The following is a 125,852-nucleotide window of genomic DNA, read 5'->3' on the forward strand; positions in this document are numbered from 1 at the left end:
ACTGGGTACCGGCAGGTGACCTGGGCAGAATCCTAGGGCACTGGGCAGGTATAGGGAATTCCATCAGCCAGACGCCCTGAGCTCAGCATCTCTGCAGGGAAGCTCCCTCTGCCCCAGAACTCGCCTTGCCTCCACCATGCAGAGAGCCAGGCCTGGTGCTGCCAGCTTTGTCTGCAAGGAGGAAGAAGAGGATTGATGGGAACTGCCGGGCCCGAGATACAGGTGTAAGATACCCCAGATGAGAGCCTTGAGGCTGAAAGTGAGGCCGCTGACCACCAGCAGCTTTCTCATCACCTGGAAATTTGCTAGAAGTGCAGACGCTCTGGCCCTACCCCAGATCTACTCAATTGGGTTCTGCTTTTTAAACAAGATCCTTACGTGATTCCGCCACACATTACAGTTGGAGAGTTCCTGCTCCAGGTTAGGGGTTCTCAGCCTTGACACTTGGGATCAGATAATTCTTTGATGTGGGGAGTTGTCCTGTGCATTGTAGGATGTTTAGCAGCACCCTGTCCTCTGCCCACTAGATGATAATAGTACACCTGTCCCAGTTGTGACAACCAAAAATGTTTCTAGACATTGACAAATGTCCCCTCAAGGGCAAAATTACCTTTCTGAGAATCACTGCCTTGGTGCTTGGCCTCAGGGACAGAGCAAACAGGGACTGCCATAGTGAAGTGCATCCTGTGCGTGGTCTAGGGAACTTACAGCCTCTCAGCTTCCTAGAGGGGCAAAAAATATTTTCCTACTTGTCAAAACAAATCAAAAGTACATGAAACCAACTCTGCATTGTGGAATATAAACTATGGTTCTCTTGGTCCTGCAACAGTGTAAAAATCACAAGCTCTTTGGTCACTGGCTGTTGCCACCAGTAACCCTCAAGTTAGATGAAGCACTGGTGGCCTAGCAGGCACCTTGGATGACAGAAATGAGGCCTGTGTTCAATCCCAGGGAGTTTTGCTTCCTATTTGAGTTGGAAGATCTTAGTTTGGAGTCAGGGGTTCTGGGTCTTGGTAGCAGCTCTACCTTGCTCTGTGACTTTGGACCTGTCCCTTATGCTCTCTGGGCCTCAGTTTCCCCATATACCCAACACAAGGTCTGTAAGCCCAGCCAGCTCTGATTTGGGTTCCTACATTCCCTTTCAGCACAGCTACCGTGAGGTGGGCATCTTACTGCTGTACCTGGCCGTGGGTGTGTCAGTGTTCTCCGGCGTGGCCTACACAGCTGAGAAGGAAGAGGACGTGGGCTTTGACACCATCCCAGCCTGCTGGTGGTGGGGCACAGTGAGCATGACCACCGTGGGCTACGGGGATGTGGTGCCGGTGACATTGGCTGGCAAGCTGGCAGCCTCGGGCTGCATCCTAGGGGGCATCCTGGTGGTAGCGCTCCCCATCACCATCATCTTCAACAAGTTCTCCCACTTCTACCAGCGCCAGAAGGCTCTGGAGGCAGCCGTGCGCAACAGTGGCCACCGAGAGTTTGAGGACTTGCTGAGCAGTGTTGACGGGGTGTCAGACGCGTCTCTGGAGACATCCCGAGAGACCTCTCAGGAGGGAAGGTCTGCAGACCTGGAGGCGCCCAGTGAGTCTCCAAAGCCACAGATTTATTAGAACCAGGGCTCCATGACCCCTTCCCACGCCCCTGCAGTCAGCTGGAACAGAGCAGAGATTCCTCCCCTCTTAAGTTCTTCGTGGTAGTGAACCTCTCAGGGCCACTCATGCTGGCCTGAGAAAGGGGACTCAGAAGCTGCACACCTTCCTCCCAAGGCCCGGGGCAGGAGATGGTACTACTTAGATTCTGCGAGATTCTGACAGCAGCCTGGAAGCCGTCCACGAAGCAGGCATGAGCAGGAGGGAGAAAGTCGAATGGATGCCAGTGATTCCTGAGCACCTCCTATATATTAGCCAGTGTTTGGCCCTGTGTTGGAGGATGAGAATTATCCCCATTTCACAGATGAGGAAACCGAGGCTCAGAGGAGCAATGACTCACCAAACCCACACAATAGAAGTAGCAGAGTCCAGTTTGGAATCCAGGCTGGTTGGTCTGCTGGAACCAGTGCTCCATCAACTCCCTCTTTCTTCTGACCTCACAAAGTTTGCATGAGGTTTTAAGGGGTTCCTGGATCCCCAAAGTTAATCCACAGGGTGAGAGGCCCCTTTCAGAGTAGGAGAAAGGACCAGACAGGAGATTTGGATGAATGACACCTGGACCTCAGCTATGGTTCTTTTCTAGAAGCTTCTGATAGGAGTCAGCTCTCAAAGATGAGTCTTGAGAGAGAGGAGAAGGGAACTGCCTCTTCAGCTGGTGCAAGATTTGCTAAGCAATACTCTCCTGCACCTTCCTCCCAGGGCTGACTTGATTTAAAGAAAATCTGAAAGGGCCTGAGGCCTCAAGTCTAGACCCAGCTGTGCCAGGACCTGCCATGTGAGGTGGGCCACTCCCTGCCCCCGTCTCCAGATTCCAGCCCATCTGTTGCAGGATCACAAGTCTATGACCCAGAGCGAGAGGAAAGCCAAGTGGAGAAGAGTGGGCACTAAATTCAAGCCAGCCCAGCTCAGAAATGTTGGTGGCAGGGGGTGTGCCATGCATGGACACCTGCCGCCCAGACCCCTCCAGGCTGACTTTGGGAATTCCCTCCTGCCCACCACAGAGACCTCCAGCCCTGCCTTGAGTGGCCATCCAGGCCCACACTCAAGACTTTTGGCCAGCTCCAGCCCCTCATCCTTGCCGGGGCACAGCTCTTATACTCACCTGCTGAGTCCTCTCCCCACTTGCTGAGAAGGTTGGGGGAGGAGTTCCCATACCCTTTTCACATTCTGTGGCTATAGCACCCATCGCTATATTGTCACTGCCTGACTGTGGCTCTATCTGCCCATCATACTGAGCCTCAAGACAGAAGACATTGTCGGAACCCCAGGCTTGGTGCAGAGTAGATACTTAGTAAATGTCGAGTAAGTCGATCAATTCTGGCCTCCTGGGTGCCACGCATGGAGAGTGAAGAGGAATAGCAGGGAGAGACCCAGTCCTCAAAGGGTGTGAACAAGACTGCAATGGAGGCCCTCTCAGCTCTGCCTCCCCGTCCCTGCTTAGTTCTTGAAGTTTTTACAATGACGTCCTTGTAGGTTCTTCCCTTACTCATTCAACAAATATCTATTGGAAGGACCTTAAGTGAGGGCTTCACATGTGGCCTGCAGACATGTTTTATTTAGCTGAACAGTATTTTTAGTATATTTTAAAAATTTGAATTTCTCTGGGTGAGGCGTGCACTCTCCCATTCCCCATAGCGTCTCGCCCGCCTGCTGCCCACACACGCAAACACACACACATACACACACACTCTGCTGTGTTAAGCCCAACCACTCCTCAGATTTACTTTACTTACCCACCTGGGCTCTGATTTACTGACTGCTCAAGAGATACAGTAGTGGATAAAATATATATCCCTATACTCGTGAAGCTTGGACTGGTAGGGGAGACGGACATTAATGCAATAATCACATAAATATATAATAGTGCGCTCTAAGTACAAGGAACTCTGAGTGTGTATAATGTAGCAGAGACCACTGCGCACGCAAGAAGGTCAGAGAAGGCTGTCCTGAGCAAGTGACGATCCAATCCGCCATCAAAAAGATAAGTAGCTAATTAGGCAAAGGGGTTCCTGGGAGGAATATTCCAAGCAGAAGGAACTGCATGTTGAAGTCTTACGTCATATGCAGGGCCTAGCACGTAGTGGGTCCCCAATTCACCCATGAATGCCAAGTCTCCGGATTGGAGCAGAGGCTGGAGCCAAGCCAAAGGGGCTGTCACGAATTCAGCACACTCCAGCCCTCCTGCACACTCGCCTTTCAACGTGGGGCCCCGATCAGAAGGGCTGCATGCACCACTCCCACGGTCTTGTCAAACACACCAAGAAGCCAGACGGCTTCCAGGCTTTCTGACCCGGCAAACAAGTCTCTAAAGCTGGAGTGGGCTGTGCCCCCCACAAGGTTGTGTGTGGTCCTGGCAGAATAGCAACGGACAACTCCTACTCCTGTGTGTCAGTGAAACCCGTTATGCAAATAAAGAGCCCTGCCCAGGGACACTGTATGGAGCTGGCTTCTCTGAGTGATTGGGGGTGGGGGGCAGCAGGTGGAGTGGCTTGGAATCCACAGTCTCTGGTTCCAGTCTTGGATCTGGCACAGGCTTTGTCTGTGATTGTACCAGCCAGAACACGTTGCAAGTGACAGGAATCCAGTTGGAGGGTAATTCATTAGAGTAAATCATTAAAATGAGGAACTGTTTCAATTAGAGTTCCTTGGTTGCAAGCAACAGAAATCGACTGACCATCTTAAGCAAAAAGTGAATTTATTGGAAGGTGTATTAGTTTCCAGTGGCTGCTGTAACTAATTACCACAAACTTAATGGCTTAACCAGGGGTGGGGAACCTGCGGCCTCAAGGCCACATGTGGCCCCCCAGATCCCCAAGTGTGGCCCCTCAACTGAATCAAAACTTCACAGAACAAATCCCTTTATTAAAAGGTTCTTAACCGCAGAAATGTACTCTCTTAAAGTTCTGGAGACCAGAAATCCAAAATCAAGGTGTCAGCAGGGCCACAGTCCCTCTAGAGGGTCTCGGGGAGCATCCCCTCCTTGCCTCTTCAGATTCAGGGGGCTGCCAGCACTCCTTGGCCTTCTTGGCATGTGGCTGCCTCACTCCAGTCTCTGCTTCTGGCATCACATCACCTCCTCTGTGTGTGTCAAATCTCCCAATGCCTGTGTCTTATAAGCACACTTGTGAGGACGTTTCCCAAGACCCATCTAATCTTGCACCAGCCAAACGGGAAATTAGTGGTGTTTTGGTAACAGTCATCACCCTGCAAGTTCTGTGGTGCAGGTACTATTCTCTGCAGCCTCCCCAAAGATGTTTCCACTGTTGATTTTTGTATTTTGAAATAGTTGTTCAAGTGGATTCTATTGGCCTTTTATTAATATATCATAATGGCCCTTACTCCGTGCATCAGGGAGCCAACGTGGGGATCTTTTCCAACTATCACTCAGAAACTGGAGACAGAGGATAGCTTTGGAATCCCACTAGGCCTCCAATGATGTGGACAAAAGTCAAAACACTATTTTTCACGATAGGCTGGCCTACAGTGGTGCTCTCGAACCCAAGAAATTGGCATCAGCTCAAAGTCTTCATCCAGGCTTCCTTGAAAGGTTCAGGTATTTCCCTTTCTCCAGCATCCAGTTACCCTGGTAAATGGCCACAGGTCCTTTTAGAAGGCGAGCGAAATATTTGCATTACACTCATGTAGCAGTACAGCAGAGGCCTTCCTCAAGGGTGAGTAGCATATGCTTCGATCAAAGGGACTTAGATCAATACACTAACTCAAGGCCGGGCGCGGTGGCTCATGCCTGTAATCCTAGCACTCTGGGAGGCCGAGGTGGGCGGATCGTTTGAGCTCACGAGTTCGAGACCAGCCTGAGCAAGAGCGAGACCCCACCTCTACTAAAAATAGAAAGAAATTATATGGACAGCTAAAAATATATATAGAAAAAATTAGCCGGGCATGGTGGCACATGCCTGTAGTCCCAGCTACTCGGGAGGCTGAGACAGGAGGATCGCTTGAGCTCAGGAGTTTGAGGTTGCTGTGAGCTAGGCTGACGCCACGGCACTCACTCTAGCCTGGGCAACAGAGTGAGACTCTGTCTCAAAAAAAAAAAAAAAAAAAATACACTAACTCAAGCCTAGTGTTGGGTGATGATCTGTAACTATCACAGTGACTCAAGTCGGGACTTTTTCTGCCAGAGCTAGAGAGTGTTTTTGGATTTTTTTTGTTTTGTTTCTTATATTTTTTTGGTTATACAAATCAAGTAAGGCTTTGGTGGGTTGCCTATGATTTAACTTTTTGGGGCCCTACATCCTGAGGTCTGGCCTCATCTGGAGCCTGCTGAATATCATAATGCTCATTATCACTTAATTTCTCAGGATTAAATGCTAACACCTGGCCTCCCACACCTCTGCATACTTCTTCCCCTCTGAAATCAGGGAACCTATTTCAAATTGCAGCCCCTGCACCCGGCAGCATTCCTGATCTGGACTTTCCTCAAAGCAAGGATAAAGTGTGAGGGCCATAGTTAGAGGTATTTGTGGAAAGGAGGCCCAAAATAGACTCAATCCAGTATCCTGTCTTCAGAAATCTTTAAATCCCTTCCCCTATATGATGCCAAGGATTTGGGGCCTTTAAGTTCCATTTCACATGGGCCAGCATTTGGTCCAGGTTTGCATTAGCCAACTCATCAAATTGTTAGAGCCCAGCCAGCTCCTGGAGCAGCACGGAGAATGCCAAATTCCTGCTAAGTGATTTCATATCAAGAAGATCAGCCTGGTCCAAAATTACATTTCCCCTTCCTTGATCAAGCACCACAAAAATACATTCCCACAAATATTCCCCAAATTTTGGATGGTGTCAATTAACACATTTCTGCAATGCTGCACGGGTCTAAGATTCTTTCCTACTCAGAGTCTACTTTTCATCCTCTAGGCCAGACTGATCCCTGCCTTCCAGCTAAGCAGCCTCGAGGGGTGGGGCAGGCAGGGAGTGTGAGGAAGGGTGTGAGCTGCTTGCACCCAGCGTTTTAGAGAACTTTGACGTTCTCCCACATCCTCTCAAATGACCATTCCACTTGTCATAATCCCACACCCTATCAATGCCTAAGTTCGTAAGAGGGAAGCAGGGCTGTGAATTCAACAACGTGCATAATTGGGTACCAACTCCGGCATTTGGAGAACTCAGCCCTACTGCCAATCATGAGATTCATTGGTTATAGAAATGCTGTACATGTCATTCTGCGCCCAAAAAGGAGGAAGGGGGATTGATATTTGGGCTTGCTTTGTGGACTCTCCCTTTACATTATTCTATGCAGCTGAAACAAAACATTCTATCACACAGCCTGGGCATTCCTCACTTCCTTAAAATCAAACTGTGACAGATGCTACCCCTTCTCTGAGAGCCTCATCCTCAGTGGTCTGTACATGTTCAGTACAGACACAATTTTTCCCTAACATTCTTGACCCATGGTTGGTCGAATCCATGGACGCAGCACCCATCTACACGTAGGGCAGACTGGGTTTTCCTGAGGGCTATAGCAGAGGACACTTTCATGAAGGTGTAATTTTGAAAGACACAAATCTGATCATGCCAGTTCCTTGCTTAAAACCCTCTGATGGCTCTCCATCAGGAGTGACCCCCAAATCCCTTCCCACGGACCACAAGGCCCTGCACACGCTTGGCTTCGCTCACCTTGTTTGCGCTGTTCCAGCCACGTGGCCGTCCTTCAACAAGCCAACTGTGGTTCTTGCCGCAGGGTCTTTGTTCTCGCCATTCCCTCAGCCTGGAGTGCGTATCCTCCGGTGTTCCACCCGCCTGGCCCCTTCCTCTTAGTCAGGTCTCCCTTCAAACGTCTGTCATCTCTTCAAAGGCTGCCTAGACCACTCTGTATGAAGCCATCTCTCCCAACACACGCTCTCCCACACGTGAACGCACTCATGGTACTCTCAACCCCACGCCCCCGTTGATTTTTACAGTACTTCGCCACTCTCTGAAATTATCATGTTTGCATGGTACATAGAATCTCTGTGAAAATGACAGCTACAAACCTAAACTGATCTCGGTGTGCTGTCTTGCACCAGTGACTCAAAACTCACCAGCATCGCTGCCACTGATGATGTGATTTTTCCGAAATAAAGAACAACTCTTGCTAAAGGCCCGAACAAAACAAACTATAAGCCTCTCTCCACTTCTACATAGTTCATTCTTAGAAAATTAACTGTAAAACCCTGTACAAAGTACTGTGTTGACATGTAAATGAAATTTAGTTTAATTTCGGATATTTATAAACAAGTTTTTCATGAAAATAAATATCCAGTGAAACCTGAATGTCGCACAGGACTGCCACTGCCCCTGCGTGAATGGCAGAACATCTAGCAAACCTGCCCCTGCCCACTAAATGCTGGTGGAGCCCCTCAATCCCTGCCACAACAAAACCCTCCCACACGTGTCCAAAAGCCCTCCTCGCCGGCAGTACTGCACACTGTGAGAATCACAGATTTATAGAAAGGGTGTGTGTTATACACCTCGGAGTTTGTGAGAAAAAAAAATGGAGTATTTAATCTAGAAGGCTCTGCATTGTGTCTGGCATATAACAAGTGCTGAATAAATGTAAATTCACTTCATCCCTCCTTCTCGCCGCCTTCTAGCCATAGATTTTCAGTCTGACCAACAGGGAACATCTGTCGTCAACCCTGGCAAGGGTAAGGAAGGTACACGAAGTATTTCAGGGAGTGAGGTGAGTAGATGATGCAACAATAAACACACACAGCACTCCACTCCAAGAAAAGCCGGCAGAATTAACATGACAGTTACACAGACCGTTGAACTGTATTAAATATTGTAGAGCAACTGGACTCAAGAGGCCTACACTTACTTTTCAGTGTAACTCTATTCCCTCCCTGCTGCGAGGTAAACTATTAAGACTTAGAGTCTAACTCAGGGTCAAGCAGAAAATTATTCCGGGTAAGAATGGGCCGTACAAGGGGAGGACCCCACTGTCCCCACCCACCCCGCTCCCCATTGCTGGGCCAAGCCTGGCCTGGCTTCATGCAACAGCAGCCAGGGATGAAGGCTTCCAAGGTGACCTACGTAAGACTCTCACACCAGACCCTTGGAACAGGCTGGGACTTTTGTCCAGGATGCTGTCTCTCCCTCACTGCCTACCCTTTACTGACCTGGCCATCTCTTCCTCATTTTCCAAGTTTCAGGATGTATTACCTCCTCCAGAAGAGCTTTCTTGGACACGCCGGCAGAAATGATTGTCACTCCCTTCTGTGTGTGTGCACAGCCTGTGTACTTCCTTCTCCCACGGTATTTCCAACATTGTGTGCTTTTGTGCTTGGCTGACTCTGCAGCTGCTCTGCAAGAACTGGGTCTGATTCATCTTTAAGTCCCTGACAATGAGCTCGGCGCTGGGCACACAGCAGGTGCTCAACAAAAGTTTACCTACCTCTCCCTGGCGTTGGGCCTTAGAATAAACACATCACAGAGTCATGTCACGAAGATTGTTCCCAGCACCATTATCCAGGCTATATATGGAGAATCTCATGTTTCAGAATGGAATAGTCTGTGGTCCAAAGGACAGTTTATTTAAAACAGGTGACAAGGTATAAGGAGGAGGAAGGAGGGAGAACAATTCTAACATAAAAGCACACAGGAAGCATCTCAAACTGTAAAAAAAAAAAAAAAAAAAGGAAGGGGGCAATGAAGGAAGCTATGTCTCATACATATACAAACTGCTGACCTCAATTGATTATTTACATCCAAATCTTACAAAATAGCATTTCAAGTCAGCACATAAGCCAGTGTTATTAGTTTTTGTTACAAAAAGTTAAAGCTACAAACTTCACATTTTTTAATTGTACATCAGCAACAGTATTTAAGCTTTTTTTTAATCCCAAGTTGGTCCGAGTGCAAGCTGGTGGAAGAGATTCTTTTTCCAAACACAAACAAGAACATGTGTTCCAAAGACAATGAATATAATCCCGATGAAAACACAAACACAGTGCTTAAGAAAGGGTGGGGTGGGGTGGAGATGTGGATTGGGCAGGAACGATTTTCCAGTAAATGAGGAGCTGCAATCTTTAGAGGCAACATGGTGTGCTGGAAAGGACACTGGAGTAAGAATCAGAAGACCTGGACTTGAACCCTGGCCCTGCCATATCCTAGGCCACATGACCTTGAGCAACAGACTTTACCTCTCCCAGCCTCAGTTTCCTCATCTGTAAAGTGAAGACAATAATACCTATATCTCCCAGAGCTATTAAGTTTCAACAGATAAAGGGCTATTCAGATTATCTCTTTCTTCTTGAGTGAGCTTTGGTACTTCGTATTTTTTAAGGAATTGTCCATTTCATTTATGTGGAAATTATAAGCACAAAGTTGTTCATAATATTGTTATTGGCCTTTTAATAGCTGTAGGATCTACAGTGATATCACCTCTCTCACTCCTGATATTGAAAAGAGCTACAGAGTTTTAAATCGTATAATAAATTTCTGTTATCTGGTAGGTGCTCAATAAATGTTTCCTAAGGCAATCTGTTGTAGCCAGTAGTGGGGGGCGGGGGTGGGGAAGAAAGAATGTTTCCTGAATCAAGATCTATAGTCTCAAGGAGTCAAGGGTACAGTTCTTCAGATGACTGGATTTTTTTAAAGACACAATTAGGACTTCACTTCTTGGAAACAGAGAACAACTGAGCGTCTCAGAGTTCCCTGGAAGCTTGAGAGGCAAAGGTTCAGGCAATGACTAAAGCTCAGGGCTCAGTGAAAGCAAGCTCATCTATCTTGGATGCAGTATTTAAGAAAAAAATTACTAGGACTTGCTCCTCTGCCTTTTAGTCACTAGAAAACAAATACACCTTGTCAGGAAACTTCTCTGATCTAAACAAAGGGCTCTGTCTGGCTAGACTGGCGAGCAATAGACTTTGTTGGACCAGCACGTTAGGTGCACGCATGCCTGAAACAAAATAAACTCTGGATCAAGGTTTATGGCCCAAGAATATTTATGGGGGAAAACTGAATTTTCTTTTTCTTGGACCTAGCTTAGGGAGGGAGAAAGTGGGCTTTCTCCTCCTTGTCTGGCCAAGTGCAAAGTTCTTTGTTTAAAAAAGAGACTGAGACAGAACTATTAGTACAGCGAATGGCGTGGGGGTAACGCATGCTTGATGATTCGGTTTTTAAAACTCTAACTTGGCTGCTAGATTTTACTATTAATTCAGCTGTTTTCCAACCTAAAAATGCCCAGTTAATTACTCTATGCAAGAAAAAGTAGTCACTTCATTCTACCACTAACTAGGTGTACTGCCTTGGGAAGGAATCTTTCTCTCTGAACCCATTTCTTCTTCTGTGAAATGGAGATGAAGTACTTAACTCACAGGGTTATTAAGTTTGGACCCTCCCTCGCTTTAGTGCTAGGTGATTAATAGGTGGTCAACAAATACTAGCTGCCCTTTATTATTCCAGCAAGATCCTCAAATTGTCCTCTATTGTCTGTATCTGTCACATAACTACTTCAGTGGCCAAGCCCTGAAGACCAACAACTGCCTCTTGTATTTTTTTAAAACTTGCTTTAATTGCAAAGAACAGAATCTGGCCACAGAAAAGGAACATTCCCTGCCTTTCCATTGATTCCCAGGTTTAGGGAGCAAAAGCAATTATGAAGTCAATTTACAGTATCCTGAGGTGCAACCCAGTCATGGCTCCCCTAGCCAAGGGAAAGAGATAGAAGAAAATAAACAGATATTTGTCTTTCTCAACTGTCACACAACTTTGCTGTGTGACCAAATGGCATGTGACCTTGAGCCAAAGCTACAGGAGGATGGCTCGGTGCTGTCTTTTGCAAAGCCCTCTGATCTGCATCAGGCCCTCAATCTGCCTCCGCAGGTGCCGGTCTGCTATCTGGCAGATGCCGCAAGGCTCATGGCTACGCTGGGACCGAATGATCTGGAACCTCTGAGGAAATTCTTCACAGCCAGGTCACTCACTGAAGAGGCGAGAGCAAGTTTCTGTCAGCAGGTTCCCTGGGATGACTGGACCAAAACTGACGCAGGCTCTTCCCTCAGAGAAGGGGCTGCTTGGCTCAGTGGCCCAGGGCTGAGGACCCTGAGTTCTAGTCCCAGCTCTTACTCTAACTTGCTCTGTGATTTGGGCCACATCACTTGCCCGCTCTAAGCCTCAGTTTTCCTATTCACACAAGAGAGTCTGGCCAGATGATTTCTATGGTCCTTTCCAGCTCTGACACGCTGTGTCTGGGTTGAGCTTCCAGGGGAACAAATCTTAGTCTGAGATTCATTTATCTTTTCCAGGCACCTTAGCAGTAAAAGAAAAAAGAAAACAGTCACATATTTGAATGTGGGTCACAAAAGCAAATGCCCTCTACCCCAGTCTGCAAGGAATGAGGAGCAAAATGCCACGTGTATGATTTTCACATGAACAATGACAGTGTCAAAAACCCCTTCCCTTCTGTGGACAGAGCACGGCCCCGTGTTTGCTGAGAGCTCCTGGTAGGCCTGTCCCCTCACTGGATCGCGTCTCCTCTTAAGGCACTGGGCAGTGTCTATGCTGTGACTTTAGGCAGCTGGGCGAGTGCAGATGCATGAAAGGCGCTGAAACAGCAAAGGCGATTTGCAGAGAGGATGCCAGGCTTCTCCTGGGACTCAGAGAGTAAACACAAACTCAAGGCTTGCCCGTGGACATCACCAACAGCTCCAGAAGCCGGTGGTGGCCACACAAGGCTGAACCCATGGTGAAAGGACTGTCGCAAACCTAATTTTTAACTGCAGCCCTGCAAAGGGTGAGGTTGGCTCCTGGGACTCAGTGACCCCCTAACAGCCTCACGGTGTCCCCTGCCCTCATGTTCCACAGTACCGTAATCTTACAGAAAAGAGGCAAATTGTTTCAAACTGTACCTGTACAAAGATGCCACCACACGGAGTGGGGAATCTATTTATAATTTATATATATATATGCATATTTATATATTTTTAAAAAGTCTTCCAGAAAGAACAATCGAAAGCTATTGGGAGAATAAAAACAAAAAGACAATGTAAAACTTTCCCAGCTATCACTCAACTAGGAGTCTCTGTTCCTGGGGTTTAAAACGCTGAGTTAAAAGCGCCAATATAAATCCTTTGAAGTAATACACCTGACCAATGGAAACACATCAAGGTGGCATGCTGGCCGTCAAGGTAGCCCTTCCCACTGGCGCACATTCCTGAGTTCACAAAGGTGCTGTGGAGAAACAATAGAGCACAAGTGCTGGCTAACAGGAGTGAGGCGTGCAATCCAGAAGTCACCAAAGGCCTGGGTGGAGGGGGCCCTCCCGGCCGGGCCTTGCTCAGAAGTTCTGTTGCCGCCTCTTCTTAGCCTCAATGGCATCCAGGATTGGCTGCCGCTTAGACTGGTACTTCTGCCGGATCTCTTCAATCTCCTGCTCCATCATGGGGTCTAGGGCCAAGAGCCTCTTCTGAAGGTCCTCCACTGTCCAACTCTTAAGCTGGGAGAGAAGTGGAAAGTACAGTCACGACAAAGCCTAGGCTGGGGGCAGGACAGCAGGGAAGCCCGGTCTTCCCAGGTACCCAGAGGGAAGGGAGACGGAGGAGGCAGTGGGGTCGCACCCCACATGGGGTGGTGGTGGTTGGAAAGTGACAATTCCTTCCGATGAACAGCACACCTCAAAGCTTTTCTACACAATTTATTCCTGGAAGAGTTCTAAGTGCTAACCTCTTTGATTTAATGAGCTCTGACCAGGACCTTAATGAGTAACACTTTCACCTCCCCTATCTTTTAAATTAATGAAACATACATTCATTATTAGGACATTAAAATAAACAGTAACTTGCTATATGTAAAATAATGGTTGCCTCCCAGTTCTTGTCCTACCCATAAAGGCAAGTGTCTGGACAGTGGCCGTCTCTCTTTTGGGACACCACGCCATGGAGGACGGATGCTGACTGAGGATGGGATGCTCTCCCCTCCCCTGCCTTCCCACACGCTCACTGCCTTGGCGCTGTCATACCAATCACCACTCACACTTACCGGCGGCTAATTCTATGCCAGGTACCACTCTAAGCCTCTTGGGAATACAGACACAACCCGTGGTAGGGGTGAGGGCAGGAGGCGGGTAGTTGGAGAAACCCTGAAACATCTGACATTAAGTTTCCATCATCCAGAGGAAAAAGGGACTTGATATATAAATTAATACTCATGACCAGCACTTATAAAGTGCTTTCTTTCTATGTGCCAGACACTAAGTGCTCTACATACACTGATGCATTTAATCTTCGCAACAACCCTATGGTATGAATACATTATCTCCATGTTACCGATGAACGGGCCAAGGACAGGGTGGCTAAGTAACCTGTCCCTGGTCTCCTGGCTAGTAAGTGGCAGAGTCAAGACGCGAATCCAGGCAGTGTGGCTCCACGCTCTTACCCAGTATTACAGAAGAGCAGACTAGCAAAGTTTTAGAACTCAACTTATGTTTAAAACGTGGTTCTGCCTGTTAAATGTCACGAGATTCTGGCAAGTCATTTTACCAATCTCTCCAGGCCTTCCTCATCTACAGAAAGGGGACAGCGGTGCCTCATCACGTGTATTCTAAGAATCGAATGAGATCGTGGCTGTAGGGATCTTAGCACAGTGCCTGGTACACTGTGTGCTTAAAGATGGCCGTGGGTGTCGTAACCTCTCTCTCTTCACTGAAGCCCAGGATTGCACCCGTGGCCAACCTGGTCTGTAGCCATGGGGCAAGTGGCTCTGCTGCCGTGTGCGTAGATTCCAAGCACGGCCAGTCTTGGCTGGTGGGGCGGGTATGAATGCCGACATTATCCACATTGGGTGGCAAAACTTCAACCAGTCTAATAGGTACAGTGTTTCAAGAACTCAAAGGCTCCCCCAAGTCTTACAAGTGGTCTGTTGTGCCCATATTTAGAAAATCACCATCCTCAGCCCCTCCTGAGGCCTCAACAGGAAAGTGGTACAGAACGTGGGTGAAGGAGCCTCTTTCTGTCCACCCCTCCTTTTGGGGGTGGGGTGTGAACGAATGTGAAGTGCTACAGTGGCCTCCCAAGAAATGGTTTAGTGACCTGTCACCACAGGAATTTTCCTTGGCCTGCTTCCGGGAGGTTGTCTGAGAAGTGAAAAAGCCTAATAGTTCAAGATGAAAGGTTCTTTGTAATGTGAGAATGGAAAGACTTGAGAATGTGGGGAAAAGCTGGAAAGTTGGGCTGAAAAAAATGCACTTTCTTGCCAGGCTGTGGTTTTATACTACCTTAGAGGTTGGTGTTCTTGGCCCAGGGACACCCCAAAGAGCGCTCAGCTTGCCTAGTCTTTAGCATTTCAATTTCTTTTCCAAAGAGAGAACTCCCAAACCTAATACTGAACGTTACTGGTAGGTAAGAACTTAATCTTTGGGATCTCGGATCCTAAATCTGTACTGGCTGTGTAACCTTGAACGTAACTTTACCGCCTGAGCTTCAGTTTTCTCCTCTGGAAAACAGACAATAGTAGGTCCTCCACCCCTGAGCTGTAATGAGGCTCAGAGGAGAAAACAGGTGTGATGTTCTGAGCTCAGAACTTTGTTTAGTGTGTGTTGGGCAGATTCATGTAAGCATTCCATAAATGGTAGTTATCACTGTTGCTGTTATTCATGTCATTGTTATTGTTGATATTATTGATAAGTCCCTAATCTTCCTTAAACAAGCTGCTCCTATAACCTCTGATTCAAGCTAGAATCAAACAAGTGAAAAAGAAACTATTCTACTCTATTTCATGCTAGCAATGCCCAAAGGCTGGCGCTTCCCACAAAGCCCATTAACTTATTTACAGATTGACAAAATATTTTTCATCCATTTATTTACCAAATATTCATTGAACACCTACTATGGGTCAGGCACTGTTTGAGACACAAAAGATACTTCAGTGAGAAACACAAAGAAACAAAAATCATTGCCCTTGCGAAGCTTACATTTTAGTGAGGCCAGGAAAATAACAATAAACACAGTAAATTAGTAAATTATTCTTACATTAGAAGCTGCTTTGGGGGGAAAAGGAAAAACAGAGTGAAGGAAGGGGAGCTGGGAATTGAGAGGGTAGACTTGCTTCTCGTTCACCCATTAGGATGAAAAGTAAACTAAGTTACTGGAACTGCTCCGGCTTTCTAACTCGTCTGCGACTTTGGGCAAGCCCCTTCTCCCCACCTAGACCTCAGTTTCCCCATGTGTAAGAGAGGGCTGACTGGATGATCCTAGAGGGTTTTCCAGACTCGATGTTTCTCGGTGTAGGATCTATGGATCACTGCATCAGAATCACTTATCACAAACACAGACTCCGGGGCCCCAACCAGAAGATACTCAGACTCCCTAGAGGCGAGGCACAGGACTGCGCATCTTAAAGAAGCTATTCAGGGTTGTTTCCACATCTTTGCTATTGTGAATTGTGCTGCTATAAACATTCGGGAACATGTGTCTTTGTTACAGAATGACCTTTTTTCCTTTGGGTATATGCCCAGTAATGGGATTGCTGGGTCAAATGGCAGGTCTACTTGAATCTGTTTAAGATACCTCCATAATGCTTTCCACAGGGGTTGCACTAGTTTGCAGTCCCACCAGCAGTGTATTAGTGTTCCTGTCTCTCCACACCCATGCCAACATGTGTTGTTTTGGGTTTTTTTGATAAAGGCCATTCTCACTGGGGTTAAGTGATATCTCATTGTGGTTTTGATTTGCATTTCCCTGATGATTAGAGATGTTGAACACTTTTTCATATGTTTGTTAGCCATTTTTATATCTTCTTTTGAAAAATTTCTATTCATGTCCTTTGCCCACTTTTTTTTTTTTTTTTTTTTTTGAGACAGAGTCTCACTCTGTTGCCCAGGCTAGAGTGAGTGCCGTGGCGTCAGCCTAGCTCACAGCAACCTCAAACTCCTGAGCTCAAGCGATCCTCCTGCCTCAGCCTCCCGAGTAGCTGGGACTACAGGCATGCACCGCCATGCCCGGCTAATTTTTTCTATATATATTTTTAGCTGTCCATATAATTTCTTTCTATTTTTAGTAGAGATGGGGTCTCGCTCTTGCTCAGGCTGGTCTCGAACTCCTGAGCTCAAATGATCCGCCCACCTCGGCCTCCCAGAGTGCTAGGATTACAGGCGTGAGCCACCGCGCCCGGCCTGCCCACTTTTTGATAGGGTTGCTTGATTTTTTCTTGCTGATTTTCCTGAGTTCTAAATAGATTCTTGTTATCAGTCCTTTATCTGATGTGTAGTATGCAACAACCCAAATGCCCATCAATACATGATTGGATTAGTAAACTGTGGTATATGTATACCATGGAATATTACTCAGCTATAAGGAATGATGAAGATACGACATCTCTATGGTTCTCCTGGAGAGAGTTGGAACCCATTATATTAAGTGAAGTATCCCAAGAATGGAAAAACAAGCATCACATGTACTCACCAGAAAATTGGTTTCCCTGAACATCACCTAAATACAAATCTGGGAACGACACCAATTGGACATCAGACTGAGGTGGGGGGTGGGGGAGGGGATGGGGTATGCCTACACAATGAGTGCATTGCGCACCGTTTGGGGAGTGGTAACACTTGAAGGTGCTGACTCGGGAAAGGGGGGGTGGGGAAAAAAATATGAAACTGTTGTTTTTAACTTGCATTGTTCACTTAATAATTTATCATGAATATTTCCCATATTATTTCATATCATTGTACAAAAAATAATAAAAAAAATAAAAAAAAAAGAAGCTATTCAGGTATTTCTTATAAATCTCAAATTTGATGAGTATGATCCTACATCTTCCTTCTTGTTTATCTGTTAGTAAAATTCTCACAAAGTAACCGCTGCCTGTCCCTGGTCCAAGGCTTCTTACAGGGTTCCAATTTCTAGGCAGCTTTGTTGTCCTTGATTCTAATCCGGGGGCAACAAGCACCCTTGCTTTATCTCAGCCACCTGCAGACTAATTTACGGTTTCCATAAGGCCTTTGGGGCTTAAGTTACACCTGACCTATTAGAACACAGCCAGCAAGGCACTGCTGATGACTCGGTCACACCATCCAGATATGGATTTTTGTGAAAAACAAGCTCAGACGATGGTTTTATGGCGCCAAGTATAGCATTTCACCTTCCTGGTCCTTGGTAGCATAAATAAATTTCAAATGGTATCTTGCAGTAAACTGTGGTTCTACAGTTTTACAAAAGCTAGCATCCCAAAGAAGCAAATCTTTAAACCAGCCATGTAGGTAGCTTGAGCTATGTTCACTAGGTAAGGGAAATATCACCATTTAGTATCTCATCTATCCCCTAGCATTAAACGTCCTCTCTATACTGTGAGTCCCGCATTTATAGCTCTAGCCCAGAAATCTCTGAACTCTAGATTCATACATCCAAGTCAGATGCTACTGGGTCATCTCAGCCCCTGATTATCTCATGGAAAACTGCAACTTGACACAGCCAAAGCAAAACTCTTGAGCCCCATCTCTCCCTCAGCTCCACACATCTTCCCATCTCAGGAATGGTGCCACCATCCCCCCAGGTGCTCAGAATCACCCCGACCCTTCCCTTGCCTTCCCCAGCAGTCCTACCCATCTCATCTCTGAAATACTGGCACAACTCAAACCCAACCACTTTTTTCCATCTCCATCCACCTCATTCCAGGCCACCATGGTCTCACAGCAACAAACATAATTAAAAATACAGAAACGAATCCAATCACATCCCCCTTATGTTTCCAACTGCATTTAGAATCAAATCCAACTCACCAGGGACTACAAGGGCCAGCCCCCACCTCCCCTCCAACTTCACGGCCTACAGCTCTCCACTGTGCTCGGGACCCTCCAGACACACTTTATTTCAGATCCTCAAACAAGCCACACGTTTTCTAGCCTTGGTGATCTAAGGAGTTAACGATCCTTTTGCCTTCCTGGCTCAGGCCCAGTTCTTCCTTATCCTTTAAGGTGTTAGCTCAGATGACAATTGAGGAGGAGGATGCAAGCCTCTTCTGACCATCTTATCCAGAAAGGTTGCCTCTTCTCCATTACTATCTCAGTCCCTTATTTATTTCCCTCCCAAAAAATCATGCACCTTGTAATTATTTTTACCTATTTTCTTTTACTTGTCATCTCTCTTACTAGAAAATAAATTCTATGAGGGAATGACCTTGTCTCTCTTGTTCACTCTGCTAATCATAATACCAGTTGAAGAAATGAATAAATTACCCTTCATTTCTAGTCAAGTAATAATGATAGCCACTGAAACCAATGGAGCAAGCTTACACTGAGGTGCTGGGAGGACCCAGTATAAAATAAGAAGTGAGTTCTGCCCTCAAGGGACCTTTAAACGTAAAGGTGATTCCCATCAACATTCTTCTGAAATCAAAACAAAAAACCTCTGCTCACCTAATGAAAATGTCTATTCTTTTCTTTTCTTTCTTTTTTTTTTTTGGAGACAGGGTCTCACTCTGTTGCTTGGGCTAGAGTGCAGTGGCATCATCATAGCTCACTGCAACCTCAAGCTCCTGGGCTCAAGTGATCCTCCGATCTCAGCCTTCCAAGTAGCTGGGACTACAGGCGTGCGCCACCACGCTCAGCTAATTTTTTGTAGAGATGGAGTCTCGCTCTTGTTCAGGCTGGTCTCAAACTTCTGGCCTCAAGCAATCCTCCCACCTCAGCTTCCCAAAGTACTAGGATTACAGGCATGAGCCACCGCGCCAAGCTTGTTTCATGTTGACTGATGTCTCCAGTCCTGGGTCAGTCATCTCTAACGGCATGCCCATTTTAATTTTTTATTCAGACAAAAAAAGAACTTCCACTGTAAGAAACTGCACTTTGGAAAGAATGAGATCATCAGAAGATTAACAGACAGGATGCTTCCAGACAAGATGAAATAAATGCCAACCCTAGAGCCAAAGTCTCATTACTGAAAGGTGGGTTATGCTAGAGAGAACAGACCAAGCACAAGAATTTCTGACTGTTTTTCTGGGAGAGGTCACAGAAAGAAGGAGAAACTAAAATAAGCCTCTTAATCACAGCTATTTAGAATTTCCTGACCACTTGAAGGCTAATCAACACATCGGTCTCGGGTAAATGGAAAGGGGTGGGCTCCGAGTCTGAAAGACTCCTGCCCATATCAGTAACACTGCTGATGTTCTGTGGCCGCACTCACTCACTATTGTCTAATAAACACCTAGACTTCACTCACCATTGCCTTTTACCCAGGCTGATGATGTCTCAGGCCTGTCAAAGGATATCAGCGCAAGTAAAGGCAACAACATGTGTGCAGAGGAGATTTCTCTGAAAACATGTGGCCTCTGGAAATGTGTTATATCTTAAAGTCGACCTGTTTTAGTCTAAAATTCAGCCTCATTGTATCCTGTATTCAGCAGGATACAATACTGTCGTACTATTGGATTCTACACATACACATGGAAGAAGTATGCTAATTACTTCAGCATTTGCCATGTGTTAGGTGCTAAACTGTTTTATCTGCACTAGTTTATTTAATCAATCTGTAAGGTAAGTATTATTATTATCCTCCTCTTACGAGGTCAATGGGGATAAGAGTAGGCAAGTAATTTAACCAAAGTCATACGACACGGAATTGGAAGAGAAAAGGAATTGGAAGAAAGCTGAAGGGCTTTTGGAAATGGGGCCGTGTAAGTGAAAAATGTGGACGCCTGGAAGAACTGTGAATCTGGCTGACATTAAATATGTCAGATGGCCCTCACGTTCAAAAATGCCACTAGTGGTGATGAGTGACTTTAAGAAAGTGACTTGTCCTCCCTGGGATTTAGCTTCTTCGTCTATAAAACGGGTAGGCTGTCTGCTGCCTTTCTTCGTGTGAAAACACCAGGTGTGCACTACATGCGTGGCACTGCTACTGAGGTGCAGTGACTCGAGGTCGCTGAACGTGATTCGAATCAAATCAACCAACTTTCCTGGCAGCTATACGAGGTCAGGAAGACTGCAGAGCAACACGAATATAAAGGGCAACGTATCTGTCTGAGAAGCAGCTAAGTTTAGGGGGCAAAAGTACTGGCTTTAAGTCAGGCAGACCTGGGTTCCATAGGAGGTCTGCCCTTGGTAGCTGGATGCCTTTGGGTAAGTTATCTAATATGTGCCTCGGTTTCTTCATTTTTCAATAGAGGACAACAGTATTTATCCTACAAGGGAAGCTGCGAGGTGTAGAGGTATTGGTAAAGTATATAACACAGTGTCTGGTGTATACCAGACAGAAAATGGGTAAGTGGGAGCTACCATCGTAAATCTGTTTTTTGGAAAATGGAGGAAGTATGTAAAAAATAGTAGCCACTGTTGCTGTAAGATGAGCTCACAATATGGACACATACCACAGACACAGTGGCATCTCTAGTGAATTCTAGGTGAGAAACCCCAAATCACATCAATCTGGCTTACTTCCTCTGGCCCAGACAGCAAAATCCTCAGATTGCCTGCATTAGTATGAAGGTGGAAGGCCAATGGGAACCGAGTCTTCTCCAATAGCCTCAGCAACTCTGAAATTCTGAATTACATCGTGTCAATTTTGGTTGCACAACTGGCCTGGAGACCAACTGGGAAGCCCCAGCTGATGTTTCATCACAGGAATTACACTGACAATTAGCCTACCTTGAATCAGCAGGGTCAAGTGAAACTCAGCACACGAGAATGTACAGCAGGGTCGCCCTGCCTTGGCAATGAGGCCCACAGAAAACAAGCAGGTCTGGCCCATATCCAAGGTACAGCATATAGACCTGTTTCAAAGTTCTGCTCCTCTGCTGCCAGAAACCCTCACCTCAGAAGTCTATTGTGCAAATGGTGTAATGAGATGTCCCTAAAAACCTTCAAGGAGAGACTTGCCAAAGCTTTTAAGGACAAGCTTCAATTCCATCCATATTGTACGTGAACACTCACAGTTCTGCCTCCAGGGTCACAAACAGAATTTCTCAAATGCAGCACCCCTTCTGGATGGGAGAGTCAAACCGATCCCCCATCACACGTGATAGTTCATTGTGACCAAGAATGAGGAGAGAACACACCTTTGGAATTTAGCAAGGTGACAGGGAAGCTTGATAGATGCTAACGAGTCAAATGAAGCTACCAACAAGCCATCCCATACATTCAACACCAGCCACAAGAAAGTCAGCAAAAGTATAATAAAAAAAACACACAAAGGTTGGTCAAAAGGCATCTAGAACATTGATTTAGTTCCACCAAAGATATTTACCCTTTCTTGATGTGAACTTGTCTCTATCTAGGAGTGGATTCTAGGCTGGGGAGAGGTGACTCCAGTAAGATGAGATTCTCAGGCGATGCAGTAATGTCTCACTGGATGAGGGAGAAGGTAGCCAAGCAGAAAATCAAGGAAGCTGGCAACCAAATCACAACTTATGTGGATTAAGCAAACACTACACCATCAATTTCAGAAGATCTTGCTCCTCAAAATGAACCTTGTAAGAATTTCAATGAGAGATTTCCTCTGATTCAACTTATGGTCATGCCGAATTATTCTTCCATCAGTTCCCTATAAAATCTTCCTAATGCTTCTCCATTAAGGAGGAAACACAGCAAAACCATTATCGGTTAACAATCACTTTAATCCCATTTTGGGTTTATGATTACTTCAAATCAACACATGGAATTCCTGTTATCAAAATTCCACCCAAAGAAAACATGATTCCATGTATACAAAATATTTACCAGAAAGACTGGGAGTGAAATGTAGACCATAAGCCTGGGTAGAACAAAGAAATGTGGCTCAAGTAGGCATGGCAATGTAATGACAAGAGCTCTGACACGGGTCTCATAGAAGACTGGCCTCAAACAACTGAAGACGTGGCCCACAGAGCCTCACACCTGGAGAGGGCTCAGTAAATACCGTATGCATGCCTGTGCATGTGTATATAAAGGACATGATTTGGTAGATGGCAAAAACAAAAACACAAAAAGCAAAAGTTTTCTTCTTTAAATCACAGGATTTGACTATAATACAAAGTGCTTGCATGATGTTAGTTATTTGTGAACACAGTAGTCCCCCCAGCCATGGGGTGGGGAGGATGTGTTCCAGTGGACGCCTGAAACTGCAGATAGCACCGAACTCCAGCTATACTCTGTTTTTTCCTATACATACATACCTATGATGAAGTTTAATTTATAAATTAGGCCAAGTAAGAGATTAACAAACAAGGAGGCGTTTTACAGCTTCCCTTTGGCAGATCTGAATTGCCAGCATCACTACTCTCCTGCTCTGGGGACATTATTAAGTAATATAAGGGTTACTTGAACGTTGGCACTCCAATATTGGGTCGGTCAATCTGATAAGCAAGACAGCTACTAGGTGACTAATAGGTAGGACAGTGTGGATATGCATGCTCCGGGCAGGATGGGGCAGGACAATGTGAGATTTCATCACATTAATCGGAACCTCACGCAATGTAAAACTTGTGAATTGTTTACTTTTAGAATTCTCCATTTACTATCTTCAAACCATAGATGACTGTGGGTAACTGAAACCACAGAAAGTGAAACCACTGATTGGAGGGGGGGACCACTGTAATTGAAAATCATTCTTAAATTTACAGGACAAAATTAATTTTTGCATGCTTAGAATTTACTCCAACCCTATTCTGGCATGAACTTTTACAGTTTACTCTACAAATCACAATGCACCTATTTTGTTTTGTTTTTGTTCTGTGAGGTTTATAATAGCCTTTGGCTAAAGGTAATACAGTTTTCACCAAACCTAGATTTTTTCCTATCTTAACTCTGATTCTCCACAACAAGGAATTCTCATACCCCCAAATAAAAAAAATTAAAAAAAAAAAAAAGGGATCCCCAAAGGTATTACATTGCTAATAATTAGCATTATATCTTTAACTATAAAGATGTAGCCAGCACCCGCTGTGTCAGGGACAGGGACAGGATGATCGAGGGGTGTGGATGAGTAAGAGTGGGACAGGAAAAGTACATGGCAGGCTCCCTTCACACTAGAAGTGGAGGGGAATGAGGTAGATAAGTCATGAAAACAAACTACAGTCTGAGGCGTTCAGTAAGTGCCAGTGATCACGAACAGTAATTAGAACTACTCTTAATTGAGTGCTACGTACTAGGCACTGTGTTCAGTACCTTACAGGCATTATCTCGAGCAATCCTCGCAACAGTCCACGAAATAAGTAGCATTACCCTGCTTTTACAGAGGTGGGCACTGAGGCTTAGCGAGAGAGAAATATACCCACAGTCCCAGAGCTTGTAAGTGGATGAGTTAGGACAGGAGCTCTAGTGTGTCTGCCCACAAAGCCTGGCCGACTCTGAGTCAAGGCAGCGTGTGCTACAGGAACTGAGAGAAGGACGAATCCCTGTGGTCACAGTCTCTGAGAGAAGGATCTTATCTTCTTATACATTTATAGTACAGAGAAGAGGTGATTACTCTAATTCAGGGAAAGGTCTGAATGTTAGAGCTTTTAAAAATGAAATGCAAATTTTATTTCATGTAACACATTTGAGATACAGAGAACTATTTAATAATAAAATTAGGTTAAATAAATGAAAAGACTTAAGACCTCATCCATCAATATTACCAATAAGTACTCAAATTTCTTCAGGCGTCATGTTTTTCCACGGTCCCTTGCTTCTGCTGAATCTAATTCTGTCTTCTGCTTAGGGGACTGCCCATTCAACCCACAGCTCAGCTCAAGCTCCAACTCCGCTCTCAACCCTAGTAACTTTTTATTTTACTAAAATGGAAGCTATTTGAAAGTAGAGACTATATCTAAGATATTTTCAGAGAGTCAGGACAGCAAAAAATAATTCTCAATAAATACTTAATAAATATATATTTAATCCTTAAGCCTCTACTTGAAAATGACATACTGACTTTTTACTGAGTCCTCTCAATCACTAGTGAGACACTGAGCCTTCAGAAGCTTTGAAAGTATATAATCAATACATAAGCCCAGGAGGATAATATAAGTTTGTTAAATAAGGTCGTGTCAATTATGCAAAATTGACCCATGCACGCCAAAATCAAAATGAACGGGTTATCCAGTGTCCTGATTGCAATAAAGTTACAAGGAAAAATGAACATAAAAAGTAGTCCCTCCTTATCTATGGTTTCAATTACCCTCAGTAACTGAGGTCCGAAAATATTAAATGGAAAATTTCAAACTAAACAATTCATGATTTAAATTGTGTGCCGTTCTGAGTAGCATGATGGAAGCTTGTGCTGTCCTGCTCCATCCACCCGGGACGCGAATTAACCCTTCATCCAGCACATCCACGCTGTACACACTACCCACCCACCCATTAGTCACTTAGTAGCCATCCTGCTTATCAGATGGACTGTTGCGGTATCAGTAGCAGTGCCTGTGTTCAAGGAACTCTTATTTTACTTAATAATAGCCCTAAAGTGCAAGAGCAGTGATGCTGGCAATTTGGACATGCCAGAGAGAAGCCATAAAGTGCTTCCTTTAAGTGAAAACGTAAAAGTTCCTGACCAATAATAATTTTAAAAAATCATGTGTGAGGTTGCTAAGACTACAGTAAGAACGTATCTTCTACCTGTGAAATTGTGAAGAAAAAAGAATTCATGCCAGTTTTGCCATCGCACCTCAATCTGTAAAAGTTACACCCATGTTGTGTGATGAGTGCTGGGTTAAGATGGAAAAGGAGGCCAGGCGTGGTGGCTCACACCTGCAATCCTAGCACTTTGGGAGGCCAAGGCAGGAAGATTATCTGAGGCCAGGAGTTCAAGACCAGCCTAAGCATGAGCGAGACCCCATCTCTACAAAAAATAGAAAAATTAGCCAAGCATGGTGCCTCATGGCTGTAGTTCCAGCTACTTGGGAGGCTGAGGCAGGAGGATCACTTGAGCCCAGGAGTTTGAGATTGCTGTGAGCTATGACAATGCCACTGCACTCTAGCCCAGGAGACAGAGAGAGATCCTGTCTCGAGAACAAAAATAACAAAAGACAAAAAAGGCATTAAATTTGATGGCAATTAGGTTTGGTACTATCCATGGTTTCGAGCATCCACTGGGATCTTGGAACCTATCCCCCGTGGACAAGGGAGGACTGCTTACTCTAGCTATAAATTGATGTATAAATTTCACACTTAAGGAAGCCAATCTGTGATAGGAAAACTTTTAGGAAGTTAGTAAACACACATTAAACCTTCTAGAATAATTATTAATGCCTACAGAAAACAGAGAACAAGAACAGAGGTGAATGTGTTGCTCCTGACGTTTGAAAGCACTAAAGGGAGACATCAAAAGTAACCTCCTTCTTGTAGGGATATTAATCTTTCAGAAGATATGAAAACCTAAAACACCAAGTGCACCAAGCTGCTATTTTAATGTAGCTGAATAATTCAGGAAAAGAGCTAGCTAATCACATAAGAATCTGCCCAAGCTACGCCTCTATACACTTTACTGGGCTGGAAATTTCCAAGACAGTAAAAGGGCCAGGCTTCTTTCTCTTCCTGCCAAATAAAAGAAGCCCAAAGAATCCCAAGCAAAATCTGAAAGCTAAAATGCAAATTAATCTCACTTTATTTAATAGATGCAATCTTAAAAGTTATCTTCAAACTAAACAGGATACAATTTTAAATCCACTAAAAGAACAAAATGTTTACAGAAAACTAGTCAAGAATGCAAATAAAAACTTCCTGGGTGAGCTACTTTGTAGGCCTACCTTTCTGTAATTTGGACTTTCTTAAAGTGGGAAAACTTGGAAGTAAACAGCACTCAGTTTCCAGAAAGTATATAAAACTCTGTAGGCGCTACTGCTGGGCACTCTCATGTAATGAAGGGTCAGAGACTCACAACCTAAATATGCACACACAAATATCCTCTCAAGCAATCCTTTGGGGGAAAAAAGACAGAATTCTGCCACAAAAGCAGACAAGTTCTATCTGCAAGGCATGTCAGAATCTTTCTGGAATGGCCATAAAGTCTTAGGACCTGAACCCCTAACAATGTCAAAAACATAAGTTAGGTTTAGATAGGTAGGTATGTGTGTGTAAGACTTTAAATTCTGCCAGAACCACATAACTCTTATATAGAGGTTTTTATGATTTTTTTTCTTTTATTTTTCTGGCTTAAGACTGACTAGAAAAGATGGGTTTAATCTTTATTATATAAAAGCATTAATATGTATATGTCCTACATATTTTGGGATAGTCCTTTATTCTTTTCAACAGTGTTTAATTGGTATAATAAAATGTGACTTAATTTATGCCATGGTAATACTTTTCAAATGTGTACAAATTCATAAACCAGAAAAAAATTCTTTGTAAAGAACATGTGTCTTAGTGTTTCGGTTCAGAAAGTAATGATCACCATATTGCAAGCAGTAATCATCTAAGCTCAGGGTTAAAAACACTTAGCTTCTCTGGTATGAAATTATTATTTAAAATGTGCATCCTAGATGTTTTCTTCAGGAGCAAGCATACTGAGGAAAGTAAGTGTCTCCAATCTGAGGGCTGGCTTACAACTTGGAATCTGTGATTCCAATGATTGGGCGAGGAGAGAATAGTGACAATACCATGATTTGTATATAACACAGATGAGTCCCATGGGAAGGTATAGTTATATGTGTCTACAAACATATTCTTTGTTACTTGAAACTTTGTAAATTCTAATTTTCATAAACTCTTTTCCCCTCATGGAGGGTCTGATTGTTAATAGCACAATCATATAGTTAGTACTGCTTTTGACTTGATGGTATTTCTTTTTAAAAGAACAGAGAGAAGCTGGGCATGGTGGCTCACACTTATAATCTCAGTTAATTGGGAGGCTGAGGCAGGAGGATCGCTTGAGGCCAGGAGTTTGAGACCAGCCTAGGCAACATAGTGAGAACCCATCTCTTTAAAAAAAAAGAACAAGGAGAGTGTATCAGTTATTAAGTCACTGCCTGTGAGCTCCAAATGCACCCTTCTATAAATGCTCTGCAATAAGCACTTCTCCTCTGAAGACTGTATGATGTGAAACTTTCTCAGTAAAGTGCTGGGAAGAAGAGGCTGTCCTGAGTGTCCAGCCTCTGGCAGTGTGGATGTGAGGACAGTGGGTGGTGTGGCCCAACACAACCAAGAACATGGTCTCTCTGTGACCTTGCCACCCCAGCGCAGCCTAGCCTTTTGAAAGCTCTTGTGACCTGAACACCAAAGCCTCCCCGTGTCTCTCATACTCTGAAGGCCTCCTGCCCCAGCCAGTGCCCAGACCCTACTATATGTTCATATCACTGGATGCTGATGGTCTGCTCCTTGCCTGCGCTCCAGAGGGCAGGCAGGCTAGTCTCGTGCCCAGATACTTTGGACCAATTCCAACCCAGCCAAACCAGAGAACTCCTCTGCTATTCAATGGGCTGAACCACACCTTGTCCAATGAGGTCCGAACCCCTGGCAGTTTGTTTTTCCTTAGGTATACTCCCTCAGCCCTAAGGAACCATACAGAGTTTCCTTGTATCTTATAGCTACTCTTTTATCATTACACTTTATAGTAAATGTCGCTCATTTAACCTATGGTATGGTTTGTATTACTATCTCCTGAGTGGACCTAGACTGCTACAAGGAAGAAAGGTATAAGTGACTACACATGAGCACTAATGCCCACCAATGGAAAAATCTCCAAAATGCCAAAACCCAAGTAAATACTTAAATTTGAAAAATGCCAAGATACTTTCAAATCCAGAATAGTCTGGTATGTATATTTTCAGCCCACATACAGAAGTAAAATACCCTCATTTTCTCCCACTGAAAATTAATGATGAATAAATGAATTCTGGTATATCTATACTATGGAAACCAGTCAGCAATAAAAAGGAACAAATTCCAGATTTATGCAGCAAGAGGGATGAATCTCAAAACAGTATGCTAAATCAAAGAAACCAAACACAAAAATCTATATACTGTACAATTCCATTCATAAGATATCTTAGAAAAGACAAAACTATAGGGACAAAAAACAGGGCAGAAACGAATTTCAAGGGTGAAAGAAACGTTCTATAGCTTGACTGTGGTGGTATTTATGCAACTGTATCTGTCAAAACTCATCAAACTGCACACTAAGTTAATGGGTGCAGAAATACAGTTAGATAGAATGAATAATATTTGATAGCACGACAAAGTGACTATAAGCAACAATAAGTTAGAGTATACTTCAAATAAACTAAAAGAATGGAATTGGAATGTTCCTAACATAAAGAAATGTTAAATGCCTCCTGAGGTGATGTATATCCCAATTACCCTGATTTGAATTATCTACATTGTATGTTTGTATTAAAACATCACATGTTCCCTAAAAGATATTCAACTATTACGTACCTATAATTAAAACTTTTTAAAAAACTATACATTAAAAAGAGCAAATTTCATGGTATATAAATTAAACCTCAATAAACCTGACTTTACAAAACAAAACAATTACATATCAAAAATTGCGGAAGGTAACTAAAGTAATATCTATAGGGAATTTTATAGCCTTAAATGAATATATTTTAAAAAAGGATAATTGAAAATTAATATGCTGAATTGTCCAAGTAAAGGCAAAAAATCAGAATAAACCATAGAAAGCAGAAAGAAGAAAATGATAAAAGGTCAAAACATAACTTAAGGAATTCAAAAGTTAATGCACAATAATAAGGATCAGCAAAACCAAAAGCTGGTTTTGGCTAAAAAAATTTTTAAAACCTGATAAGGTTAATCGAGAGAGAGAGAGAGAGAGAGAGAAAAGAAACAAATAACAGGAATGAAAGGCAAGCTGTAACTACAGATACTGCAAATTTTAAAATCCAAAACTTGATGGCAAAAATTCAAAAATAAAGAATTTGGATACAATAAAGATTTCTTAGGGCAGGGGACGACCCAGATTAATCTGGAATGAAACCAAACAAAACCAAAGACTGAGAAATCTGGACCACAAGGACAAAGCAGAATGAGGTAGACTGTTAAAAACAGGTACTCAAATGATAGAGCCACAGAGGATGAAACAATCTTTGAAAATAGAGGGGCCGGGCGCGGTGGCTCACGCCTGTAATCCTAGCACTCTGGGAGGCCGAGGCGGGTGGATCGCTCGAGGTCAGGAGTTCGAGACCAGCCTGAGCAAGAGTGAGACCCCGTCTCTACTAAAAATAGAAAGAAATTATATGGACAACTAAAATATATATATACAAAAAATTAGCCGGGCATGGTGGCGCATGCCTGTAGTCCCAGCTACTCGGGAGGCTGAGGCAGTAGGATCGCTTAAGCCCAGGAGTTTGAGGTTGCTGTGAGCTAGGCTGACGCCACGGCACTCACTCTAGCCCGGGCAACAGAGTGAGACTCTGTCTCAAAAAAAAAAAAAAAGAAAAAAAAAAGAAAATAGAGACAACCATGCATATTGAACAAAGGTGTTTTCCCTCTAAGCTGGAAAAAAAAACAAAAAAAGTTAATGCCCAACTTCCAGTTCTGGCAACATGGCAGGTTACCGAGACAACTTCTGACACTTCCTCCTGTGAGAGAAGCAGGATGCCCACCTTGTGTGTGTGCCACCTGCACCCCTTCTTAGGGTGTATCATTACTCTCTGTGAATCAGGTTAGGGGGAACACCCAGGGTATCCTATAGAGAGAAAGGACAGGTAGGACACAGGGCAAGCAGAAGCTCTGCCGCACTGCCCTGGTGACAGGGCAGGAGTCAAGGACCTATTGTGTGGTGATTATAGCAATAATAACAATAGCAACAATAAAAGCCAGACTTTTTTTTTTTTTTAACATTTATTGATTGTTCATTTTTAGTAGCCTTAAGCATTACACTAAATGCTTCCCATGTATTAATTTCATTTGATCTTCACTAAATCTTACAGCTATAATTACTAACTCAATTCTACAGATGGGGAACTTGAGGTTTGAAGAATTACATAATCGTATGAGGTTACACAGCCAGCAAGTGGCAGAGATCAAAACTAAATCTACTGGACCCTAGGGTTTATACTTTTAATGAAATATCACCCAACATCTACCGTTGGTTAGGTGCTGCCACGCTCATATCTCAGTTAAATAGTGAGAGAGAGAGCGAAGCACAGACACCAACAAAGCCCATATGCTGGGCAGTGTTAGAACACAGAGAATGCACAATTTAGCTGCTTGCGATGGTAACAATGAGCTAGCACAAGGCTGGCAAGTTCTACTCAAGCCAATTTACCATAATACCAAGTGGTCAGGGACAAGAGATGGTGACTTTCTCCATCTGTAAACCAGAAAATCCATATAATCCCAACTAATCTTTTGCAAAGTCTTTGTGAGAAATAATCAAAGTGTCACAGGTAGAAGTTCCCTGGGGACAAATTTAGGCTGAAATAAAAAAAAATGTAATATCTTTAGACAGAGCTTAGAGCAATGATATGGACTACTTCCAAACCAGAGAATTCTCCCTTGTTCTCAGAAACGACCAGAGGTGGTCAAGAAAATGTTGCATGATGCCTCTTGCTAGAGATCAATCTGGGAGCTGGGACGCATGCCCTTTGAGACTCCTTTCAATCATGAAAGTCTGTCATTCTTTGACTGATACATAGCTTACTGAGAGAGACAACAGCTTCTAAGAATTCAAAACATGCCAATCACATGTCACCTGTGATTCCAGTGAAGCCACATGGAAGGGACTTCAGAATAGTCACACCTAGGGCCTAAGCTAGCAAGATACATATTTGCTGCATTTCTCAGGATCCAATTCTGAGCCATTCTGGACTCAGCTCTTTGGCTTACCATGTAGCTGGGATAAAAAATCATCCTGTATTTTAACATCAGAGAATAATTGGCCATAAGAGTGAACTTTAAAGAGGGCTGCCAAGCAGCCGTGGATCAAGCAGTCTCAGAACCAAACAAAGGAAATGGAAAGCAGTGTCAAGCTCACACAGGCTAACACCATTTTAAGTAACCTCCTGGGGTCACAAACCACAAGCATTCAAGTCTTGCTCTTAGTGCCATTTCAATAACTGAGTTTACAACCAAGCTCGAATCAGCTAGCATGATTCACTGGCAGAACCAGGCTACTGTGGTTCTGAGACAAAGACGACATTCATTAGCCATGTGGTTTCTCAGAAAGCATATCTACACAGCAGGTTTTCCTGGCAATTTTGGATACATATGTCTTTTTCCGACTGCTGTTCTTGGCTAGTTTTCTGAAAGGAAAGAGTACAAGATCTCATTATATTCCAAAGTACAAATGAATTCAGTCTTAACATACTTTAAACCCGGCTTTACAGGAAAAATAAGAAGTTGAAACAAAAATAGTGTACCCTGTCAAGAACAATTTAGGTTAGTCTTCTCAACCAAAAACTGCTCGGCATGATTACCCCAGGAAAGATCCATTAACATGCAACAGATGTTTATCCTGGCCAGCTCCTGGGTATTCACATGGCACTGTCGGGTCAGAGACCTAAATACTAATCATAGTCTCCATTCATCTTTCTCCTAGCACAGGAGTATGAAAAGAAACTCGTCAGAAAAAGGTTAAAAAGCAAACAAGCATGGAGATTGTCCAGAAAGGTGGTAGCAAGAGTTGGAGAGCATAGAGTCTAATGGTTAAAATCCTGGCTTAACTCACATACTCAACAGGCAAAAACACCAACAACAAAGGCAAACACGAATCCCCAATCCCTAAACCTCTTGTTGACAGGAAAAGAGTCTGGCTTAATAAGTTAGAATGATCTAACAGCAACCCAACTCCAACCAAAAAAAGCCCTAAATATTAAATGCCAAACAAAAGAGAATGATTCAATCAATCAAAATAATGTAATGTGTTATATAATACCAAAAATGATGATTTTTATAAATGTTTTAAATGATATGAGAAAATGTTTAAGATATGTTAAGTGGAAAAAAAACAAGATATTATACCTACAGAATGATCTTAGCTGTATGAAATAATATACAAGTATAAAAACTAGAAGGAAATATGTTAAAATACAAACTATGATTATTGCTGGGGGTAGTGGTAGAAGAAATGAAATGTAGGAGACATTGTCGTCTTCTCTCTCTTTTTTTTCCGAGATAGGGTCTCGCTGTGTCACCCGGGCTGGGGTGCAGTGGCACGGTCACAGTTCACTGCAGCCTCAAACTCCTGGGCTCAAGCAATCCTCCTGAGTAGCTGGGATTACAGGCCTGAGCCACCACATTCAGCTGACATTTTCTTCTTTAAGATTTTCTTCTACCTCTAAACTTTCTATAATGGGCATTGTATTCTTTTTACAAATAGGGGGGAAAATAACACTGTAATATTCTAGAAGAGCAAACCAACACTAAAAAAGAAGAAAAAAAAAAAAAACATTTTTTAGGAGCTTACTGCAGGCCAGGGACTGTCCCAGATGCTTTACGCATTACAGGTTGAGTAACCCTTATCTGAAATGCTTGGGAACAGAAATGTTCTGGATTTTGGCTTTTCAGATTTGGAGTGCTCAACATGTATCTCATTTGATACTCACAACAGCCCTATGAGATAGGTATGACTTTATCCATGTTTGACAGATAGGAAAGACAGGTAACATAACAAGTGGAGAAGATGGGCTATGCACCCTAACAGAATGACTCCAGTGGTTTTAACCACTTGTGTATACTGCCTCTCAACCACAATGGCAGAATCTGTCTCCCTGCCTGCAAGCTTGACCTAAAAACAAGACTCAGTGATAAAATCTACCTTTAAAGGCCCTATAATAATTTAGAAGGATGTGAACAAGGTATTAAGGTATTCAGGTAAATTTTCAAACTAGCGGAACTCAACAGCTCCTCTAATGAAGCTACAAAGGAAATCTACATGCTAGAGTAACGCATCACTGCAACTGAAAATAAACCAGCACAACAAATTCAACCCACAGCTAAATTTCACAATACAAGAGAAAGGTAGGAATAACTGTCAAAGGAAAACCCCTGATATCCATTTATCAAATTGCCAAGAAGAAAGGCAAGTATTTAAAGATATAATTACGAGGACTTGGATAGAAAGGATCTGAATTTGCCCTCCAAAAAAGTCCTCCAGCAATAAGAGGCATGGACCACTAGAGACTGGAGAAGAGAAAGAAACTTAAGAAAACAATAAAAAGCATTGTTATTGCTATGACTTGTCTGCAACCAGCTTAGGAAGACCCCCTTACATTTTTTTTTTTTTTTCAGTCTAGCATTAAAGACCTTTTGCTTAGAAATAATCAATTTTGCTTGGCAAGAAGGCATCAAGACACACAAGTATTTTGGATCAAATTCTGTAGAATCAGCCTATTTGAGATACATTAAAGTTAATGCCAAAACCAATATGGTGTTCTGTTCACAGCTCCTTGCTAGAGGTTTTAAAAGCAGAAAAATACTGAAACTCCAAGTCTGAAGTGGAAACTTTTTATCTGTAAATACAAACCACCTTTAGATACTAGCCAGAAGCTATCAAGATTTGATAACTCCAAATTAACCTGTAGTTTTTAAATCCTTGAATGTTAGGAAAAGTGGCTGTTTAGAAAAATATAAAGCTGAGTTGGTACCTTACCTTTACACCAAGACAAATTCCAGAAGGATCAGATGTTGAAAAGGAAAAAAAATTCTAAAATAAAGTAGGGATTAATATTTTTGTAATCTTAGAATGTGAAAAACTTTTCTAAACATGACATAAAATTCCAGAAACCACAAAGGAAACGCTAACAAATCAAAATATATAAAAATTAAAAATGTCTGAACTGTTAAACACCATATATAAAACTTTAAAAAATTAGGAAAATATTTTTACCACATATGTTACAAGGTTCATAACCTTACCTGATATATGAGAACTCTTTAAAATCAACAAGGAAAATAAGTGCATTGAAAATTAGATATATAACACAAACTGGCAATTTACACACCAAAAACAACAGGGAAACCTAACAATGTGTATCACAATTTCAAATTTATGAACAGTTTGACCCAATAATTCTACGTGCAGGAATTTATTTTAAGGACATGTCATGCAAAGATATTCATTAAAACAACATTTACTGACATTAAAAAGCTGAAGTCCACCTAAATGTCCATGAATTGGGGATTAGTTAATCAGAGGTCACAAATAAATGTTTTCAGAGGTTGGCACAGGTGGGAGAAATAAGCTCCACAGGCCAGTTGCAAAACGATAACCAATAAACCGGAAGTGGTGGGATCTGTGGTGAACTGGAAAGCTAATACGCATTTCAGTAATTCAAACTGTAAAAACTGTATATGCCACAGGCCAAACTGGCTCTCCCTTCCCCAGTCCCCACACACTTGGAGGGTTAGATGTGTAATCTATAGCCATGGGACAAGTACCGCTGCCTATTCTCTCTGTGACAAGCCTAAGAGGGTCCCCTTACTCGGAATGCTCATCTATTCTATCACATTTGAATAGTTACAAAAGAGTTCACTGATGTGGCAACAAAGACTGTCAGGATTGGACAAAACCTTAAAGGTCACCTAGTCTAACAGGAAACTCGGTGAGGCCGCAGTCATTCAGACTTGTTTAGGCCCACGAGAAGAATGTAGAGGGGGAGGGAAGGACATGGAAAGTGATGGAGTAGAAGGCCAGAAGTCAGGGAATGAGGACTAGACTAGGCTTTCCTGTGGGATTTTCATTTTCCATAAGAACAAAACTAAGATGGGAAGGGAGGTGAGAGAATAAAAGAGGGTGCATCACACACCATCTATGTCACTGTACATAAGACTCCATATATAGATCAAATTCCAGGAACTCAAGAACTATTCTCATATGAAGGGCTGAATTCATAATACCATTGTTAAACATTTCTTTAGCAATAAACTTCTGGGCTGCTGTTATCCTCACTAACCAAGCCAGCACAGGGAAGAGTTGCTACAGATAATGTGACAGATTGTATATGGTATTTTTATTGCAAGATCTTAATTCATCCCAGGAACTGTTTTAAATTATCCTAGAATGGTTGTAGTTTATAATTACAGTCTCAGCAGCACTTCCAAAAGTGGAAAACCTCCACTCGAACCTGGAATGGAACGTTTCTTCCCAACTTGTGAAAATAACTTTATGCTTGGTCCTGCCATATCTGGGAATGGACAGCAAATTTTCTGACTTCACTTCATTTTAAACTCCACTCCTGTAAGATTTCTGAAATTCAAACTAGATACATCCATGTCTGCAGGCTCTAAAATCTTAGAATAATTTTTGCCATGATATTCCTAAATAAAGAGCAAATGCAAGTGACTGGTGGGGCTATGAAGTGGGTCCAGGTCTGCCCTTCTTCCAGCAGCTGGTCACTTTCCGAGTCAATGCTGTGTGCAATGTGAGCTCAGTTACGCAAATGGGAGCACTGGACAGCTGACGGCTCCCAGATAGGTCTCTCTGCCTCTCTATAACACACGCACACTCACTTGAGTTATCTTACACTAATAACTGTACCAACAGGATTAAAAAAACTGTTTTGAAAAAAAAAAAAAAATCAATGTAGGAACTATCTAGGTCTTACAGCTTCCAAGCAGGCACAGAAGGGAAGCAATGTGGTCAGAGGAAACATAAAAGGTCTGTCAATGTTTCAATTAGCATGCTTGATATTTAAACCCTAGGAACAAGAAAGTCATAACAGGATTAAGCTCATTTTAGGTATTAAATAAATGCCTCAAAGCAAACAACGTATTATCCAGGAAGCGGGAGCTGCCACAGCAGCGCTCTCAACAAAACTGGGAAATAAGTGTTGGGGCTTCCTCCTACCTCCCTTTGCTTGCATGGCCCACCTCAATATCTTTAACTCTTTCCCTTTTCTGGTAGTTCACCCACCTCTCCCACCTCAAGTGTTACACGAGTAAATAAAATTTACTGCATGCCTACTCTGCCAGACACTCTGCTAAGCACTATAAAAGCTTTTTAAAAATGCAATCTTCTCAATAACCCTGAAATAAACATGATTAGTATCTTCACTCTAGGTTGAGTGACTTGCCCACAGTCTTATAAATAATGAAACCAGGATTGAATCCAGGTCTATCTGGCTCTTGGTCAGTATGTTATATTGCCTCCTATCCTCATTTTGGTCTCCAAAGCACCTCTTTGCATTTTAGAAGGACAGGGAAAAAACCTTACATATGCTGAGCATCATTTACATGCTTTACACAGGCTCTCTTGCTCAGGCCCATACAAGCCCTATGAGAGAGATGTGTTAGGCTCCATTTTAAAGACTGGCAAACAAAGACCAAGAGAGTTTGAGGGCTCTTGAAGACTTTAATCTCACCTTTAGCAGACAAAGAAACAGAGCTCCGGAAAGGCTGGGTGGCTTGCTTAAGGACAGAAAGCTATTAATAGTTACTGTCAGAGCTGAGACCTGATTCCCGATCCACTGCTCTCTATAAGCCGTCATTCTGAAAGGAACTCACATATTAATAATAGAGTAGGAACACCAGGCACTATACTAATGTTTTATGTGCTTTATCCAAGTACAATCAAAAGGATTCCCAACACTGCAATTCCAGTCAATGTTTTTCTAATAATGTTTTATGAAAGAGGGGAAAAAATCTAAATCCCACATCCATCAAATTTATAATCCAATTAATGTGTTTCTATACACACAGATGAATGGATATTACAAAAAAAGTTTTGCAAAGAATGTATAAGGAATTCAAACAACATAATCAAATAACATATTTCTGAACACCTGTGTTCTGTGGCTGTTTGCCAAGTGCTGAGAACATTGGAGAAAGAAAATATGCAGCATTGGAATTAGATGAATGCTCACCATTGGCACATATGTTAACAGTTCTCATGTTATTCTGAGAAAAATAATGGTCTTGGCATAGAAAATGTGGATTTAAAGCCGGACTCAATCATATGCTGTAGTGGGACAGGTCACCTAGGGGCTCTAAGCCTTTCTGTCAAATGAGGGGGAGTAAGATCCACTGTGCAAGGATAATGTGAAAAGCAAATGGGACAAAACATTTACAGGGACTGAACACAATAAGCACTCGATAACTATTTTCATCAATGCCTTCTCAAATTCTATAACCTAGCTTTAAGAGAGCAGGTGCCCCTGCCAATAAAATTTAAAAGAAGAAAAGATAACAAGCAATCAGTGTGAATATTACTAAAAATATTCAATATCCATCAGTGCAATAAGAAAAGCAAATTAGCAGAAAAGCTATTACCGATAAGACAATAGACAGCAGGGTATAAGAGAAGAAAAATTAAGAACCAAGTGCCTGAGTGAGACTGACAGGCACACGGTGACAGAGACATCACCAGAAAATATGTCAAATGTATGCTGTCGCCATTAAGATGCCTCTACAATAAACACTTTTGTTTCCACCAAGGTTACATTTGGTCAAAACCAAAATGTTCTTAAAATAACAATGTCTCTTTGGTCAGCATGACATTTTCTAACAGCACAATTACCGCAAAACCCATCCATGCAAAGTAAATAAGAAACAACAGCAAAAGAAGGTAAAAATTAAATTGTTCCAACAAGAGAAATTATTTACAAAATACTTAATGAAACGCAAAACTTGTCAATCTGCATTGAGCTCTGAATAGCATGAAAAATCCATTTTGAGTCAATAACAAATACTCCTCCAATGTTACAAAATTCCCGGTAAGACGCAATAAACCTGAAACCATTCTTCCTGGTTATTCTAGTTCCTATCACATATTATTTTAAAGATGTTTCTGTTTTCTTTTCTTTTTTTTTTTTTTACATTTACCACAATAATGACTACATAAGAAAGATGATTCTTTTTCCTGGTTTATACGATTAAGTACCCAGTAGGGCTCACAGTGGTTTCTGTTTGTTTTTGGTTTTGTTTTCATGTGAGAAAATGCCTAAGAGTTCATAAGGACAGGAAGCAATCTGACGATTTGGGTTCTACACTTACTTCTGGCGCTAAGCAGGAAAGATGGCTCTGTCTCTGGACTCCAGTTCTTCAAACTATAAAAGGGAATAAGAAACCCCACCTTGCTCCCTCACAGGAACATGGTAAGCATCACCAAATGAAAGAGCAAAATATGAACACACCTGTAACTATCTGAAATGCACCATAAACCTAAAGTGACAATAATTTTACTACCATCAGCAAACAGGCATACCAGAAATCTGGACTTAATGGTTCCCTTGGCTTTCCCCTGCTTTCTGGATTATTTGTTGTCATTCAAAGAGCTGATGACCTTTTTTTTTTTTTTCACAAAAGTAAAATAAAGTGTGAAATAATAATATAATAAGTAATAACACTTAATACACAATGAACCAAAACCAAACATAAAACAGCTTTATAATTCTCTAATAGAATTGTACCATAAAAAAAAAAAATTCTACCATAAGTCTGAAAGTTAACTTGGTTCAAATATCCAAGGCTACATTTCATTTGATCCTATGTCCAACTCTGTGGGACAAGTATGACAGGTGGCATTTATGCCTGAGTTTTACAGACTAAAATCCTGAAACTCAAAGAGTAGAGCAACTCACCCAAGGGCAGCTAAAGCCAGGGCCCTTCACCCTTCTGATGTAATTTAATGTTCATTCTACTGGTCCTGTGTTATGAGGTACCCCTATTTTCAAGGAAATTCACTTCACACAACATCAAACTTCTAGGCTGGTAATTTTATCATTCCTTTTACACAGCTCCACCATAAGGAAATTCCAGGGGGGAGAGTGTGCACACAAGAAGTGAAAGGGCGGCATCTATTGGCAGAAGTGTGTTGCTGCAATGGAAGTAGTTTGAGAGCTTCAAGACTGAAAATACCAGTAACGTCAACAGTTCATAACAGTGAGTGGAAAAAAAAACATATTGATAGAGGTGCAAGGGGAAGAAAGCAAACAAGCAATGAGAAGTTCTAAAAATGATACCAATGACCACTTTGGTGATAAATTTCAACCAGAAATAGTTTGAATTCCTTTGTTTTAGAGCAGTTTTTAAATCAGTCCCTTTGGGAGCAAGTTTTCTTTGAGAAGGCAGCTGTGGTTTTATAATGGAAGTCAATGGCAAATCACTGGGGAAAAGTTTAGGTAACTGAAATTTACTCCATGAACGATGTTTCAAGAAAGAAAGGGAAAGTGGAGGAGGAAAGGAAGAAGCTGACATTTGCGAAGTGCCTACTGGTTAAGTATCCCTGATCCAAAATGCTTGGGACCAGAAGTGTTGCATTCACATTTCGGATTTTGGAATATGTGCATTATAATTAACTGTTGAGCATCCCTAATCCAAAAATCTAAAATCTGAAATGTTCCAATGAGTACTTGCTTTTGAGTGTCATGTCCATGCTCAAAAGTTTTGGATTTTGGAGCATTTTGGATTTCAGATTTTCGGATTCAGGATGCTCAAACCTGTATTATGTTGCAGGGACTTTATATGCATTTATCCCATTTAATGCTCACACAGACACAAAATATATCCTAAGGTTCTAGTATTACCTGCATTTTACAGTTGAGGAAAATGAAGCTCAGAGAGAAGAAACTGGCTCAAAGCTACTCAGCAAATGGCAAAGTCAGGATTTGAACCCTGAATGCCTGACTCTAGTGATCTTAACTACCCAACATACACTGAAATATCACTTTAGTACACACAGACATGATGTCCATACAAACAGACACAACTGCAACTTCATAAAACCTTCTAAACAAATGTGAAATCTAACATTTTTCAGTCAAAAAATTTAGATGTATAGAACAACCAATACTCTGAGTTGTGTCTTTTTCTCAGTAACAATGCAATAAATTACCATCAAACCTCCTCTTTGAATCATCTCCTCAATAATACTTAATCCCTACATTGTCAGTACAAAATCTCAGTTATATCAGCATCAAACTAAACAGAGAAAAGAGGAAAGGAAAAGAGACATGCTTTCCATTCAAGAAATATTATGGTTCGTGTAAACGTGTTATCAAAGACAAAAGATTCTCAATTGTGTTGTATTTCATCTAAGTAGTGGAGCATCAGGATTTCTATTAAGTAAAAGTGGTCCTGTTTGTTGGGAGAGGGAAATGACATAAGGACATCTTAGATAATGAAAAAGCTTCCACCTCATGCTTTCCTTTCACATGCACTGGGCTACATAAGCAGGTATCACTTTTCAGAGTTCTAATAGAGACTCTTTGGATGGGGGGGTGAGCAAACTGACGCACGATCTTCTCCCCTGCCTTCTCAACATTTCACGTCCCAGGAATATGGATTACTGAACTGTCAAGAGTCTGTGTGAGAAAAAAACGGGTGGTGAAGCAGAGAAGAAAGACTGAAGAAAGTATCTTTGACAGCTCAAAGGACGAAGAGTGAAAAATATACATCTAGGTGAATGAGATCATAATTCAAAGACATGGCTGTGGATCTAGTAATAGGAAAAATAATTTACATTCACCTCAGCTAAAAACTAAAAACTCTGCTTTCTAGAACAACTAATTCACATTTTAAAATATTTTTCAGACTTTGGAAGCTTCTTCATGAACAATAAACAACATTGAGTTTACAGTCATTTCTCTTTCTCTTCTCTGACTTCAAATTATAGCAAAATTAAAAAATAACTGAACCAAATCTGGCCTTGGTTGTAATGAGATTCAAACTCAAGAATTTTCAGGGTGTGATTACAGCAATTAGGAATTCCAGGCCTCCAGGTTGTTTATCTCAACCTGGCAACGTTTTGACACCTGGGGCAGGCTAACAATGTTCGCCAGGAGACTGATCACTCACCCTCCCGCAACACATGACGTTATGACTGAATTAGAGTCTTAGGGGCTAGTTCACAGAAACACACCAGACAGTGGCAAAGAGAAACTTCTGAATAAATCTACTCCCTGCAAAGGTAATAATTATAAAAAGCATCATTCACTATTTATGAACAGGTTTACCAAGCAATTAACTTTAAAACCACTGCAAACAACCTAAATGTGTATCAACCGAAGAATGGCTGAGTAAGCTACAGTACATGCTCAAAATAGAATACTAAGCATCAGGAAGAAAAGAATGAGGACTTTCTCTATATGTTGCTATGGAGTGACTTCTAGGATATACAGTTAAGTGAAAACAATAGTAGAGGAAAGTATGTGTAGTACACTACTGCTATTTCAGAATGGGAGTACAAATACACATGTATTTGTGAGTGTGTGTGCGTGTGTATGTAAATATACATACACATCCCCAAAACATAACAACAAAAAAAGACAGAAAAAAGAGAGAGGGGATTGGGATAGAAGCTAAATCTGAATAACTTTGTTTTGTGGATTTACCTTAGGAACCATATAGTTTATATGAAGCAAAACAATAAAAAAGCAATATCTAAAAACAGAAAACAAAATGAAACAAAAAATCTATCTGCTTCTTTTTTGTGTGTGTGTGTGGCATAACCACTTAGAAATTATCCCAAGTACCTTTTTTTTTTTTTTTTTTGAGACAGGTCTTGCTTTGTCACCTGGGCTAGAGTGTAGAGTGCAGTGGCGTGATCACAGCTCACTGCAACGTCAAACTCCTGGGCTTGAGTGATCCTCCTGCCTCAACCTCCCAAGAAGCTGCGTGCCACCATGCCTGGCTCCTGCCTTAGCCTCCCAAGTAGCTGGGACTACAGGTGCGAGCCACCACACCAGGTCTCGCTCTTGTTCAGGCTGATCTCAAACTCTGGGCCTCAAACAATTCTCCTGCTTCAGCCTCCCAAAGTGCTAGGGCTGCAGGCATTAGCCACTGCACCTGGCTTCCAAGTAGCTTTAACATATAATAACTTGACTGTACATCTCTACTGGGAAATGCCCTAAGGATAAAGAGAACTGCAACACAAATCTTAAACTGTTTTCAGTCATAATTGTTGGTGGAAGGACAGGTATTGTGATTCTGAGGCTGACATTTACGGTGGAATATAGAGCAAATGAGTAATTATATTAGTATTGCTGGGAAGTTAAGATATTTGGCATGGGGGAAAGATTACAGATGTAGGATCAAAGTGGTTAAGTGAAAAACTGGCAGTGTTCAATCTGTACTAGAAATAGCATAAGAACTCATGAGCTTGCAATAAACATATGTCCTAGTTTTATCCATTCAAAAGGCCTAGAAAAAAATGACCTAACTGCAATGATCACACATTATACCCAGACTGTGATCTCTAAATACCATTTCCCACTAAAAGGAACCAGAGTTCCTTCAAAAAATGGCTATTTCCAGATTTGGAGTAGGGAATAGACAAGATGAGCCTGGAACATTTCATCATACTAGAAAGCAAGGAAGCTCTCAAAAAACCACTGGGAAGTAAGTAAATCATGCCTCAATAAACCAGATTTTTAAAAAACTACTGGGTTTTATAAAGATGGAACAATTTGAACATAAGGAAAATTGAAAGGATTGAAACACATCTAATATTTTTAAATCCATGAATTCATAATGATTTAAAAAAATCACTGGTTATCTTCCGAGAATGCTAGAGACCAACTCATTATTTTGAAAATAAATAAAAAGAAAAAATTAAGTACATATTCTGTCTTCTCTCTACTCTCTACCTGAGAGTAGCTGCATAAATAATGAAATGCTGCTTCATGGAAGTATTTCTGTTAGTAAATAGAGAAGGAATGATCAAATGTCACCATTTGTAACCTCTAATGAAATGGCATGTAGGCAATGACCTTCAGTAGCTTTTAACAATAGAAAAAGAGAGATGGCCATGTACCCAAACATTATGAACCTCCCGATGGAAGTACATACCTAGGAAATATCCTTGCCAGAAAAAAAAAAAAAAATCGAACCTGAGTCTGATCAAGCTTCTAGATCAGCATTTCTCAGAGTAGCCTGTGGACCCCTGGGAGATCCCTGATACCCTCTAAGGGGACGTGTAAGATCAAACTATTTTCATATTAATCCTAAGACATTATTTGACTTTTCTACTGTGTTGACATTTGCACTGAGGGTACAAAAGCAGTATTAGGTACAACTGCTAGCCTTAGTATGAATCAAAAAGTGGCACCAAATAGCGTTAGTAGCTAATACGTTCCTCACCACCACAGACTACAGTTTAAAAAAAATCCAGTTCCCTTAAGAATGTCCATGATGAAGTAGTAAAATGTATTAATTTTATTAAAGTTCACTTCTTTTTAACAGTATCTATGATGAAATGAAAAGTCTGCACAAAGCACTTCTGTTATAACTGAAATACAACAGTCATCTTGAGGCAAAGCACCTGTGCAACTGAGCTATGAGCACAACCAGCTGCTTTTTTTGTGGAACACCATTTTTACTTGAAAGAATGACAAATTGTGGTTATTCAGGTCTGGGTAGGTAGCAAACATTTTCTCAAAAATGAAAAAAGTGAGCCTGTCACTTAAAGGAAAACAACTGATTGTGTTTTTTGCCAATGATAAAATTCAAACTCTCAAACGAAAATCAGAATTTTGGAAAACTTGAATGCACTGCTGTGAACTTCACAGCTTCCCTACATTTAGACACTTTTCTGATGAGATATGGTCATAATTTCAAGGAATGTTACTGTTTTTAATACTGTATAATGAAATGTTCTAACATTTAGAAGATCTATGTAACTCAGTGGACCAATGTTTTTCAAATGACCAATGGGCGTTACAAAATCATGTGTGAGTAAAAGTTCCATTCAAAATACAAAACAGGCCGGGCGCGGTGGCTCACGCCTGTAATCCTAGCACTCTGGGAGGCCGAGGTGGGCAGATCGTTTGAGCTCAGGAGTTCGAGACCAGCCTGAGCAAGAGCGAGACCCCATCTCTACTAAAAAATAGAAAGAAATTATATGGACAGCTAAAAATATATATAGAAAAAATTAGCCGGGCATGGGGGTGCATGCCTATAGTCCCAGCTACTCGGGAGGCTGAGACAGGAGGATTGCTTGAGCTCAGGAGTTTGAGGTTGCTGTGAGCTAGGCTAACGCCACGGCACTCACTCTAGCCTGGGCAACAGAGTGAGACTCTGTCTCAAACAAAAAAAAAAAAAAATACAAAACAGACCAATGAACTTTAATATGCAGAGTGAGAAAAGTTCATTAATGTAGTGTCAGATTCTACATTGCCACTTACCTTTAATAAATCACAACTTTTTGAGTTTTGGTACAGAGTCAAAGGAGAGTATCCACAATTATCTGAAAAAGCTATTAAAATACTTCTCTCTTTTCCAACTATACATCTTTGCTAGGCCAGACTTTCTTGATAAACTTCCACCAAAATAATATATTACAACAGACTGAATGGAAAGCAGGTATGATAATCTGTCTTCTACTAAGCCATACAGATTTTTTAAAATGTAAACAATGCCATTCTTCTCATTTGTTTTTGTTTTGGGAAACATGGTCATTTATCATAAAAAATATTTATATTAACATATAATTAGTTTATTAAGTGAATTAATAAATTCTTTAAAATTTTTCTGTTTTAGCTTCTAATTCAGTAAATACCAGTAGATATAACCCACATAAACAAAAGCTCTTTGGGGTCCTCAATAATGTTTATAAGTATGAAGGGGTCTCGCGAAACACTGGTCTAGATCAAACTACCAATTTACCAGACATTCAGGGAACATATTAAACAGCATCACTTAGATGTAATTAGCATGTCCAGAATGTGGGAAACTATATGGGATAACAATTGGGTTTCAACAGTACCACAAAGTATGGGGGCTGCAGGGCTGCAGGAAGGAGGGGCTATAAATTAAAGGCAACTAAGAGATATATCGACCAACTGCAAGGTATGAATCTAATTCAAACAAACTATAAAAAAATATTTATATATGAGGAAAACTAAACAGTGACAAGGTATTTTATGGCATTAAAGAAATTATTCTTTATTTTTAAAGGTATGACAAAGGTATTACAATTATATTTTTATAGGGGTCTTTAATCTTTTATGGATACCTATAAAATATTTAGAACGAAATATGCCTAGAATTTGCTTCAAGACAATAAAGAGGTAGGGACAACAAAGAGTGGAGGTGAAGAATTAAATAAAACAAGAACAGTTATGAGTTGATGACTGTTGTAGCTGAGTGATGGGAACTTCATTAGATTTTATCTTACCAATGGAGGACGGTATATTTAACCATATGTACTAATTTTTTAAACTCATTTTGAAACAAATGAACAGTAAATTCAAAGAATGTTCTGAGAATATTCCTTTTGTCTCTATGAAACAGCAGATAAAGTTTCAAGTTGTAGATACCTGGGTTCCCAAAAAACACCAAGATGCATCCTTGAGATTATTAACTTAAGCATAAGCAAAGAAAGCATCTCTGCTACCATACCAATCATAATTTTAAATTATAAATAAGGTAGTAACAATTCTCACCTCCCAGCAAATATCTGATTTCTAAAGCGTATAGCCAAAAGCAAAGAGTGTAACCTAACAAGAAATGTATAATTGACTGTCTTCTGACAATTCAGTAAAGCTTCTTTATAAACACCCAAAGAAATCTCAATTTACAATCAGATTTGGAGCCCTGATCTGGGAATGAATAATTAAGACAGTTTCAGAAATCATACGTTATTGTTGGCCTCCTGGGAAAAGCTAAGGGCTAAAATTTATTCTTCTCTGCCACAAAAATCCATCTGAATGGCTTATAATTATCCAGGGAATCCAAACGATCAATCTTGTTCAGGTTCTGTTACTTTCATCAAATTAATCTTGAATTAACAGTTTGGTGGTTTTCTATCCTGATGGACCCATTATCACATAGAGGGATATTAGCTCTCTGTGCTGCATTAGGATTCTATTTTTAATTTCTCTCATAACCCAAGGAAAAATCTAGAATAGTACTAAATATTTCCAGGAAAAAAAGGGTTTACTAGGCACTAATTTACTTCACCTGAAGGTCTCTCCTTCAGTCCCTTCACCCGCTTTCCTGCGACACCCACACTCTTGTCTTCCCAGCCATAGCACAGGCGTGGGGTTCCCACAGACATGCTTTATGTTTCAAAATACACTTCAAATGAGACTCTTGATGCCTTCCCTGGGGTTCTTGCTGAGGTTCTTGCTCTCTTTTCTGGGCTCCTACGGCACTTTTTTATACATAGAATTTACCAGAATAGCTTAGAGAGAGGCTACATAGTATACATGGGTAAGAGGATGCACTCGGCAGCCAAACTGTTTTGGTTCAAATTCCTGCCATGCCACTCACTGTCTGTGTAACTGTAGTCAAGTACCCCCGTAAGCCTGTTTTCTTTTTTCTTTAATTTACAAATAAAAATTGTATATGCGTATCATGTACAACATGATGTTTTGAAATATCGTAGTCCCTCCTTATCTGCAGGGGATAAATTCCCAGTGGACAATAAGATATTAATAGAACAATTATATAATAACAACATACTGTTTACAATTTCATGGATAAAATATTCATTATTACCATAGATCTTAGTAACCTCAGCATATGACTTTTTCTTTCCATATTAAGTCTACAACTTTCATCTTTTCACTTACAGGAAGCACTTTATGGCTTCTCCCTGGCATGCCCGAATTGCGAGCATCACTACTCTTGCACCCTGGGGCCATTATTAAGTGAAATAAGGGTGACTTGAACACAAGCACTGCAATACTGCAACAGCCAATCTGACGACTGAGTTGGCTGCCAAGTAATTAACAAGCAGGCAAAGTGTACAGCAGGGATACGCTGGACAAAGGGATGGTTCACATCCAGGGCAGGACAAAGCTGGACGACTGTATGATTTAATTACGCTATTGAGAATGGCGCACGATTTAAAACTTATGAATTGTGTATTTCTGGAATTTTCCATTTAGTATTTTTGGACTGCAGTGGACTTCAGGTAACTGAAACCTTGGAAAAGGAAACCGTGGACAAGAGGAAACTACTTACCGTATATACACACTGTGGAATAGCTCAATCAAGCTAATTAACGTGATTTACTGCACGTACTTATATTTTTTTTGTGGCAAGAACACTTAAAATATACTCTCTTACCAATTTTTAAAATATGATATATTGTTAATAACTAGTCATCATATTGTGCAATAGATCTCTTGAATTTATTTCTCCTATTAAGCCTCAGTTTTTTACCCATAAAACGGTAATAGTAACATTACCTACTTCATAGGATGATTGTGAAGATTGAGCTAACATATATAATGCCTGGCACATAGCAAATTCTCAATAAATCTAAGCTATCACTACCACAACATATCAAAATCACTGGATTATTTTCTCCTACATTATGAACTCTCTCAGGGTAGTGACAGTATTTGAGTTTAATTCAATTAGTTGAATTAAATATTGAATTAATTCAGAGACTATGTCTGAGTTTAATTGAAAATAGCGTGCTAACTTTAAGCCAGGCAACTGCTAGGTGTTAGGAATACACAGACGAGTAAAATAAAGTCCAGGCTGTCGCGGATCCTACAGTCTTGCCTATTCACACATAGTACACACAGAGGACTTCAAAAAACATAGATTGAATTAATATGAGGGGGCCACCTACTAGCAAATCTTTTTATAGAGTAAGTCATAAGAAATCTGAAAACAACTTCATTTGAATAAATAGGAAACTTACTTCAAAAACTTAAGGATTCCAAGATCCAATACTCAACAATACTTGCGAAGGTAATAATTTACTGAAAAGTACTGTTGGTTCCTCTCGATCTGGAGAAGCCCTAGCTAACTCAATTTAGACTAAAACCATGAAACATCTAAACAGAAAGTTTAAAAACATACCTTGCTCTATTTTTTTAAGTTAAGCAAGTAATATGTTAATACAGTAATACACTCTCTCTGTAAAAACAGCTAAAACTAAAGTTCTCTCCAGAGGCAATGACTCTTATCAAGTTATTTTATGTCCTGTCTTTTTTATCTGTGCAGCTGCATGTGTGCATGTATATACAGAAATAGGTAGCATGGCTTTAATATACTCTCATATACACACACGTATGTTTCTCAATTCTATTCTATAACATTGATCTATATTCTATTCTTATGCCTATATCACAATACTTTCATTATTGTGGTTTTGTGGTACTTTTTTTTTTTGAGACAGAGTCTGGCTTTGTTGCCCGGGCTAGAGTGAGCGCCGTGGCATCAGCCTAGCTCACAGCAACCTCAAACTCCTGGGCTCAAGCAATCCTTCTGCCTCTGCCTCCCAAGTAGCTGGGACTACAGGCATGCGCCACCATGCCCAACTAATTTTTTCTATGTATATTTTTAGTTGGCCAGATAATTTCTTTCTATTTTTAGTAGAGACGGGGTCTTGCTCTTGCTCAGGCTGGTCTCAAACTCCTGGCCTTGAGTGATCCACCTGCCTCGGCCTCCCAGAGTGCCAGGATTACAGGCGTGAGCCACCGCGCCCGGCCTGTGGTACATTTTGATATCTGGAAGTGTAAGTCCAACTTTGCTGTTCTTGTTCAAAAATATCTTGAATATTTTTATGCATTTATATGTCCATATGGGAAACAAATATGGTATTATTTTGAAACATCTATCTAGGTTTTCAAATTTAATGCCACAAAATTATAAATCATAATCTTTGATCATTCTATTAATAACATTCTTCTATCTCTAATAATGCTCTCTCTCCCCTGTCCCCTACTATAGTTTATTGGTATCATCTTCCTTTTTAACTTGATCAAATCTGCCAAATGTCAGGTACTTTCAAAGAATCTGCTTTTGGTTTTACAGAGCAACTTTTTTGCTTGTTTTCCATTTCATTAAATTCTGCCTTTATCTTTATACTATTTTTTAAGCTTATTTACACCCTTTCTTGTATCCTAAAAGTATCCTAAAAAGAAAATACATTTAAGGGTATAAATCCTCCCCTGAATACCATTTTTTGCTGCATCCCATAGGTTCTGAATTACAGGGATCTGAATTTTGTAGGGTTCTTATAATTCATTTCTAAATAGTTTATAATTTCTATTTTGATTTTATCTTTAAAGAAAGAACTATTTAAAGATATATTTTTGCATTTCCAAATGGGATAAGGTAGCTTCAGCTACTTTTTACTGTTAATTTCTAATTTTATTGTATTATAGTCAGTGAATGTGGCCTATGATTTCTGAGTGGAGATTTCTTTCTGTGTACTTTAAAACATGGTCAAATTTTATCAATACTCCAAATATGTTTTGTTTTGTATTTTTTTTTTTTTTTTTTTTTGAGACAGTCTTACTCTGTTGCCCGGGCTAGAGTGAGTGCCGTGGCGTCAGCCTAGCTCACAGCAACCTCAAAGTCCTGGGCTCAAGAGATCCTCCTGCCTCAGCCTCCCGAGTAGCTGGGACTACAGGCATGCACCACTATGCCCGGCTAATTTTTTCTATATATATTTTTAGCTGTCCATATAATTTCTTTCTATTTTTAGTAGAGATGGGGTCTCGCTCTTGCTCAGGCTGGTCTCGAACTCCTGAGCTCAAACGATCCGCCCACCTCGGCCTCCCAGAGTGCTAGGATTACAGGCGTGAGCCACCGCGCCCGGCCCAAATATGTTTTTAAAGTTTCACATATATTTGAAAGGTTTTTCTATTTTCTGTTTTATCAACCTTGTTAATAGTGTCAGTTTTTGTCTAACTTAAATGTCAATTTTTGAGAGGATATTTAAGTCTTCTCGATTAACTTCTTAAAACTATAGTTTTCTCATTACTCCTTCTTGCTACACATTCTTGGTGCCATCCAAGACATACTGTTTCTTCACTGTTCAGTAACACACCAACCAAGTCCCTTGCCACAGGACCTTTGCATGTGCTATTCCTGCTGCCTAAAAAGCTCTTCCTCTGGATATTCACACAGTTCACATCCTCATCTTCTTACCAAAGAGGACTTCCTGAACTACTCTATTTTTAAACACTACACACACATTCTCTCTCTCTCTCTCTTTGGCTTTATATTTTCCACAATATTTACCACCATCTAACACATTAAATATTTTACTTATTTTCCTTCTTCTAGAATGAATCTTCCATGAAGGACAGGTTTCTGGCTGTTCTGTTCACTACCATATTCCTAGAATCGTGTCCAATACATAAACACACACACACACACAGAGGCACTCAATAAATATCTAAATAAACATACAGATGATAAAAACAAATGAAGCTGATTCTAACATGGGTTCAATGACTAACCAATTCAGTAACCTCGGGTGAGTTATTCTGGTCCTCGAAAGATCTCTCTTTAGATATCTAAGACCTCAACTATCATTAGTTGCATAAACTATGACATTCCTGCCATTTTACAAAAGTAGAAATTAGGTTATGGAAGAATGACATCATTTCCTCTAGACCAGTCAACAGTGGAAAGCCAGGACTAGAAAGGCCGCCTGAAGTTCAAATCCAATGCTCAACTAAGCTCTTTTAGAAAAAAGAACAGAATTATGACAGCTGAATATCAAACTTCAGAATTTAAGGATATAAAAATAAAAAATTCCTAAAGAGAAAAATCCTTTCTAGAAATATTCAAAACAGGCATACAGACTCCTTAGCTTTCTTCCCAAATTTTTTAGTGCCTCTACTCATTAAATCCTTGTAAACATTAATAAGAGTCTGTGGTTGAAAGAGAATGTTCCACAGCAGAGAAAGGAAAAACACACCCAGTGTTTCATTAGAAACTTTGGAATAATTTATATTTATCCTCTGAAAAAATTCAGAATAATCCTCTCAGAGAGCCTAAAATTAGGAGAATGGTTAGCAAAACAACAAGGATACTATAAAACAGTAAAAACCGTCTTCCAATCTAATTCTTAAATATAAAGTCAAAATCTCAAATAAACTATTAAAGACAGTTACATCTTCATTTGATGGAGTACTGCTTTCTTAATTTCCAACTGAACAAAAAAGAAAAAAAAAAGATGGCAAGTGAACAAAAGATTTTTAAGACAAAAAAAGATGTCACTAATTAGGGACCCAAGAACTGCCCAAACATCAGGAGCCGCTGATGGGGACAATTATAGGAGATTCAAACTGCACAAAAAAATGCTCAAGCACTTTCAGTGAAATGACAGAATTGGATGTGCAATATCGCAAATAACTTCCCCCGAAGATACAACCATTTATTTCCAACTACTTACAAACTCATAGTCTCCATCCTGTGGTACTTTCCAATCTGCAGAATTTTTCAGTGGGCCAGGCACACTCTTGCCAAAGCTGCTGATCTGGTTTTCCTTTTCTTTTTGTTCAAAATATTCCAGAAAAGAGGGTTTTGCAGGCTGCATGGTCTCATCCCTTCCTGAAAACCAAGAAAAATAAAAAGTGAAAAGGAATACTCTTACATTTTAGATAAGTTTAATAAATAGATCTATCTCCAGATGGGCTACAGTCTCTAGATCAATGGGTCTTTCTATTAGATAAAAGACTCCTCCTTCAAGAATCTATGAAACTACAAAAAAAGGCACAAATGCTCACTCAAAATATTTCTCATAGAATTTCAAGAGGATGCAAGGCCCCCCCAAAATACACGCAAAAATTTCTCTGAGGTCCCTTTCTCTAGACGGAAAGAGTTGGGTGGTGCAATGATTCTGAGTAAGCTGCTCATAATACATTTTAGGTCTCCTATAGCAAATAGTTTCTGTAATCTTTAGACTGAAAACAGAGATGCAAGCAAAAGTATTTATTTAGCATCTATCATATACAATATTCTCTATAGGCACTGGAATAGGATGACACAGTAGGATGACTTTCCTTGATAATCTCCTGACCTAATTGAAATGATAACAAAAACATGCATAATTAAATGACATTCCATCTACTCTATGAAATATCGTGTAATTTTTAAAATACTATCTATAAATGGTTTACAATAAAATTAAAGGGAAAATAGGATAAAATATTACATATACCGTATAATCTCAACTCTATAAAATTATATACATAGGAGAAAAAAAAGTCTGCAAGAAAATACACCAAAATGTTAACAGGGTTTGTCTCTAGTAGTAGGACTATAGGGTTTTTTTGTTTTTTGGGTTTTTTTAATGGTGTCTCCCTGGCTAGAGTGCAGTGGTATCATCATAGCTCAATGCAACCTCAAACTCCTGGGCTTGAGTGATCCTCCTGCCTCAGTCTCCCAAGTAGCTGGCACTACAGGCACGCATCACTATGCCTGGATAATTTTTCTATTTTTAGTAGAGACGGGGTCTCGCTCTTGCTCAGGCTGGTCTCCAACTCTTGAGCTCAAGCAATCCTCCCCCATTGGCCTCCCAGAGTGCTAGGACTATAGGTGTGAGCCATGGTGCCTGGCCTCTACAACTATAGGTGATTTTATTTACTTCTTTTAAACATTTTTTAAAGGAGATAGTACTAAATACGTATTAAATAAATAGAATTAACGATGAGAGATACATGTGCCCAGATCTTGCAGGTTGCGTGGTCAGGGAAGACTGGTAAAGCGGAGCTTAGGTTGGGCCTCAAATCACCCTGGAGAACAGAAACAGCAGTTACCTCGCAGCCGTTACCGTATAAGAGCAGAATACAGCAATTACTAGTTATTAGTAACAATAGCAAAAAGAATTACTTTACCTGGCATAACTTAAAAACCGAGCTAGCTGAGTGTACCTGCTTCATATGTTAAAGTATCTTTGTGCCTGTGATTAGTATTCTAACATGGGGAAACACAGAAGTTTTTTTCAATGCTTTCCAGGTACATGTGGGTTTACACACCCCTTTCCCACAGTAACCAGGAAAAAGAACCAGAAGGTTCAGAGCCTTAAGAAGTAGATGGGTAGAGGGCTAGAAGATAAAGAACAGCAAGTATTTCTCTTCAGGTATCCTTGTTCTATGCAATCTTCCTTATCTCATGACACTTGCCTAGTCCAGTTTGAAGCCAGCACCCTGACTACCTCTCAGACATTTGTCATTTTTCTCACTGTCACCACTGCCAAGTTCAACAGCAGCCAGTCCCGTATTTGCCCACTTCCAGATGTTGCCAATAGCTTACTACACTGTTGCCTCTCCACTTACTGAGAATTAAACACAAAATTTGCTAGGACCAGTTAATGAGTACATGGTGTTTTGTGTGCTCTAGGTATGATGTTAGGTGCTTCTCATGTTTATTTTGTTTAATTGTTAAGTTAAATTGAAGGTATTACTTCATAATATAGTTCTGCAGGAGCTACAACAAAATAAGGCATGTACATGGTGGTGCTTTGGATGTGCCAACAAGTCAGGAAGCTATGTCCTTTTGCTCAGTCCCCTCCTCCGAACCCAGAGGGGAGGACTGGCTCAGAGACAACTCTGCAGCAATGCTACACATAATCCTACGCATTAAAAAAACATTGCTCAGAAAACCTCCTAGAGCCAGCAACTTCAACAGTACTGCCAACTGCTGACAGATACAGTATATAAAATATCCTGACAAGATATACCAACGAGCTGAACAGAATGGAAAGTGCAGAAGCAAAATAGAAAGTCCAAATGGCTATACAAACAATGGAATAACTATTTGGAAAAAGATTAAATTGAATCTCTATATCATATCTTAAACCTGGAATACTCCAAATGGATAAAAGATCTAATTGTAAAAATTAAAACCATAAATACTAGAAGAAAACATGTGCGAATGAAATTTAACTATAGCAGAATGATTAGTTTAAAAGTTACATATATCAGATTCCCAAAAAGCTAAAATTGATTTTGGAGGCAGCACAACAGCAAAATTCCTCTCTTGGAATTTTATGTTATGTATATTTTACCACAATTTTTAAAAATCAGAAAAAAAAAATCCCTATCCTGCAGTTCAAAGATTTAGATTTTGGTTCTGACTGTATGAATCTGAGAAAGCCACAGGTTCCCAATCTGCAAAAAGAAGACACTAGGCCAGGTTATTTCTAATTTCCCTTGTAGCTCTGAAAATTTTATGACTTGGCAGTAGCACAGGAAAACATATTTATGCCCCAGTTATTGATAACTATGGAAAAGAAGTAGTCCTTATCTCCAGAGAGATTATGATATTTGATGCCTCTAATCTAAAATATGTTACAACTAGATGTGTATGGGCATAAAACAAAGACCAGGCCAAACTGAAAAATAGGGCTCAAAAAACAGTGACAAGAATGTCTCTTGAGTCTTTGGATTTCTTTTTGTCGTTGTTGCCTTGTTTTAACAGATGGGAGAGGTGATTCAAACTGTAATAAAGATACCATCTAGAGATATAGGTGATAAAAATATTTTATGTAACTAAAGCAGAAAAAAAATGAACGAATCAACTAGTAGGGGAAGCCACTTCAACTGACAAAAAAACAGTATACATTCAAAAACAGTTAGGTGATCCCTGTATTTAGTGACTGCAGAAATTAAATGCCTTCACTGTAATGATTCTTTCCTTAAGTGTAAGGTTGCTTCACTGATGGATTAAGGTTGTGTGGAGGACACAGCATTCCTATTGTGACCAACATTTCCTTAACAACACCATAATTAAACTGTAGCACCTGTTCTCAGTCTGATTTTATAGACCAGTAATAATTCTCAGTAAACAGATTTGTACCACAATTAGTATCTAAGATAAATTGTTTTCAAAAGTGGCCACAATAATATTCTCCTGTTATCTTCATCCCTGAGTTACACCCTCCCACAATGGGCCAAGCTATCTAACTTGCTTTGGTCAGTGACACAATAGCAAATGTATAGCAAGAAGAAACTAAAAATTATGTGTATTCTACTACAATGAAAATAAATCTGAGTGAGACTGCAAGATGGTGAAACACCATGTGGAGAGGCCGGTCAGCAGATGTCTCAGCTGACGACTTCATAAATCAGCCAGGTGATTAAAGAGCAGAGCAAACCAGCCCAGACTGGAAGAACTGTCTAGCTGAGTCCAATCTAATTGCCAACCTACAGAATCATGAAGTAAATAAAATGGCTGCTATTTTAAGCCACTAAATTTTGGGGTCATTTGTTATGCAGCAAAAGCTAACTAATACAGTCTAGTCTGTCTGTCTGTCTGACTCTCTCTCACACATATACACACACTCATACACACCACCCTAAACCTACAAAAAGAGTTTCATTCTTTGGGAACTCAGGTTCAAATTCAACTAACATTTACTGAATACCTTCTATATTTCAGGCTTTCTACTAGGTGCTTTCACATGATATTCTCATCCAAACTTTATGACCCCCATATAGAGTAGGGAGGGAAGAGGCTTTGCACTTATTAGGCACCTACCAAGTGCCAGGCAATGTACTATTTCACTGAATCCTCAAAGCATCTTTTGAGGTATGTATTTTTATCCCCTCTTATAGGGGGTAAGAAATTTGCCTATGATTTCATAGCTCGTAACCAACAAGGACAGGATTTGAACGCCAATGATCAGGTTTTAAGCTTGATGAACTGCATCTCGTACTGTAAATTCTCTAAAATCAAAATAAAGATTCTTGACATGTTAGAATTGCCATTAAGTTAAGTGCAGAAAGAGTGAGGGAATGGAATTTTCCCAGTAACCTTATCTTTGAACTTTTCTTTCAGCACCCTTTAGCTAGATAGATGATCAGTGCGCTGGACAGCAGCCTGACAGTGCTGAAAAGCATGAGAGAATCATTCCAAGCTGATTAAAGGCCATGCTGTCCCCAGGGCTTCAGTGAGCTGGTGGGCTTTTTGTTTTGACTTGAGCTACAGTATTTTTTCAGATGGATCCCAGGAAATGAAGACGTTCAGCTGAATGATGATACAAGAAACCTAAAGCCATAGGGAAAATAGACTGAGCAAAGAAACCAACCCTTGAAAATAGTCACATCTTGCTCTGATTCTTTTATCTGATGCAAGAAATACATGAACTCCTATACTATGACTGGCCTATTTTTCGTTGTAAGCAGCATTTGTCAAGCTAAACGGACAATCTGTCTAAGCCCACAGACAAAGGAGTGAATTCATAAGCAACTGTACCTTCTATTTATTTTTCTTTGAAAAATGCTATGCAAAAGCAAAAAGACTCAACAACTCAGATATCTTTCAAGTGATGAACAGATAAATAAAATGTAGTATATCCATACAGTGGACTATTATTAAGCAATAAAAAGAAATGAAATATTGGTACATAAAACAACATGGATAAATCTCGAAAACATTATGCGAAATGACAGAAGCCAGACACAAAAAGCCACATATTGTATGATTCCATTTACATAAAATGTCCAGAATAGGCAAATCCAGAGAGACAGAAAGTAGATTAATGGTTGCCTGGGAATTAGAGGAGAATGGGAAGTAACAGCTAACAGGATTATCAAAAAGTCTGGAATTCAATAGTGGTATGGTTGCAACACCTTGTTAATATCCTTTAAAAAAAAACCAACTGAATTCTATGCTTTAAAATTGTAAATTTTATAACATGAATTATTTCTCAAAAAATAGTAAAGCTTTAAAAATTAGATTACAGTGATGGTTGTATTATACAACTCTGTGACTATATTAAGAACCACTGAATTGTACACTTTAAATCAGTGAATTGCATGGTATGTGAATTATGTATCAATAACTCAATTTTTTTTTTTAAAAAAAGCAACAAGACTACTTTCTTCTACTATTTGTTCTTATTTCTGGATTCATATGAACTATAGCACAATGTCAGGGTAGTTATAGGTGGGAAGGAGCTTGATCAAAGATTAAAGCCCACTTTTCCACTGGAATGGCTACTGGACCTTAAATTTATGACCTTCCATCTCAAACCTTCATTTTCCAGACTCGTTAAGTAAACCACAATGGTCAGTCTACTCTTTCTTTAATTCCTCTAATAACTCCTTTCTACCTAAATAGCAATGAATTCTGTTCAAACTAGAGAACTGGGCAGAGCCTGCATTTCCTTTTCTGTTTCATGCATGAATATTTGCAAGAAAAAAACACCAGTAATCACTCAAATTTTTTCTTCTGGCTTATAATGCTTTAATATACATTCTTATCATACACTTTATTTTTTTAGTCTAACATTGTTATGCGTGTGTGGTTTTTGGTTTTGTTTTTGTTACCAGATACTTAAGCACTTTACATTAATGAACTCACTTGATTGTACAAGTTATTATCCAAGTTGCTGTGGGTGACCATAAATATTTCTTTATTTATATCCCAATGTTTTTTGAAACCACTAAGAATCACTAGAATCATAATTTACAAGATTCCCTGGAGCCCAGAACAACTCTTCCAGTTAAGCAGTTTAGTTTTGTTAAATGCCTCTAAGTGAATTGACTTGAATTCTGCTCTAGTTGTTTTAATTCTGGTGAGCTGCAATATATCTATTCAAAAAGATCTAAATCCAAACTTCAAAGGGTAAGTAACTACAGCAATAGGGCAGCCCATCTAAAAAGACAGAAAAGGTTCACAAGTGAGAATGGTTATCACAAGAATTACCTAATTGGTCTCACCTTTTACAGTCTTTTGAAACTCCATTATATCACTTTCCTGATCTTCACATATCCTATTACTAACAGAATCAAGTTCAAACTTCTTGCTTTGGAATTCAAGGTCCTCCAAAATCCAGTCAACACCCACATATGCTTCAGCCAAACTGAATATTCGATATACATTTCTACCGTTCTGACTTTGTACCTGTCTGGAACATCCTTCCCCAGCCTTCCTGCATATCTGAGTCCTTGCCTTCCTTTTCACAAATCCTCTAACACTTTTCTGTACCACCCGCCCAGCATTTGTCCTAGTATTTCATTACCTTCATATGTAGAGGTCCTTCCTTCTAAATAAGTTGTGTCATTATTAAATACCACTATCTGAAGCACCCAGGGTAATGTTCTATGGATGTAAGGAATTAGAAAAAAGTTATTATACAGTAGGCCTGCTGTAAATATTAGATAATGATAACGACAAATGTCATCTTCCCCTTTTATTCTCCAAGTTCCTGCTCAGCAGTAAATATCTCTTTTGGTTTTTGTACACTACACAGTAATGATACACATAGTGACTACCTAATATATACTTTTTGGTTGGCATTATTTATTTTTAACAAATACTGATACCAAGTTGATATTTCTTAGAGCATAAACACTTGAAGAGAATCATCTCCTTTCTCTTTATAGATCCATTTAAATCGATATTTGAAAATGCATCTCCATTTTTTTTGCTGAACAAAAGTAAGAAGGTCAGAATAGCTTCCAGGGGTGGGGAACCTGTGGCCTCAAGGCCACATGTGGCCCTCCAGATGCCCAAGTGAGGTCCCTCAACCGAATCCAAACTTCACAGAACAAATCCTTTTAACAAAGTCACAATTAAGGATCCAGAAGGCTACATGTGGCCCCAAGTCTAACTTAGACTACCAGAGAAATATATTCCACTAACTCATCAAGACTGACTCTCAGGTGTAACAAAGTATATCTTTTGAAATTCACTTTCCTTTGTTCTTTATTATTATTATTGTGCTACTGCCCTCTCTTGGAAAATATATTTCCCCTATGGCTGTTGTTGGCTCTTCTTTTACCAATATACTATGCTGGAGCAGCTATCTTTCCAAAAATATAGGCCTTCAGCCCTTCACCCAAGTCACACTGAGATCTGGTACTTTGATATCCTAATATGTGGTCTGGCAGGGTGTTCTGAATGAATTTTCAGGCACCAAAAGTCTGTGCTTTTTGGCTCATCCCAAAAGAATCAAGAATGTTAATGGTTTCCAAAGATAAAAGTGGGCCCAACATCTGGACACAATAAGCAAAACTGCACAAACAATTAGGATGTAGTCTCCACTCTGGCAGGATGACCTTGAATTATTTGTGAAACTGTGAGAAAAGTCTGAGTACCAAGATGTCTGCTCTTCTATTGTAAACCTTACCCAGGAGGGAGCTTCTGATAAAATGCACAGTGAACCATAGTGATTATCCTTCAGAGATGGAAAAAATCCAGTTGGTAATAAATTCCACAGTATTAAGATAAGAGTTTGAAACTTTACAAAAGAAGGCTGATATGGATTCAAAGTCTGGCCTTCTTTAAAATCTGTCATCTTGTATTCTGAGCTATTTAACAGATTCTCAAAAACACATATATTATTGCCAAGGAATTTAAAAGACACACACACACACACTCCCTCTCTCTTCTCGGCACATTGGTAAAAGTATGTTACTGAAACTGACAAGTGGCCTTCCTTTAGTTCAACCATTTTTATGCCAGCCCTGAGACATACTTGAGATGACACTTAGAAAATACCATTAATACCAAGAGTAAAAACAAAAAGCACAGTTATCAAAAGAAAAGGAATTAGGATGAAGAAAATTGGCCCCAGTTGAAGGAATGTTCAGTTCAATGAAAAAACCACTCTATTAGAAGACTCAACAAATACTTATTAAAATACCTACCATTTTGAGCATTTATCCACTAAGTATTTTACATATATTATCTCATATCATCTTGACAAACACTACAAAATCGGAACTTTTATGCCCTTCAGAGCAGGAAACTGAGGTTCAAAAAAGGAAATAACTTGACCACGGAGACTCAGTTTGTAAGACTCTGAATCAAGTTTCAAACCAAAGACTCTGATTCCAAAAATCAATGCTCATTCCTCTACTCCCTTTTCCTTCTCTTGTCTTTACTCAGATATATGATTCCAACGAAACCAAATGTTTTAAGTTGTAGCTGTGGTATGTATAACTGCACTGATGCTATCTGAAACTCTCCTAGCTATGGGTGGCAAGCACACATGGACACTTAATTTTCTCTCATGATCGTTGTTAAAATCCTGAAAAGATCAGAAATTGGACAGAAGGCTTTTGTGGTAAGAGAAGTGTTAAAATACTTCAGTATTTTATGTCCTAATTACTTGCAAATGCTATAATCCAAGTCAGAGAGAGAGAGAGAGAGAGAGAGAGAACACAAGAGAGGCAATATTGTAACAACCCCCTTCAAACAACTCCAGGTGTAAAGAAAATGGGCCGTGAGTCAAGAATGTCTATCTTATGCAGCTCTGAAATTAGTATCTGATGGATGGTGTTGAAATAAAATCATTTCAACAAGAGCCTGGCCTTAGCTTGCTTTTAACATGAGGAAACTCATAGCAACAAAAGGTGCCTTCATGAAACTTAGGACTTTCTGGGGAACTATAAATACATGTTTTTACATAACACTATCTCAGTAATTTAACTAAAACATGCTTCTCAGTTGCTCTAATTTAATTATGCCACTATGCTTTAAAATTCTTTTCCAAAGAGATTAACGTAGCATCGCTCTAGAGGAAAAATTAGAATTTTATTAACTAAGCACAAGTTTTAAAGAGAAGTCATCTCCTCACTCCCTTCAGTTCACTGAGTCTAATTTAAAAGGCTTGAGTCAGAAAGAATCATCCAATTAGCAATCCAAGTTCTGCCTTCCACTGGCCTATTAAATAGCCTAGAGATGCGATGGGGAGACCAGCTAATATGCATCTCTTGGGAATGCAGCGAGGACAAGAAAATCATGACATTATACCCAATGAGTCTTCAGAGGGAAAACCACTGCATGTCAAATCTTTGGCAGATGGGTACACATTATTGCAAGTGACCATCCTTTGGCCAGTCATTTCCTCATATGTGGCAAATGCATTTAACAGCTAAACTACAGATTTGTGCAAATCAAGCTACCTCAGTTGTTCCAAAATGTTTTTGATTATCTCTGCCTCTGAAAAAAATCTTTTTTTTTGCTTTCAAATATATAATTTACTTACAAAAATATTTTAATGTTTTTGAAAGCCTGGATTCTTTCTACTTCTAGCATGAACTAAATCTCCTCACTTTACTTCTAAATATTAATACCCTATTTGATAATGATCAAATAAAACACATGAGAAATTCTCTTCCTTTAAAAAAGATGTCTGCTTCAGAATGGATAACAGTGAAACTTTTTCTGCATATTAAGACACAAAAAAGGGAAAACATATAACTTAATATAAAACAAAAATATGCACAAAATTTCATCATTTTTATAGTGCTACTAATGGTATTCAGTCCCAATATATCACTTTGGATGGCATACATTAATAACAATAATTAACATTTTCCCAAACCTCTATGATACACTCAATTTTCTGAAGCACATATTTCTACCAACATTAACGACAGAAATAACACCTGAATCATTTAGTGAATATCAACAACCTCAAGATATCATTTTATTAGAGAACTCTTAAGAGAACCTCTCAGTTTTGGAACTATACCAAATTAGCCATAAAAATCAATAATAGTCATCAGTGTTAAAAGCAAAAGGTTTTTAAAGTTTGGCATTTGTAATAGCAATAAAAATTATAAAGTATCTGAAAATAAATTTAACAAAAAGATCTAAAACATCTTTGTGGATAAAATTATAAAGTTAGGCGGAGCATAGTGGCTTATGCCTGTAATCCTAGCACTTTGGGAGGCTGAGGTGGAAGAATCACTTAGGCCCAGGAGTTTGAGACCAGCCTGATCAACACAGCAAGATCTCAACTCTACAAAAAAAAAAAATATATATATATATAGATAGATAGATAGATATACAGATATAGATATTGACAGATAGATATAGATGTATAAATTGGCCGGAAGTGATGGCATATGCCTGTAGTCTCAGCTATTCAGGAAGCTGAGGCAGAAGGATCACTTGAGCCCAGGAATTTGAGGTTGCAGTGAGCTATGGTGATGCCACTGCACACAAGCCCAGTGATACACTGATCCTGAAATTTGTATGGGAGAATAGTGATATAAATTGGATGGAGTAAGGAAGCAAGTCTTTCAGATGGAAAAAATGACTACAGCTCATACTAGAAACAAAAACAAATTCCTGACATATTAAAGAAAGTCCTAAAGGTGAACAGTAAAACTTTACAACTTTTAGGAAAAGAAGAGACTATTTTTAAGACATGTGGTTAGCAAAGAATTTTGTAAAGATGACACAAAAAGCATAACTGTACAAGAAAACTTAAGACAAATGTGACTTCATGAAATTGAAAGTTGTTGTCTAAGAAAAGACTCTGCAAAATTAAAAGCATGAGTCACAGCTAGGAGAAAACACAAAACACATAACTAGCAAAAAAAAAAATAGTATCTAAAATATAAATAAATGCTATAAATCAATAACAAAAAGACAAAAAAAGGAAAAAGGGCAAATGCTATTCCCAAAGAAAACATTAGACTTTTGTGTAGTCAACATAACAATAAGATTAAAACTAAAGAGACTAGGCAACAAAAGCTATAAAATGTCATTATTAATATTTAATACATAAAATAACTTTCGAGCCAGTTCTATACAAGAATTATTAATTTCACTTTGAAAATTTACTCAATTACTCAACTAGGCCATTTTAGCTGATGCTATTTTCAAAACTACATGCATGGTACCATGCTGCAGAAAGAAAACACCAATTCTGGTTAAGTTCACTGAGAAATCTGGGAAGGGAGAGGAAAAGTTACTATTTTGAGATGTTGTGGTTGACTTCAGTCTTATTTGAACTTTGCCAAGTATGAGGTATCCAATCTCCTACCTAACTAAAAGCCTTACCCTAGTGTTACTGTGGTTACTTAAAATATATTTTAAAATAAATAAATAAATAATGGTCTTGATCTAGAATAAAGCCTACCATGGAAAGGGGATTTGTGAACTCAAATGAGAACACAATTATAACCCATACTTTATTACAGAGCTCCCTCTGCTGGCCCAGAAAAAGCACGATGATCCTAACACTGACACAGACCCTCACTCTCTTCAATAATGTGCCCTTCAGTTCTCGGAGGTAAACAAGGTTCTTCTAGAGCCATTATTCAAAAATCAAACAAACAAAAAACCATATCTAGACCAACAGAAGAAGCCTTCCACAATCCTCAATCTATTTACTTTGAAAACCCCTTTTATCCAAGATGGGGGTTTTCAAAGTAGTGCGGGCCATAGTTTGCCTTTATGGCTCTTCCAGGTTTTCTTGAGCTCACTTATAAAGCAATCAAATCCCACCTGGCTCAATCCCTCCCTTCCAACCACAATCTGACTCCTTACTGTAGATTCAGATATACACTCCCAAAACAAATTCCCTCAGCTGTAACAGTATCATTAGCCTATTAGAGGCATGCCTCCTTTGAAAACCGTCTGCCCTTTACTTCTGGAAATCCTGGGGACATATGTAGAGTAGCTCGTTATTGAAATAACCCACAAGGAGAAGTATATTACTACAGGCTGAGACTTACCAACATATGAACGACAACAAAAGCCTTAGTCCTGGCCCCCAATAACTTGATAAAGGGGCTCTGCTAGAAGCAGTATAACATCATGGTTGCGAGCATAAGCTCTGAAATCAAACATATCTGGGCTCCGAGCTTGGCTCTTCTGTTACTCATTATGTAATCTTAAGCAAGTTACTTAATCTCTTTGCAATTCAGTTTCAACTGCTATAAAACAAGGCGTGATTAAATTTACCACACAGCATGACTGTAATGATTAAAATATGTGAAAAGCTTATAAAGGATTAAGCACAGTGTCTGGTATATATTAAGTACTTAATCATTAATAATTATTATTAACAGTTACAACATCCATCCTACTGAGTGTACTAAATAAATAACATATATAATAAATGTTTCAAACAAACAAAAGACATCCCTGGAATCTCACTGAAAGACATCAGACTTAACATTAATCTTGGTGAGTTTTATATTATAGATCTAATGTCCATGAATACAGGGGTAGGCAACCAAAATAAATCAGAAGTTCGGTGGAATGAAAATAGCATAGACTCTGGAGTGCTGTCAATTCCCAGCTCCACCACTTGCCATGTGACCATAAACAAGTAACAACCTCTCTGAACCTGTGCCTTATACAGAAAGCACAGAAACATCATCTCTGTAGAAAGTTAGGATGACTGAATGAGCTGAAGTGCTAGAGGCCTCCTCCCTGCTCTAAACACATAGAAATATAAGACTTAAAATAAAAATACAGGCCAGGCACAATGGCTCATGCCTGTAATCCCAGCATTTTGGGAGGCTGAGACAGGAGGATTGCCTGAGGCCAAGAGTTCAAGACCAGCCTGGGTAACATAGAGAGACCCCCCCATCCTACAAAAACTTAAAAAATTAGCCAGGTGTGATGGTGCAAGCCTGTAGTCCTACCTACTCAGGAGCTGAGGTGGGAGAATTGCTGGAGCCCAGGAGTTCAAAGTTGCAGTAAACTGTGATCATGCCACTGTACTCTACTCCAGCCTGAGCAATATAGCAAGACGCTGTCTCTTAAAAAACAAACAAACAAACATACAAAAAAACCCAACAACACTCAAAACCCAAAAAGGAAAATCTCCAGGTGCCAAAATCAAGAAAGGAACCCACAGCACTGAGCTGAGGGTTTGCCACCCATTACAACCTCAATGAAAGAATGTACTTTAAGAAGAAAATGAGCCCAGAGGAAAAGAGAGAGCTGAGAGAAGAACAGGTAAGCAAGGATACTGGTTGCTCAATATGTTCATAAGTCTAAGTACTGACTATACATAGTTATTAGAGTAGCTAATGTGAGGATTTAAAAAAACCTGAAGGAACCAAAACAATAGACAACAATAACAAAATATGGGAGAGGCAGCTTATGAAAAAAGGCAAAATGTTTTAAGATCCTTTTTCTTATTCAGGAAAAGAATAGAGATATTAACTTTGGAATTTATTAGAAAAATAGAAAGTTAAGTAGGCATATACTGATGCATATACTTTGCCAAGCAGGTAGCAGACAGTAGGGAGAGGGGATTAGAATAAGGATGGGGAGATTAGGGAGGTTGAGAACTCAATCAATTCAACAGAAGGAAAGAAAGGAGAAAAAAAGTAGCAAAAGAAAAATATGGTGAATAGAAAGCTCAAAATAAGAGAGTAGAATTAAGTCCAAATATAACAGTAATCACACTAAATAGATGAATTAATTTGAAATATAACTGACAAGAATAATCCATACACATCAACATTATATGTCAACACTGTTAGGATGCTGTTTTAAAGCAGGACTTAAAGGAAAATTTGTAGCTTTAAATTTATCAACTAGAGGAAATAAAGTTTGAAAATCAAAAAGCTAAGTGCTAAATTCAAGAAACTAGAAAAACATAATAAACTCAAATGAGAGGAAGGAACTACAAAATGGTTACCTGTGGTGAAGACGGAGAGGAATACAACTGAGGGAGGGGACAGAGAGTCAGTACTTCCATTAAGTACTTAGTATTTCTAAGGCGTTAATTTCTTAAACCGGGTGGTATACTTACAAGCATTATTGTATTCTCTATGCATTTTTTATGTCTTAAATGCTTCACAAAAACAAGACCACTTGACGTCCAACAGAATGGCAAAAGCCCTGGCAGTGTCAATTCTTGGAGAAGATACAAAAAAACAGAATTCCCATCCACTGACAGTGACAGTATAAAGTATTACAGTCACCCGGAGAACAATTTGAGGATTCTAAGTGTAAGTGAAAATAGGTATAGCATGAGACCTAGCAAATCCCACTTCTCCGCATATCCCTAAAAAAAAATCTGCCTTGTCTTCTAAGAGACATGTACAGAGACATGCTTATAACAGCAAAAAGCTAGAAACAACTTAAATGTCCAGCAAAAGTGGAATGCCTAAATAATAATACAACGTGCTACATTCTTAGTCTATGTATCAACAAGCATATTCCACCCAAAAAAGCTACTTGCTGGAAAAAAAGCAAGTTGTAAAAAGATAAACAATAGTATCTTTTAAAAAGATAAAACAGCACTAGGTATGGCTTACAAATATTTATGTACGTAGTAAAAATACAGAAGCAAAGCATGACAAGTTACATGCCAAATATACAATTATATGATTAGAAAGAGGTTGGGAGGGGAATCTAACTTTATCAGTAAAGTCATGGGTTGTTTTATTCCTTAGAAAATCTAAAAAATATCAGTATCTGTTAATTCTGAGTAGTCAATACACAAATTTTTGCTAGATTATTATTTGTATTTTTTAAACTACAAATTGAAAAAGAAAAATAATATCCATCTTCTTGTTGGGAGATTAAACTATTTAAATGGTTCATATAGGAATGACACCTGGGATCTAATGGAAACTCTTAAAATGTGAGTCTTCCTTATTATCAAACAAAATAAGTATTCAGGTAGGCAGTTTGTAGGATATTTTGCCCTGCATGTGTGAAAAAGGAGAAAAATTACTAATATATTTTTTAGACCAGCACAATTGGCTAAACCTCCACTTGGCCATTAGGCTTTAGCTGAGATTTCACCCTCTGTTGGATCCCACACAAGACTGCCTTGGCCGACCCTTGTCTGGGACCCCACATGAGCTGTCCTCCCCCCTACCTGACCACTTACCACACTGCATTCTAACTGCCTGCTGGTTTCTATGAGATCAAGGACTGCCACATCCTGGTACCTGCCATGCTGTCAGGCACAAAGCTATGCTTAGTAAAGAGTTACTGAATGAAAGCTTTCTTTGGAAACATCTACTAAAGAAAGTAAAATAGTCTTTGCAGACATACATACTAACTTCACTAGTAACAGAAGAAATGCAAATGAAAACTAACCATGCAGCGCATTTCTCATATATAATTATGTGACAATATATCATGCTGGACAAGCTATGGTGAAAGGAGGATATTCATACACTGTTATTTCCAAATATATAAACAAATTTCTATCACTTTAAGCTAATTATAATTTTTATCAGATATCACTAGAATACCATTATTTATTCTATAAATGTACAAAAGGAAGAGAAGAAACTAAGAATAAAGGTGGCTATTACTATCTTCATGGAATATAAACTGGTACAAACCTTTTGGAGGACAATATGAATATCGCATATGGCAATATATATGTACTAAATTGTTTGAACAATTCTGGAAATTTTTCCTAGGAAATACTTTTAAAAAGAAGAAAATAGATAAGATATTCCCTGCAGAGTTATTTGTAATAGTGAAAAATCAGAAACATCAAAGTGCCCAGCAATGGGTAAATGATTTAAAAACTCTGCTAAGTGGGATAAATATTAAAAAAGACTATACAGTGACATAAAAAGTGTAGTTAGTACTATGGTTAATGAGTGAAAGATAATCAGAAAACAGAATATTATCTATGCAAATTATAACCATATAGGAATTACACAGGCATGTGGTCAATAATAATTTCTTTGTTGGAGAGAGAGGATTTAGGAATGAATTACTTTCTTTTCTAACACCATACTAATATTGCTATAATACCATAAGTATAATAATTTTTAATAAAGTAAATGAGAATAGAGGCAAATGACATATATACCTTTTCCAAGACAAGAAATACCTTTTTTAAAGAGATCTATAGAATACAGTCTGCTCTCAAAAAGTATCAATAAAGTTCGGAAAAAGTTCTGACCTAGATGACCTAAACAATAAATTATAAATCCAAGAGTCTTGCCACATTCATGTTAAAGTTTCTTTAAAATTAGATTCTACAAAACTAATTCAAATAATGATAGTGGTATGTACATCTTTTCTTGTTAAATATTGTATACAGGAGGTTAACAGTTAAAAATTTTTTAAAGACTTTATTTTTTTAGAGATTTACGTTCACAGCAAAATTGAGAGGAAGGTACAGAGTTCCCATATTCCATCTACCCCTGCTCCCACACATGCACACCCTTCCCCAGCAGTCACCATTTTAATTTCCAAGGATAACCATTTCATCTAGGTTCAAAGAAGGCACTAGATGAAAGCCTATTTTCACAAATTTTAACTTCCAGAAATTTCAGTTCTGTATCAGCCATGAATTAAATAATTTTTACAAATGTGTTGACAATTTGAGCTAAAGGAGTAATAAAAGTAAATTTAATAACTCTTTAATTTTACTGAGGCCCATAGAAGGAACGTGAATGTATCTATATAATATAGTATTCCTTCCCTCCTATGAATGTACCATAATTTATCTGACCACGCATCTGCTACTGAACATTTAAATTTAATCCAGATTTTTTTTTTACAATTGTAAGTAATACATTTGGAAAAATTCTTGAATATGATTTGTCAATTATTCACTTAGACCAGATGTCTAGAAGTGGAATTTACTTACAGAGATGATAAGCCTGGGCCCCAAAACAGAAAAAAGAAAACCTTTTCCCTTCAAAAACAGAGGGGTCTTTATAAATATACAGACTATGACCTGAAAGGTGAAAGTCAGAAGAGACGCCTAAGAACCAAGGTCCCAGAACTGTCTATTCCAACCACGATAAACCACCTGCAGTTCCCCGAACTCACTCACCAGTCTCTTGCCTCCAGGATCCTGAGTACACTGCTCCCTCTGCTGGAGTATCTCCACCCACCCCGCGTGCTGCCAAACTTCCTGTCTTTTCCCTCCAGGAATTGTTCAGTGATCCCCAAAGCTAAATACTCTTCCACTCTGCTTTGACGACACCCTCAGGTTACCCCTATCTTAGAACTCATTTCGTACGCTGCATTATAATTAATGGTCTGTCTCCTAGACTTGACAATGAGTTTCCTCAGGATAAGGACTGTTTCTTCTTTCCCTGCTGTGTCCTCAGCACCTAGCAAAGTAGTTGGGATGCAGCAGGCACTGAAGAAAAACTTAACGAATGAATTAATCAATTACAAAGCAGATAGTCTAAAGCAGGGCTAAGCAAACCGTTGCTGTCTGTAAACGGCCAGATAGCAAATATTTTGGGCTTTGGGAGCCATATGGTCTGTCACAACCACTCACTTCTGCCTGTGTAGTGCAAAAGAAGCCACAGATAACACGCAAATGAAGGTACATGGCTGTGTCCCAATAAAACTTTATTACCAAAAGCAGGCGGCAAACCAGATTTGGACCACGGACTATAGTTTGCCAATCCTGGTTTAGAGGAAGGGCCTTTACATTTTAAAAAGGAAGGAAAAAAAGACGACGAAAAGATCATAGAGAGTTAGTGCTTTAAACCTATACAAAGTTTAAGCCAAGCTGTACCTACACAACTCAACTATTATTATTTTGTACTCCCAAATTCCTCTCCTCTGTGAGTTGGTCTGCAGCGCGCAGAAAAAGGGGAAGGGCAATAGCTGAAGAGGAGAGCATGGTGCTCTAAGATGGGAGCTGGCTGCCAGGCCAAAAAAGGATCACCCAGATACCAAAAGCAGCAGAGATGGGTTTAAACAAGAAAGGACTTGATAGAACTTTTAAACTTGTAAGATCTTGAATTCACTGATGTAGTGCTGGTAAACCCGGGTTAGACACACAGACTATCATGAAAATAAACTGAAGATATATGTACAGTAAATAGCTCAAAATTTCATTACAACTTTGAGAGGAAATATGCATCAAAACAATGTGTGTGCTTGCCTCCAAAGCTCAAGGTAAAGAAGGAAAAATGACAACATTCAACGAAAGAATGTTCATTCATTTTTGGAACCTGCTGTTCAGGTTCAAAAGCAAAATCCCTTTCCCAGAGTTGATACTTTTTTGCCTCAGACTCCACATGCCATCTCTCCCCTTCCCAAACCTCCTGCCCCCACCACAAGCCTCCAGTGCTTTTATTCCTCTGGTTGTGGCAATAGAAAAGGGGGCTCAAGACCAAGCCTGCATGGACCATGAGAACCCATCCTCTCTGAAACGTGCATGCTTTGTCTGAAAAGTTAGTGGATTTAATCAGAGCCTTACTTTTCATAGTCCCTTCTTCTTCCTCATCCTCTGCATTGATCACCATGGTGCCCAGCTGTGATGGCAATGTGTCATCGTGCTCAATCATGGTATTGGCTCCGTCACTCATGGTGCTGGCTACTCGGACAGTACCCATGTCATCACCCACTGCTCGAACCATCGTGCCAGAATCCAATTCATCCTCCTCCTGTAAAAGGACAAAATCTCAAACTGGGACTAATTTGATAGAAAGACTTAAAAGTTTTCTGAATTACTATTAGTGCAAATATTTCTGGATTTCACACTTATTCAGGTTCTAAACTCAGTTTATAGAACTGAAAGCACTTTTATTTAAGCAAAGAATATTATAAATTTGCCCATCTAACCCTAAAGACCTCTTCCTCTATCCCTCTTAAGAGAGCGAGTATTGCAACATAGATCTAAGAAGCTGACATGAACACCCTTGGAATCTCAAAGTTGTGAGGGACTCTGTAAGTGTAAAAGCTACATGTTGAGAACGGATCTTAGATTCCCCAATAAGGCATGGAAAAACCAAGTCCCAGACCTGAGTGTTCTCTCTCCAAAATAAAAAGTTAAACTGAATAAAAGATATGTGGCAAAAGAGTGAAATTTAAGTGTTTTTGGAAGCACTGGGAGAAGAACAGGCAGAGACTCAGCAAGCCTCTAGCATGCCTTGCTCCAGGTTAGGACATGGTCACACAAGAAGAGTCTCCAACTCCAGGCTCATCCATCAGCTCCTACTCATCTTACCTGGCCTGGCAATCATGAAATAACAAGATTAATGCCTGACGCCCACAGCAGTGCCTGCCACTCACTGAGTTTTCTTCATCGTCCTGGTCCACTTCCCGCTGCTGGGCTTCCTGGCGTTTCAGTTTCACATCCATGGCTTCGTTAATTAAGTCTCGCAGTATTGACACTCCTTTGGCACTCTTGACAAATGGGTGCTTAAACAAGAAAGTGGAAAACACTGGAGACAGTTTATATGGTGACAGTGCCACAGTGCCTGGCACACAGGAGGTACCTAATAACATCAGTTGAATCGTTCAGTGAATCTAATCTTTCTCTTTATGCTGCAGGCAACAGCTAAACCACAGTCACTTTATAACTCTGTTCTCTGCAAGGGTCCAGTTAAGAAAAAGAAAAAATAAATAAATATAACTCTGAGTAGATGCACATTCAGGCTTTGCCCATCTTTTTCAGCCTGGCTGGATGCCTATGCCATTTCTCTATGCCAAATCTAGAAAAATCTCAATAGAGTGTATCGCCCCCTAGAGGAAGTTCTGCAAACATGCTGGGAGCATGTTGCAGTTGTCACAATGTCTAGAGGGGACAAATGGTGTAGTGGGCAGCGACACTAGCGATCCTGCAAAGTGTGGAACTGCCCCACAAAACAATGAACTGTGGCACACTCTGCACATATTTCAAATGTCTCAGATTGTATACGCACTTTAGCAGATAATTTCAAATTTTTCTTTCAAGAAATATGCAAAAAGGCCAGTGATTGGAGAGATGAATTTGGAGGGGAAATTTAATGGAATAAAGACATTGTTTAGAAATCCCACTGAATAGGCCAAGAGCAGTGGCTCACACCTGTAATCCTAGCACTCTGGAAGGCTGAGGCGGGAGGATCACCTGAGGTCAGGAGTTCCAGAACAGCCTGAGCAACAGTGAGACCCCGTCTCTACTAAAAAGGGAAAAAATTAGCCAGGCGTGGTGGCGCTCGCCTGTAGTTCCAGCTACTCAGAAGGCTGAGGCAGGAGGATCGCTTGAGCCTGGGAGTTTGAGGTTACAGTGAGCTAGGATGATGCCACTGCACGCTAGCTGGAGCGACAGAGTAAGACTCGGATTTCCAAAAAAAAAAAAAAGAAATCACTGAATAATTTATTCATCTCACTTATTCTTTCTGTTCAATGTACTATAGCATTTCCATTCCATAAAAGTAATGAGAGTTTTAAAATATATATATTGGTTATAAAAAGGGGCATTGGGTCTGAAATGGTTGAAAACTATTGGTCTAGCCCAGTAATAATAGCAGATACTTATCAAACCCATACCATATTATCTGCAATACATGTAAAGCATTGTTCCAGGTTACACATTATATCACTTAATCATCACAACATACGAGGCAGGTACTTTATCCTCACTTTATAGATAAGAAAACTAGAGAAACAGAGAGGTTAAGTTACTTGCCCAAAGTCACAAAGCTAGTAAATAGGGAGCCAGGATTCAAACCTGGGCAGTCTGACTTCAGAATCCAAGCTCGAACCACTGAGCATACTGCCTGCCAAAGCTCACCCATCCTTTAAGACTCAGGCACAGAAGCTACCTCCTCCAGGACAGCACACCTAGCATCTCCAGTCCAAAGTGGCCTCCTTTCATCCTGAGCTCCAACAGCACCCACCAGTGATCTCAATTCTTTGTCACGATTGGACAGACTTGATGGCCTCCTGCTTTGCAATCAAAAAGACCCAGGTTCTAATAGTTCTGCTGTTTACCAGCTGAATGACTCTAAATGAGTTAACCTCTCTAAGCCTCCATTTTCTCACCTATAAAACTAAAATAATACCCACCGCTCACAGGGTCTATGTGATGATTAAATGGCATAACATGTGCAAAGCATGTGGCACACAGCAAGTGCTCACTAAATGTCAATTCCCTTTCTCTAATCCCATGCAACCCTGTATGTTCTTGCATTATTGTCTTGTTCGATGATTTAACATTCTTTTCCAAGCCTTTTCTACTCAAATAGAATCAAACCTCCCTAGAGGCAGAGAATGTCTTATACTTCTTTCCTGTCTCCATGTGGGTGGCGTACTGGCATTTTTCGGTCAGCATGTGAATGAAATGGGGAGAGGCGGCATCACAGGGTGATTCATACCTGTAGGAGCTGAGTGGCTGTGGCTCTCTGGTCAGGGCTCTTTACGAGACACTGCCTCACAAAATCCGTGAAGTTATCTGACCACAGCTCTGGCTTTCGGAATGTGGGAGGAGGGTTTGTAGGAATCATGAAGATTGCCTAGTTAAAATAAACAAACAAACAAAAAAAAAAATTGGTAAACTAAAAGTGAAGCTGCAAAAATATGTCTGGAAATACATTTGAAGCTTGGTAAAATGATTTTTCACTTCTTCACTGATAAGCCCATCCAAATTCCAACAGAAGTCTAAGCATTTCAAGCAGGAAGCATGACAATTAGAGACCCTGATATATCTCTCTCCTTCTCTTTCCCTCTCATATGCAGTCTTGTCCCCTGAACCTCATGTCAATTAAGTTTTCTTTTTCTTTTTCTTTTTTGCTAACCACAGTACGCTGCCTTTCAAAGTGGGAAGGATCTAAGAGTACCCTTACCCTGAAGATAACCTCAGCCCCACAGTTGTCAAGTTTCCCGCCTCCTTAAAAGTCACAACCAGGCCAGGCACAGTGGCTCACACCTGTAATCCCAATGGTTTGGGAGATTTAGGTGGGAGAATTGCTTGAGCCCAGGAGTTTGAGACCAGCCTGGGCAACACAGTGAGACCCCCATCTCCATGAAAGAAAAAAATGTTTTTAATATTAAAAAAATACAAAAAAGTCACAACCACCCCAGATGTCAACAGTGATGAGGTCATCAACCAGAAGTCCCAAATACCACATTAACCTTGAAAGCCAAGCCAAATGAACCAAAAAAAAAAAAAAAATTTTGTATTGGCCTACTACATTACAGTTAAATTCTACTATTTCAAAAAATAAGACTATTATTTACTGACCAAACAGAAGTAGATGGAGGTTGGAGAGTACAGAGCCTCCAAATAAAGAGAATCTGGGGATCCACAAACCAGACCTTACAGATTCAAACACCACAGGGGCCAGGCAGGAGAAAGACAACCAATGAACGAGGCTGGGTTTTAGTAACTTGACTTCAAAAAAAATACTTTGCTTGAAAGTCATATATTGCACTTAGAAAAAAAAAATAGTTTGCTTTCCTCTTAACCCTATTACAAAGAAAACATTAGAGAAAACACTGTAGTAAGTGGCAACTGATACTTGGTGACAAAACAGGAAATCATGGATAAAGTGCAAAGCTCATGCCCTATATAAAGGAGGCAACTGTTACCCAGCTCCAACTGATGTTGTCATATGAAGACATGGATGCCTAAACTATCAAAAGTATATGTGTGTTTGTGTGTGCGTGTGTGTATTTGTGTACTGCACAAGTCAAACTAAGCATTTCTATGGCCTACGTCCTGCCAGAGAGCTATCAATAGACAACCTCTGAAACAGAGAGGGGCAGATCACACTTAAATTAATTAGTGACTACAACTAGAGTAAGTGGAAGTGTATCATCTATAATGACACTTCTCACTTACTTACAATTAACTCATTTATTGTTTGAAATCCAACCAAGTAAGCCACTGAACTACCTTTCTAATGATCAGTAACTAACCCCCCCACTGGATCACCAGATTTCTGTCCATTTCCTTACTCTCATTGGATGAATATCAGCATACGGGGGCTTTCCTTCAGCCATTTCTATGGCAGTTATTCCCAGAGACCAGATGTCTGCCACACAGTTGTACCCAATTTCCTGAATCACTTCTGGAGCCATCCAAAATGGTGTTCCTATCACTGTATTCCGCTTGGCCATGGTATCCTAAAATAGAAGGGGAGAGACCAACACTAAGCATTAAAACTACTAAGAAAAAGAGAATTTCCAACCATAAAACATGCCTTGAAATACATATAAAAACCATACTCAAGGCATGATCAAGAAAGTCACAAAAGAAATTCAAATGACCAAGGTCTCACACTCCTGACCTCAAGCAATCCTCCCGCCTTGGCCTCCCACAGGGCTAGGATTACAAACCACTAAAAACTTTTACTTTCCATCCTGTATACTTCTGTAACATTCTGATGGCTTATATGAGCATGTATTACATATGCAATGAGACATATTTTTTTAGATATATAAGAAGTCTCAGTTTGTGGATTAAAGAAGAATATGTGGATATAGCACATATTATGGCAAATTACCACTTGCACGGTTTCCCAGAATGGCATGGCCCTACTGAAAGAGAACCTTCCCACGGTTCCTATACTGTAAGAAGAGGAATTTTAAACAGAACTAAATATGCAGAAGGACTTCCCATCATCATCCCCAATGTTCCTTCTGAAATGCCTATGACTTAGGTTATGCCAGTCAGGAGCAAATGCCAGGTAATACTTTTAAAAGCGATCTCACTCTGTCAGCCCTATGTAAAAAACTAACACAGGAACTAACTTACTGCTTAGTCATTTCCTTAGCTCTGAAACTTCAAACTTGCAGGGGTGTTAGTAGTTGTTTTCACTGGATTATTTCAACTAGAAATAGATACTTGGAAAGCTAAAAATTTTTTAAATTAATAAGAGTAATACTAGCCCCAACTAGATCTGTATTACAAAGTTATATTAGTACAACAGCATAGCAACAGAAAATATTAAGTCCAGAAACAGACTGGTATACGCATATATACATACATATACATACAAAACAGTCTTTTATATATGCCACATATATAATTAAAATGTCATTCAAAATCAGCAAGCAAAAGATAGATTATGCAAAAAAAAAAAAAAAAAAAAAAAACTACTACTGGGCACCTGTCTAGTCATTTCTAAAACTACGCTTAAATTCCTACCTTATACTTTCACCAAAATAAGTTCAAACAGATTGAAATTTTAAATATAAAAAAAAAAAACAAAAAAACAACCCAGCCAGGCACAGTGGCTCACACCTGCAATCCCAGCACTCTGGGAGGCTAAGACAGATCAATCACTTGAGGCCAAGGTTCAAGACCAGCCTGGACAACACAGCAAGACCTCATCTCTACAAAAAAAATTTTTTTTTAAATTAGCCGTGCATGATGACACCAGAGGATGTAGTTTTCGATGTGGTTTCCTTATTAAGATTGCAGTTTAGATAACATGGGTACTGCTTACTTTTGTGTTAACAACAAAATGTTTTGGGGAGCCCAGAAATCAAAATACTGAATAAGCTTCTGATATTTTTTTTTAACATCAAAGCAATTTCTATGCTGCTGCAATACATATGACATTCCCTAACATACCCTAGGCACATTTAAAATAAAAAATAAAAATTTTGCATAATACCAGTTCTAAACAAACTATATATATTCATTTTACCACCCAAGAAAACCACTTGATATACAATATTTTTGCAAATTTTAGTGTATACCTGTCAAGAACTGTTTCCATTTTTCTATATCTGCTTTCACATATATCTTATATATTTCATAAAATCAGATAATTCTAGACTTCCTATTTTGAAAACATAGGTTGTTATTTTTTTTCTTTTTTCACTGCCATGCATTAGTGAGGTAGGAGGAGAATCAAGAGACTGTATCCTGGAACCAAATGAGAGTGTTTCTGTACAGTAACTGTCAGGTACTACCTGGAAGTTGAATGAGATGATGTTCTGTCCTACTCCAGGAAATTTTTCTTCTTCTAATAAATACATGAATGTAATCCAATAGAGTACTCTATCGTTTCTTGTTTTAGTTTTCATCTTTATAAAAGTTAAGCAAAGTTAAACTATGTGACCTGAACTCCAGGTAAGGCTCTAAAATAACCTACTGGCTCTTTTGTAACCTATAAGTAGATTCTACAATTTTTTACTATGCAAGTATCATATTTAAAAGCTAGGTGAATAAAAGGAATCGCTTCTCAGGACAGAACTGAAAGTTATCAATACAAGTAACATTTTTACTTACTGTAAGTTGACCTGCTACCCCAAAATCTGCAAGTTTTGCATGTCCTTCTGTATTTAGCAAAATGTTTCCTGCCTTGATATCTCGGTGTATTTTTCTCATAAAATGAAGGTATTCCAGTCCCTTAAGAGTTGATTGTAATATTGTAGCTATTTCATCTTCTGTTAACTGAAAGAACAAGAAGTTCAAATTCTATCAGTTTACATCAGCACATTAGAAAAAGGAAAAAAAAATTAGATCCAAACTCCTTTCTTGAATATAAGCAGATCTTAATCAGGCTGTGAACAGCATTTGACTGCTTATACCATCGATATGCTGATCACTCCCTACATGTTATATATCCAGACCAGATCTCTCCCCAGTCAGATTCGTATATTTGCCTACACAACATCTCCAAATGAATACCTAACAAGCATCATAAGCATAATGTGTCAAAATCAAATTCTTTTTTTTTTTTTTTTTTTTGAGACAGAGTCTCACTCTGTTGCCCAGGCTAGAGTGAGTGCCGTGGCGTCAGCCTAGCTCACAGCAACCTCAAACTCCTGAGCTCAAGCGATCCTCCTGTCTCAGCCTCCCGAGTAGCTGGGACTACAGGCATGCACCACCATGCCCGGCTAATTTTTTCTATATATATATTTAGCTGTCCATATAATTTCTTTCTATTTTTAGTAGAGATGGGGTCTCGCTCTTGCTCAGGCTGGTCTCGAACTCCTGAGCTCAAACGATCCGCCCACCTCGGCCTCCCAGAGTGCTAGGATTACAGGCGTGAGCCACCACGCCCAGCCAAAATCAAATTCTTTATTTCTGCCATCCTACCTCTCTCCCTCCCACCCATCCAACATCCTCCACTCTTCCCACAGTCCTCCTTCTCTCAGTAAAAGGCAACTTTACTTCTTCAGTTGCTCTGGCCAAAAACCTTAAGGTGATACTTGACTCTTCTCTATCTTCAAAATATATTAATATATCTGTATTACCCTGTCCTCTGTAATCACCCTGGCCCAAGTTGTCATCATATCCTGCCTGAACAATTCTAATAACCTCCCAACTGGCTTCACTGCTCCCGCCCTTGACTATCTACAATGTATTTTCCACAAAGCAACCACAATGAACCTTTTAAAATGTAAGCCAGATCTGCTAAGACCTACCGATGTCTTCCTAAGTCACTTGAAATAAAAGCCAGTCCTCACCAAGATCTTACGTGGTCTGGCTCCCAGCTACATCTCTAACTTCATCTTCTACCTCTGTCTACCTTGCTCATTCTGTTCCAGCCACAGGGGCTTCCTTGCTGTTCCTGCACACCCCAAGCACACTCCCCTCCATGGCTCTTTTCACCTGCCTGTTCTCTACGCAGACAATGCTCTTCATCCATGTGTCTGTATGATTTCCTTTCTTACTTCACTGTCTCTGCCCAAATGTGGCCTCCTCTGAAAATCAGAGTGGCCTTCTCTGCTCCATTTCTAGATCATTCTCTATTCCCTTATCTCACCTTATTTGTCACTGCAGCATATCACCACCTGCCATGTTACACATTATTTGCATATCTATTTATGTCATATCTTCCTTGTTAGAAAAATAAGCTCCATTAAAAATATCTTTATTTACTTTTGTATCCCTAACACCAATAAAGCCACCTCGCACATGGCAGGTGCAAAAAAAAAAAAAATTGTTGAATGATAATGAATAAATGAAAGCAAGGATGCTGGAGACTAGCACAGAATATGTGATCTGTCCAATGCTGACTCTGTGCATGTCCAACACCAGCCCCAAACAAACTCAATCTATCAACAAACTCTCACACAGTTCTCCTTATGACAAACTCACATTTAGAAAGGAGTGTGATGTGGTACAAAAAGTATAAGATTTAGCCTTAGAAAGACCTAGCTTTTAACCTTGACTCTACTTTCATGTGACTTAAACAAGTTATTCAACCTAGTCTTAGTTTCTCAATCAAAAAAACAGGAATATAGCTTTTCCTTAAGAGTGTCATGAAAATCAAGTGATATAAGGCATCATGGTTTAATACCTACTACACTATCAATCAATCAACAAATATTTAATAAGCACCTATTAAGAGCCAGGCACCATGTTAAGAACATTAAAAATAGTTAATCATTACTAAGTGTTTTATCTATGTTAAGCACGATTTTTGGAATCTCATTTAATCCTTATAACAACTAAATGAAGTAGAGGAATTGTTATCAACATCATTTTATAGATAATGAAGCTGAGACACAGACTAGTAATTTGTGCCAGGGTCACAGAGCTAATAAATTATAAAGCTTTCACTAAAGTACAGGCAAACAATACCGGCAAGGTAGAGGTTAGAGTTTGGGGTACCTTCTTGTGGACAAAGAGGACAAAGCTCATGACTTGACATACTGATTCCTTACTCTAATGAACTAAGCTAATCAGTTCAAGCAGCACTGCCCAATGGAAATATAATGGGAGCTACACACGTAACTTTTAATTTCCTAGTAGCCACATTTTAAAAAAAAAACAAGAGCTGGGAGCACTCCAGCTACTTGAGAGGCTGAGGCAGGAGGATCGTTTGAGACCAGGAGTTTGAGGCCAGCCTGGGCAACCTAGTGAGACTCTGTCTCCGAAAAAAGAAATAAAAAAAGAAACAAGTATCATGTTGGTAATATATTTTACTTAACCTTATTTATCCAAAAATATTATCATTCCACCATGTGATCAATATAAAAGATATTTTTACATTTTTTGGTATAATAATTCTTCAAACTCTGGTGTGCACTTTATACTTAACAGTGTATCTCAATTCAGACTGGCCACATTTCAAGTCCTCAATAACCACTGTGGCAAGTGGCTATTGTGCTAGACAGCGCAGAGTTATAGTATTTGGCAAAATAATGTATAATAAAAAATCAGCACTTAATAGTTAAAAATTATATAAACATAATAAACATTAAGATTTTAAAAGATACTAAAAGTGACATCAAAATTGATTTTGTTTTAAAATACCTGAAACACAATAACTTAATGCTGCATATAACTAGAAAGAAGCCTTAGAGCCCAATTTTTAATTTAAAAAATTATTCAAGTTTTGGGACTTCTTTAAATATATCTTATGTCAGGATATTATTCCTAGCTAAAGAACTTCTTGTTTGATTAGGCCAACACGGTAACTCCGAATAATGTAAATTAAGAAAAGGAGATAGTGTATGGACAATCCAACATTATAACTGAGTTTTAAAACACCCCCATCTTATATTTTGTATAACACCTCACAATTTATAAAGTACATTTACCTATTAAATTGATTTTCACCACTTTTCATATACTTAATATAGGTATCATTATTCTCAGTTTTCTTATGAAGACAAAAAGTCTAAGAGCTAAGATTTCTCCTGCTTCTACTCTTATCCACCCACAATCTACACAGAAGCCAGAGTTTCCTTTTTAAAACATTCATCAGATGGTTCCTACACTTGCTTACAACCCAACAATGGTTTCCTATCATCCTTGGAATAAAATCCAAACTCGTTCCCATGGCCTACAATACCCAATATAATCTAGCCCTCTTTAGAGGAGAAAGAATCATGAGGTCTGAACCCTGGCAGAGGAAATCTGCCAGGCATCTCTGTACATACGATACTAGGAGAAATGCACATGAGTAAGAGGCCAGAGAAAAGAAGATGGCATTGTTCAAGAAGGTAAACTTACCGTTTTATTTCGTAATCGAATGATATCAGACACAGAACCAGCCCCACAGTACTCCATAACGATCCACAAGTCTGTGTTCTTAAAATAACTGCCATAATATTTGACTACATGTGGGCTAGAGAGAGAGAGGGGCAATATAAATTAGTAGAAACAGCCTTAAACATCTCCATTCATGCCATTAAATATATGAAAATTAATTCCTCATCTCAAAAGATCAATTATTCATTAAGGTAAAAATGGGCAACCTCCTGATAAGAATGTACAATGGTGTAGCTTTTCTGGAGGGTAAGGAATAACAAAAGTATAAAAAATAGGTGGGTCCTTTAACCTGCATTTCTAAGTCTACAATTTATCCTCAGCAAAGAATTATAAATGTTCAAAAAGAAACAGTTACCATCATAGTACTGTCGATAAAAATCAAAATTTAGATACCATCTAAATGTCCATCCAACATTAGGAAGTTTATTCAAGAAATAAAGATATAGCCATATAATGGAATATCATGAACCCATGAAAAATGTTATAAAGGTATATTTGATAACATGAGAAAATATCTTGTTTACAAAAGAAAGGGGTGTAGGGCTACAAAATAGTAAGCACAGTAAAACTCCAAAAAGAGATAAGGAAGAATATGTATATCAAGCAGTATTTAACAATGATGATTTCTCCAAAGGGAAAAGCGATTTTTTTCTTTTCATTTGCATTTTTCTAAGAAGTCATATGTAGTTTGTAGAAAACACACACACACTATAATCTATTATGAAGAAAAAATGGTCAGGATCAGACCTGGAATTTTAGGTCTCAAGCTTGAGGAGAGATACCGAACATGAAATTTCGGAAAAAAATCAAACATCCCATTAAAATGAAATAATCTGCCTGCCTTTAAAGAGCTACCAGCTTTATCTGGCTAGATAGTTGTCAGGGCCAAATAAAGTCACATAATAACTGAAGATGCTAAAACCAAATCATCTTCATTAACTCTCAGAATTTCAAAATTCTTTCTTGGGAAAAATGCCAAAAACAAGGGAAGAAGAAACACACACACGAAATGAAAATTAACGGAGAAATGGATGACTAAGTCTCTGAGGTAAAGCTCACTATGTTCGCTCTCCCTTCCCTAAAATCCTGTAGTACAGTATTTATAGGAGTTAAATACTGCAGGCAATAACTACCGTGTATCTAACGTTGGAATATGTTCTATGTAGTCTTGCATTATCGCCTAGATTTTCCTGTACATATATATGCCTAGCCTGTCCAGTTAGTCCATAAACTCCCAACGTATAAGAACTCTGTATTTAGCTATACTCCTTAGAATGCTTTGCACAGAGTAGACTCTTCAAAATATCTCTCTGCTTAGAGACATTTCCATACCCTGTTTGGACAGAGCTCCTGCATAGTCTATCAAAAGCGACTACGTCCCAATTTGCCAACCAGAAAGAACTTCTGTAATGTATCTTACAGAAGAACTGTCACCTTAACCTGATCAATCCCAATCAAGAAAAATGGGAGTTTTATCTAGTAGATTGTAACCATAAAAGTTGAAAGAAAAAAAGGGGAGGGAGAGAGGAAGAGAGAAGAGAAATGGCTGCATTTACAAGTCTATGAGACTTAAGGGCTCCTGGACAAATTTCCTGCTAGTTTGCCCCACCTGCCCCAACGCAAGTCTCAGACATAGGAGGCACTAAGTTGATCTGCTCACCAAAAATGCAGCCTCAACTGCAAGAATTTTTCACCCCACTTCCAACTACCTAGAGCTGGTATTGCCCCTAACTTTGCATTTCTCTCGAATCTAAATAGTGCTGGGGAAGCCTGCTGTATCACTGTGACCCCCCCATGTTGTCACAGAATTTCAGAGCAAACCACGTGCTTTTCTGCGGTCGCCTTTTGGCCTGACTTCCTGCTTACAGCATTTGACAAATCTTAGTTCCTCAAAAATAAAATACTTAACTACTCTTAGCTTGAATAATCTTTTTTAATGTGAAGGAAAACAATAATAACACATAAATAAATATTCTCTTTTTATAGACCTATCTAATACCCTAAGGTTTCTAGGGATAAAAAGCTTGTGAATTTTCTCTTCTTAGCTATCTCTGCCGAGATGTTTTCTCAATAGGAAATAAAAGAGATCATTATCAAAAAAAAAAAAAAAAAAAAAAAACCAAGCACCACCTTCTGTCTCTTCTTCCTAGTTTCTAAAAGGGCTTACTGAAAAAAAGAAAAAGAAAAAAATATGTAGAAATAGAAACTATAAAAGTTTAGCTACAAAAACATACAAACTTTTTCATATTTTTTTCTGAAAAGAACATGCATAGTGATTTCATTAAACTCTTCCTTCTGCAAAGTATCTAAGTAAATACATCTCTTAGGTGTCAAACTCTAAATAATCACAGCAAATTCAAAACCACATTGTCTCCAAAGGAAGCCCACATGACTTTACCTGTCACATTGCTGCATTATAGAGATTTCTTTGATTATCTCCTGCAGGTCTGATTCCACAGGAACTTGCTTAATAGCAACAATCTGACCAGTCTCTTTATGAATAGCTTTGTATACGCTGCCATAGGACCTGTAATTGGAGGAAGGAGAACATTTATGAAGTCAAAGCAAGCCAAAAGATAAAGGGCAAAACACAAGCAACTCACAGTTCTCATTTATATCCCTAGGTGCCTAATGATGTATTAGGTAATATAACATTAATACTATAAGTATACAGCTACACTTGCAAAACTAAGTCCTTGGGGGGAAAAAACTGTCAAGAGAACCATCACAAAATGGCACCTTAAAAGCTTCACATTTAAACTTTAATGAATGTCTTATTATGACATAGTAGCTACCATGCACTGTATGCCTGCTGTCTACTAGAAACCATGCACCATCTCAATTCATTCTCACAAAAAAATGAGGAAGAGGTAATTATCCCTATTTTACAGGTAAATAAATATAAAGAGGTTCAGAGAAGTTACCTAATTTGCCCAAGGCCACATAAGTGATAAGTGGTCAGTCCAGGACTGAATCTAGACGTTTTTCTGAAAACAAAGCTTGTGTTCTCTCCACATCTACACTGGGGTACAATAAGGAAGTGAAGGTCTTTGTTTTCTTGCATTCACTCTGGTACCACAAGATCTTTCTGTCCTTGTTCCTCTTACTTGCAATAATGCTTAAAATATTATGGAAACTAATTAAAATCTAAACCTTTAATGCTAGTACCACGTGAACACAGCACATAGAAATTCTTCTTGCCTTCTACTCCATCTTGCATTAAGAGCTTAATATGAAATAAAGTTTATGTATTCATTCAATTTGGGGGCTATAAGAGCAAAAATTTGGAATGTAAAGACCTAGAATTTGAGTCCCACCACTGCTACAATATTAGCTATCACTTACAGACATGTTATAACTTTGCTGTGCCTCGATTTTCTCAACTGTAAAATGACGATAACACAAACTACCTTACAAGACAGTTGTTTTGGTCACATGAGATATCATCACCTTACATAGATTACATTATCATTAAAATCCTGGGCAGCTGTCAGTGAAATATTACCGAGTAAACTGTCTTTCATATTTCCAAACACATCTGTATCTTCATAGTGTCTTGGTGAAAAAAAAAAATCACAGTAACAGTGCCACCTAATATGTCAAAATAGTAGAAAACTCTAGCTGCCAAATAGATACTCAAGAATCGTTTTAAATATAAAACTTTTTTAAGTCTATGCAGAACACATAAAAAATTTCCATTCTCTCAGAAACTCTTATATTTGTAAAACTAGTATGATCCTTAAATATGGCATTAAATGTTTTTGCCAGAAAAGAGGCAACCGTTGACCCTGTGTGGATGACTCAAACACTGCCCCTTCTTCTTTGCTAAAATAACCCCCTGATTTGTTAGGGTGGTGATGTGCTTGGGATCAGAGGACACATCATATTAGTCCAAGCCAGTCTTAGGAGTCCTACTCCTTTCTACCAGTGATGGAACTAGTAGCAAGCATATGACCGGGTTCTGGCCAATGAAATCTGAGGGGAATTCTGCAAAAGGATTTCTGGGAAAGCTGCTCTTCCCTGGTAAGAGACTGGCACACAAGGCGGCTACGTCCCTTCCTGCCTTGGTTACTGTAATGTGAGGGATGATGCTTGAAACTAATGCAGCCATCTTGAAACAGAATTACCCAGATGCCAAACCATACTATCAAGCCAATTAACCAATCTTGTAATCTCTTGTCCCCAGATTTATTTAGTTATTAAATGCCTTTATTGGTTAATCACTGTTAAGTATTACTACTTCCATCCGAGGCATTCCAGACACACCAGGTCCCATATGTCTGAAAATGCCTTTATTTCACCTTTCCTCTGGAATGACAGTTTTGCTGAATATAGAATTCTCTGACAATAGCTGTCCCTCAGCACCTTCAATGCAGTTCTCCAGTATCTATTGTTGCTGAGAAGTCTGCTTTCATCAGATTATCATTTTTCATAGGTAACCTCCCCACTCATTTAAGATTTCCTCTTTATCCTTAACATTCTACAACGTTAGCATAATTTGGAGTTGATTTATTTGGCACTTCATAAACTTCTTCAATCTGAGGGCTCAAGTAGTTCTTCAAGCATGCAAAATTCTCAGCATTATCTCTTTATTTCTTCTCTTTATCTCTCCTAATATCTTCTTCTGGAATTCCTAGATGTACATTGGACCTCCTAAATCCATGTTTTCCTAGTTTCCAACACTGTATTTCTCTGTTCTGCATTTTGTGATCAGTCTCATTTCTTTCAATTCACAAATTCTCTTTTCAGTTTGTCTATGTTACTGTTCATCCAATTTATTGGGCCTGTATTATAAAACTTCAATTATTGTAATTTTCTTTCTTGAGATTCCCAACTTTTTATTTTCCACTGGGCTAACTGTTCATGTTAATAATCTGGTGCTCTTCTTTTAAGAATTTTATTCCCTCCTTTTATCTCTCTGAAAATCATAAACATATTCAATCCCTTTTTAGATTGCTCCATTATTTCTATTTCCTTGAGTGTGAATTCTCTCATTCTGCTGGTCACCTCATGGCAGTGGATTTCCTTGCATGAATTTCATTTTACCTTGAATGATGTTCTTCCACACAATCACTGTCAGATGGTTTCATGGTTCCCTCAGTCCACTCATATGGACTGTACAACTTAAACCAGGTCTTATACTGGGAGATTGGGCTTTTGGCCTTCAAGATACCATACTTGAATACAGTCTGGGCTCAGTTCCTATTATCAGAGCAGTACCTCCACTTTTTCACAACCCCAAGAAAATGATACTCTCTACTGCTGGTCAGTCAAATTTATTTCAGCTTTAGTTCACAAATGGGGAGCCTAGTCCCAGCCCACAACTCCATGTAGGAAATCCAAATGCATTTCCTGACAAGGATAGGGTACACTTTACCCGCTCCTTATTAGTATAGATTTTTCTTTTCTATCCCTTGTCCATAGCTATATATTCTTATATTTTTTAAAAATTGATTTTCATTCATTATTCTTATGTATTAGAAATGGAAAGGAGAGGTCTCTGCATGTACTCATTCAGCAGTCTTGACCAGAACACTCTACACTCTCTTGATTGCAAAGAAAATTCTGATAGCTCATATGAACAATTAAGATTCATGATTCCACACACCGCATTTACAGTAATCTGAGAGGACTTAGAAGACTTTAGCAATCACTCTCTCAAAGGCAAGTTCCTTAAAACCTGAATCCTTATGACAAAAATGAAATGACTCAATGAATTACAACTGGTGGAGAGCAAAGAGGATGGAGAAATAAGTGTTTCATACAAGCCATACAAGGCAAGGCTCAGTGTAGACAAATGCTAATAACACAGTATCTGAGGCCAAACCAACCAGGTACAAGTCTTAACAGCACTCACTAGCTATGAAACCATGGGCAGAATGCTTTTGTTATCATTCTGTGATAAAAACTTAAATGAGTCAATGTGTAAAACTTTTAAGTGTAATAGAAAAAGGTGCTAGGCTCTAAATCAAAACACTTTCCAAGTGTTCTCCACTCAACTTGGTCTGGAGCTTTGGCTCTACCCTGCCACAGATCCATATGATTTCCTCGAAACACAGAACAACTGCAGGATCCAATATAGTCTGTGAGCCATAGCTCATTTCACAAGACACAAGTCAGTGAGAGTTCACAATCCATTCATTCTCCAGAACAATTTAAGGATGACATAGCAGAATGTGTTTGGAAAGAAGTTCAGTTAAGGTCTTCCTTCAGGATTCTCCTAGTTAAATAAAGTTTGCTCAATTTCTTTCAGTCAAGATGACAGAAATCCAAGCATCTGTGGTATCATTTAAAAAAGCACCATGGTGACAGCATGGGAAGAAAGAGCTGAAGCTTTATTTGTTTTCTCCCTGGTGATATCTTTATAGGGAAATTTCCATGTTGCTTGCTGAAGACATCAACACATCTAAAACATAATTCAAAAAATCATAATTAGCTTAGCTTTTCCTTACATTATATTCTTGATATATTCTGTCTATAGTTTTAACAATCCCCAAACCAAATCAACCCAAACAGAGCTATCTGTAAGAACACCTAAATATACTTTAAGATTTAACTTTGATTTGACATGCTAGGTCTGAAAAATGCTTCAGTTGATATACTTAAAAATGAAATAATAGTTGCCACTTACTGAGCACTCACTGTGTGACAAGCATTGTACTTAGCACTCTACCCCTATTATCTCATGTAGTAATACTTGCCACAACTCTATGAACTAGATACTATTATTATTCCCACTTTATAGATGAGGACTGTGAGCCTCCAAAATAGTAAGCAATTTGTTCAAGCTCACTTGTTTATTATGACCAATAAACAGGAAAGCAAGGAATTTTATTTTCAAACAGGGTCTCTCTCTGTTGCCCAGGCTGGAGTGCAGTGGCATCATCATAGCTCACAGCAACCTCAAACTCCTGGGCTCAAGCAATCCTCCTGCCTCAGCCTCCTGAGTATCTGGGACCACAGGTGTATGCCACCACGCCTGGCTAATTTTTTTTTTTTTTTAATTTTTTGTAGAGACAAGGTCTCACTATGTTGCTCAGGCTGGTCTTAAATTCCTGGCCTCGAGTGATTCTCCAACCTCAGCCGCCCAAAGTGCTGGATTACAGGAGTGAACCACTGTAATCTATAAAGTCTATGCTCCCACTACTATAAAATGCTTTTCTTAAAAAGAAAAGCCTACTAGTCTTTATTCTTATTCTGAGTACAACCTATGAGCATTGTTAGATTAAGGGCCATGGACTCACTGCCTTGAGGAAAACAGCAAAGATGTCAAGCTGAAAATGGCCGGCAAGAGATACAGAGGGACTGTCATTTACCCATACCTTTAATGATGCCGGTCAACTGGCAGTCTTCAGATTCATCTTGGACTTGTCTTTTGGCAGCACAGTTGGTGTCATTTTTTGCTTTCCTTCTCTGCTTGATCTCTTGCTGGATTCCAAAGAGTATTTTTCCAACTTACAAAAAGATGATGACTAATGTTTTTTTATAAGGAGGTAAACTACAAAAAACTATTCTGTGTAATCAGGATTGGGTCTGACATTATTGTGGATCTATGTTAGGCATAAAAAAAACTAAACCCAAAAAATAATCTAATAACATATGAGATGAGTTTTAAAGAGCAGTCATGAGACAATAAATGTTTTTAAAAGTTTTATGTCAGGTCTTCTCTCCATCCAGAAGTACCCCTAAGAGATTAAAAATACACACACACACACACACACACGTATCTGCTTATATATGCATAACCTATTTCTGAAAGAAACACAAGAAGCTGCTATACTGGTTGCTTCTGGGTGGCTGAGAGACACAGGTAGAGGGCAGATCTTTTTATTATATACATTTTTATAGCTTTTGAATTTGAAGTCATATGATTTTATTACCTATTCAAAAATTAACAACAAAAACTTAAGTATGTCCCTAATACTATAATGCCCTGGTCTTTACACAAAGAATCACAGGATTAAATTAAAAGGATGTGTAAAAGTATAAAAAATTATGATGTAAACTTTATTGTATCACAAAAGTCAATGAGAGGCACTGCCTATTACTAAACATCCTTTCATCAGTATTTTATAAACTCGTTCACAATTCTGTGTTTCAAGAAGTTGACTGGCTCCCAGATCTCCTGGGAAGCTGTAAATGTGGTGGCAGTCCTTGATTTACTTACAGTATTTCACAAAGCTGCAAAAACTACAATGCTAAATTCCATTGTTTTTTCTGAAACAAAAGTTATAGCATACCAATCAGAAGTTAGGAGCAGCAAATCCTAAAAATTTTAATGAATTATAATCTAATTAGTGCTATCTTTTAAAAAGATAAAATACGCAAACCACAGATTCTACAAAAGAGAAAACAACAGATGTCCTTGGTGTTAGGAAGATCAGGAATCACTAAATTTGTCTAAAATAGTGACTGGGGTGAAGTGGGGGGGCGCATTTCAAGTTGTAAATTTACCTCCCACCACACCGGGAGCCAGGCTGATAAGCAACCTTCCTCTCTCTTCTCAGGTTTGGGAATTACTGCCATGAGAAAGGTTGACATGCTTCTGGTGCTGGCACAGGAAAAAGACTGAGACCTTTGTTTTCTTTATACTTACCCTTCTCCAAGTTTCTCTAAGACATCAAACACTTCTTCTGGTTGTTTGGTTAAACTATCTTCATCCAACTTTTTCAGCTGCCTGTGAATGAAGAAATATGAACACAAAATACATTTTACTTGCTAGCAACTAGAACATAAAATATATCATTTATTTTTACAATTAGCGTCCTCGGAATTTCTCTACAAAGTCTTCACTAGTAAACAACAGCAAAGGCAAACTAAGATACTTTTAAGGGACACTAAAGTACTGTTCTATGGAAGGATTACACTTGTTCTGGGTCACCCTGATAAGCAAAATCAGGACCAGAAGATGGACAGATGCCAAGAGTCAGATTTCAGTTCAACACGGGTAAGAATTTTCTAACAATAAAATTTGTCCTACAATGGTTTAGATTGCCTTAAGAGGTGCTTAGTTCCCCATTGCTGGAAAATTTAAACAGAAAACGAATTGTCATGTGGCTGAAATGCTGCAGAATGGATTCAAGCAAGAGATATGTCCTTTGTAATCCACTGGGTTTTTTTGTTTTTGTTTTTGTTGTTTTTAAGAGACGGGGTTTCGCTCTGTCACCTAAGCTGGAGTCCAATAGCCCAATCATAGCTCACTGTAACCTTGAACCTCTGGGCTCAAGTGATCTCCTGCCTCAGCTTCCCAAGTAGCTGGGACTACAGGGGTGCACCACCACGCCTGGCTAATTTTTCTTCTTTTCTTTTTAAATACAGTGTCTCGCTATGTTGCCTAGGCTGCTTCTGGAACTCCTGGCCTCAAGTGATCCTTCCACCTCAGCCTTCCAAAGTGCTGGTATTGGGAGTACAGGTCAGGGTAGAGCATCTGACTGCAAAGTGTTGGTCTTACATGTATGAGCCACCACACCTAGACCCTAAAATCCATTTAAATCTTGAGAGTACACGAATTAAAATGACACAACTATCTCTTCAGAAAAGATGTTTAAGGTAAGGTTAACCACGAATCAAAACATAACTATGAACTAGAGGCCAAGGAAGACATAGGAGACCTTTGCTCTCCCATTAGCAAGTTTTTGGTTAATTTTGTCAAAACACATAAATTCTATAGGTATCACAGAAACAGAAAGTGGAAGTGTACATTTAGACATGATCAAAAGTGAAAAATAACCAGGCAGCTGGGAGTTTCAAATAGTCTCACAAAGATCCTCCCACAAGCAGCCATGTACCTTTGACTAGTCCCCCAAATCAAAGGTACATGGCTGCTCACAACTTCCAGATAGTTCAGGTTTCTCTATGTTAGACAATCATACCAAACATAGGAGGTTACAAATTAACAATATTTTTTAAAACTCTGGAACTTCTGAAAATCATTAATGAGCTTAAAGAAGGAGCTTGGTAAGGAATATTTGTGTGTGTGTGTGTGTGTGTGTGTGTGTGCATCGTCTACACAATGGCCTCCTGAAACTACAAAAGGCAACGAAGAATGGAGAGCTCAGGAAATGGTGAAATATGGAAGTAGTCACACTGGGGATTTCTTTACAAAGAAAAAGATTTAAACTAGCTACACAATATCAATTATTGTAAGAAAAGACGTGAATCAATATACACACACACACACACACACACACACACAGAAATGTATACCCTCCTAAAGAAAATAGCAATAGCAGAAGACAAAAAAACCCTGACTACACCAAGTGTGTATTTACCAATAAACTCTGATCTCAAAAGGATAATTTTACAGAAGTTTATAAATATCAAGGACTATGTACTTACTAGAGAAACGGAGAACTGTTCCAAGTCACTTACTGCCTTAACTTGACTATCAACAAAACAAAATGACTACAGTGACCTTTGAAAAATCAAAAGGTCCTAAAAATTAAATTCCAATGACATCATAAAAACTCCCACCTTCAAAACAAAAAAGGATGAAGTGAAACTCCTCTTAAACTTTAGAAATGAAATTTCTATGAACTCAGAAGTCAGAATGAACATCTCACATGCCAGAGTTTTTTTGTAAGGCCCAGAATTATAGCTGTATAAACAATGAACAATACCTCATTTCTCAAGTGTAATTAAAGTTTTATAAACAGCTTACATAAAGGAAGATCAAATGTGTTTCTTTGAAGTGTTGACTCTTCGTGGTTTACAAAAAGCAAAATTCACTATTTCAACTGCTACAGAGACCACAGCATAACAAAGGAAACTGCCACTGCCATGAGACAGCTGCAAGCCTCTGATAATACTTTGACAGACAAACTTTATATGACTGCTCAGATACTTCTTTAAAACAATCTAAGTGGCTTTTTGTTTGTTTTTGATCCGGGGTTATTTAAAACAACTTGAACTTAAGGGGTCTTTGTATCTCTGACACCTGATAACCAAGAGGTGATCAAAAAATATTTGCTAAATATTAGCAAATGTAGTGATGGGAATCATAAACTTCATTAGCAATCTTTGTTATCAAAATAAAACAGAATTTCACCTAAAAAGTATTACTGAGTTATCAACAACTAAGATTTTTATGAAAAATTCTTTTAATAAGTGACTCATAATGATATTTTATACCATGATTCTTGACGGAATAAACACTATTACCAAAACAGCCTGACTTCGATAAAGCAGCTCTTCCATCTGGTACTTCCCCAGGTCGTAGGCAGTTTCAGCACTTGCTCATAAACGAACAGGCCTGGACAATACAGCCTCCATCAAATACCGGTGGATGCTCTACTCCTAAGTCAGATGGCCACGCATGTGGCCAGCATTCCAGGACTGCGCTCGACACCTTCCACCACATCATTATCTAATGACAACTCACTTTTAAAATCATTAACTCCTACGTAAGACATCAATCCATCATCATTCACTTAGTCACACGCAAATGTCAAACTCATGAACACAAAGAGCATTTCCTGCACTGGGGTTGTTGGAAACACATGCGATCTGATTCTCTGGAAAGACACCTGTATCTTTCCTAACACAAATAATGGTGTTCTGAAGTACTCACTCACAGGTTGAGTTAATTCTCAAACCTCTTTCTCCCATCACAGAACTTCTGTAAAGTTCATTTTATCTTTGTATCATGATCCCTCTTTCTACACAGAATTTGATGGGTTACAACAAATTTATAAGATAAATTGATGAAATTTTTTTAACAATAGTAACATTAATTGTTCCCCCCCCCCCCCAATGCACATGTTGAAGTCCTAACTCCCAGTACCTCAGAATGTGACTGTATTTGTAGACAGGGCCTTTAAAGAAGTAACCACAGTAAAATATAAAATAAGGTCATTCAGGCGAACCCTTATCCAATATGACTAGTGTACTTACAAGAAGGAGAGATTAGGACACAGACAGGTTCAGAGGGAAGAACACGAAGACACAGGAAGAAGACAGTGACCTATAAGCCAAGGAGAGAGGCCTCAAAAGAGAAAACCCTGCCAACACTTTGATTTCAGACCTCTAACCCCCAAGACTATGAGAAAATAAATTTCTGGCGTTTAAACCACCATGATATTTTATTAAGGCAGTCCTAAAAAATAATATAAATGATAATAAAATTAAACTGCTGCAAATTAGGTAGTCCACTAGTTACAAAGAGTAGGAGAGCAGTCGGTAGTCACTCAAGAACTCAGTCCTGCAATGCTCTTTTCTTGCACTTTTAATACATTTTTTAAAATCCAAAAGGTACAAGAATGAACATGTCAAGGTTTACTCCTTTGCCTGAGGTTACACAACCAAGGCAAAAGGAGAAACAAAACTCAGATTCCTAATCCTCTTTTCAACTAAACTAAGACCTCAGAGAAAAAAAACAAGAACGGACAAATGTATTTCAAAAAGAAACATAACCAGAGTGCATTTATAATTAGATCACTATGGTGCCACAGCAAATATCTGCTAACATACACAAAGACCTGTGAAACAGGGGTACTTCTAGAGAGGCATCAGAGTGAGACAATGAAGAGCATGGACTTTGGACCAGACTGCCTGGAGATGAAAATCCCAGCTCTGCCTCTTACCAGCTATAGGATCCCTCCAGCAAATCACTAGCCTCTCTGTGCCTGTTTCATCATCTGTAAAATATGGATATAGGGATATCCATCTCATAGGATTGTTGTGAGCATCAAATGAGTCAATAGTTAAGTTGAACCATATGAAATTACTGTTTTATAGGTCAAAAATTGTCAAATATCAGCAATTTCATATGGTTCAACAGGGGACATGGAAAGCACTTCAATAGTGCCTGGCACCCATGAGCCTAACAATCATTACTATTACAGTCTCAGCACACCTACACTAGGGTGAATCTTAAGCCCATTCCAACCAGCTATTTGCCTTCTGCAATGTTTGTGCACTTCAAACACCCCCAAGCTCAAACAACCCCCAAGAGTGCTGTCCAGGCTGTTAATCTCTTCCCTTCACCTCTGGTTGCCCCGCACTCTCACATACCGAACACTTCCTACTTTAGTGTTCATTCTGCTTCAGGAAGTCAGATGTTGTCTGTGCAAAGAAGTTAACTACACTGCACCTCAGAGGAGCATGACTCCCTCAGTCTCTACTCCCTCCTTTTCTCCAGATGCGGTAGACAGACATAAAGCCAGATCTCCACAGGGGAAATCAATGATACAACTGCAACCAAGCCAGGTGTTCAGAATTTCTAGGATCAGCCACCTCCCCGATCTTGACCTAAAACAATTCTACCTACTACTGGGATCTGGAGCCGATATTCACAAAACAAGAGTCGTGAAAAGGGCACAGTCTGGCCAGGACCAGTGACCCAGAGCAAAGAAAGAAACACATGTGTCTCAATTCTTCTGGACCTCAGTTTGCCCATCTTGAAAATATCCTCTTATTTCCTTACCTATCTCCCAATGTGAGGCTTTGGAGGGCTGAGGAGGATGTGGAGACAATTAGGAAGACACTCTGGACATCAGTAATAAAAGATGCCATCATCATCCTACAATGGGGACACCACCAAGGGCATCCTCCCAAATGCTGTCCTCCACGAACCCCTCCCTTGCTAGACCCTCAGCCTTTCCTCACATGCCTTTGGCCTTAGGCGCAAAGCTTTTCCGCTCAACAGATCTTTTCCCCCCACTGCACCCTTCAAGTGGGACTTAGGACCCTTAGAAACTCTACCCAGCCTTCCTCTTTTCTAGTTCTAGATCCACTGCCTTAAACAGACCCTCATAGGCTCTCATCCTGCTTCAGCATTCCCCCTACCTCCGTGAGACCCTTCTTGGATAGCCTTCCCCAAAGTGGCCCCGGCCTCAGCAGGTACTCTCCCTAACTTGTCCCCATGTCCCTCAGCAGAGTCCCCCAACAGCGAGGCTCCCCCTAACCAGCCCCAAGCTTATTCCCCTTAGCGGGTGCTCCCTTCACCCGGACCCCCACCCGCCAGACACCCCCCCACACCCCAACTCAGCAGGTGCCCCATCAGCTGGATCGCCTAGCCCCGATGCTCCCTGCCCGGCAGGAGCTCACGCACAGGTGTCTCCCCTCGGCCGCTTCCCGCCTTCCCCTCCCACCGCCCCCATGTCTTTAGTCTTAGCCAGTGGCCCCTCACCGGCGCGGCGGGTTCCTCAGCTGCACGGTCTCCATGGCGCTGCCAGCAGCCGCCCAGACCCGCTCACAGCTCCATCCTCCCCCCCGGGCCTCCCTGAGCCCGCCCCGCAGGCCCTCCCACACTTCCGCTTTCCGCCCCTACCGGAAGCGGCGCGCAGCGCGGCGGCAGCTGGGCGGAGCCGCGGTCTTGATCACGTGGCACTGGGCGTGGGTCACGTGGTGCGACGGGGCGTGGACCCGGAAGAGCAGAGCGAAGGAGTCTCCTGCCCGTGCAATCTTATCTTGGGCTGGAAAGCGTCAGCGACTTAGTCTTCTTGCGACGCTATTTGTCCGGCACACTCGGTCCCCAAGCTGGGAAGCCAGCTCTGCCTCGGTCCTGGTCCCCATTTCTCAGACGGAGATACTGAGTCTTCTAGCGAAGCGCCGACTTGATAAGAACTGACAGTTCTTAATAAGACAAGTTCTTCACAATTGAACCCTGGTCCCAAATGGTCCCCTGAACATTTTCTTGGGGATTATCAACGTGCAAATTGCCTCACCGTCTTTCCTAACAGCCTCCCCTTAGAGTCAGTTTGCAGACATTAAAATAGTTAACATTTATTAAGCACTTGCCATGAAGTACTTGTCTTCATTTATTATCTCATTTAATTCTCAGATCAAGCCTGTAAGGTTATCCTTATTTTTATGTATTATTGATAAGCAGTGCCTACCACGTTCTCAATGCTTTACTAATACTAACTCATTTAAAACTCCTGACAACCCTATGCAGTAAATACTATTATTATTCTCATTTCGTAAGGCCAGAGAGGTGAAGTATCTACCGTCCAGGTCACATAACTAAGAGTATAGGTTTGGGAACTTAAATCCAGGTCAGTGGGATTCCAGAGCCTACAACACGAAACTGGACAGTCATGAATGTGTACCCTCCGGTTGAGCATGAGTGACAACCAAAAATAAATGACTGAGGCAAAGATCTCAGTCAGTGCAGGTTTATTAAGCCAAAGTTTGAGGATGTGCCCTGGAAAAACACAAGCCACAGCATCTGTGACTATTTTTTCACAAGTGGGATTTGGGAGCTCAGTATTTAAGGGGAGCAGGCATATAGAAAGAAAAAGAAGGAGGGAGGGTGGGTAGTGAGGCAAATGGTTCTTGTGAGGCCCAGGAAATCTACACTTGATAAGGTAAATATCAAAAAAGGGAGTAAAGGAAGAATCAATCGTGTAGACATTCCTGGGTAGGTGGAAGAGTGATTGATCTTGTGTCTGTTCTGCTCCTGGGAAAATAAACTTGTAATCAGCATTACTAGTGTGGAATCATGTACTTGAATATGGGAGGCAAGCAAAAAATTTCCTTATGAATGATCTGTGGGCAGTCCTTGTAGATGATCTGGCTAATGCATAATGTTAGTAACAGCTATTCTTTTGGAAGGGAGTGTTGCAGGATTCGGCCTCCAGGCTTGACCTTCCCTTTTGTATAAGTAGTTTGGGGGGAGGGTGGTCCTGAGATATTTATTTTACTTTGCAAGAGACAGACCTTTCTTTCAACTCAGAGCTCCAGTTCCAACTATTGCTATTCAGAATGACACCACCATCAATGAGTGTTAGGAAAATGACAGATTCCACCAAACTTACCACTGGGGAATGTTACAGGGAAAAAACTTACCCAAAGCAACCTTTCACTGTTTTTAATTATTCTACTTTTCCCAAAGATATACCATCTGTACAACTTAACACCTGAGCAACCATCTTTCAGGGCCACTCAGGTATGGCACACCATGAGCCCAAAACTGGATCACCGAGCCATCCACTGGACACAGGAGGAAAACATTTACTGAGAAGTTACTATGTGCCAAGCACAATCCTGTACTTTCTCTTAATCCTCAAAACAGCCTTATGAAGAGAGAAAAGAACTTTTATCAGAGGAACGTGAGTCTTTTTAAATTATCGGTCCCAAAGAAACAGTAAGATGAGAACAATCATGTTCTATTTCCCCGGAGCTGTGCATTCATCTATTGAAACTGCTTGCTATTGCTACAAGTAACTGTAAATTAACCTAATAACACTGTAGGCCACAGCCTATAGCTTAACAATGTATAGCCACTCACTAATCAATGCTATTTCTGTGAACCAATGAAAATTCCTGACAAACAACTTCGTATATCCACTCTCTGTCCCCCATCTTTGCCTTTAAAAATCCACTTGTAACGCCTGCTAATCCGAATAAATATTCAGAGCAACTCGAATCTATGTTCCTAGGTTGCAGTCGTCAAGCTTGGCCCAAATAAACCCTCCACTTACATTACTTTTGCCTGAGCTTCTTCCTTTTAGGATGACAGAAGGATTATTGTCCCCAGTTTGCAGATAAGGAAGCTGAGATTCACATGTGCACAGCTAGTGAGAGCAAAGATTTTAACCAAGGATTGTCCTGACCCCACAAAATCCTCGTTTTCGTTGCCACTTTAGTGTATTAGAAATTTCTACAGGCTGGGCACAGGGGCTCACACCTGTAATCCTAGCACTCTAGGAGGTGGAAATGGGAGGATCCTTTGAGCTCAGGAGTTTGACACCAGCCTGAGCAAGAGCGAGACCCCGTCTCTACTGAAAAAAAAAAAAAAAAAAAAAAGAAAGAAAGAAATTAGCTGGACAACTAAAAATACATGGGAAAAAATTAGCCGGGCATGGTGGCGCATGCCTGTAGTCCCAGCTACTCAGGAGGCTGAGGCAGTAGGGTTACTTGAGCCCAGGAGTTTGAGGTTGCTGTAAGCTAGGCTGACGCCACGCCAGTCCAGCCCAGGCAAGAGAATGAGACTTTGTCTCAAAAAAAAAAAAAAAAAAAAAAAAAAAAAAAAAAAAATTTCTACAAACAGCAGTGGAAACTTCGAAGTAAAGATCAAGAAGTGTTTCTACAAAGCTCAGGAAGCCATCACAGGGCTCTCCTGTAAGAAGTCAATCCTCTGTCCCCAGAAATCTCCTACCATTTTTCCTGTATTTCTCCCAATGCACACTCTAGGCTCTACTTTTTTTTCCTTTTCTTTTCAATCGTGCTATTTCTGAATCTACTTTTTATCTTATATTCTGGCCCTGCTGTCAACTGGATTTTTTTCCTCCTTGAGGGGCAGTTCTGTCTCTAAGCTCCCACTGTGCCCACACTCATCCCTGTAGATGAATAGGTATTAAATAAGCATTTTTAAAAAATAAATATCAACTTACCATTACACAATGACAAACATCCCTTGTCTTCCCCTTTCCCAGGATTATTCCAGAAGATGGACTGACATTATGATGGCCCTTTTTCCACAGGGTGTTCAGTCAAACACTGCCCAATAAAAATTTCTGTGATGATGGAAATGTTCTATATATGTGCTATCCAAAATGGTAGACTAGCCACATGTGACTATTGAGCACTTTAATTGTGGCTAGCATGACTGAAAAAAATGAATTTTTAATTTAATTTAAATTTAAATAGAGTATACTATCAGCCAATTATAGTATGATACTAGCGTAAGAGAGAACTAATGAGCAGGGTTACTGGGAGAGTTATTTTCCTGTACGTCAAAATCCTCATGCTTCGTTCACTCAACACTTACTGAGCTCCATGTCCCTGGCACTCTACTGGGTTCTGGGTATACAGTTGGCCCTTGAACAACATGGGTTTGAACTGTACAGATCCACTTATACACAGATTTTTTTCAATAAAGATAGTCAACCCTCTGTATCAGAAGGTTCTGCATCCGCAACCAAACTCAGATGGAAAATATAGTATTCAAGGATGCAAAACCTCAGTATACAGACGGCTGATTTTTTGTATCCAAGAGTCCTGCAGTTGTGTGAGTATGCTTGCATTTTGGTGTCTGAAGAGATCCTGGAACCAATCCCCAGGGGATACCAAGGGATGACTATATAACGATATTCAAGACACATATGAGTCCTAACTTTCTCCAGTTTGCTGTGTAGTGGAAGAGATAATTATTAGATAATTAATTAAAGTAGTGATAAATGATGATAGAAAAATAGAACCAAACCAAGTCTAATAGATCAGGAAAGCTGCTGAGAAAGCTGGGACATTCATTCATTGATTCATTCAACATATATATATATCAAGTGTCTGTTCAGGGCCAAGCACAGTACCAGGTGGCAGGCAATGAGCAAAATAAAGTTCCTTCCCTCCTGCATACATTCAAGTAGGAAATATAGACAATAGGCAAAAAAGAAATATGTATTTGTGGTATTAAAAGTGATATGAGGAAAAATAAATCAGTATGTGGTATACAAAGTGACAGATGCAGCAGGGTGGGGAGTAACTTTAGATCAAGTAGTTGGGGAAAGCCTTTCTGACACTTTGAGCAAGAAGTAACTGAAATGAGATTGTAAGTCACGCTAATATTTGAAAAAAAGAATATTTAAGACGGAAGGAACAGCAAGGGCAAAGACTTGTGTTAGAAGAGCAGCAAAAAGTGTTTGCATGTTTGCAGCAGAGTGAATAAGAAAAAGCAGGAGATGAGGTTGGATATGTAGCCAGAGCCAGATTGAATTGGGCCATGGTAAAGATACAAAAAAATTGCTAGAAGTTAGTTAGGTGTATCAGTTAGCTATCACTGTGTAACAAACTACCCCCAAAGCCACGTGGTTTAAAACAAGAATCATTTTCCAGTTTTGGTTATTACAGTTAAATCTGTTTCCATTGTATTACGCTGCTTTGTTTTCCGTACAGCACTAATCACATGAAATTTGCTCAGGAGCTAATCGTCTGTCAGGCCCCACCAGAATGTAAGCTCTAGAAGAGCAGGGCCTCGACCTCCCTCCCGGCGACCCCCACAGCGCCCCAGCACCCGAGGGCGCCCAGCGCGCTAAGGGAGCGCCAGTTCCAAACTGAGCACGCGCAGAGGGTCGAGCGCCAGGGGGCTCCCGTCCGCCAGGCCCCGCCCCCGCCGCGCTCCGCCCCGCCCCCTCGCGGTCAGGTTAGTGGTCGCATCCGAGGGCTTGCTGCCGGTGCTTCCGCCGGGACGTTGCTCCGCACGACTCCGGGCGGATAACGGAGGCGCCCCCACTCGCCGGCCCGGCCCCGGGATGGCCCCCAAATTCCCAGAGTCTGTGCAGGCGCTCCGCGCCGCCGGCAATGAGAGCTTCCGCAACGGCCAGTACGCCGAGGCCTCCGTGCTCTACGGCCGCGCGCTGCGGGCGCTGCAGGCGCGAGGTACGACCCCGCCCCCGTTTCTACCCCAGCCCCGCTTCCTCCAGTCCCCCACCAGCACCACCCAGGCCTCGCTCTGTCCCTGCCTTCCTGGGCTTCCCACCGTCGCGGCCGACCGAGCCTCCAGGCCCTCCCACCACCCTTCCCGCCCCTTCCCGACTTCAGCATCCTACCGGAAACTTCCTTGGCCCTTTCTCTCCACCTGCTTTTTAACTGCCCTGTTGGCCTCCATCCTTAATTATTCAAATCTCATTCTGATCCTGAGGATATAGCTCAACTCTCCTTCCGCCTAGCTATTCATTTTCAATTAAATTAGTATTCCTTCAGCACCTGTTATATACTGCCTGTATAACAAGACAGAAGGTCTTTCTCTGGAAGATCGCACCTTCTGGTTGGGCGAAAGGGGAAGGGGTGCATCCTAAGCTAGTAAATAAGTAAACAAGACCTGTGGGATAATTAGGGCTATGAAGAAGACAGAGAAGCCATGTGACAGAGTTGATTGCGGAGCTCTTTTAGAGTGGGACCTCAAGGACTTCTCTGAAGAAAGAAGAATAATGTCTGAATGAGGAGAAAAAGCCAAGCGCACGAAGTGTTGGGTCTGAGCATTCCAGGTGGAGGGAACTGCAATCAGAAAGCCCCCCAGACAGAATAAGCATGGTGTGTTCCAGCAGTCAAGGCATACTGAGCTAGTGGAGGGACTAGTAAGGCATGAGGTCAGTAGGCAAACCCTTGCTGTGTAGGTGTTTTAAACCCTGCCAAGGAGCGTGGGTTTTATGCTCGGGTAGGAAGCTACTGGAGAGTTTTAAACAGAGTAGCAGCGTATTCTTACCAGTTCCCCCAGTCTCCAGCTCACTTCAACCAACCACACACCTTTACGGTAAGCCTCGTCTCCAAAGTGTCTTATCCAGGAGCCCCCATTGGATAAAGCCTTGACTTTGGAGAGGGGCCTTGGATCCCATTTTCTGTATGTCACCGTTTAATACCTATTTCCCTTTGCCTTCCTCCCTTTTTTTATGTTCTTGGCTAGCATTTGTTGAGTGCTTTACTGTGTGCTAGACATTCTAGACATTATCTTTTTATCTTCATTATACCCCTACGGATAAGATACTTACAGATGAGTCCAGAAGAGTTAAATTGCCCACCTCAGGGTTATACAATGAAGACATGTCAGAGCCAGGATTTGCTATTATAAGTCCAAATTTTTAATCATTGTGCTAGACTTCTCCCCGATCTTTTTCAAATTCCATTCTTTTTTGTGTGAACTTTTTGCAGTTTTAAGCCACTCTTTTGCCCCCTTCTTCTTTTCTAGAAAACTCCTCTTTAGGCCCACCTCCTCATGTCAGCATCACTTGATGAAGTTGCTGAGGAATCTGAGGTATTGATGTTTCTGCCTTTTTCCTTCATCCCACCCCAGTTGGCCTGGAGAAGCTTATGCTTTGTATGGGTCTCTTCTGGGTCCTTATAAGAGCTGGCCTGATGTCTAGATTTAGCAGAGACCAGAGTTTAGTTCTGCTGCTGCTACTAGTTTTCTCGATATTTTGTGGGCAAGTCTCTTGATTTCGCTAATAGTTTTCTTGATCTTGAAAGGAGCACAGAGAGCAACCTAACAAAATGAGCCCTTCCAGCAAGTCTGTGAAGTGATATCCTCATGCGGTAGGTGAGCACGTCCCATCAGAGGGGTTGAGTGACTTGTGCAGGTTGGCAGGCTGGATTGATGCCCTTTCCACCACACCACTGCTGTTTCTGAGTAGTCATGCTCTTGTGATTTAGGATAGATTACAGGTTTTGCATACTTGTACTTGCTTTTTTAGAGCAAGGATGTGTTTTACTTGTCTCTGCTTTCTGTCTCAGGGACTGGCAAAATAAGGGGGGAAGAAAAAGCTTGTTATTGTCGGTATTGAATGAAAGATTTCAGATAGCAACATGGTAACATACTTAGTGAAAAAACAAGTTGCAGAAAGATAGGCAATATGATACCACTTAGGAAATGCTTTAATAGACCTAAAACGGTACTTTATCTTACCTGTGACTATATACGTATAATAAAGGTAGACAAACATGCTTGAGAATGTTATACACCAGCTTCAGGATTTTGCTGGCCTCTGGGGGTCTGGGAAGAGAGCACAGAGAAAAGGATGGGGATGAGTGGAAGTTCAGCCATCTCAAAAAGGTCGGAAACAAATATAGTAACATAGGGTGGATACTGAGACATGGTTTTCTACGTGTTTCAAAGAGCTTGTTTTCAATTCTTTCTTAAATTACGGCCTACACTAGTGGGTATGAAATGGTTGAAAATTATCTTTAAAAATGAAGATCTACAATGAAGGACGTGGGCGTCTGCGATTCCTGAGGGTAAGGACTGCCTTTAGAGAAATGTCTAATAATCCTCCTCCCTTTTGGGTGGCGTGAGTACTTCCTCTGATTAAGTTTTCGGTCATCCTGTCAGAGCCAGCTCAGTTACCACTTCCCTGGCAAAGTCCTCTCTGACTTGACCAGGTAGAACTAGTCTCTGTCTCTCGTGTCCCTACAACTCTTGGTCAATCCATTTATCCTATTTTTTTTTTATTTAGGTTCTTTATTGGGTTTTCATGCTTTTTGTAGTAAAATTAACACGCATACACACACACCCAGGTGGTTACAGCATGGATTTTGCTGAGGCAGGAGCCAGCTATTTCATGTTTATCTTTTGCCTGGTACCAAGTTCAGTGCTGGAATGAATGAATGAGGAAATAAATGTGTGGTTCCCTGTGAAGGGCAGAAAGCTTGATGTCCTCACTCTCATGTAAGAATGACAAATATGCCAGCCGAGCGGGCCAACAAGCCTGATCCGATTACAGTCATCTCTGCTGCCTTTCCCCAAAGCCCAGAGAGCTCCAGGTGTAAAATGTTTCCCGGTGTCCTGAGGCATCCATTTCCTAACCTGATGATCTCTTCTTGTTCTTTCTGCCTCCACCTGGGCAGGCCCTTCAGACCCGGAAGAGGAAAGCGTCCTCTATTCCAACCGAGCAGCATGCCACTTGAAGGATGGAAACTGCAGAGACTGCATCAAAGATTGCACTTCGTAAGTGGCCGAGGGTAACTTTGGGATGCCTGAGGGTCTCGGAACCTGAGGCTGAGGTTTATCTGGCTTGTTCTTTGGAAGGATCCTACCAGTTAGATCTGTGACAGAGATTAGAAAATGTCACCAGGTCACTGAGAATGGGAGGCTCTACTTGGTCCTTGTGGCCCCTGACTTGTATGTTTGGAGACTTGGCTTTGCTGCTGAGTAATGAGTTGGGTGGGCAGTTGGAAGTATATCTTAAAGTCTTTGTGAGATTTGGGGGATGGGGATGAGGTAGATAGAGTTCCAGACCAGTGACTGGCTTACCGAGGTGTTTTTCTGGGATGGGTGTGTGTGAGGGGAAGGGAGGTGGGGAAGGAAAGAAGGAGGGCTAGAGGTTACAGGGAGAAAGGAGAAAACCATATTCATCAATAATCAGTAGTAGAGGACAACGAACAATTTTTCTTCTTCAAGTCAGTCTAACATTGTCTTCTTTTATCATTGCTAAACTAGCATATGCCCTAAATATGTTCCCAAATCTGATATTCTGTGATGTTGCTTTAGATGTATGCCTTGGTGATAGATAGGAAAGGAGGAGGGATGTGAGCATGCTCATGGAGCCTGTGCTAAATTAGTTTGGCTCAGGCCCCGTGCTAGATTTCCTTCTTTGAGTGCTCACGGCCAATCTGTGGGGTAAGTTTATCGTGCTTCCCAGGCCAGAACTGAGTTGCTGAGGATTCGGGCAGAAAAGTGATTTGCCTGGGTCACATGGTTAGTGGCAGAGGTGGAATTCAGACACCACCCCACCTGACTCCAAAGCCTATTTGTTATTCCCACTGGGCCACAGCTCTAAAGACTTAGTAGCATGAAAACCATGAGGCAGTAGTTCTTGATTCTGTGGGGATCGAAACTGGAAGCTGATACGTGTGCAAATAAGTTTCATGATATTAGTGGTTCTCTGCTCGCTTTCCCCTCTTCATTTCAGTATAAGTTGGAAAGTCCCTGTTGTGAGGTTTGGCAATTTTACCAGTGTCTCTCAGCCAGAAATTACCTCCTATACGCTGGGGGATGAGGATGACTATCTGGAAGAAACTACACCAAACCCCTGGTGGCTCAACAGCCAGATGATGTTTTTGCCTCCTGTTCTAGAGCACTGGCCTTGGTTCCCTTCGGCATTAAGCCCCTGCTTCGGCGAGCATCTGCCTATGAGGCTCTAGAAAAGTACCACCTAGCCTACGTTGACTATAAGACTGTGATGCAGATTGATAATGTGACATCAGCCCTGGAAGGCATCAACAGGTGAGCCCAATTCACTGCAGGCAGTCTCCATGGAAACTCCCTGGCCTCCTTAATTGCATCTGGGCCATTGCTTTGGTTGTCTTCTAGGGCAGCAGTCCTCAGCCTTTTTGGCACCAGGAATTGATTTCATGGAAGACGGTTTTTCCACTGATAGGCGTCAGTGGGGGTTTGTGGGGGAGTTGGGGAGGGGGAGCGGGGGAGGAGGGGAGAGGCAGCGCTCAGGCGGTGGTGGCGTGAATGATGGGGAGCAGCTGTAAATAAATGAAGCTTTGTTCACTCGTCCACCGCTCACCTCCTGCTGTGCAGCCTGGTTCCTAACAGGCCACAGAGCAGTACAGGTCCACGGCCTAGGAAGTTGGGGACTGCAGTTCTAGGGGGATCCCTTTGGCTAGACTTAGAAAACTCTAATGAGCACGTGAGGGAAAACATGGGAGGAGAATCTGCTGTTGTATTTAGCAGGTATTTAAGGAGTCAGAATTACTGAGATTGATTGATTGGTTGACTCTGCCTAGCTGTGTGAATTTCATTCACACAGTAATATTTATTGAGCTCTCTCTAAGGTATTGAGCCAGATTAAGTGGGGGATACCAAAATGAAAAGAGATACAGACCCCACTTGTCTTCAGAGAGCTAACTGTAATTGGGAGACTAAGACACAGCCCAAGCAGCTAGACACAAGCCTGGAAGGATATTCTTTGTGAACATGGTTTAGTATATTGTACCGTGACACCTCCATGAAGTGCCTCAGGTGAAATTGCTGTCTGGTTTCCAGGTAGTTATTTGTTTTTATATTATGGGTACCACCATTTGTATAACTGATCATGTGTCACCCCTTTGCATGTGCTTCTGGAAAGCCAAACACCGCGCTACTATTAATTGCAAATCCTTAAGAGGACTTCATGGTATGTTTTTAATGCTTCATTTCTGGTTTGACTTGTTTGCCAGCATCCTTTATTTTCTTTTTGCCTCCTTTTAATTTCTATTGTTCAACAAAATCTGCCAGTGTGTGCCAGACTTTACACGAAGCCCTGGGCTGATTACTGAGACATACCTCTTCCTGCCCTTGTGGAGCTCCTGGTCTCTGGAAAACACCAGTCGGTAATCAGCAAGCACAGTACAGTGTGATAAGTGCTGTGGTAGGAGGAGCATAGGGAGCTCCAGGGGCAGAAAGGAGGTACCTCACCAGCTGGGAGGAAGAGGGGGAGGCCAGTGAGAGCGTTTCAGAGGAGGTGAGCTTAGACTGAGAGAGAAATAGAAATCTGGGGTGAGGGGCCGGCAAGAACAACGGCAGTGGGTGCAAGGGGAGCAAGCATGACGGATCACAGGAGTTGTAAGAAGTCCATTTCACACGGTGCTGCAGGCGGGGAGCTCAGCTGGGGATGGGTTGGTGAGGCTGGATCACGCAGGCCCCGGCGTTCTGGGGCTTGGACTTAATCCTGAGCAAGTGAGGCATCATGAACAGGTCCTAGCAGTGGAACAAGGTGAGCAAATTTGTTTCAGAGAAACAAATTTAAATTTGTATTTTAGAGAAAAACTCGTTGGCTGCCGTGGTGAGGGATGATATGGAGAGTAGCATAGGAAGGGGCCTGGCAGCAATCCATGGGAGAGGTGGAGGTAGTGGGGAGAGGACAGTGGGACCAATTCAGGGGACATTTAGGAAATATACCAACAGGCTTTGTGGTTGGGGAATGGTGAGAAGGGAGGAATAGAAGAAGCTATCCAGGTGGTTGACATGTTGAGTCAGAGGAGACATGAGACGAGAGATGAAAGGCAGGCAGTTGGGTATTCACATGGGTTTGTAGCAGAGGAGAAGTATAGAGGGCAGACGTGCAGATTTGAAGGTCATCAGCAGAGAGGTGGATTGAAGCTGGGGAGAAAACACCACAGCAGGTGTGTCAGGAACAGGACAGAGCTTTGAGAGACTCCAGCATTTGAGGGCCTTACAGAGGAACAGCAGGTGGAGAGCTGGGAGGAGATTTGGGCATTTAGTGTCCCACGGGAAGACATATTTCAGGAAGGATGGAGACGTCATCAGTGTCATGTGCTCCAGCGAGCGTAAGTGAACGATGGGTTTAGCAGTGAAGTCACTGGTGGTTCTGATGGAAGCAGTTCAGTGAGTTCAAGAAGCCAGGCTGTGAAGAGAGGCAGGGGAGTGTAGCTGGAATAGCAGAGAGGTGTCCGGGAGGTCTCATTAAGTAAGGAAAGAGTTAAAGGGACTTAAATGCTGATAGTTGGAGTCAGTAGAGAAAGGACAAAGATGCAGGAGAGCGAGGTGCTGCCTGGGTGTGGTCCCTGGGAGAGGCAGGAGGAGATGGGACCCAGAGGTTAAGTGGAAGGATTGGCTCTGTCGTCTCTTCTATTGCCACAGGAGGGAGATAGGAAGGTTTGGGTACCCAGGCAGGTAGGTTTGTATTTGGGTTATAAGGATGTTTGCTCTGAAAGAGGAGGAGGATTAGGGAACAGGTTGGAGGAGAGTAGAGGTTTGAAATAGTTGGGCCTACCAGGAAAACAGTCTAGTCGGAGACCATGAATTTGTGACGGGATCTGTCTGTGTGGTTTTCATTCTTTTAACATAGGAGCATGCTTGTAGGAGCAGAAGTATACAGTTGGCTTTATTCACTCATTCAGCATATACTTACTGGGCCTTGGTGGTTGCCAGGTGATATGCTAGATGCTGGAGATCAATTAACAAAGTGGACATGGTCCCTGAGCGGCATTTTAAGCTGAGACCTAAAGAATAAGGTGTTAGCTGGGCTTAGGAGGTGGCAGTCTTTTTCTAAAGTGGAAGAGATTGTTCTGGGTAGAGGAGAAAGCACATGCAAAGGCTTGAACATAAGGATCAAGAGGGACAGGACAAAGGGTGAGAGGAGAGAGGAGACCAGATCTCACAGGCCATGTTAGCCGAGGGAAACAGGAAGCCCTGAAGGGTGGTAAGATTTGAAAACAACGTGACAAGATTTGCATTTTTTAAAAAGTCTGTTATCATTAAACAAACGTCAGGTGTTTACATGACTTTGTACTAGATTCATTGAGAAAACTTGAAACAATTAGAACATAGGATCCTTTCTTGGAGAATGTGTAGTTTTCCGGGCACAAGTTTAAGTACCTTAAGCAGCAGATCACCACTTTAGGGGTAACTTAGTGTGACCAAGCTCAGTGGCCGAGCTGAGAAGGGGTTTTGGGCAGCAGACTCCTGTTCCCGTGCTGCAGCGCGCTGGAGGATATAAGGAGATGGTTCAGACCAGAGGGAAGACGCTAACTCGCCCGCCTACCTCCCTGGCTGTGTGCAAGGGGGAACACCTTGTTGACCCAGCTGGGATGGTCTCTGCAATGCTGCCTTCCTTTCCAGAATGACCAGAGCTCTTATGGACTCCCTTGGGCCTGAGTGGCGCCAGAAGCTGCCCTCTATCCCCTTGGTGCCTCTTTCAGCTCAGAAGAGGTGGAATTCCTCGCCTTTCCAGAAGCACAAAGAGACAGCTAAAAACATATCCAAAGAAACCACAACTACAAAGACCAGAGGTGAGCTGTGACTCCCTGCCCAGAGGGTCTTGCAACCTCTCAGTGGCCACTTCCTTTGGAGTAGTCCTGTAGAAACTGGCCTCATTTAGCTGAGTTCTAAAAATAATCTTGGAAACAAAGTAAAAAACAAAAGAAAATGAAGATGCCTTAACCTCTTAGAGATTGTCTCTTCAGCTCTACGGTGAGGGTGATGATAAAACCTACCCCACGGCTGTAAGGCACCTGTCAGGCAGGGCCTCACAAGGAAGCTCTTTTAATGTTCCAGGGGAATTGCCCCAGCCCAGTACACTGGGAATTGAGGCTACAGAAGTGCAGAGGGGTCAGGGCTGGAGCCCTGCTGTGTGTGAGTGATCTTTAGGTGTTAGGGAAGGGGAGGACTCCTATCTGGTCATGGGTAGCTTTCACTCCGGTTTGTGGGAGCCTGGGAAGTGTTGCCCACTCTTCCTAGAATGAAAATATGGAGTGCTAATGAACTAGACTTTTTCAGTGCACCTATCATTGATTTTGTTCTTTCAGAGTCACTGAGTCATGTGTTCCGGGCCCTGTGCTAAGCAGTGTGACACAGACAGGACAGGGACAGTTGAAACTCTTGGTCTAATGAGGAACTGAGACTTGTAAACAGTATCTTAAAATGCAAGGAGGAGGAACGTGTGCTTTAGAGTCTTTAGTATTTGGGGAGTTCAAAACAGGAACTGACTTAAGTGTTTGAGGAGTCAGGGAAAGGCTCTCGGAGGAGGTGATGCTTGAGCTGTATCTTGAAGAATGAAGTCATAGGTGGCAAGAGAGAAGGGAGAATTCTTGGCAGAGACAGTGGAGAGAGGTGGAGAATGAAAGTGCACGGTGAACAGTGGGAGTCAGTGTGACTAGTGAGCGGTGTCTTGCAGGGCCCAGGTGAGGCTGAAGCAGCTATACATAACTGCAGCCCACTGAGCTATTAGGCCATTAAATACGAAATGTCGGATTTCTAATCAAAAGTTTAGTTGATTATATCTCAAACAAGAAGCAGTACAGTTAATCAAAGTTATGTGCCTAAACTGTCCACACAGTTTTGCCATCTTAATGGTAGCTTGCTTAATGTGAGCAGCAAAGAAGCCTCGAGAGCGAATGGCAATGAAATCGTGAAAGGCATTTTCCACAGCTTGTTGAGAATTTAATATTTTTCCTTGCAAGAAGTGGTCCAAAGCCTGGAAGAAGTGAGAGTCAGTTGGTTCAAAGACTGGTGAATACGGTGGATGACAGAATTTCCAAGTCTAGCTTCTGTAGTTTGAGCAGCATTGTCTTTTGTGACATGTGGTCTTGCAAGAGGATTGGCCTGCCTCTATTGACCAGTCTCAGCTGCTTAATCTCAAGCATCCTCATCATTTTGTTCAATTGGTTACAGTAGACATCTGCTGTAACCGACTGACCAGGTTTCACGAAGCTGTAATGGATAATATTAATTCCAGCACTGGACTACCAAACAGACACCATTAGCTTTTTTTGACAAACATTCCATTTTGGACTGTGTTTCGACACTTCATCTTTATCTAAGCATTGTGCCAAACACTTGTGATTGTCACAAAGAATCCATTTTTCATCACACATAACAATACAGTGTAGAAATGGCTCGCCTTTATGTCATGCAGCAAAGAAAGGCAAGCTTCAAGACAATTTCTCTTCTGATGCTCGTTTAATTCATGTGGAACCCGTCTATCCAGCTTCTTTACCTTGCCCATTTGTTTCAAATGGTCCAATATTGTTAGAATAGTAACGTCAAACCTTGCTGCTAATTCACTTATAGGTTGGGATGGATTCGCTTCCACTGCAGCTTACAGCTCATCATTGTCCACCTTGGTCTCAGGTCACCCACATGGCTCATTTTCAAGATTAAAATCACCAGAATGGAGCTTCTCTAACTTTAAATGTACTGTGCATTCATTAGCCATATCCTTCCCAAACTTTTTGTTGATATTTTGAGCTGTTTGCGCTGCATTGGTTCCATGACAGAACTCATATTGAAAAATAACACAAATTTTTGACTTATCCGTGGTTTAACAAAAGTTGCTCTAAAAAAAAAATTTGAAAGATAATCACAAGCCAAAATGTGCTTTTGAAAGAATGATGATGTACCTTCACAATTAAAAAAAATAAAAAAAGAAGTGTCAAAGTGAAATGTCAAAGATACCAACTGTCAAACTTAGTACTTAAGGAAATCAGACATTCCATATTTAATAACCTAATATTTCTAGAGAAACGTGTGCATATGTGCACATGGAGATATGTACAGGAACGCTCATGGTAGAATGTGTACTAGCAAAAAAACAAAACTAGAGATAACGCAAATCTCTATAAATAGGAGAATGGAGAAATCAATTGTGATATTGCAGCAATGAAAATGAATGAACTACAGGTATATGCATCAACACAGATGAGTCTCAGGAAGATAATGTTGAGAACAAAAAGAAAAAGCAGGCGATAAAAGAATATGTAGACTTACTTATTCTTTGATATGAAGTTCAAAAACAAATAACAAATGATTTATAGGTACTATCATATATAAACTTTAAAAAAAAATAAGGGAAGAAGCATATTAATAGAATTGGGAATAATAGTTTCCTCCTGGGATGGATTGAATTGAGAAGGGGCCCCCAGGACTTCAAAGGTCCTAGTAAGGTTCTCTTTCTTAAGCTGGGAGATGAGTTCAGGGTGTTAGTTTTATTCCTATAACCTTACCCTGGGTCATAATATTCAGTCTTTTATAAAGATAGTTTTTAAAAATTAAAAAGCAAGTGATATAAAGCTGAGGCTGGAACATTTAATTGGGGCCAAGCAGTGAAGGGCTTGGAAGCCGGGTTGAGCAGCTTGGGTTTCACCTTGTTCTCTCTCCTCTCTCTCCCTGAAGGCCGGAGCAGAGCTGCATGCGTTAGGTGAGGAAGGACAGTCACAGACTCAGACCAAAACGGAGTTGAGAAATAGTGGGCTCGGCCGGGCGCAGTGGCTCACGCCTGTAATCCTAGCACAGTGGGAGGCCGAGGTGGGCGGATCCTTTGAGCTCAGGAGTTCGAGACCAGCCTGAGCAAGAGCGAGACCCCATCTCTACTAAAAATAGAAAGAAATTATATGGACAACTAAAAATATATATATAGAAAAATTAGCCGGGCATAGTGGCGCATGCCTGTAGTCCCAGCTACTCGGGAGGCTGAGGCAGGAGGATCGCTTGAGCCCAGGAGTTTGAGGTTGCTGTGAGCTAGGCTGACGCCACGGCACTCACTCTAGCCTGGGCAACAGAGTGAGACTCTGTCTCAAAAAAAAAAAAAAAAAGAAATAGTGGGCTCTTCTGCCCTTTTCTGAAAGCCCAGAAGCTACGCCCTTTCTTTACCAGATTCCTGTTTATTAATATTTACTTATTCTCCTGCTTTAAATTTCCTGTCTCATGTATTCTCAGATTTGACCCTGAAAATAGCCACGTGTGGAATAAGTATTGCCCCATTGTAGTGGTGAGGAATTTGAGCTCCAAAAGTCAGGTTGGTCACACAAGATCTTCCACCTACCAAGTGGCAGTGACAAGGCCATTTGGGTTGCTTTTTATCTTGTATATATTATTATATATGTGAATCAATACGTTTATATCAGGAGCCCCCAGCCTCTTGGAATGAAAAACTGTTTAATTTTCCAGAAGCCATTAACTGGGGGGAATCATTAATCAGGAAGCATAATTTACAACAGTGTAGGAGATCTCTGAGGGAGAGATGAGGCTGAAGAGATCTCATCAATCTCAGTTGGGTACCTGCTCCGTGGTTTTTTCCTCTTCTGAATTTGTATCTAGTGCCTTTTGCAGGGGATGCGGAGAGAGCCAGAGTTCTGAAGGAAGAAGGCAATGAGCTTGTCAAGAAGGGAAACCATAAGAAAGCTGTTGAGAAGTACAGTGAAAGCCTCTTGTTTAGTAACCGGGAATCTGCGACATACAGCAACAGGTATCCTCTTCACCGCTGCTTTGGGACATTGGGTGTTGTGTTCCACAGTCTTCTCCTGGGCTCTGGTGGGCTCTTCCTCCCTAGCATTTAGTCAGCATGTTCCAGCTCAAAGCATGCGTTCACACTGGGAGCTGGGCGTTGCCAGTGGCATTCACTCTCTTGAAAGGTAGAGCTAGGGGATGCCACCCCAAAGGGTGGCCTGGGCTTTGTTAGCCCCTCTCCCCAGAATTTTCCTAAGCGTACAATATAAGTAAAAGCAGTGTGCTTGCTGTGCAAACACCACCTAAACACAATTCTCTTAGTCTCTTCACCCCCTGCCCTGCTCCCCACCCCATGGTTTCTTCAAGACCCTCCTGTTAGAAGTTTTGGCACCATTTCTGTCTAAGAGCACTGGCCCAGAAGCCATGGTGTGGGATAACTATTGCCTGGCCTGGGAGCTGGAAGGAGGAGTGTAGTCTAGCCGGAGGAGTTAGACTTGTGGGCCTGTAGAAGGCCCTGTACCAGGAGCTGCTGTCAGTGACCACTGACCGCGCCTGGGAGCCAGGGTACTGTCCCTTTATTGTGTGGGAGTCACTGCTTTGCAGCAGTGCTCAGAAGTATAGGTGGTAGGTGTTCTTTCTGTTGTAAAGTTGAGAAAATTGAGGCTCAGAGAAGGAAGGGCTTTGCCTGAGCTTGCCCAGCCAGTAAATAGTGGCACCGGAATTGGAATCTGGCTCCAACGAGATCTTCCTGTTACTTTTACTCTCAGAAGCTTCAAACATTCATCAAGAAATCATATCTGATCCAAACATTTATTATATAAAACATCTATTAAAAAAGTGTCTGTTTCTCTTTCCCTACCAACATACACATTTCTCTCTCTAGTTCAGAAATCTTGGGTCTGTGCTGGGTGTGGTGGCCCACACCTGTAATCCTAACACTTTGGGAGGTCAGGAGTTCGAGACCAGCCTGAGTAAGAGCAAGACCCTGTCTCTACAAAAGATAGAAAAATTAGCCAGGCGTGGTGGTACACATCTGTAGTTCCAGCTACTTGGGAGGCTGAGGCAGGAGGATTGCTTGAGCCCAGGAGTTTGAGATTGCAGTGAGCTATGATGACACCACTGCACAGAAAGAGACCCTGTCTCAAAAAAAACCAAATAAGTAAGTAAATATTCTATCTACCTTGGGTCTAATGTAGGCAGACTGTTTCTTATTCCAAACTCTTGGGATAAAACGTGTTTCAGATTTTAGTGAGCTAATGTGGTCCACATGCTGAATTACATGACACTGCAGCAGGGTCTGGGCAGCTTACCGAAGTAAGTTACTAGTATTTCTGCAAGTGAAGCATGGACATGCCATGTTCATATGGGGTGGGATAAAGAAACTAAGTAGCTTCCTGTCAACTCATTTCCAGTTTTGCCAAATGAGTTGAAAGAACTTGCGGTTTTAAAGGTTGGATTTTGGAATTTTGGACCTATGATTTTACTGCACATTGGACCAGGGGTGCCTCAGTCTGCCAGGCTCACTTGAAAAAGAAGCCTACAGCCTTTTCGTTCCGTGTTTGTGTGGCACCATCTTCTAACTCCTCTTTCTCTGGGCGCTCTTTGGGCTTGCTTATTACCTTATGCTGCTGAATACCTCCATTAACTCATTTTTCTGGATTTTTACCAAATTTGGAACTGTGTTTTCTTTTGTTTAAATACTGTTCTTCATGCAAATGTCTCTGTGCCACACTGTCACATCATGTCCCTTCCTCTGTCGGTCAGAGCAGTCACAGAGCCTACCTAAATTCAAAGGGAGAGAACAGAGACCCCTCCACCTCTCAATGGGAGGAGCACCGAAGAATTTGTGCCTGTCTTCAAATTGCTACAAGGAGGTGGTTTTTCTCTAAGTTAATTTATAATATAAATCCTGGGCAATCACAAAGGACTAGTAGAATTTTTAAATTCATGATAGTGATTCCAGAGTTTGTCAGGGAAAAATGAGAACAGCAAAAGAGAATTTAGTGTATGATAAAGTAGAGGGAAGAAAGGGATTATTCAATAAATGGTATTGGATTGACTGGGTAAGAGTGAAAAATAAACCTGAATCCTACCTCAGTTCTTTTTTTTTTTTTTAATTTAATTTCTTTTATCCTTTACACAGTGCCTGGTGCACCCAGTTCTTATTTTAAAATAAATTCTAAGTGGATTACAGTTTCAGATGTAAACAGTAAAACCATTAAGTTCGGAAAGAACATGTGGGCTAATTATCTTGCAGTGGGGAAAGTACTCTTATGTGGAGGAAAGTAACTCACAGAAGTCATTGAAGGAAAAGTTAGAGAAATTTGATTCCATAGATTAAAAAAGACCTTATGTTGGCTGATCTGACGGTAGTGAGTTATCTCACTTGATTGTTCACAGTTACAGATTGAACTCCTTGTTCTACTTTCCCCCCTTCTCACTACTGCACTTGACTAGCCTTAAAAATAATAATAATAAAAAAAGACCTATGTAAAGATGTTCAGCTTTACCCATATTTAAAGCAATTAAAACAATGAGATATCATTTTCTTCCATTGGTAGAAATTAAAGCTTGAGACCCAAGGTTGGTACAGTTGTAGGAAAATAGGCTCTGTCAAAAACTGTTCTTAACAGTGCAGTTTTTTTGGAGAGCATTTGGGCAGCAATAGTAAAAATTTAAAATGCATATGTCTTTTGACCCAGCAGTTCCTTGTATAAGGACGTTAAATGCAGCATCATTTATTTACAAACTAGAAACAATGAAAAATATCCCCCGATAGGAATTGGTAAAATAAATCATGACACATCCAGTTGCACCCGACACCCACTGAAACAGTGAGGTGGATTGGATGAACTTCCGTAATGAGCTCCCACACATCTGACTGCTGTGTTTTTAGTGACTGTCTTCGGAGAGGACTAGACTTGAATGAGGAAGGTACAATCACACGCTTTTTTGACTACAGATGTAGAATATTTTGTTGTATGGATGTATGTGACTGTTTTTTTCCAACATTTTATTATGAAAATTTTCAAAATAAAGTTGAAAGAACTATACATTGAACACCCATGTACCTACTTCCTAAATTCTATGATTAATATTTTGTTATATTTGCTTTATCACTGTCCATCTGTTGATCTGTCTTATTATCTTTGCTGTCTTTCAGAGTAAATTGTAAACATCTTTACATTTCACCCCTAATATATCAGCATCGTATTTTTTTTTTTTTTTGAGACAGGGTCTTGCTTTATTGCCCAGGATAGAGTGCAGTGGCATCATCATAGCTCACTGCAACCTTATGCTCCTGGGCTCAAGTGATCCTCTTGCCTCAGCCTTCCAACTAGCTGGGACGACAGGTGCGCACCATGGCGCCTGGCTACTTTTTCTATTTTTAGTAGAGATGGGATCTTGCTCTTGCTCAGGCTGGTCTCGAACTCCCGACCTCAAGCAATCCTCCCGCCTTGGCCTCCCAGAGTGCTAGGATTACAGGCATGAGCTACTGTGCCCGGCCAGCCTTATATCATTAATTAGAGTTCATTATTTATTTTTTTCTTGAGATAATTTTTTAATCGTCAGGAGAAGGTTTCAGGAAACACTTTCTTTGCTTGAAAGAGCACAGTGCAGGAGAGTGAAGTGCAGAGTGATAGAACTAAACGAGGTCAGGATCTGGAGTCATGCAGACCCCCAGTTTGAACCTCAGGTTGCCCCTCAGTACTGGTGGTACCTGGGGCAAGGCCCTTTACCCCTCTGAGCCAGCGCTTCATCTCAACAAGGGGGGAGGGTGGTTGTGAGGATCAAAGAAGATAGAAAGTAACCAGCACAGTGTAGGCGTTCAGCGAGTCAGAGATCACTTTTCAGGCTGCCTCACAGCTTGGCCCACAAGTGACTAAAAGTTCTGAAATGGTCTCTCCCCATCAGAGCACTCTGCTATTTGGCCCTGAAGCAGTACAAGGAAGCAGTGAAGGATTGCACGGAAGCCCTCAAGCTGGATGGAAGGAACGTGAAGGCATTTTACAGGCGAGCTCAAGCCTACAAGGCACTCAAGGTAAAAAGATCCAGGCCAGAGGCAGCAGCGTAAGCCACTGAGATTTGTCCCAGCGGTGGCACTTCAGAGTGTAGTCAAGGCAGGGCGGCGTGTGCCGCTTTCCTTCTCATCCCGGGGCCTCAGGGGAGGCCTGTAGGCTGGGGTTTGAGAACACCCCATTTCCTCAGCAGCTGTCCCCACCCCAGTCCAGCCACCTTCCCCACACTCTCCTCTCTTCTGTTAGGACTATAAGTCCAGCTTTGCAGACATCAGCAGCCTCCTACAAATTGAGCCCAGGAACGGCCCTGCACAGAAGTTGCGGCAGGAAGTGAAACAGAACCTAAACTAAGAGCCCGAGAGGACAGCAGGAACCTCTGCCTGACCTGGCCCAGAGAAGCCAGGGGCCGCCGCCTCTGTGCCTGCTCCTGAAACCCAGCATGCCCTGGAGTGAGCTCTGAAGCACCCTCCCCGGCCCCTCAGTGGCCTCCCACCCCTTAAGGGGCTTTGCTTGTTCAAATTAAGCTCTATGTAGTCAAACAGACGTTGTTGTTTCGCCAGAAAGGTCCCCACCAGGCTGAAGCGTGAAGCTGAAGCCCTGTCCCCGACCCCCTGCCTCAGCGGATCATACAGACAGGTCCTCCTCAGCAAAGCAACTGGCTTTGTTGCTGCCCCCAGCGTGCTCCACACTGAGTGCTGCCCTTGTAGCTCCACCAGCCCCCACCTCGCTGCAGTTAATCTGAACACCTGAGCTGGGAGGGGGGGCGGGGCGGGCTGGGGGCTAAGCTAGAAAACCCTGACCCAAAGCAACCTGTCGAGCTGGTTCTCCAGGGCTGCGATTTCCCCCGTGTGCAGTTGCTATCCCTGTCCTTGGCACAGTCTCCTGTGTCTGAGCCCCAGTGCCTTTTGTCCAGGCCTTCCTTTGTCGGGCAGGCAGAGCCCTGACCCTTGGATGGCTCTGTCCTTGACTCTGTGCCGCTGCCTTCTGCATGGAGGTACCTAAGCTGTTTCAAGAGCCCAATGGTTGTGGCTGCTCCTCCCGAAAGTGGGATAGGGAGAGAGGCCTCCTGGAGGTCACTGTCCTTCTTTTCTGGGCAGGAACTTGCCTTTTTGCTCCAACAGTGGCCTTCTCCAGGCACCATAGTTCTTTGTAATATGTTGAAGTTAATTTGAACTGACAGATTTTGTTGAACTGTGTGTTTAAGCTATTGCATTAAAAGTCTTTCTTCTACATAAATGTCTGTTGTACTTTTTCATTTGTGCCTTTTCAGCTTTGCGCCTGGAACTTGGTAGTAATAATAATAAAAGCTATTTCATACTGAGCATCCATCCATTCACTGAACAAATATACTGAAACATCTGCGTGGGCCAGGCCCTGGCATGGTGCTGGGGAGACCACAGCGAATAGGCACCGCCCCTGCTCTCAGAGGGTGGATGGTGCATCGGGAAGGCAAGAAGCTAATCAGAAAAATCGCATGAGTATAAATCGCAGCTGGCCTCAGTGTTGTGAGTCCTGAGTCATCAAACAGTGCTTTACCTGCATAAAAATGGGAGCGTCACAGTGGAGGGAGTGGAGGGAAGGGGTCCCTGAGGAAGCAAAGCTGGGGTTGGGTTATAAAGTGGGAGGTTAACTAGTGAAGATGGGGGGGGAAAGCAGGTGTGCAGAACAGAACAGCGTCTGCGAGGCCCCATTGGGGAGGACAGGGTAAGTGCGGGGACCAAAAGGGCCATTGAGGTTCATGGAACGTGGCATGGGGTGAGGCTGGCGAGAACTACAGGCTGCCTCCCCTTCCTGGACTGTGTCCTAGTTAAATTGTTTTCACCTTATCAAAGAAGTTTTATGATTCTGCAGAGAGACAAAGGGTTTGGGTTTTCCCTTTGCTCCCTGTCACATAGCGCTAAGCAACATTCAGCTGTTAAGCACACTGCGGCTGAGCGTTCGTAAGCATCAGTCTCTGTTTCAGCCATCACTGCTCTCCCAGCAGAAGTGGATTTTAGACAAACCTGGGCATGGTCAGGGGACAGTCTCAAAGTGGGGAGCTGTACCCCTTCTATTGCCGCCTCCAAAGCAGGAATGGCTCTGACTCAAGGCAGGTTTAGTGGTGCCATCCAGTCACAACTGGCTTACAACATCCTTTCGAGCTCTAGAAAGCAAGTGTCTTGATTTGCTAGTGAAAACATAGACGTTTCCAATAAACACGGTGTGATAAGTTTCTTTACCCCCATCACCCATCTTGGAAACTCATCACCATTCTGTCATTTCCAGAGAGGCTTTGAGGATTAAAACTGCTTCTCATAGGTTCACGTTTCTACAAGAGACAGCTATTGATGTGGTTGTCTTGATGATCATGGAGTTCTATCCCCTACCCCAAGAGAAGGGGAAAGAGTCAGTCATTCCATAGGAATGACAGTCTTCCATAGACTCCCTTGTGGGGGCCAGATCGTGCAGGCTCTCGTAGGCCATGTAAGTTTTGTCCGTATTCTAATGATGAGAAACTACTGAAGGATTTCTGCAAGGATGAGACATCAGATTTGCATCTTGAAAAAAAGCCTTTGGACTGCATGGTGGAGGACTGGAGGGCCAGGGTGGCTGCAGTTAAACTAGTGCAAGGCCGTGAGAGGAGTCCCCTGAGCTCGGATTAGGATGATGGCAGTGGATTTAGGGAAGAGAAGGAGGTAAAATGGATTTCCTATGGAAGAGAGAGAGAGAGAGAGACAGACAGACATGGCAGCTGGCTGGGGAAACTCAGATTTTGGCTTTTGCAGCAGAGTGAGGGAATGCTGGAAGAGGGTAGCAGAGAATGAGGGGAGGGGATGCTAAATCAAGAGCTGGTTTTGGACGTGAGCTTGAAGCGTTATTGGGATACCCAGGTGCTGACGACCGGCAAACAGGGGGGTGACATGTGACCCAGGAGCTCCTGAGGGTGGACTAGGCCGAAGGAAAAAATTGGGGGTCCTCCTAGATGGGGAAGCAAACTGAAGCTGTGTTTGTAAATTAGGTAGCTGAGGAGGAGAGAAGAGGGCAAAGCCTGAGAAGTGCCGGCGGGCAGCATCCAGGAGATCTGCACAGGGGACAGACTGGAAGCGGCCAGAGAGGCGGGCGGCTGGGACTAGGTGACGGTGGGCTGGAGGCTTGAGGAGTGAAGACAGTTCGAAAAGTTTTTGGAAAACAGGAAGCGGGAAGCTGAGACAGATGGGCAGAGCCACCTTGAGGACTCAGTTGAATCTGCTGCTGGTAAATGTGTAGCAGAACCCGTCTGCCAACCTGATTGGCTCCACTGGCGTTTGGCGGCTCAGGTGCAGGAGACGACAGCTGCAGTGTACACCCCTGAGCGGGGTGAGCACTGACTGTCCCCAAGGACCTGTCTGAGCGGCTCCCCCCCATTCCCTGCAGGGGAAGAAGATCCAGACCTGGGAAGCCCCCCACAGCATTTCTACAAGGGTTCTTCTTTAGTTAGGCTGCACAACCCCTCAGCCAGCCAGCCTGGAGCCGAGAAGCAAATGTGTGTTGCCCGCCCTGCCAGGAGCCCAGAAACGCCACGCACGTCAGACGTGGGTACTGCGGCTTTGGGGCACTGCAGGGTGACATCCATTTGGTTGTCCACTGTACCATGGATGGGTCAGTTCCTGACGGTTCTGACCTAGTGTACACACCCTCTGTGGACGTCAGTGCTCGCCTAGGTTTCTGCTCCTTACAGCCAAAGCCCCACCCAAGTCAGTTCTACCCTCTGCTCTGTCTCCACCTCCCTCAGACACAAGAAGGCCTCCTGGGAGGCGAGACAGATTTTGCAGCACTTTTAATACACAAAGCAAAAGTTACAGGCTGGCTGGGCGACCAACCTTCATTCCACATACAGAGCTCAAGTACAGGCAGACCATCTGGGAATTAAGTTACAGCTCACAAGGGCCTGGGAGCTGAGAACAGGAAACGCTGTTCCTTTGGCAGCTGTGGATGTGAGGACTCCGTTTTCTGGGAATGAAAAGGTAAAAATGAATGTTTCTAGAGTACAGCAGACGAAGAAGGTGGAGGAGCCCAGGCCAGACCTCCTGGCAGGCGAATGGAGCAGGCAGTGCCCAGGGAAAGCCCAGCCTAGTGTGTGTGAGCCAGGCAGGGCGGCTGGCAAGACAGCACCTCCTGCCGTCTGCACCGTCGCCAACGCCCACTCCCGTCGCACAGTTAGCCATCTCCTCTGATTCTCACGGCTCTCCCCAAACTCCTTGGCTCTTCAGAGAAAGCCAGTGACACAGCATGGTTCTCAGTGAGTTTGTGGCAGCCAGTTCCTGCCCAGTTCTTTACAGCTTCTCCTGGGCTCAGCTGCTGGTCTCACCAACCCCCCCATTCCCACCCTCCCACCTACCTGTTGTCAGTGCATGGGCCCCATGGCCTGGTGTGCTTGCAGCACGGCCACTGCCTCCTCCACCTGGGGGGCGCAAGTGGGAGGGACTCAGCATAGCGTCCCAGCAGGTCCCAGAAGTGCCTTGACACCACCGCCCCCGCCCCCACCTCAGCATGCTGGATCTGAGGACCCTCCTTCATCCACGGCACCTCTGCAGAACCCTCATGCTTGCGAGACCCCACGCCCCACAGTCCCCTTTGAGACAGGTTCACTGCTGGACAGCTGGAAAAACCTCAACCCTACACTGAGGCAGAACACACCTCCTTGTACCAAAACCTTGCCTCTGGGGCCACACAGAATTAGTTGGAAGCAGCAAAGCCTCAATTAAGGCCGTCTCCCATGCCAGGATTCAGTAGGCCTTCAGGCACCAGCAAGAAGGCACACTTTATCTGGCCAAACAGCTGCCCATGAGCTCGACTAGGACACCCTGTCCTTAGCTCTCTCCTCCTGCCCAGGCTCTGGCCTACCTTGGCATGGAGGGACTCTGGGGACTCCAGCATGAGCAACAGCTCCGAGTTGTCAATCTCCAGCAACATGCCCGTGATCTTGCCGGCCAGCTGCGTGTGGATGCCATGGATAAGGCGGTAGAGACGCTCCCCTGTGTAGAACACCCTCCAATGGCTTGTGCACACACCCGGCTCACACCCTAGCGTCCCAGGGGTGGTAGCACGGAGTGGAACAGGGAGGACAAATGGGTTCTTGTGCCGGAACTGTGCGCTGAACCTCACTGGCAGCCTCTTTTCCCCACCGCAAGGTTGGCTCAGCAAATCCCACCGTGGAAGACAATTTCAGAATCAAGTTTGACATTATATGTGCAGCGTTCTGCAGGCTGGGTTCTGACACAAAGTTGGTTGCTGTTTAAAGACTACTCATGTTGATTTTGCAAGAAATAGCGTGAAGTAGTATCACGATGACATTCTAGACAGCATATGATGATGCCCAACTTGAGACTTCCAGGGGCAGGGCGGGGAGAAAAATACTCAGGATGAATTCACTTTCCACCATCAGGTATCTCTAGTGACAGGGCCTAGTGTGGTGGTCGGCAATGTGTGGAGGGCCCAGCCAGGCTAGGGTGCCTTACGTCGGGGGAGGTGGAAGGGGTCTTCCATGAGGAAAGTGAAGATGTGTGCAGGGAACTGCTTGTCAAAGCCTTCTATACCTCCATTAAGCTCATTTAAAATTTCTCTGGGGTGCTGTAAAGTGGCAAAACCCTAAGGAATCTGAGGAAACAATGGGGTGACGGCAATGGGGGCCTTCAGTGAAGGGTCTAGAGATCTTGGTGGCCAGGAAGAACCTGCCAACCAGGAACAAGCTTGCTCATTCAAAAATTAGTGGCGATTCTTTTAGCAGGGGCCTGTCACAGACACTAGGGAAGGAGATGAATTGCACAAGGAACCCAGAGTCTAGTGGGGAGTAACATGCGCTCACCCAGTGCGCACACATTCCCTGCCTCCCTGCAGCAGGCACCAGGGATTCCTCCTGTTCGGGAGGGGTGTGAGCAACGGTGACACCCACCTTCCGGCCATTTCCCCACAGAAGCCCAAGACCACACCCACAGTCCTCCTCACCCTGATCTCCCCACGTCTGGGTGTTGCCCACTCTAAGTCAGAGTCACAGGACAGCAGAGCTGGAACAAACTTTGGGACCAGTCTGACCAGTGTTTTAAAGCAAGAGAACAGGGACCTGGAGAGTAGGGGCAGCTTGAGCAGGGCCAGCCAGCAGGTTGGTCAGCGACAAAGCTGGACCTCGCCCTCTCCTCTGTCCTCCAGGCAGGGCGTTTCCCAGCGCGAAAGCCAGCTCCCTGCCCCCTTCTTCTTGCTCCCGAGCAGGAGAAGCAGCCACTCACCAATCATCTGCTTTTGCTCTTGCGGGGACGCGGCAGCCAGCATGGATGCAGTCAGGGGCTCCTGTCCGGGGACGTGCACCGCGGGCTCCTGGACCTGCACAGTGCCAGGGACGCAGCCCTTAACCACCACGGATGGGCAAGGCCTTGAAACACTTACCCTGTTGGGCGAACACGAGGCCAGGAGGGCTCTGGAAGACGGGAGCTGGGGCAAGGTGGCAGAGGGGCCCTAACAAGGGCACGGTGGGTTAGGAGACAGAATGATGCTCTAGGCTGGGCGCGGTGGCTCATGCCTGTAATCCTAGCACTCTGGGAGGCCAAGGTGGGCGGATCGTTTGAGCTCAGGAGTTCAAGACCAGCCTGAGCAAGAGCGAGACCCCGTCTCTACTAAAAATAGAAAGAAAATTAGCTGGACAACTAAAAATATATCTAGAAAAAATTAGCCAGGCATGGTAGTGCATGCCTGTAGTCCCAGCTACTCGGGAGGCTGAGGCAGGAGGATCGCTTGAGCCCAGGAGTTTGAGGTTGCTGTGAGCTGGGCTGATGCCACGGCACTCTAGCCCCAGCAACAGAGTGAGACTCTGTCTCAAAAAAAAAAAAAAAAAAAAAAAAAGAATGATGCTCTAATATGGAAGTTTTCTGTGGTGCTGCGGACCTGTCAAGACCCATGACGAACGTTGCCAAATGAAAGCTATGCGTGATACAAATCACACTGTGCCAAAGAACTTGTTATCAGGTAGCTTTACGGACATAACCTCAGCACTCTCTGACCCTTTCACATCTTGGTAACTTTAAAAGTGTTTTGATGTTTAAAGACTATTCTTGCTCATTTTGCAAGGAATAGTTCAAACTAGACACAGTTAAATTCTGGACAGAATGTGATAATCATGAATTTCAGACCTTTTTGGGGGCAGGGAGATAAATACACAGCCTTTCATTTAATTATAGCATTTTCAGTTAGGTTTTGAGGATTAATCTTATCCCTTCAATGCTCTACGTATTTTTAGAATACCTTTTCTTGTTGCTTAACACAAATACTAATGAAATCCAAATTAATTTTGGTAATAATTTGGGCAAAGCAAATTGTAATTAATAAACAAATGTGACCCTGGCCTTCTTTCCCCTTCTGTCAGTAAGGGTGAACTCTTATTGTTCACACATATTAATAAATGAAACTTTATGAGCCAAGAAAATAAAGAAAACCAAGGCCCAACGCCTTAGCCAAGGTTCTGAGCCAGGCCTTCTGAGCCCAGTCCGAGCAGGCGGCCGGGCCAGCCTTACCCGAGGGGGGTGGTGTGTTGCTGAAGAACATTTGTATGGAGGCGGAGGCCGCCCTGGTGTAAAGCATCCTGCCCCACTGGGTCCTGTGGTCTGGGTACCAATATTGGCTGTAAAAAAAAAAAAAAAGGTTTCATATAGCTACTATCAAAAAACAAAACATAAAATAACAAGTGTTAGCAAGAATGCAAAGAAGTTGGGGCCCACACCTGTAATCCTAGCACTTTGGGAGGCCGAAGTGGGATGATCCTTCAAGGCCAAGAGTTTGAGGCCAGCCTGAGCAACATAGCAAGACCTCATCTCTACAAATAAAATTAGCCAGGCACGGAAGTGTGCAACTATAGTCCCAACTACTTGGCAGGCTGGGGCAGGAGGATCACTTGAGTCCAGGAGTTTGAGGTTGCAGTGAGCTATGATGATGCCACTTGTACTCTAACCTGGGCAACAGAGTGAGATCCTGCCTCAAAGAAACAAAAAGAAAAGAAATTGGGACATTTGTGCACTGTTGGTAGGAATGTAAAATGGTGCAGCCCCTATGGAAAACAGTGTAGGGGTTCCTCAAAAAATTAAACAGAATTACCATATCATCCAACAACTCTACTTCTGGGTATATACTCAAAAGGATTGAAAGCAGGGTCTCAAAAAGGTATTTGTACACAAAATTTTATAGCAGCATTATTCAAAATACCCAACAGGTGGAAGCAATCCAGGTGTCCACCAACAGATGAATGAATGGATAAACAAAATGTAGTATATACATACAGTAGAATATTATTCAGCTTTAAAAAGGAAGGAGATTTGTACACATGCTATCCCATAGATGCATTCTGAGGACATGCTAAGTGAAATTTAGCCAGTCACAAAATTCTGTATGATTCCACTTATATGAGGTACTAGAAGGGTCAAATTCACAGAGACAGAAAGCAGACTGGTGGCTGCCTGGGGCCGGGGGGAGGGAAAATGAGGAGTTAGGGTTTACTGGCTATAGAATTTCAGTTTTGCAAAATGCACAGAGTGCGAATGGTGGTGATGGTTGCACAACAGTGTGAATGCACTTAACACCACCGACCTAGACACTTAAAAATGGTTAAGTGGCCAAGTTTATGTAATATGTATTTTACCACAATTTAAAAAAAAAAAAAAGAAAGAAAAGAAGCAGGAGTGTCAGGGACTGGCAGCAACCCAAGGCCAGGGATTGAGTGTGGCTCGTTCATGCAGAATCCCCTGAGCGTGGGCCAGCACATGAGAACATTTGCTGAATGAAGGAACAGATGTACTTGCCTTATAGCCAAAATCTACATACACCCTGGTGCACAGCCACTGCAGTGTCTTGCACTGAGATTCAGGTCCAGTGCTAAGCCCAGGTGTGTGAGATCTCATTAATCCTCACGAGAAAATGGGGGTATTATTTTTAATCCCTATTTTAAAGATTAGGCAATCAGATACAGTAGTTAGCAAGGGCCACAGAGTGAGTTGGTCCCAGGAACTGGAGGCCAAGCTAACTACCATGCCACATGCGGTCTCTAAAGTCAGCCTTGCTCACCAAGCGGGCATATGGCAAGGTCACCATGGAGGCTGCCCTGACTCCCCTGCAGGGCCACCCCCAGCACCAAGCCCTAACCCACCCCCCACTCCTCTGGGCCCTGTCCACACTCACCCACTCTTTGGGTGTGGGGCACTGGGCGTGGCACCTGGGTGGAGGCCTGCCTGACACTGCTGATGGGGCCCGGGGGACGCCGAGGGATGCCCGGTGGCCGGACCATGGAGGCAGCTGGAGGGTAGGCAGCTTGTGACGCTGATACCATGGAGAGACAAAGGTTGAGTGGGCAGAAGTGGGGGTGATCAGAGAGGCACATTGTGCCCTGAAGATTTCAGGACCGGCAAGAGCATGGGGAGGGGAATCAGGAAATTCACAGCAGAAAGATGAGTGAATTCACCTAGACCCAGACCTCCAGGGAGGGGGTGTGTGGAAATCCACAACGACAAAGCCAACTCGTGTGTACCCAGAGCCCCATCATGCATAAGACCGTGATCATTCACCTTAGTCCCCCAAGACAGTTTCAGGTGAGCGTGAACTTCGCTCTTACAGAGCAGTGCCATTTGTCAACCACGTAGCCAGAGGAATTTAATTCTCTCAGCTTTGCAAGACTTTTCAGAGCCCCAGATCAGAGAAATCTCTGGAGACACTTGCACTGGCTACATTGCATGTCTTTCCCAGGCTCGCTTCTGTGCTTGGTGCTTTACGACACATCTCAATCCCCTTGTTCAGAAGGGGAAACTGAGGCTGAGAGGTGACGTTACCCCCGGCAAGTGGCAGAGCCAGGCCCCACCCCTATGTTATCACTGCCTCATGGGGCCCACACCCACAGGCCAGGTGGAGGGTAGAAGGGGCTGGGTCACTCACATGAAGGTCTAGGTGGCTGGGCCGTCCACCTGGGGGCAGGCTGGGCAGGTGGCACAGAGCTGGAGCCATAGTACGTAGCCTGCGCTGGAGGCTGCATGGAAGAAGAGGACCTAGAATGAAGGGCTTTGCAGCAGGATAGGTGAGAACCTGCATCTCCTCAGTGACACTGTTGCAGGAATGCCACTGTCCCCTTTGGGAGACCTGTTAGTAAAGATCCGCAAAGCTGGAACGAAAGCTCCTTCCTCCCATTCTCAGGATGTCTACTGGCCTCAAGATCTCAGATTTCAATCCTTCCTCCTCATCAGAGTTAGTCCCTGGATAAAAAAGGTGACATCTT

General features: G+C 41.5%; 3 protein-coding genes across 5 annotated transcripts in view; 2 read left to right on the forward strand and 1 right to left on the reverse strand.

Moving 5' to 3' along the window:
- KCNS1 (potassium voltage-gated channel modifier subfamily S member 1) overlaps positions 1 to 1,610 on the forward strand; it is a 4,345-nt gene extending 2,735 nt beyond the window's left edge. The window contains exon 3 of the mRNA XM_069496333.1: positions 1,146 to 1,610. Within this exon, the coding sequence (XP_069352434.1) occupies positions 1,146 to 1,610 (465 nt within the window). The remainder of the gene's footprint in view (positions 1 to 1,145) is intronic.
- Positions 1,611 to 12,598: 10,988 nt separating this feature from the next.
- STK4 (serine/threonine kinase 4) lies at positions 12,599 to 94,639 on the reverse strand. 2 transcript variants are annotated; one of them, XM_069495603.1, is made up of 11 exons: positions 94,596 to 94,639; positions 89,064 to 89,144; positions 82,866 to 82,994; positions 80,429 to 80,543; positions 76,748 to 76,912; positions 74,464 to 74,631; positions 72,882 to 73,019; positions 70,816 to 70,944; positions 70,001 to 70,187; positions 51,530 to 51,687; positions 12,599 to 13,086 (listed from the first exon to the last, which is right to left on the reverse strand). In XM_069495603.1, the coding sequence occupies exons 1-11, from the start codon at positions 94,628 to 94,630 to the stop codon at positions 12,928 to 12,930; spliced, it is 1,464 nt and encodes a 487-aa protein (XP_069351704.1). In that variant the 5' UTR covers positions 94,631 to 94,639; the 3' UTR covers positions 12,599 to 12,927. The 2 variants fall into 2 exon arrangements, with proteins under 2 accessions (XP_069351704.1, XP_069351705.1); XM_069495604.1 differs by lacking the exon at positions 12,599 to 13,086 and adding an exon at positions 31,659 to 31,742.
- Positions 94,640 to 99,564: 4,925 nt separating this feature from the next.
- On the forward strand, positions 99,565 to 116,922 carry TOMM34 (translocase of outer mitochondrial membrane 34). Of its 2 annotated transcripts, none has more exons than XM_069495559.1 (7): positions 99,565 to 99,787; positions 102,746 to 102,845; positions 103,974 to 104,123; positions 107,472 to 107,641; positions 111,447 to 111,594; positions 115,491 to 115,617; positions 115,841 to 116,922. In XM_069495559.1, exons 1-7 carry the CDS (start codon positions 99,661 to 99,663, stop codon positions 115,943 to 115,945), a joined length of 927 nt encoding a protein of 308 aa, XP_069351660.1. In that variant the 5' UTR covers positions 99,565 to 99,660; the 3' UTR covers positions 115,946 to 116,922. The 2 variants fall into 2 exon arrangements, with proteins under 2 accessions (XP_069351660.1, XP_069351661.1); XM_069495560.1 differs by having other exon boundaries at positions 111,459 to 111,594; positions 115,841 to 116,804.
- Positions 116,923 to 125,852: the final 8,930 nt, after the last annotated feature.

Source organism: Eulemur rufifrons, chromosome 20 (assembly GCF_041146395.1).
Source record: "Eulemur rufifrons isolate Redbay chromosome 20, OSU_ERuf_1, whole genome shotgun sequence".
Taxonomy (NCBI): domain Eukaryota; kingdom Metazoa; phylum Chordata; class Mammalia; order Primates; family Lemuridae; genus Eulemur; species Eulemur rufifrons.

Excerpts from the sequence above, each read along its gene's own strand:
- STK4 (XM_069495603.1), bottom strand. The coding sequence starts at position 94,630 with ATGGAGACCGTGCAGCTGAGGAACCCGCCGCGCCG. Across the intron at positions 74,632-76,747 it reads GGGTAGCAGGTCAACTTACA|GATACCATGGCCAAGCGGAA; the intron begins GTAAGTAAAAAT and ends CTTCTATTTTAG. Across the intron at positions 70,945-72,881 it reads CAGCCACTCAGCTCCTACAG|CACCCATTTGTCAAGAGTGC; the intron begins GTATGAATCACC and ends TTCTTGTTTAAG.
- TOMM34 (XM_069495559.1), top strand. The coding sequence starts at position 99,661 with ATGGCCCCCAAATTCCCAGAGTCTGTGCAGGCGCTCCGCGCCGCCGGC. Across the intron at positions 99,788-102,745 it reads GCGGGCGCTGCAGGCGCGAG|GCCCTTCAGACCCGGAAGAG; the intron begins GTACGACCCCGC and ends CCACCTGGGCAG. Across the intron at positions 104,124-107,471 it reads GCCCTGGAAGGCATCAACAG|AATGACCAGAGCTCTTATGG; the intron begins GTGAGCCCAATT and ends CTTCCTTTCCAG.